This window comes from Rissa tridactyla, chromosome Z, assembly GCF_028500815.1.
Source record: "Rissa tridactyla isolate bRisTri1 chromosome Z, bRisTri1.patW.cur.20221130, whole genome shotgun sequence".
Classification (NCBI taxonomy): domain Eukaryota; kingdom Metazoa; phylum Chordata; class Aves; order Charadriiformes; family Laridae; genus Rissa; species Rissa tridactyla.
In genome coordinates, this window is record NC_071497.1 from 6,240,553 (window position 1) to 6,384,731 (window position 144,179).

Here is a 144,179-nt window from a genome sequence, read left to right on the forward strand (position 1 = left end):
TTTTTTTTACTTATCAATGGTCAGCAGTGACTACTACAAAGAATGGAAGAGAATTACTCCCTATTAGAAAGAGTATATGGTTTATAATAGGGCTGCAATATTCAATATACTATTACACTGGAAAGCCAGGAACATTTTAAAATAAATTCTTATTGAACACATGGATTATTACAAAAAGCACTGTTTTTCAGCACACGGTTTTAAGATGGTGCAATGATACACAGAACTGCACTTATCCAGTGCAGATTTTCAGAGTGCCTTCTGCTCAATATTTTCTACAAAGAATTAATCCTGAGCAGGGGGGTGCAGCAAGTTCCCAAGGTCTCCTATACTTCAGCAATACTCCCCGGTTAAAATGAGGTAATGCATATGCACTTCTTGCCTGAAGAGCAGGTGCTGACGCAGGGTGCTAAAGGAGGGCTTGTTGCATCCCCTCCCTCATGAAACCTGCCGCTCTCTGAATCTGCTGTGAAACCAGATGATGTTTCCCCAGATTCATGTGAAACTTCACCGCTCTCCAGAGCGTGATGGTCCCTGTAGGGCAACACCAGCTGCAGAACTACTCTCCAGGCAGACTGACACCCAAATCTTCAGACACGGTTAGGCACTCAGGGTTCTTCAGTTGCAAACCTCCCAGTTCTTTAAAGTCTGCTTTTCACAGTGCCCCAGTATGGGGTTCCTTGTTGCTTGGAGCATACACCTTTGAATGTGTTAAACACCCTCCATGCCTACAAGCCTTCTATGGTGGCATGATGGGATGGATAGATGAGAGGAGGGCAGTGGATGTTATCTACCTTGACTTCAGCAAGGTGTTCAACACAGTCTCCCACAGCATCCTCATAGGGAAGCTGAGGAAGAGCGGGCTAGATGAATGGACAGTAAGGTTGATAGATAACTGGCTGAAAGACAGAGCTCAGAGGGTCGTGGTTAGGGGCACAGAGTCTAGCTGGAGGCCAGTGACGAGTGGTGTTCCCCAGGGGTCAGTACTGGGTCCACTCCTCTTCAATATATTCATCAATGACCTGGATGAAGGGATGGAGTGCACCCTCAGCAGGTTTGCTGATGACGCAAAGCTGGCGGGGGTGGCTGACACACCAGAAGGCTGTGCTGCCATACAGAGAGACCTGGACAGGCTGGAGAGTTGGGCAGAGACGAACCTTATGAAATTCAACCAGGGCAAGTGCAGGGTGCTGCACCTGGGGAGGAGTAACCCCCTGCACCAGGACAGGTTGGGAGTGACCTGCTGGAGAGCAGCTCAGTGGAAAGAGACCTGGGAGTCCTGGGGGACAACAGGATGACCATGAGCCAGCAATGTGCCCTCGTGGACAAAAAGGCCAATGGCATGCTGGGGTGCATCAAGAAGAGTGTGGCCAGCAGGTGGAGGGAGGTCATCCTGCCCCTCTGCTCTGCCTTGGTGAGGCCACACCTGGAGTACTGTGTCCAGTTCTGGGCTCCCTGGTTCAAGAAGGACAGGGAACTGCTGGAGAGGGTGCAGCAAAGGGCTGCCAAGATGGTGAGGGGACTGGAACACCTCTCTTATGAAGAAAGGCTGAGGGATTTGGGTCTCTTCACTCTGGAACAAAGACGGCTGAGGGGGGATCTTATCAACACTTAGAAATACTGAAAGGGTGGGTGTCAGGAGGATGGGGCCAGGCTCTTTTCAGTGGTGCCCGGGGACAGGACAAGAGGTAACGGGCACAAACTTGAGCATAGGAAGTTCCACCTAAACATGAGGAGGAACTTCTTTCCTGTGAGGGTGGCAGAGCCCTGGCACAGGCTGCCCAGAGAGGTGGTGGAGTCTCCAACTCTGGAGACATTCAAAACCTGCCTGGACATGGTCCTGTGCAACCTGCTCTGGCAGAGGGTTGGACTGGATGGTCCCCAGAGCTCCCTTCCAACCCTTCCATTCTGTGATTCTGTGATATTTCTTAACTTTGTACACCTTCCTTTAAATGAAGCTAAGAATATCTTTTCTGTAGAAACTGTTGTAATCACTCGTGCTCAATAGATATTATTATGCATAATTAGAATAAAGCTGTTTGATGACATCATGATGAATTCACTCCAAGATGCAGCTGTGCAGTATCTGAATAAGTTAGCAAAATGTGGCTAAAGGAAATAAATGCCACAGATGTAATTAAACAGTTCACACTCATTCGTTCATCCCTGTTATGGTGGCCAACAAGCATCTATTCATGTTGATGGGAGGGAAAAGTATCAGTTATTCTGCCATATTTCATAACTCTATGCATTGCAATCTTTAAAAAAATTAAATAGAAATACCTGGCCATGCAAATCCCTCCATAAATGACACTGTCATGCACATATCCATAGTTGTAGAGAGGTGGGGGTCGGTCTCTTCTCCCAAGTAACAGGTGATAGGACAAGAGGAAATGGCCTCAAGTTGCACCAGGGGAGGTTTAGACTGGATATTTGGAAAATTTTTTACACTGAAAGCGTTATTAAGCATAGGACCAGGCTGCCCAGGGAAGTTGTTGAGGCACCATCCCTGGAGGTATTTACAAGACAGTAGACAAAGTGCTTGGAGATATGGTTTAATGTTGGTTTTTGTCAGAGTTAGGTTGGTGGTTGGACTTGATGACCTGAAAGGTCCCTTCCAGCCTAATTCTATGATTCTATGATTCTATGATAGTTGAAATTTCCCCCTAAACTGTTTTGCACCCGACCAGTTGCATGGTTTTAGCCCCGTTCAGCACAAAACAAACTGTGCCTGAAACCGAGACTGTGAAATTCTACAGTGCAATCCAGGAGTCAGCAGCAGTAATGACAAAGATGTGTAATGAGGAAAAAATAAAACCACATGAAATGCAACTCTGCATTCGTTCTGGCACAGATAACATTTTTAGGCTCCAAGAAGCTGGTTCACATCGCTTTGTCAGGTTACAACTTACCAGCCCAGGTTGGAACACATTTGCAGCACAATACTGACACAGATTTCTTAGGAACTGGAATTTTTCAATGGAAAAATTTGCACTATTCTTTTGCAACCTTAGCGGCATTTATAAAACAATTCAGCTAGATCAAAGTTAGTAAAAAATTCTCATTCTTCAAAACTTCTCCTCAGTTTGGCAATAGCGATCTGCAGCCGGCAGGTATTTTTCAATGCACAGATATCGTGTCAATCACTGGCCTGAAACAGGGGGAATACTACTCACCTATCTTCCACTAATAAAGGAAAGAGAAATGTCATGTCAGTGTAGGTTCTCAAAGGAAAGGAAAAGAAGGTTGGGGATTTCTGCCACCCTAAATCATCCTCCTCTCACTACACCTTACTGTGCAGTTTTTATTAATAGTGTTCCCTAACAAGAAAGCCTTCCATACAAAATTTCATGTGATTCACTGCCTAGCGCAGACAGCCTTCGTAACGCATCCCTCTCAGAGATGCACGTACAGATCTCTATTTTAAAAAGAGCTCTGCACAGCACAATTGAGTCCAAACTTACAAAAAGACTCAGTTCCAATTTAGTCCCTTAAAGGAGTGTCAGATTTTCAGAAGAGCTCAGTACCCAACAGCCCAGCTCTCATTGTCACACACACGGCCCAGGGTTTGAAGAGACACTAAAATGTGCTCATCTCTTTTGAAAACGTGGTTACTAATTTTGGTCCCTCGCTGGGACAAGTTCTTTTGACAGTTTGGTGCCCACCTGTTGGTGCCAAGCTTTTTCTGAAAATAGGGCCTTTTGTGGCTGAGTCAACATTCATTGAATGAAATTAAGGGAAAGAAAAAAAAAAAAAGAGACTAAAACTCTTCTTGAAGAAAAGAGAAAAACAAACGAACTTCCAGTGATGTTCCTGTTTTGAAGTATTTTCATTCAGAAGTGCTATGATGTCCTGAACTCAGCAATAGAAAGAGACAGACTTTGCTCAGGACATTTATTTGGGCTATGAGAACGCCAGGTCCCTGATTGAAATGGTATCCTGCTTTCTGGTTAGCTCTGTTTATGGGCTTCCTGCAGCAGCTAAGGAGAAAATCTGCCATTTAATTTGATAGGTTTCACCTTCCCAATCCCAGACAGAACATCATGCAAGGCAAGAGGGAACTGAGGGTTGCAATAGCCATTTTAAGCCAATGATGGTTTTGAAAGCCTTCTGCTGAAGTAATCCTAAAAATTTCCAAAGTGCTGAGTTACCTAGCGGGTGTTGAACTGGGGGCCTTTTTCCTGCTTTGAATTCTCATCTGTCGTTGGCCTTTCAAATTATCTTGAAGAAATAACATCTGATGACTCCATTTTCTACACACACACGCACAAAAAAAGTAGTTAGTATATAATATATTGTATAGATATATAATATATAGTATATTGCATAGATAGCTTATAGATAAGGTTTCATCTGCTGACCAGGTGATTTAGCTTAATTACATTTTGAAACCTTATTCAAAATCTAAGAGAAAATTTACAATGACTTTTATGGGCGTACATTGCTCGTATTGGTTTTCAGTTTGGCTCAAAGACTGAAAACAAATCTGGCACATTTCGAACTTAACTTCTGTGGACACGGGAAATGCTTTACTCGGCCAAACCAACTAGGGGAGGTAAGACCTGGTTTGGCAGCAGCACATCATGCTGAGTCGGGAATTAGACGTGGCAGGGAGGGATGTTTGGGGAGCAGTTAAGACAGGGAGAAGGGAGGTGGACAAGCAGTACCTGCTTGAAAAGCAATTTTCTTTTTTTACGTAATAAAACAGGATTCGTTGACTATCATGTGCTAGGGAGAAAAAAAGTATTTGTGCTCAAAAAATACTATAACAGCAAACTGTAGAAGTTACATGACTGACCTGTACTTAATACAGAAAAGTTTTTACGAAGTTGAAAAAAAATAAAGTCTACATGAGATAATTGCATGTGTAGATTGCTATCTTATTTACCTGCATTTTACAGATTTCTAAATCTAACATGCATGCACATAGGCTCAAACATCGGCGTGCACACAAACACAACCAAAACACAAAAGTGCACCGTGCAGAACTCACATAACCACTTCTACCCTGCCAGACTGTCCCAATTCCTTGCCAGGCATCCATGAATTAATACATTACAAGTGTTCTCCCCTATACTGCAAAATTTATTACTGTCATGTTCATCAGGCATCACAACTCTGAAGTCAAAAAGACCGTAAAAAAAAGAGTCTGACTGTTGATTTATGTTTTTTGTACCTGTCCCCTAAGAAACTTACTGCCCAATTACAAAAGCAACAACATTGCAATTCCTAGAAACAGGAAAAGATTTGACTTTGTAATAAAGTTTTGCTAATTTATGCAATCAAATATAACTTGGAGTAAACCATATTCACCTAAAATGTATACACACATACATACTCCTGAATATGAATGCATCAGAAAAGGAAAAAAAATGGACCTGAAATAATTTTCTATTCGGTTATTCTTTTTAAGCTCAAGGAATTAAAAATACTTAGAGTGTGGTTATTTTAGATAGAGAACAAGGAGAAAGGCGCTTTTTTTACCCACTTCTTATATAACTAATTCAACAGAAAGTCTAGTAAAATGTTATTGCTTCCAAATGCAACCTGGTGCTGCTAAAGTGTTACCTATTTTGTGCTCTCAACTTGCTTTAAAAGTCCATCATTTCAAACAGAACAATGTCCAAGAAACCTGATCTTATATTTTGTCTAAAAACCAATGTTAATTGCGCTTTAAGCCTTGACAGATCTGCTGTGATCACCAAATCTGACCTCCTCTGCGTCACAGGGCACACAAACTCGACCACTATTTACACATCGACCCATAATTTATAGTAGAACAATAGCAGATATTTTAGAAAGATAAACAGTCATGTTTTCATTATTTCCAACGATGGGGAACCCATCTCATCCCTAGGGAAGGTTTTTCATTCATTAATCAGCAATGAATATCTTTGCCTTACTTTTAATTGAACTTTTTTTACTTTCACCTTCTGACCACTGAATCTTTCTATCACAGTGCAATTAATTTGTGTGCAGTGAATAAGAGTACTTACTTCCAGGAGCAGTTAGCTCCTGGAATTACCTAAATTATCTAAACACTGTATGAAAACATTGTTTCCAGGTTCAGTTTATAGTGCATACTTTTGTTTCCCTCAAATGATTTTGAATAATGACTTCTCCAACTTTTCAAATAATGTGGTAGACAAATTGAGGATCCTCCAAGTTTTACACCATCAATGTCTTGGTTGTCGTCTTTTTTCTTTTTTTCCCCACAGATTAGCGTCATGACACTGTCCCTCTTGAATACTGTCTGATATTGCTGAAATAAAAACTAAAACTTTCTGCTAGAATGAAAATTAAAATAATCGGACAGCACCCTTCATGTCACTTCACATACCAATCTGAAGCCAAAGTCCGCTCCTTTCTTAGAAAACTAGATCAAGTTACAACATGAACTCTAGGACATTCATTTACCAAGAGGATGCTAAAATAATTTTATCATTCACATAGACATAGGCTGTCACTTAATATTGTGGCAGGGAAAAGATTTCCCACAGGGAAAACCTTACTAAAGTTAGATTTGCAGCTAACTGACACCATTTCCCAAGTACATGTTCTATCCTGACCTAATTTTCTAGAAGAGACAAACCTTGAAAGGGACTAATTTGAAGTATTGATTAGAGAAGAAGCATCTTGAGCTGCGATTTCCCTGGCTTATTAAGGTGCATGGTTGAATGTGAAATTTAAAAAGCAATGAATAATTTTTCAAAGAATATTTTTGATGGTAAATAGGCTTAGTAGCCTTTCCATTGTTGTGCATTTTTGCTTTTGTTTTGTAGTTCTGCTCTTCATAGGCCTCACCTCTGTGTTAAAGTTATAGCCTGTAAAATGTCGTGGAAACAGTGAGAACTAAAGCTTGTAGAGCATCCCGAAGACCTTTCAAAGATGATTCAAAATGATAGGGATGTTTACAGTGCAAAAAGAAGCCTAACCTGGGCAGAAGCATTCCTGAATCCCAGCATCAGGGACTCTGATCCTGGAGGGGCTCCCAGCTGTGCCTTTTAAATCCAGAAGTTGGAGTATAGTTCATATTTATGTATGAATATACATATATCTATCATAGCACAAGTATGAAGGCACTGTAAACATGAACATGCAAACGCTTCTGGATGGAGAACAACATAAATTATCCAAGAGAGACGGCTTTCAAAGCTAAATCCTCATCCAAGACATAACAAAACACAACATTTATATCAATTCCAACACAAAGTCCCTATCACTTTTCTTTTTTTTTTTTTTCCCCGACAGCAATAGTGTTATTGACTTAAGGAATATGTTATCCATTTCAAAAGCAAGAATGGATGAATTGGCAATATTCTTGCTCTGGTTTATCTCTTTCCAACTGTTCTTCCAACTCCTTGTTTTTAAAGCAGGATTCCACTCTAACACAATGAAAATTAGATGCAAGCTTCCCAATTTGGACTGCTTGGGAATGGTCCACAGACTAAATTTAGAAGAGTGGGCTATTTTCTTTATTACCTTTAGAATTATTTTAATAGTAATGAAAATTTTCCTCTGAATTACAGCTTGCTCATATTTAAATCTAGATATCGTGTCTTCAAATAGTAAGTTCCCTGCTTTTACTAGACAAAATATCACTGTGAATGAATGTGATCCAAATATTCTCTAAGAAAATGCTGTCACAATATCAAAAACAATCTCCCTCCAGCAATTTTAACATTGTTATTCTTGACCTAATCTAAAAGGCTCTAGTGCTTGATCCAAACCGATTGAGCGACCTGGTCTAGTGGGAGATGTCCCTGCCCATGGCAGGGCGGTTGGAGCTAGATGATCTTTAGGTTCCCTTCCAAACCAAACCATTCTACGATTCTACATCCATGTCTGAACAAGGATGATTCACTATTAGAAAAACTCTCAAACAGTAAGGGTGTCGAAACCCTGAAACAAATTGCTTGGGGATGTTATGGACTCTCCATCTCCAGAGACTTTTATGAACAGTTAAACTGAGCTTGTATCACAATCAGCGCGTGGTGATTGCCCTTGGAGAAGGGGTAGACGTTTTTCAGTTCCTTTCAGCCCTTGGTTTTGCAGATGAACTGAGATCAATTGACAGGAATTTCTCTCCATGCGATTTTTCCCTCCCTTGATCACATGAGTCTCCAGATGCCTCCTCTCCACCATCCAATCTCCTATACCGTGTCTTACAGATTCCCATCCTGGCAAATTGCAAAGTCTTAAAAAAGGCATCCCCTGTACCCAGACTCTAATTCCTCCCTGTACATCCAAAGAAAGACCCTTCCTTTCACACCGCCTTTCGCGTGCTACATGGCACAGTGAGGAAATCTGACAGCAGACAGCCACTCTGATAAAAAATGTTTGAAAGGATGTTTGCTCAGCATCATACCATTAAGACATCTGCCTCGTACTGAGTCAGTAGATGTGACCCCATCTAACTGCATTTCTCTGAGGAGCGGGGAATAATTCAAGAGAAATAGGCAGTGGAGCACTCTCCTTGTTCTCTTTTTAAAGGAAATACTAGTGGTATCAGATCCTCTTTTTTTGTTGTTTCTGTCCAAAACAACTCTTGAAATACAAATAAAGCAGCAGTCTTAAGTACCTTGCTGAAATTTGAATGCAGATGGATCAGAGGTCTACGTTTAGACTCAGGTTTTCTGTTCTTATGGAAGGAAAAGGAGGTATCCAAAGATGTTGTCTAATCATCTCACACAAAGAAGAATTCTAAAAATATGACTTTACTGAATATTTTGCAAAATATGCCTAACAAAAGAGAGCATATTAATAAAATCACAGGATTTACTGGCCTCAGCTGTTACTGCTGAAGACAAAGAATAAAAGAACAATCTTCCACTGAGTTTGCGGAAGGTCTACACTCTTCATAATTTTTATGATAATTACACATGTTTCCAATGCAGAAAATCTACCTGGCAAGCAAGTCTGATCTTTTTTTAAAGGTCACCAAAGTCATCAGACTTATAAGCCTGGATAAGTCTGATTAAAGCCAACAATGAATTTCAAAGTGCAGATTTAGCCATATTCTAACAAACTCATGGGGTCTTCCAGAGTGATCTTTGGCTTTTGTTACATTCCCTTCAGGCTGACAACCCTAAATCCCCCCAAAAAAACGCCACCCTTTGTGTGCATTATTTTTGCCTGTTACATACAGCTGATCATGCTATAGACAACCAGGTGCCGAAAGGAGACGCAGTGAAAGGACATTGAAGAGCATCTCGTCCTTCAAATATTCCTTCTCGTGCTGCTGGCCAGTCTCTCCAGCCTGGACACGTGGTGACGGTGGAGGAAAAAAGTTGCTTACTGCGTAGTAAATGAACTAAGAAGGACCGCTTTCCTAAGGACGTGTGCCCTGTGCCCCCTAATTTTTTCCTGCTGTTTATCCCTCTCCTATCCCCTGTTTGCCATGCTTGGCAGCATGTGCCATATTATGTGTGTGCTGGTGGATCAGCCACTGCGAGCGTGCTGATTGACCAGCTGGCTGTTGCCTCTTAGAAAGGACAAGGATCTGAATTATAACTGCCTTTGCCTCACCGGGGAGCACTAATTGGAGCTTGCATTTTCCACCCAGCCCTCAGTTTGCTGGCTGCTGCCAGCTAGGAGAGGATGGCCAAGTTCTTCACGTCTCCACTTGTGTCACGGCTCAATACAGGTCCCTTTCTGTGACTAGCTGCCAACTCTTTACAGCATTCACAAGAAATGAATATCTTTGAGCCCTCCGGCTGTCTGTCAGAACTGGCTAAAAAGTCTAAAAATTATTCATTGAACTCTGAGAGACAGGTAGTGTGATCAAATATGTATCATTTTCCCAAAAAGCTGGGCTGATAGAATGTATATAACTGCACTTATGGGCAAAATCAATGTTCAAAATACAGGATAAAACATGAGTTTTGGTGATGTCATACATTACCATCTGTCAAATGAGTCACAGAAACCAGCTGGGTGCACACAGCTACCCTGTCCCAACTGTGAAAATAAAGCTTATTTGCTAAAACCTCAGCATGGTTCTGCAAACCTGCACCTTTGCAGATTTGTGTCTGAGTTCTCCACTTCATTACAGTTCACTTACAATTTTCTTCCGTTTTGCCAGTGGATTTTTTTCAACACAAAGCAATTTTTGGAGGAAAAAAATACACTTTTGCAGACCTGCCGTATATTTTTACACTCCCGAATTGATGTTTGCTACATGGCACAGTGACCCCAGCCCAACTTCCAGAGGCAACGTATGGCCTTAGCTGAAGGAAAGAAAAAAAATTCCAAAGATGACCTTGATGCACAAAATAAACACAATAAATATGTTAATTTTCTTAAAATATTGCTTTGAAAGGCTTATCCTTTTCTCCCTTCCAACAGGTAATTTATTTAACTGCAAGGCACCCAGTAGTAAACCATTACATCTTTTGTAACATTTGCCAACACTAACTCCTCTGGAGTGCACCCAATGATGGAATAACAGCAACAAGATCTGAAGCAGATAAATACAGCACGCTAGAAAAAGTACAACAACAAGGACTGAAATAAGATTTTAATATGCACAGTGAAATGTAGCCCAGTTCCTGGGCTGGCAGTTTTATTTCCATAACGTTAATCAGAAACTCTGAAGCCTAGAAAACCTCTAATAGTCCTTTAATGCCCATTATGCAAAGTTTGAGATGGTATATTGTTTGTTGCAATTAAACAATCCTTGATTTACCACGACTTTACACCTTACCTTATCACTTCCAGTGTGGTGCAAAATGATGATGGAGCACATGGATGGGATTTTTGTCCACCGTACACTTTGCACAGCTGGTAGCAATTACACAAGGTGCTCGGAAGAAAAGTACTGGGCTGTCAGTTTCTCAGACATCTCTTCTTTCTTGTTTCTTAGTTCCCACTCACTGACTTGATGTCCATCGTTACATCGATAGTGTCAAATTCCCCGTAAGACAGGAGTGAAGCCCACGAAGTACCTCACTTCTTCCGACCTCAGCTGGTGGCAGCCAGGACCTCTCACCACCCTGCAGAAGCCTGCTGCGCACTTGGCTTGTCTGAACCTCTGCCACGTGAGCCCGATTTTGGTGCTCCACCAAAAAAGCCAGCGATTCTACAGATTGCCAGGTGGCCAGCAAAAACCCTGCCATTGCACAAATCTTAATGGTCAGAAATGGCAGATTTTAATGTTTTAACCAGGAAACTGGTGTAGAATGGAAATAAGTTATTTCATAGACATAAGCTAATAAGCTTTTGTTGGCTTAGCTAATAAGCTATTAGGGTAGCTTTACCTGCACCACTATGCCTGAAAAATGCTTCTGAGTGAAGACTAGTTCAGGTAAATCAATTTTACTCTAGCTTCTGAGGAATTTAGTGGTGATGTTCTTGAAATCTTACCCACTGAAGAAAGAAATTTCATTTTTGTAAAAGACAAGAGTCAGTAACGAGACAGAAACGTCTTTTAGAATGGGAGGGCTGGTAGCCAACATGGTATCAAGTATTGGCAAAGCCATGGAGCCAATGGCCCAGACAATGGCCCAACACGCACACATCAACTCGTCACCTGGGAATGTGCCTGGAAAGTACTGTTCTTTCCTGACAACATTTTACACGTCATGAAAAAACTCTTCATGGCTGCATTCGCAGACTCATTTTTTAAGCAAAGGGCAAGGGGCTGCCAGCACCGAGTCCTGGTAGTCTCTCTAGAAATAGAGCGTCAGGAGAAACATGTGCTTTGTCGGCCCAAGTCCTCTTCCACTTCATTTACATGGAAATGGACTGGAGAAAGGCAAGTTAAAAAAGGCATTAATAGTAAGGGCAGGTGGGGAAACATCTTTACCTTCAAAACTGTGGCTAAATTTGAGGCTGTTGAGATTTAAGGGGAAGTAATGGCTGTGAATAAAAGAAAGTTTAAAGTATTTGGCTGTACAAGGAGAGGTTTCAGAGCAGGCACAGCTCCGGTCTTGCCGGGAACACCCGGAGCACTTGGATGCCTAGGACATCTGCCACAAAAAGATAAAAGGTAAAGAAAATACATTCCTCTTCCCGTTCTTGCACAAAGAGTGGAGAAATAGGACACAAATATTGCAAAGCACAGTACAGGCCAACACAGAGACTTGATTTAACACATAATCTCTCAGCTTTCTGCTTGGATGATGCTATTAAAGGCCTTTCGTAATCAATGAATTTCACTTCTGCTGCAGGAAAAGAGGGAGCCTGAACACATCAGCATTTTCTTAAGAATGTGCAAAGAGCAAAAAAATTAGTGAGTCATTAAGCAGACGATCGTGACATTTCGAAGAGGTTCTTCCCAAGTTGTGCTGCCCAAGAAGGCAGGATCACTGTGGCGCTCATGATGAGAGCCTCCGCTTTGAATTTTTTAGCAGGATCGGACATAGTTTGTTTATAACCCAAAGTTCTGGTATTACATTGGACGCGACCTGCAGGATCACAGCAGGTGACAAACCTCCCACGTCTTAATCCCACTTCACGCTCTTTGCTAATCCCTGGCTGGAGACTTTGAACTATCAGATTTATCTGCTGAGATTTCCAGTGGCCCGGAGCAACTGTAAAACTTCATTTCAAACTCTCTTTATCTTTTCTGCAGATTAGCTGCTGTCTTTTTGTCTTTTTTTTTTTTTTTTTTTTTTAAATGTAAAATCTGCGATTGGTTTTGTGTAATGAGGCTCCTTTCCCCCACAGCAGTTGTAGCCAACAAGGGCACCACCTGAAAACTAATAGGCTACATAATAATGTGAAGTGGCTGCAGCTTTCTGTTTATCACATGAATAGAAGCAGCACTGGTCACAGTAGGCACGGCCTTAACAGGAGGACATAGAGGACATACATTCACATACAGCTTTGTGTCAGCGTGCTACAAGCTACGCAGAGACAGAATGTGAATAATTGCATCAGATGTGTCAAAACAACGGCAAGCATGGGAATGGTGCGGATTACTCAAAGTTTCTCAGCCGTAGCTCCCGGGTAAGCAGGGAAAATGTGCATGCTTATAAGGAAATGGTCTTCTGTAGATGAATGGATTTTAAAACCAAACGGAACTCCCTTATCATCATCTCTTTATGGGAAGTCATATTCAGATCAAGAACATGCTTATGCGGCAAAACACAGACAGCAGACAGAGAGCTAACCATCTGGCTGGTTCAGATTGTGGCAAACACAAAAATGGGTTAAGGTGGGCTTCAGCCAATGTAGCTGGAAGATGACACCTTGGGAACTGTGGATTAATATTCCCCTGGATATCACTATGTTGTGCCTATGTCACCATGCTTGCCTCCATTTTTTAACTTAAATTAGCAAAACTGAACTAGCACTGGCTGCATTTTCAGCTTTGTTTTGCTGCATTGGATTGCATGATTTTCATATTCATGCCAACGAGTTCAGGCTCCATCAAGGAAAGTGTTTGTCACCTCCTCGCATTTTCACAAGGACGGATGAAATCCATGGAGGTGGCTGGGACAAACCCATCCCATCCACACCAAGAGGTAAAACACATACAAGCGTTCTCTTGTGATGTAGCCCAAAGGCTGCCTCAAGCCCACTGGAGCCTGGAGAAGAGAAGGCTCTGAGGAGACCTTATAGCCCCTTGTAGTCCCTAAAGAGGCTCCAGGAAAGCTGGGGAGGGACTCTTGATTGGGGAGTGTAATGATAGGATGAGGGGTAACGGTTTTAAACTGAAAGAGGGTAGATTTAGATGAGATATGAGGAAGAAATTCTTTGCTGTGAGGGTGGTGAGCCCTTGGCCCAGGTTGCCCAGAGAAGCTGTGGCTGCCCCATCCCTGGAGGTGTTCAAGCCCAGGCTGGAGGGGGCTTGGAGCAACCTGGTCTGGTGGGAGGTGCCGGCAGGGGGGTGGAACAAGATGAGTTTTAAGGCCCCTTCCAACCCAAACCATTCTGTGATTCTATGAAAATCAGACCTAAAGAAGCACTTTGAAAAGAGTAACAGAGTGCAGGCAGCCTTCAGGCACAGTCACCCCTCTGGTGTGTCTACAAGGACAATGAAACTCTTATATTTATTTGACCATACAGCTATTATGGTGATAGATGGTAATCTAATGAACAGGTGTCATTCAAGATTTGGACATCCTAAATGAAATAAATAGTTCTCCAAATAAACCAACTTACATTTGCATGTTGTGGATGCTGGAAGGGAGCCCAGACTTCTGTTGGATCTCTGTTTCTTGAATGACACAAATGGATTTATTTTTCAGATCTAAAAGCTAATCCAAAAAAAAGAGCTGAAGGAGAGAAAGAATGCAAATCTAAATTATATTTTTGCGCACATATGGGCTCTGGGATTGCTCTGTAAAGTTTGATACTGTTCAGAATCTTTCTCATACCTTCACCTCCATCCTTGTCAGCATTTTCTCAGGGTAATTGATCTTCTCCTAGGATTACAGTGGTTTTCAGCTACTTTCCTGATAAGCTTTTCCAGATAACATGCGCATCTGTCTGCCAAAAAAAAGGTTTTTGAGATTTGAGAATCCATCCACAACTTCTTTCTAAAGCAGCAGTAGCAAATGTCAGGAAATCATTGATATTTGATTGAAAATACATCCTACATCACCAGGCATACACATGGAAATGATGAACCCGCCAAGAAATACTGGGTCTTACACTAGGGTTCTGAAAGGATTTACAAAGCATAGTTTGTTCACAGAGACACATGCAAGGAAATATCCCCGGGAATGTCGGCTTTTTCCACTACAGTCTCCTTGACAACTAACCAGGATGTTACAAAATTAAAATCTGTGAAAGAAGAGGAAGAGAAAAAGTTGGAACCTCAGAAAGTTCAGGCAACTGGTGGTTAATAGAATTAATTTGGGAATTTTAATTGGATGTTGAATGGATAAACCTGTAAGGATAGCCTTTCTTGGATGCAGATGTAACGCCTCATCCATTTACATTTTGGTTAGCAAGACAAGGAGAGCAAAGAGGTCCCAAAAGGGAGGGAAGTTCTAGGATGTCACATCTTTCCAGATGAGTGTAACAGTGAACCAGCAGAAAAGTTTTGTAGCTCTTCAATAGATCTAAGGGCATATAACCAGCAAAGGTAAAAAACATATAGTTCCATTAAATTTAGCTTCACCAAGCAGATTCGTATCAGCTAAAAATCTGTCTCCCAGCATTTTGAAAAACAGCTACAAAAGTTTGATGGCTATTACGGTATATTGAAATATATAAAGGTGGGTGGGTTTTTTTCCCCAATAGGGAAGAAATGCATCTTTTCTTGCAGCACAGAGAACAGATGCCAGGCTCAATGCTGACAGTTGCTGCAATACCGTCCCTGCAGATCAGGAAAATCTCCTAATCAGGCAAACACCTGCAGTGAGAGTTTTGACTAAGGGTTGCGTCAGGACTTAAGGACGCAGCCCTGGAAGACTAAAATTTGAATTGATAGGGATAATTTTCAAAATATTAAAGTTTTGCTTTACTTACAGTAAGGGAGTCTGATAAAGACAATAATAATCAAGATGCCCGTCCTGCCCAAGCTGCAAGAGAGGAAAAGACTGAAGTGATTGTAGTAGCTACTGCTCTATGACTAAACTGTGCTTTCCTCCTACTACTTACCTCAAAAATAAAAAGTGCAAGGAGAAAAAGGCAGGGAGATAGATTAACGAGCACCAGGGTGGCCAAGTGGCTTGATTTGCTCAGACATCTCAGAATCTTTCATTAAGATTTACACCCTGATGCTGACCTAAGTGGCAAAGCAATTTCTTCACAGCAGAAGAAAGAAGCCAGCTCTCTCCGGCGGGGTCAGGTAACCCTTCTCGTGCTCACAGCAATTAATGGAGTCCCCCTCGTGTGAACCGGACTGACCAACGGATGTGTCCTCTTCGATTGCTCTGAAGCGGAGTGTTTTTCATGTGATCGCTGTGTCGCTGCTCATAGTTGAACAAGCGGTACCCTGATTTTATCCGTTTTCCTTCATGAAACAGGCAAGGCATAAAACAACAACAGCGTCTAAAAACCCTGCTCATACCGACATTAACACTTTCAAACTGAACTTCAAAAGGCATCTCAAAAATTGTAACGTAGCACTTCCGCGGCTCAGCTCCCAATTAAAAACGATAATGCTGAACAGTGCCTGAAGCATGACATCAGATCAGGATTTCTGGGATATTGGCTTTACTGAATTTCATCCAGGTAACCATTTGGCTTGATTTATAGAATCATAGAATCATAGAATCTTCATGGTTGGAAAGGACCTTTGAGATCATCGAGTCCAACCATACACACACACAAAAAAACCCAAAAAAAAACCAAACAAAAAAACAAACAAAAAAACTCACCACAAACAAACAACCTACAATCTCTGCCACTAGAGCATGCCCTGAAGTGCCACATCTAGACGTCTCTTAAATCCCTCTAGGGACGGTGACTCAAGCACCTCCCTGGGCAGGCTGTTCCAGTGCCTGACCACTCCTTCAGTAAAGTCATTCTTCCCAATATCTAATCTAAACCTCCCCTGCCACAGCTTCAGACCATTTCCTCTGGTCCTGTCATTATTCACCTGGGAGAAGAGGCCACCACCCACCTCTCTCCACCCTCCTTTCAGGTAGCTGTAGAGGGCAATGAGGTCTCCCCTCAGCCTCCTCTTCTCCAAGCTAAACATGCCCAGCTCCCTCAGCCTCTCCTCATATGCCCTGGTCTCCAGAGCCCTCACCAGCCTGGTAGCTCTCCTCTGGACACGCTCCAGCACTTCAATGTCCCTCTTGTACAGAGGGGCCCAGAACTGAACACAGCACTCGAGGTGAGGCCTCACCAGTGCCGAGTACAGAGGCACCATCACTTCCCTGCTCCTACTGGCCACACTATTCCTGATACAAGCCAGAATGCTCTTGGCCCTCTTGGCCACCTGGGCACACTGCTGGCTCATGTTAAGCTGGCTCCACCAGCACCCCCAGGTCCTTTTCTGCCAGGCAGCTTTCCAGCCACTCTTCCCCAAGCCTGTAGCGTTGCCCGGGGTTGTTGTGACCGAAATGCAGGACCCGGCACTTGGCCTTATTAAACCTCATACAGTTGGCCTTGGCCCATCGATCCAGCCTGCCCAGGTCCCTCTGTAGAGCCTTCCTACCCTCAAGCAGATCAACACTCCCACCTGTTTTGGTGTCATCTGCAAACTTACTGAGGGTGCACTCAATCCCCTCATCCAGATCATTGATACAGATATTAAACAAGACTGGCCCCAAAACTGAGCCCTGGGGGACACCACTGGTGACTGGCCACCAAGAGGATTTCACCCCATTAATCACAACTCTCTGGGCATGGCCATCCAGCCAGTTTTTAACCCAGCAAAGAGTACACTTGTCCATACCACAATTCGCCAGCTTCTCCAGGAGAATGCTGTGGGGGACGGTGTCAAAGGCCTTACCAAAGTCCAGACAGACAACGTCCACAGCCTTCCCCGCATCCAGAAGGCGGTGCATTTAAGGTGCATGAAAGGCACTATAAAACAGATGCCATCAGTTCTCCTGATCTCAAAATTTTGGTAACTATAGGAAGTCAAACTGTCTACAAGAAAAACAGCAGAGAAACTCAGAAATTAAGAACACCACCTGTCCCACATATTCAATTATCATGATGGAAATGGCTGCACACCGGCACTGAACCATTGGCAAAATTTACTGAGGACTTCACAAAACTTCTCATATCTCTGGTACACTCATGGTAAAACCAGATTCAGGATTAGCATTTGGCTTTTGTGATTTAGCCTTCCTTCTGTGTTAGTGATAACAGTTTGACTGAGTGGTATTGGGACTGGTGTGCCCATGAAAAGACCTTTCTGAGCAAGAGATTTTGAAACAGCATGAGTTTGCCCAGCCTCTGGAAGCTTGGATGCATCTCGTTCTTCTGCACGGAAACTGCTTCCACCCTGGTCCACTGTCCTGCACCCCGACACGAGGCAACGCAGAGCTGTTCAGCATTCGGGTCTGCCCCAGACCCAACAGCCCCCAGCCCTGGCACTGATGTTAATGGTGTGAGAGCACTTTGACACCAGCGCGATACACCAACAATGGAAATAATTGCACACCTGCTGAAACGACACACACCGAATAGTCTTCTCAGAAAGGAAAGGACCACAAGAATCAGAATCCCGGTGATTATAGAAAAAGAGGAAAACCGATTTCAGGTACTCAACACCAAAACGAGATGCTTTCATTTTTGTTTCATGATTGATTGTGTCTTGAGAGGATGGAGGTGAGGCACGACAGATCAGTATCAGGTATACAAAAGGCAGATGTGATCAGGATGACCTTATGACCCACTTCTGATGGGAGTGAACGCTTGTAGGATGCTAAGCTCTTCTCAAGTCATTAGGACTAGAAAGTGATTTGCACGATACAGTTGCTGAATACTAGCCAAGAAAAGGTGTTGTTAAAGGAAAACTGTCTTGCTGAGATTGCTTACTGCTATTGTATCATATTTTTTATGAGAAAGGAATAAGTTTAAATTAAATTCTTATTCTCAGTGTTCACTGTGAAATAAAGACAACTGCTCTCTACATCAGGGGCATGACCTAATGACACAGTGGCATCCGCGATTTTTTTGGTGTTTCCATGCTTCACCAATTCCTTTTTCTGATTTCTTGGTGAGCATTTTTGTCCACTGCCTTGTCTTCTTCAGTGCACGATAATTCCAACATTCCTTCCTGCATCTCAGTGATTTGTTTCATCTCAGCTGCACGTCGCTGGTACCACGGCAGGTATCTCACAGCCACCCTGATGTTGACCACATCCCTTGATAAACTTGATTTGGAAAGTGATTTGGCTGGCCACTTGCAGTTCACCATGTACATAGAATCAATATGCCAAAATACCTTTCAGGCCCGGAGTTGTGTTCGTACTCAGATACGCTGGTTTCTAACTTTGTGAAGCCTGGCTGCAGGCTCAGACATTTCTGATGGCTCCAGTGGAGCCCTTCTGACTTGCACCCACCGAGGACCTGGCTTGAGAGCCTCTCAGTCATTTGATGGGCACTGTATCTTCCCAAATAAATCATTATTCAAGCAACGTCTTCAGTTAATCAAGTATTCTTCTTAATGGAGACAAAGGGCCATCTGCCAGGGCATCTTGATTAGGATTCCACTGTATTAAATTTACAGTAGTTGTGGGAAGATCAGAGCCAACCAAAGGTTTTCTTCTTTCTCATTTTTGTTTAGAATTATTCAATGCTCAGGAATTGCCTTCCTTTGCCCCTCAACCAGGAAAAAAAAAAATTAAAAGAACAAAACAAAAAAGAAAACCCAAAACCTTCCAAATCCTGCAACTTAACTTTCTACCTTTCCGCCAAGTTCAATCACAAAAAAAAAATCTCATCAAAAGCTAATTTAGTGCAAAGTTCACTAAAAAGAGGGCCTCAGTTTGTGAAAGTAAGAGAAAATTATCTGAATTTTTTGTTTGTAGAGAACTATGCAATCTGGCAGCTTCACTGGCTCGGGATTTCTGTCCAGACATTTGCACGTCTCTGGAAAAATGCTTCTCTTCTGTGGTGATCAGCAACACGAAAAGGTGCTTTACATTTTAGCAGTGTAGGAGAGCAGGCTCTGCAATTTGCCTTGCCTTTATACAGGTTATTTACTCCTCAGAAGTTGTCCCTTTGCTCGTTCGTTCGTTTATTTGTCTTGGTCAGGTCAGGAGTAAGAAAAGTAAAGTTTTGCTCAGGTAACCTATCAGAAACAAGCAGTCATGGACTTGAAATACTAACTGCTTGACAAAGTTCAGCTGTCGTTGTTAAAGGGAGAAAAAAAGACATTTCAGCATTGTGTGTGTGTGTTCAGATGTGATGTGTTATCGGCAGCTAAAAACAACTCATTTACAGGACAGTTAATATCAGCAGCAGATGGTGAAGTGACAGTATCCTCAGCTATTAAAAATATTAATCAAAGCTAACTGTGAGAACTTGTACATGGCCTGGCCATCTACAGTGCCAGTTAAACACCTTGTGAAACTGTTTGCTATCGTAACCTTCAATACTTCCCCATAATATTGAAAGAAATCAGAAAAGTTTTTTTTCAAGTGATTTATAGATAGAAAAATTTTTAAAACAACCCGGTTCGTGTATCTGGATGAAACCAAAGGATCCTTACAGGTGCACAGTCAGGCTGGCAAACTGACCTTCATTTTCTTTCAGGAAAAATACTATCTACTTTCCTGAACATGCTTGAAGTGCTTGGAAAATTACTGGTCAAATCAAATCATTGGAAGCATAAGGACCCCCAACCTTATTAATGAACGATGGTTCTTTGGAGAGAGAGGAAGAGAAAAAATCAATTTTCTTGCTGCATAAACATAATGACTTGACTAAGATATTGCTAAAAGTAAAACCTTTGTGCAACTTCGTTAATTAACACTGTGTCTTTGTCCTCTATTAAAAATACATGTGACTATTTAAGGTAAGGATAACCTGTACATTGTAACAGCATCAGCTGACTCAGATGAAAAAAATGAATGTACATTTTAGAAGCCATTTCATTGTCCTGAAAAAAACCTAGAATAATATAAACTGAAAACTATAATATTAAACTAAAATGGCTAAACTAAAAACTAGAATACTATAAATTAAAAATTTTAATTTCTCTATCTTAAGATATTTCAAGTTCTTCTTCAGGTGTTTCTTAGCATTGCCTTGCTACTTTAATTGAGAGACCTTAAGAAATCTGATGGTTCTTTACTTATTTATAGCTTGTGCTCACATTTATGCAAATAGGGAAAAAATCCAGCAGTATCCTTTAAAATAAAAAAATCACAGATCTGACTGAATCTACAAAAGAGCAATCACAAACCTTTTAATGCATTCTTCCCGGGGGGGGGGGGGGGGGCGGGAAAAAAAAAAAAATTCAAGGAACAACAATGGCAGGCAAAACTTTGCAATACAATTACCTTGAAAAGGCTACAAATATGTCTCACAAAATAAATATTGTCCATTCCTGTCAGCCTTTTCAACCTCTTTTGTGTTCCCAGAAATTGCCAGTAATGAAAACAGAGCAGAGCCAATCGAATTGTTGTATACACTGCTGCACTGTGGGAGCTGGAAGCCCTGCATTTAAAGTGAGTCTTATGCATTATTCATAGACTATGTGTGTTTATGTAAATTACCGAAGGCGGAAATGTATACTAAAGCAAAATACGAGGTAAAACAGTGATGCTAAAAATACTCTGCTTAAACTGTACCTTATCAGGGGATACATAGATTGATAGATAGATAGATAGATGATAGATATAGATATGCATCTTCTACACCTCCTCGTTAAAAATGAGTGCAGTCATGTGCTGTATCCTGTATGGAAAACAAATATACTTTCTGGCTTCTAGGACAGACTTATTTTTCAACACTTATTTTGGACCAAGTATATAAATCCAAAACAAAGTATGTGAGCCTTTCAGTCATTCAGAAGGGAGATTTGGTAGTGCCACCTTTACAGAAGTTACACACTTAAAACTACGGGAGAGATCTTTGCTGGAACAGTCACCTGAAAACTTGCTAAAACAGAAAAAAAAGATTAAACTTAATGTTGCCAACAAACCTAGAACATTTCTAGGTCAAGGCCCCTCTTTCCACCCATTTATATCAGCTGTTATCAAGGCACAGCACATATACCACCTTCTGAAAGGAAGAGTTTTAGAGAAGACGACATTCATTGCAAAGGCACAGGCAAGGGTTAAAATGCTAATTTCATTCAGGCATTATGAGTGACAAGAGGAGGAGGAGCATTTACATAGAAGAGCTTTCTACCTCCAGGTCGACTCTGCAGCCCTCTGCAGTTGAGTAGCACACATAGCACAAATATATTGTTCTTGCTTCATATATTTGCATACAAAATTTAGTGACTTCGTTCTAATGTATTTAAATTTTGCGTTATATCACTTCGAAAATATACATCATACGTATATGCTATCTATTATACATGTTATACAATATTAATGAATATAACACATAATACATTACATGAATGTTACATTATGTGAAACCATTCTACTTTTCATCTTTTAAATAAAACTGCTGCTTGACCTAAGCTCAGAGCATAATTTATTGAGTGACAACAGCTGCATAGTTGCACACTTAGTGTGAGCAGGAGATTGTTTTCCTGTTCTATATTGCAATTTTCTTGTAATGTATTATAACAAAATGAACACCTCTTGTAATACTGCAGACTTACAACTTGCACCTCAAATAATCCATATTCCTCTAAAAAATATGGGTATTTTGAGTAAATCCTGAGGTACCCCACACAAACCAGAGGCAGAAACAGAGGAAACTTAGCGTCAAGGCGGCTGATAAGGAAGAACGATTTTGAAAGACATTTTTCCACTCTACCACAGTGCTGATTTTCGAGCAAATAACATCAGAATCATAAAGTGAAAATATCTGAGAAACTCCCTTGTTGAGCTGGTTTTGGGGTATAGAAAATACTGTGGGAGGCAGCTGGACCCATAATCCTACATGGACAAGCAACACTGAGTGAATAACTGACTTCCCATACCAAACACCTCCCTCCAGAACACCAGCCCGTCCCTCATTTTCCCTACACATACAGATCTCCACCACTTTCTTCCTACCTGTGTAGTACACAGATCTTAGTGCCCATAATGAAACACGTAGGCGAGGGCAAGGTTGTTGTATCTGAGCAACGTTGCTGTGAATGTCAAAAATCCCTCAGGGCAAGGAGCTGAGGACCTGTATTACTACGTCAGTCCTCATCTCTCAAGGCTGTAGTGAGAAATGTTCAACGCCACGAAGCCTGAGAAGAGCGCGCTGTAATTAGTTTATGCTGTTAACCCAACGATAAGCAGCATCCAATGAAAAGACTCGTCCAGAGAAGAACCTTCTGCATTCAGATCTCCCTGAAAAGACTTTGTGCCTTTGAGGAACGTGTTGTACCAAACAAGTCTGGTAATCCCAGACACCACCTGTTTGATACAGGCACCTTCCCATGTTTCAGTGATATGGCACTCAGCATCTCTCACACCTGGAATACCAGGCCACAGACTTTACCTGATATCTCCTGCATACACATACACATCAAATCTATTCATATCAGATAAATATGTATTATCAGAAAGATTAACACTTATGCCTTTCTGAAAATATCGTGACTTTGAAACGACCAAGTGAGATCCTATTAAGTAAGGAGATCAAACTGCATTAGGCAATTTTAGGAAGCAATATAGATATTTAACCCCCTGCTGAGGCTGAACTAAGGAAAAGGAATACAGTAAAGGTTTTGTTTTGACTAGAATGCACGTGGATTCCTTTGAGAAAAATTATCAGTGTAACCCTTAAGAGGCTTAAAATCCAGGCTGATATCCTACAGTCTTTCAGCATGCTTCTTTTTCTGGCTCAGGCGATACAGTTAATGGTTGTGTCTCTTGTATGTTTCTGAAAATAATCTCTCGAGCAGCAAATTTAGCAGACTCATCATGGTTCAGGAAGGGCAGCTCTCAATCTCCAAACTTAACACCCTCCTTAGCTCTGAATGTCCCAGCTGAAAAGTACCACGGCCTGCCAAATTAGGAGGAGAAGTTCCGTTCTTTCAGAAAGGTCCTATTGGTATCCAGCATGTAGCTCTGGAAGGTGGCAATAGTTGACTACAATGCAGAGGCATTTAAATTAATGACATTTAGCACAGAAATACTTAAACACGTACTGTGCAATGGTTCTCTTTCAGTTTATGGTGAACACAGTTACAGTGGATACCCATCAGAGGCAGACACCCACAAGACGGTTATCAGTACAAGGCAGACCCTGGGGGGCTGTATGGAGCGCAACGATTCTCCAGTACAGTCACCTCCGTGCTCACGAGGGAGTGATGCAATCTAAAAGTATCTGTGCATGATTTCGCACACCTGCTTCTAAAAACTTTTTAGAAGCTTTTTGATGAGTTTTTTTGGACCACTCAAAGATACGTCTTCGGTGCAGAATGACTTTGTGAGGGTGGCAAAGCAACATGCTGAAAAAATGCAAGTGCTAGACAATGGGAGAGCACTTGGCAGCCGTCACTTAAGTCTCTCAAAGACCCAGCCAGTTCAAGCCATCCCTCAGATCTTCTGTATACAGGCACAACCCAAATTAAGCGGAAACCTTTGCATTATAACTTCAGCTCAAGTTGTGCGCAGTAAACACTTGGTGAGACAGCAGATGAAGAAGGGATTGGGGCTCATATTCCAAGCCCTTCCATAAGATTTGTGAGGATCGGATCCAGCTACTGTAGCTTCGCCAAAACTGGAGGATGGAGGTAGGTCAAACCACACATGCAATGGCATTACAACAATGTATTCCACTTGCTACACAGTCATTGACTGAATGAATAATAAATGGATGGAAAGGTATTTCTAAACATGGATAAAGACAAATATATCAAAATTGGGGTGGTTACAGAATATTTGTGGGATTTTTGTTTATGAAAACCTCTCTCTCAAATGTGTATTAACTGGGCTGTAGCACAAAAATGGAAATCATTGCAAAACGCCAGCAATTATTCTGTAAATTGTGCTTCTCGCTGGCGTGAAGCTGCAGTTGATTTACATACAGCAGAGTTGGAAATGAAGCAACGTGACACACAGGACTTCACAAACATCAGACATTCCTGCTACAAATCCTACCAGCTCCAACAAACACATACTGCCACTTATAGATCAAAGGCAGCATTGCAACTGTTAGTGTTCACTGTGAAACTCTAAAAATACTTGGTTTTCTTTAACGAGATTAGGACTAGGAAGTTAAAGATCACAAGACAACAGTTTCCTTAATAAACTAAAGGAACACCCTTTTAAGTTTATTACAGGGAGAAATCTGTATTTTCAATGAAACTGCCAGGATTTTATGGAATGAGAAAATGTGCAGTGAAAGGACAAAAGTCCTCAGGGACTTGATAGTCTGAGCAAACAACACATACATGAAGCTTATTTTGTTATTTAAACAAAATTAATATAATAACAGCTTCTGCCTGCACTCACACATTGTGAAGAAATTATTTCCATGTCTTTGTACAGAAATGTCCTGTTTGAAACCTGCTGATATTTTTATACAAAACACCGTCTACTTCAAATCATGTCTTAGGAAAGTGGTTCAGTGTCCTTGGATGCTGTAACGCCGATGCTGTATCAACAATAAAAAGACATAAATTTTACCTCTTAAAATACCAGAGTAGATCCATGGTAGATGCAGAAGTTACTCTATGATTTCTAAGGTAATTTCCAGGGAGATAAACTAAACAGATGAAATGGGAGCACGATCCTGGATGCCATGGGCACAGAAATCTGAGATACAATGTGTTATTTTGGTGTTGGATGCTAGATGATATTTGTTGCTCTATATTTGATAGCAAACAAGCGGTATCATGATTTCTTACTAGTATTAGCACATATAACTGAGACTATGGAGATCACTAATTCTGGTGGTAGCGGTAGTCAAGAAGAATGGGAGAACTTTGACTACAAAATAAATTGAAAAAAATTATTTCTAGATTTTGCCAGTGTCAAATCTTCCTAATTTCCCAAGTAAATGAGACAGGTACACCCAGCTACTAAATATTCATGGCACATATCAACAGGCACAAAAGCAGTGAGGACGGAGTGAGAAGAGCACTTGTGGTCCTTTGGGGAGGAAGGACGAACATGGCAAGGATGACCAAGCCCTTCTGGCTGCCACCGCCATTGCTGCTGCTGCTGCTGAATGAGGTGGGATTTAGGCAATAGCATAAGGCAGGAGCTCAGCAAAAACTAGGGAACACAGTCTTCAGCCCAAGGATTCCAACAGCACTTCAGGGACATGTGCTTTTTCCTCCAGGATAAATTCAAGACAATTGTGACGACTAAAATTTATTCCTCCTGGACTATCCCGTGTACTACCTGCTTTGGCAATGAGTCTTCCACATTTCAGCAATTAATTTCAAATACAGAGACAGAAATGTGCAGCATCTATCACAGCTCTCTATCAAAGAATATTATTCCTTACGGTACCTCCTGAATATTACTAATTGATTAACATGCACATAACTCTACATTGAGGAGGGATGACCAATAACACTGCAGTCCTGACTTTCAACATGTAAAAAGTAACCCTGTGCTTTCACTTCACCTAAGCCTGTTTTAATTTGGGGATAAAGAACAGTAGCTACAATAAAAGCAGCCTCTAATGCCATAAGCACAATTCAGAAAATGTCACTTCTGTCCAAAGGGAAATAAGCTCTTCCCTTTTCTTGTTTTAAGGATTTTGGAGGGTGTTTTGTTTGTTTGTTTTCAAACAGCATCTTAATAGAGATGTGACACTGATTAACAATGTCGATACTCCAGACTCCAACCACTCCAAATGACGGCACCAGCACGGACTGGTGAGGGTGAAAGGATGCCAGTGCATGTCAAATTATGCAACTGCAAAAAAATTGACAAGAAAGAGGGGATTTGGTTGAAATCTGCTGCATGTTGGAGTCCAGTGCCATTTAAGATGCTGCAGTTTATTCTGGCTGTGTTCCATTTGATGTTTCGGAACACTGAAACTCTCCCATAGGTGCTGTGTCCCATCTACTAGTCCTGTGTGGACACATTGGACACCCAACGCCACCACAAATGAGGCTGGAGACCAATGCAGCAGTTGGTCCAGGGACCCGACCCAGCTGTTTCATCCTTCTTGTCTCTGGACGGGCCAGAGGTTCTTCTGAGATCTCCTCTTCAGGGGAGGGCAGGGATAAAATCCAGTGCTGTACAGTCAGGAAATACGTATAGTTTGGGGAGTCTGAGATTAATTACTGCAGTCCGTAGTGTCGTAGAAATGCTCCTGAAAGGGTGTCAGGAATGGCTAAACTGAATTCATTGTATCAAAATAAGGCGTTTGTAGCATAATTAATTACCAGAACATTTATATTAGCAGTTATCTCAATCACTTAAAAATACAGAATGATAGTATGACCGCAGAAATCACAGCTTTTATTTGATTTGAAGTAGATTTGTATCAGGCTTAATAGTTCTGTTACACAGAACTTAATTTCCACTAAGTTATGCTTTACTCACAGGACCAGTAAACTACAAATTCCATAACAGAACCATTGCAAAACGCAGCTTTTCAAAATCCTTCGTGTGACAGATACCTATATGTAAGAAACAAACTAGCTCTTTCACGTTTTTCTTTTGAAAAGACCGTAAAAAAGTGGAAGACAGTAGAATTTTAACCAAATGAGAAAAAGTGAAGAGAATTTTTCTGAATATCTGTGAATATGCTCCATCATACTTTGTAACGTAACTGCCTCCTAACCTGTTTCTGCTGATTTTCAATAACACACAGCGGCTGGAATCTCCTCAGGTCTCTAACAGCTCAGATTTCTGCAAGTTTTCCATTTTGGAAAGCCAATTCCCTCTTCGAGAAAATCTTATCTCACTGTTCTGTGGATGCACTAAAAGCTTTGCAGCAAGGGCAGATGATGGACAGAATACTGCTAAGGCCATGGAATCACAGAATCATTTAGGTCGGAAAAGACCTCTGAGATCATCAAGTCCAATCGTAAACCTAACGCTGCCAAGTCCACCACCAAGTATAATTCAATCAGTCTAAAGTGCTTTTCCAAGACAGTAAAAGGAGAGCACAATTGATGAAATTCCAGGGAAGGACAAACTCACTCGTATGCCAATTCACCGATAACCCATACATCAAATCACAGGTATCTTCCCATTTGAAACGAAACAAATCACTAGGTTTTGCAAGATGATATGACTTGATTAAAAGCAGAAAAAAACCCCACCCCACAGTTATATGACTTCAGTCCTGGCTCTCTACATTTTCTTCTGTTTTCCTTCTGCGTTTGTAATTAAGACAGCTGCCAAATAATTTTCGTTCCTCCAGCTGCCCAAGAATAGTGCATCTGATTTTGACTTACAACAGCAAAGCATGACGCTGCCATGGTGTCAGAGTGAGTGGTGGTGCGGTAGCAGTGGCAAACCTTGCGTTACGAGAAAACTGGACTTCTAGTTTTCTCGTTTCTCCGGTGAAGACACACATTGAGACTGTAAATCAATGCTCATGCAAAACCAAAAGAATGAGTTATGCCCATTTTAAGACCACATATAATAAGAGTGTCATAAAGCAATCCTGATGGAAACCAGAAATTCAGAATTAATCTAGAGGAAGGGGAGACATGAGGATCTCCTCCTACATTGGAGAAAGATATAAAATATTAGTTTAAATCTAAGCTTCCCAAAAGCTTCAGGTCATCCTTTCAGGCAACAGCGTGGACAAGACGTTGTGAGTTAGTGGTCTTTTTAAGGACTACTCTTTCTACAGACTATATATTATTTCTGCAGGGCTTTCACTAAATGTGTAAATCAGGCAGAATACAGTATATATAGCAGTACACAATAGAAAACTAGGCAAATCTGACAGATTAATATATTTCTAAAGCAATTTTATTAATTTTTAAGTATTTAAAAAAATGGATAAGAAATATCATATTCCTAAGTGGTCCTATACGCTATCATATGCTAAGTACTTGAAGAGGAAATCCATGTTCCCAGGGCAAACAGGTGAAATGAAGAAAGAGCTTGGAAAAGAGAAAGTCAAATAGGTGCTGAATACAGAGAAAGAAAATGAAATCAAAAGAATTCTTCTTGCCAGAATCAGTATACTCATGCAAAGGCAAGGAAAGTAAGCCCACCACCCCCCATACAGAAGACCCACATAAAAAAAAATCCATAGTAAAAAGATAATATCTTTCCCTCTTTCAAAATCTCATCTTAAAAGGAAAGTATGATCCCAACAGAACCCTTACTGATTTCCATTTCTTTCTAAAGATCCTGTTTTGAAGAAAGAGAAGTTCTCTGTGAATAGTATCCTGTAGATTTTTGCCATTATACGTCACCTACTTCCCATCTTCTCTGAAATGTAGTATCTCAACCACAGCTTTTGCATCCAATTGACAAAAATCACAGCAAACAATGAAAAAATGTTGAAGTAATCAGCAGTAAATTTCAGCTAGAAAATCGTTTCCCTTCCTGCCAGTACTTTCGGATCTTCCCTTCCCCGCTCTCCCGTGCCCAACCAGCTGGGCAGGTGAACTCAGGGATATAATGGGAACTATTAAACAGCCTCGGCTATTCAATCACTGTCACGGCTCCAGAACACAACACTAAACCTTGTCTTCACTAATCTGTGTGCAGCAGCAGCAAACGTATCTGCACAGCAACAGGCACTGATTCCCTTCTAAGTCCTTACGAAAACTAATTTTCATAAGACAGAGTGTGACAGTGATGAAACCCCATTTGGCTTCCATGTGCTCTCAACAGGTTACAGTTATGTGTCCTTAGAGACACAGAAATCTTCTCTCCCGAAGAAACACCTGGGAAGAAAAGTAAGTGGGATAAAAATTTAGGTAGGAAACCTTAATGTCAAACAAAATTATTTTAAAGCATTCTACTTTATTCTTCTTTTCTTAACTGCCCTTGTGTCGCCAACATTGCTATACCTCGAATGAAGTTTTCCAGAGATCACAACTCGCAGAAGCAGGTTCCTAAGACAGGAGTGATGAGAGCCACCTATCTATACACAGTACCATCACCTTTCTCTCTCTTCAAAGGCAGAAACCACTAGACGTTGCTTTTCATTTTTTCTGCCTGCTGAGTTGTAGTCTGTACAATAGAGAGTAGTTGTAGGACATTCAATAAAATGAAAAGGGAAAAAATACTTGTGGAAGTTCAAGGTTGCAGAGAGTTTTATATTATGTACTGGTATTAACTTCTGCAGAGTAAAACTGTCTCCTAGGCTTTCAAGGGGAAAACACCCTTTTATTTGTGAAATCCTCTTTTATTTGTGAAATCTGCACACAGGTTATAACAATCAGTCTTTCAAATATTCATTTGTCAACAATAGGCAAAGAGAAATACATTGAACAGTAGAAGGTTTTGCTACAATTATTCTTGAAATTGGGGTCTGCATTAAATGAGAAAATGTGATTTACTTCCTTGACTATCCAGCGTTTCCTGCATTGCCAGGGATGAGGACAGACCTGCACCCGAGGACTACAGTGTGTCACTTTCCTGGGCAGCAGAAGCATAAAGAATAATTGGCCCCAAATCTTAACGAGTCTTGAGTTTTCAGTAAGACTGAAAATGATGAGGTCTAGCATGAGTAAAAGACAGGAAAGCAGCTATTACGTGTAGGGTAGACATAAATATCCTCACATGCTAAAATAAGCATCCATCTCTTTCCCAAAAGAACTAATAAAACTTAAAGTTCAGTTGCAAGGGTTTTTTTTTTTAATTTATCTATTGAGACAAAGACAGAAATCTGAGACTTTTTGACATGAGGACAGAAAGGCTAGCACAAATACTTATGAAAACACATGTGCATTTATTATATCCTCAGGAAATTAAGTGGGATATAGGCCAAACTGCAACATAAGATTACCCAATATATATTATGGTGAATTTAACAATCCATTACCCAGACAAAGGAATTGGATTGGATCTCATTTCAGCAGGGATCCCAGTGAAGCACCTCTTTCTCATAAAGCATCTGATATGATATCAAATGGGAGCTTAAAACTGAAAGGATGAGGACTAATGCCAAGATAGTTAATGAACAATAGATTAGTAACAAAAGGGTGTCAGAAAGGAATTTATTAGTGGACTTCCTCAGGACTAATCTGTTCTGATATTTCCATCAGTGACCTTGTCACGAAAAAAAATCAGAGCATGTCAAGCACACTTGCTAAGGACACAGTTTTAGAGTGTAAAGAGGAATATTCACGTCATTGTGCATAAGAATCACCATGATTTAACATCTCTTCGCAGACAATGAAGAGAATCAGAGAGGATTTTTAAAAAGATGGTCCAGAGTGGGATTACACCTTATATGTTCTCTTGGAGAACATGATGAAGCTTCTTAACCAAGCACCTAAGCTGGGTGACGTTGCATCGTTGAGGCTGAAGAGGGTCAGAATATCACCTAGCAATAACCAGGTGACCTTGGGGAGAGAATAACAGAGAAACGATTACATTAAATAGGCTGAAATACAACGTCATGTGTCTAGCTGTTAACGCGAATTTGTGCTAGGAATATTGAGTCCACATTGAAAATGACGAGAGGCAAAAGTAAAGTCCAAAACCAAAAGTTGAGGTCTCTGCTGATGATAGGATGACTGTGATATAATGAAGCCATGACAAAAAAAACCAACCAAACAACCAAAAAAACCCCAAAAAGATAAAACAGCAACAACAAAAACCTAAACAAACAAAGAAAATCTAAATACATAGCAGGAAAACTTCTTCAGCACAGATAGGGAAATTAATTCCATTACCCAGAGCAATGATAAGATGTTTACCAGGACATACATTTCCGGTCAAAGGAAATTTGAACTGGGGTCAGTGAAGAGAAAGTATGTTTGCATGACCTGAGAAACAGAAAGTCTGTCTTACGGGACACTAAAAATGTTGAGCCTGACAAACTGTGGGCTAGGGGTGAGGGAGAAGATCTGCTTAAGCCAATGAAGTGCGCTGCCACAAACCCGATGTGCTTAACGTAGCCATGAATACAAGGAGACTGAAAAGTACGTTAATGACTTCTAGGACAATATACTCTGTGACAACCTTCTGCTTGGAACACTGGGTCCAAACAACCTACCAAGTTTAAGACAGAGAAGTTTATGAATGAGCTTTATGAATGGCAACCATAAAACTCCCAGGATATGGCTCAGGGCGGCGATGGAACCATAAATAATTTTTTGAGAAGCATTCTGAAATCATCAGATAAGAGGTGTTGCATAATCTGTAAATATTTTTACAGATTTTTATAATTAGATATGTCTATTCTTTCTTTATTTCAAAAAATGCCAAAAAAACCCTTACAGCTTTGTTATATGAGGAGGAAAATGAATATACTGTAACACTGTAGAATTGCTGCATGGATGCATACACATGGGTGGTAGAAGTTAATTAGAGATTTTAGGTAGTCCCGATAAATATATTCCACAGGATCTGCATTACAGATATCTTATTTCTCTAACCTCTACATCAGTACAGGAAGGTGCTTGCCAGGCTACATGTAGATATTTTGTCACTGGGTGCTTTCAGTATGCAGCACATACGAACTGCACAGTACTTCAGCTAATAAAATAATGGGACGTTGTGAGCAGTAAATGACAGAGAAGATGTTGCTGGCGCTCAGAGACTAAGTATTTTTGTCGCATAATTTTATAGTCACCCCTGATAACATGCACTGGTCCTGTTCTGCTTTCCATTACTGTTTTACATATGTGCAATGGCCGAGCAGCATACAAAAAGAATTAAGATGGACTGGTTAGGGTTCCTGCCTCTCCGTTTGCCTCTCTTTAGCTATCTAATCCTTCTACATTATAGTCACTTAGAAAATACCTAAGTAACTAAACTACGCTGGCTTGGCTGGTTTGTAACGCTAACAGAAAGGTCACAAAGTCACAGAATCACAGAATCATAGGGTTGGAAGGGACCTCTGGAGATCATCTAGTCCAACCCCCTGCCAGAGCACGGTCACCCAGAGCAGGTGGCACAGGAACGCGTCCAGGCGGGTTTGGAATGTCTCCAGAGACAGAGACTCCACCACCTCTCTGGGCAGCCTGTGCCAGGGCTCTGCCACCCTCACAGGAAAGAAGTTCCTCCTCAAGTTCAGGTGGAACTTCCTATGCTCAGGTTTCTGCCCATTACCTCTTGTCCTGTCGCTGGGCACCACTGAAAAAAGCCTGGCCCCATCCTCCTGACACCCACCCTTTCAGTATTTATAAGTGTTGATAAGATCCCCCCTCAGCCGTCTCTGTTCCGGACTGAAGAGACCCAAATCCCTCAGCCTTTCTTCCTAAGAGAGGTGTTACAGCCCCCTCACCATCTTGGTAGCCCTTTGCTGTCCCCTCTCCAGCAGTTCCCTGTCCTTCTTGAACCGGGAAGCCCAGAACTGGACACAGCACTCTAGATGCAGCCTTGGTCACATTTTTCTCACCATCTTGAATTTACAGATTTAAATCAGGAAGATGCAAGAGAAAGAAAATCAATTGGTTAAAGCAGTTTCTCTGCTTTAATTATTGAATTCACTGTGTGACTGGAGGAAAAATAATCTGAAATATATCCCTGGACATACCCCAGAACAGCAATGTCTTTTTTTTCTTAAAAGAAAAAGAACTTCAAGAGGGGTAACTTGGAGACCTGTATTTGCTGTGTGCTTGTAATTTCCAGTACGGTCAACAACTTACATCTGGTTTAATTGAAACACAGTACATAACAAGCTGAAAAGTATTTCAGAAAGATGAACCTTGAAGATAACATCCAAAAGCACTCAAGGAATAATGGTTTCAGAGGAGCTTCTCCAAGCATAAACTGATCTCCAAATCTTTTCCTGTTGGATTTGGTGACACTGTCTCATCAGTAGAAGGTGTATTTATTACTTTAAAAGTAATATAGAAGAGGAATAAATTCAATAGGGTTTTATATTTAATTTATCAAAAAATAATATACCTATCAGCAGATTGAAAAACGATGGAATCTTATGAATGATATGGTTTGTTTTCTGTCACAGAAAAGAGCAACATATTATTGTGAGAATAAAAAGATCTTCAGCCGTGCGACTACTCTGTCATCATCATTTTCCTTGTAGCACTTCGCATGAGTACTGCAGCAGTTTACACTAGTGCCACGGGGACTGCCGTGCCACTGTAAATAGCTCTACACAAAATTCCTGCCATTTCTAGTCTTTGATTCAGCAACATGCCTTTTTTTTTTTTTTAAATGAAAATGATGACAGCTTCTGGACCTCAACTGAGATGAAGAACAACTTGCTCTACCAATTAGGCTCTCTATATGAATGGGACATATTCCCTACAGTTTTGGGGGTGGCTTCAATATGATACACACCCACTGGTCAGGGCTAAATTAATTCTGTCCAATGGACAGACACTTTGCCTGACCTTACTTCAGGGTCCCCACAATATATCAGATATGGCTGTATTGAAGGCTCAGTCAGGGGAGGACTTGTGGAGAAAACAGGATAGGAATTACTTTAGAGAGAACAGCAGCATCCCCTCTCCACGGCTTCTGGATATCCCTGTGTGGTGGGCTGACCCTAGCTGGATGCCCAGTGCCCACCAAAGCCAGTCTGTTGCTCCCCTCCTCAGCTGGACAGGGGAGAGAAAAAATAATGTGGGGTCCTCCACGGGCTGCAGGTGGATATCTGCTCCACCATGGACGTCCATGGGCTGCAGGGGAACCTCTGCTCCAGCGCCTGGAGCACCTCCTCTCCCTCCTGCTTCACTGACCTTGGTGTCTGCAGAGCTGTTCCTCTCACATATTCTCACTCTTCTCTCTGGTTGCTCCCTAGCAGGTTTTTTCCCCCTATCTTAATGATGTTATCCCAGAGACACCACCACCATCGCTGATGGGCTTGGCCTTGGCCAGTAATGGGTCCATCTTGGAGCTGTCTGGCATGGGCTGTGTTGGACATGGGTGAAGCTTCTGTCAGCTTCTCACAGAAGCCACTCATGTTGCCCCACGGCGATCATAACCTTGCCATGCAAACCCAATACACACTGTGTCCCTTTCACACATCATTGTAACAAGGGATTGCCTTTAGAACAGCTTTTAAAAACTCATCCTAATGAGGATGGCATGGTCTTAACAACTCATCGTGGTTTTAAAAACTCATTCACGTGTTCATGCATTTTGTAAAAAATGAATATGGAGTTTTCCCCGTGGCCACAGCTAATCAAACTTTTTAGAAGACTCACACCTGTATTTTTTTAAAAGGACATTACCAACAACAAAGTTGAAAGGTTTTATGAATGTTTCTTTTTATCAGTAATCTCTACAGGGCAAGCCACTGGGCTTTAGGTACCTTTCTCTTCTTAGGTACTGTGTGTGCAGTGCTGCTCAGTCCTGCTCAGCCACCTTTACCTGTTCCAAGAGATCCTGGTTCTCTGTATCATCCAACACAAAGAACATTTAGAGCAGCCATGGCCATTATTGCAGCACTTAGGTTTTCTCGGGCTAGGAGGGGCACAAGTCTGAAGGACACCTTGGACTTAGTTGGGCAAGGCTGGACCCCTTGATGACACTTCCTTTGTACAAAAAACTTCCCTGTGGTCCCAAGAATATAGCTCTGTCGCCTCCTGTCCAGGCCATATCTATGGTAACAACAGCACCAACAACAGCACAGCTACATGTGAGCCAACTGCAACGAGGAATGGAAAAATGCACAGTTGTGGTCTGCAAAATCCTCATGCTCTACCTGATACCATGCGTTATACATAGAGTAAGAACCCAGCTGGCTGACACTGAAGGCAATGGAAGCTTTATTCTGAATTTAAATACTGGGCTACTCACTTATTCCTGGTATATAGCAAAGGCAGAATATTTTCGGGATCCTGGAAATTTAACAGCTATTTTTATGAGAGTCCCGTGTCACAGGCCCATTCCAAACTATCTCCCTTCAGGCAAAAAGGACATCACAGACAGAAAATCCTGTCAGACTTGGCTGGTGAGTGCGAACCTCCCTGGGGAATGGGTGGAGTGGGGAGTCACATGAAGGCCTCAGATGTGGAAATGTGACTGAGCTCAACCGATGGCTGCTTTGAAGGGGGAGAGCTCCCAGGAACCAGAAGCAAAAGAAGAGTCCAAGGATGCAGAGCACTGCAAACCTGGAAGAGGCCAGAGAAAGAGAAACGAAGAGATGCTGTCCCAGGGATGCCGATCTGTCTCATTTTGACTGGAGGATTACCATTTCTTGCCTTCCAAAACTTCTTCCTGCAGAAGTCAGTGCTCCTCCTTGCCATACAACCGAGCACTGGAAGCCTTGGGGAAACCTCTCCATCAAAGATAAATGCGCTGTGATAGGTCTACCCTATATACTATATATAGCAAATACACACATTTGCTCAGCAAATTGTACCCACATTGACGAGCCCACCCTGTCATCAAACCACAGGCAAGCTTCAGACCTTTTACCTCCCGTCACACACTGCTCATCAGAGTTGTCCTCAAGGAAACTCCTAACTTTCGACAAACAGATATGGGAGAAACAAATTATGCTCTGTTTATAATACTTAGGTGGTGGACATTATTTATGCTTTCAGGTAATTTTTCGGAGAAATTGCTACGCACATTTTCAAATGTCTAGCCAACTGGATAACTTTTATTATTTCACAAGGTTTGCTCTGCTATCTCACTAGGTTTCTCTAATTTGCTCTGGAACTGTTATGATTAGATGCACAACAAAAAACCTGTACCTGTTTTGGTATTTTTGGTATCAGCAATTCTTAAAAATCAGATTTGTTCTGATTTCAAACTACAGACATTCAACTGCTGCAATTAAGGCAAAGAAATGATAGAGTCAGACTACGTAGAGAATAAAATTATTTCCTGTGTAGTTTAGGAAAAGGACCTTTGACATTTCAGACTAAAAGAAAGCATTTTAACTACCAACCCTGCACACACCCACATGTGCCTAACATATTTATCTTATATACTTCAAATACAAGTGCAGTAATATCTAAAATTCACTTGCTAAAGCATGGAGGCTATGACATGCTGCTTCCAAACTTAATTGGGTCTTCTGTGTAACGATTATTTTGAGGGAGCAAGAAACCAAAGTGAGCAGTAGGAACCTGTAGGTGTACATGGATAAAACTGAAAGAGAGAGTGTTGCTATTCCGCAAAAGTCTATCACATGCTCCTTGCCAAGGTTCATATTATTCCTTGAGGAACTTTTCAGGTAAGACTTGAATTTTTAACTTCTAATCTCAGCTCTAAATCACCCTACCCATACGCCCTGGGTCTGGCTGGGATGGAGTTAACTTTCTTCACAGCAGCCCGTATAGTGCTGTGTTTTGGATTTGTGACTAAAGCAGTGTTGATAACACACCAGCGTTTCTTGATATCTACATGCGCCGAAGATAAATCCACAGCTGTACCCGCTGAATTTTATGGTACACCTTTCCCAACTTTAAGCAAAGAAAGCTCGCAGCTATGTGCTGCGTAGTGGCTTACAGCGTGTTGACACCGTGCTCGGCTGAACACACCCTCATTGTCTGTGAAGCTAAGAGGACTAAATGATAAACAAAAATGCTGACCAGCTTCTTGCAAATGATATTTGTTTCTTACTGCTGTAAACAGGAATATGTGTGCAAAAAGATAAAGGCAAAAAAAAAAAAAAAGGTTAATTAATTGTGCGTTCTCAGTTCTGATATAGAAAATACATCACTGGTAATAACTCTGACTTTCTGAAAGAGTTGTCACACTTTAAGATTTATTCCTGGTGAAGTAGGTGAAGTAGGGAGAGGAACACATGATCAATGGGTTTGGGTCTTTTTGCATAATTAGTGGCAATGGCAGTGATTCAATCTTAAAGTCCCTTCAGACGCTGGGAACCCCGAGTTCACACAGCATCAGACGGACCCCTGACGGATTCTCCTGCAGAACAGACACTCTCCATCTGTGGAGAGGTTCCTCCTCCCTCCCGTACCGTGGTGCCTTTTATTTTGTGTAATAAAAAGTCACATATCTTCGCCCGAAGAGGAGGCTGGATTGATACCTCTGTCAGAACACTCGCCAGTGCACGGGGCACTCCCACAGACTCCTGTGCAGAGGCTGCTCTGACAGGCTGAGAGAGCTGGGGTTGTTCTGCCTGGAGAAGAGAAGGCTCCAGGGAGACCTCAGAGCCCCTTCCAGTACCTGAAGGGGGCTACAGGAAAGCTGGGGAGGCGCTGTTTGCAAGGGCATGTAGTGATCGGACGAGGGGCAATGGTTTTAAACTAGAGCTGGGCAGGTTCAGATTAGACATTAGGAAGAAGTTCTTTACACTGAGGGTGGTGAGACACTGGCCCAGGTTGCCCAGAGAGGTGGGGGAGGCCCCATTCCTGGAGACATTCAAGGCCAGGCTGGATGGGGCCCTGTGCAACCTGATCTAGTTGAAGGTGTCCCTGCTGACTGCAGGAGGGTTGGACTAGATGGCCTTTAAAGGTCCCTTCCAACCCAACACATTCTATGATTCTATTTTAAATTTTTTTTTTTTTTGCTTTGCTCACATGTGCAGCTTTTGCCTTCGCTATTAATGTGCCATTACTCATGGACCATAATCCACGAGCCCTTCTTCTATTTTCTCTCCATCCCAGACGAGAGGGTAGCAAGTGGCTACGTGGACCCTAACAAGCTGGGGTCAACCCACACTGTAGCAGGAGCAGAATGTGAGGTCAGAACCACAGTCACTTGGTAACTCATTTTTTAACTTTCTCGTTTAAACAATAGTGAAAAATATTGTAAGAAATAAGAATGGTAAAAAGTTTGCAAGGTAAGACCAGAATAAAGAAAGTTCCGACAACTGGGTAGGAACTGTCTAGAAAATTACACTGAACAGAAACTCGAGTGTCTGTATCTAAATGTCAAAGCCACTGGCGTGCCTCTATGAAAACAGCTCAATAATTAGCAACAATGAAAGCAGCAACAAGGAAAATATTCAAAATACTGGAAAGAACCATATGATTGGTGAAGTGATGGGACAAGCTACCGCGACAAGTTGTTAAATCACCTTTATAGAGGTATTCATGGAAACCATACATCAACTGACAGCCTAAGATTAACAGTAATGAAATCAACCCTGACATGAGATAGGGATACAGACTAGAAGAACTGCTACAGGACTATTTCTTCTCAGATATTCATTTGAAAAGTCCCCAAGATTGATTTCATTTGGTATAACATAAAGGATTTCCTGCCGTTTTGTTTTTTTTTCCAAACAGTATTACTATTTGATGTTGATAAATTACATGGTTTGAGAAACGCTCCTTATCCAATAACAACGACTCAGGCAGTGAACGATACGAAGCACATTTTATTTGAGCAGTCTTGCAAGAACGGGTGACCTAGCAAGTAGGCACACTTTTGGTTCTTGAAACACACCTTTTTATTTCCTAATCCCCAGCCGAATTTTCCCTCCCGTTTCCCATTGGTTAGGTACTCCAGGGTTCACAGTCTGTCCAGAGCGCCCAAAATCCTTCCCTGGTATCTTGCCTCTGTTTACATCTCCTTATGCTACACCTAAAGGGATTATCTGACTAGTTTCTTTCTTTCCTTTTGGTAACATTGCTCAATGTCATTAGCCCTGGTTAAATGTTTGACTAGCCTTCTAGTCACTAATCCAGTATGAATCAGTTCTGTCTGTGTGATAAGAGATGTTCTACAAGCCTTTGCTGGAGCCTCTTTGTCGTAGTCATTCCCTTATCATGTCACCTCTGATGGAAACGGCTTTTCTCCACTGCAAAAACAATACCTGCCTTTCTTACAATGGTTTCATAGCGACATGGATGGAAACTGTACAGTGAACTTCTTTTTTGAGGTCCGCACGCTTCATGGAATTTTCAAGAAGCTTGAAAAACTGTGAAGCTGCATTTTATGGCCGTGCATTACTGTAACACGCTGTGAGAAGGACCACTGTCAGCCCAGCTCCCTGCCCCATCCACGACAGGCCACGGGGCCGCTGCGCTCCCAGACGATCGTGAAGGGCACTCCCTGTACGAGGAGCAGACGCTTTGCCCTTGCTGGCACTATGGTGCTGCGGATTCTGTCTCTCCATGCCACGCAGAGCTTTCATGCTGGGCTGCAAGTCCTCTTGCTACACCATTTTCACAAGAGAAAAAGCATTCCTCATTGACAGGCTTTCCTACACCGAAAGGCTTTCCACCACGTGCTCCCTCTGGGATGGATCCCAGCTCCCTTACTCGTACAAGCTAGTTTTTCATTACATTAAAAGGCCCAACGACAGATTAATGGCGGTGTTTTTGCATGAAGAGCAGCATCCCAGCTCTGAGGAGAAGCATATCACTCCCGCCTATTCCAGCCGTTCCCTGCACCCAATGGCGGCCGGGACCTTTCCCGCCCCCTCCCGCGGGGCTCGCTACCTTCACCCCCGCCACCAGAGCCGTCTCCAGCCCCTCCGACTCCCGCAGCCCCCGGCCGGTATCGCGGCCGCCCTCCCCTCCGCGCCCTCAGGCAGCCCATCGCCCGCTTCCCGCCGAACTACAACTCCCGGCACCCTCCGCGCCCGCCGTAAAGCGCGCTGCCGTAAAGCGCGGAGGTCGGTAAGCCGCCATCATGTACCACAGCAGCACGCAGAAGCGGCACTGGACTTTCAGCAGCGAGGAGGACCTGGCCCGCTGCCGGGCCGAGGCTAACCGCAAGTTCCGCTTCAAAGCGGTGTCCAGCGGGAAGGTGCGGGGCCGGGGAGGGGGGGGCTGTGAGGAAGGGGACGGCGGGGAGGGGGACGGGGAGCGTTGCGGCCTCCTCCCGGCCGGCGGTCCCTGCGCCTCTGACGGGGAGAGCTGCGGGGGAACGGGGGAGCCCAGCGCTTCCGTCAGGCTCGCTTTGCTCCTTTGAAGGTCCAGCAGAACGACCCTATCCTTCTGGAGCCCCACGAGGAGCTAGCGATATGCAAGTACTACGAAAAGCGGTTGGTGGACTTCTGCGCTGTCTTCAAGCCTGCCATGCCGAGATCCGTGGTGGTAAGGAGCGGTGCCCGGTTGCTGTGGCTTTGGCAAGTAACAGGCGATAGGACAGGAGGAAACGGCCTCAAGTTACACCAAGGGAGGTTTAGATTGGATGGTAGGAAAAATTTCTTCACCAAAAAGAGTTATCAAGCATTGGAATGTGCTGCCCAGGGTAGTGATGGAGTTGCCATCCCTGGAGGTATTTAAAAGATGGGTAGATGTGGTGCTCAGCTTGTTTTAGTGGTAAATTGGCAGTTTTAGGTTGATGGTTGGACTCGATGATCTTAAAGGTCCCTTCCAACCTAGACAATATGATGCACTTACGGTTTGAGAACTAACGGAGCTGTATACTTTGTCCCCTCCATGCCTCTTGTTCCCTCGCCTGCTGCTTACTTGTCTTGTCCTTGAGACCACGGATATCTTTCAAGTTTTTTGTTTTCCAGTGCTGCGGTCTGCCGCCTTTTTTTCTCTTTGTGTTTTCTGGGCAGTGCAGCTATTTCAAAACCAGAGTTACTTCTCAACTTCATCCATTTCTTGCGGCTGTTACAGCTGCATGGATGACTTTTAGCCTTTTTCTTTCCTCTCCCTTAAGGAAAAAGTAGAAACAAACCTAAAGATGTATGGCTTGATGATACAATAAAATGATCTTGCTGTGGCTACTGAAGGCAGTCCCAAAATTGGGCTGTCTGGTCCATTTGTTTCTCAAGCATTGGTGCTTGTCTGACCACAAAGCAAGCTCTTTCAAGCACCTGTACTGGCAGTAAACTAGCCTACAAAGGAAAAAAATAAATCTTTGAACTGACTTAAGAGTGTGTTTCAGAAGAGAGGCAGTGGGGACTTAACAGCTGAAGCAGGGAATGAATTTGTGCTTCTTTTGTTGCTCAGTGTATATTATCCCCTGTCAGTCCTGCCTTTTTCAGGCAGGTGTGGTGAATAACAGAGATGAAGACTGCTTTGTCTAAAGACGTGTTAGAAACATAGCAGTAGGCTGCCTTTGTATGCTCTGTGGAGCCAGACCTTCTGTTTCAAAAATGGCCCCTGTAGAGTGTCTGTGCTGGGTCAGACTCACTGAGTAGTGTTTTTGGAAAACACCTGCTTTCATGCCAATGACGTTCAGATCAACTTGGAAATGTGGCATTGACAGACTGCAGTACTTCTGGGCACACAGAGAGGCATAAATGTTGAACATATTGGGGAAATTGATTGATTTAAAAAGTCAGATATTTTGGCTGGGATTACTCACAACTTTCAGGGTAGTTTTTTCAGTCTTTGGTTTTTAAATTTAATTTCAGTATCAGGTTTTTCTCTGGAAGATATTTTTGACCACTTCTTGAGCATTATCTTCCTAAATATATGTATAAAAATGGATGAAAAGATAACTAAACTGCCACTTTGTAGGGCTTTTGCAGGCATAAATGTGTTAGACTTTGAAATATTTAATGATATGGTATTGTGTGCATCTTAGTGCTTTAGTGTATCCTGTATGTCTACAGTATATATTCAAACTTTCCTGTTCCGTTTTGTGATGTTATTTTTTTAATTATTTTTCTTAATGCCTTTTTGTTTCTATACTTACTTTCTCCTACCTTTTTTTTTTTATTTAGGGAACAGCTTGCGTGTATTTCAAACGTTTTTACCTCAATAACTCAGTGATGGAGTATCATCCTCGGATAATAATGTGAGTTATCAATGCATCTTGAGTTATTCTGTCAAGCAGAGCATTGGAAGTATAATTTTCATATCTGTAAAGACTTGAAAAAAATGAGAAAGGACACCTGAGAAATATTAGTAAAGACAAAGTATGGTTACTTCCGGTTTGCATCTGGAAAAGTTTGCTGTGTTCAGAACATGGTGTTTTGAAGATATAAATTTTCTGAACAGAACTCTTGATAATAAGGTTGATGCTGCGAATGTCAATTGCTTTTTTTTTTTTTTTCCTCCTCAAGGCTCACATGTGCATTTTTGGCTTGTAAAGTAGATGAATTTAATGTGTCCAGTGCACAGTTTGTTGGTAACCTTCGAGAAAGCCCTCTTGGACAGGAGAAGGCTCTTGAACAAATACTGGAATATGAACTACTGCTTATTCAGCAACTGAACTTCCACCTTATTGTCCACAATCCATACAGGCCATTTGAGGGATTTCTAATTGATTTGAAGGTAGTATTGTTTTATACGCTGTGTACTCTGTATTCTAATGTAATACAAATCTGTTGTGGTTTGTGTTAGAAAACTTGATTTTCTTTTGTGCCTGTGATCTTAAAAGACCTACGTTCTAAAGTGATAGGCAAATATCTGAAAGGAAGGCGGCTTACTTGTGGTCTTTAGGTACTTTAGATTATTTTTGGAATAAGAAGATGGCCTGCTACTTTTTAGTTTTACAAAATATTGTTGAATTGTGTGTTCTGACCTTATGAAGCAGAACATGAGGAACAGCTTCTTACTTTCCTCAATTCTTACTTTTTAGACTCGTTATCCAGTGCTGGACAACCCTGAAGTTTTAAGGAAAACAGCTGATGACTTCCTCAATCGAGTGGCTCTGACAGATGCGTATCTGCTCTTTTCTCCCTCACAGATAGCTCTCACTGCTATATTATCTAGTGGTTCAAGAGCAGGAATTAATATGGAAAGGTAGTCTTTTTTTGTTATGGGTATGATTTAAACAGTTAATTTGCTTCTGGTATAGAGTTGTTTTGTTCAGACATTCTTAACTCGTAGAAGCGTGAATTTACAGATTGTTAATACTCTGGTATGTTCTTTATGTTTCAAAACTGAAGTGGCATTTCTAAAAAATTTTCTCCATGTTCAAAAAGTAGGTGATAAAGGCACTTAGTTTGGGTCTGTTTTTCATATTCCCTCGGAAGAAGGAAAAAAAAATAATATTTCAAACCAATGACTTTTCCCTAATTAGAATAGCATAGGATTTTCAGACTTATCTTGAGATTAGAGCGAAGAAAGTTGAAATGCAGTAGAAGCTGAGAGTATGAAACACCTAAAGAATCAATTATAGAAAAAGTAAGATTTTTAAGGTATCTGAGGTTACAGACTCAAATGAAATTACGGTGAACTGACAGCTACTAGGCATGCTGAAGCAAAGTGATGTATTTGGCTGGTAAAACTGTTCAATTTTGATGGACTAATAATAAGGTGCTCTTTTAAATCAGTTCCTTTCCTTTCTGTGGTCTAGCTACTGGTGTTTGCAAAGGCATTATCAAACACTTCAATATCATTGCTGAAAGGCATGGTTTGTTTGGTTTGGTTTTATTTAAGGACAAAACATGCTCTTTTGTTCAGAAAAACAACTGAAGTAGTTGTAAGTAGCTGGATCTGGAGTGTTTGAATTGCATGACAGTCCATGTGAGCATTTTGCATTTAGAGTGTAATGCCTACAGGCACAAGGGCTACTGGTAAATGCGAACAGTTCTCTTTAAAGAAGCTTTCCTTCCACCTGCCCATAATGTATCTCAGATCTCTCCTGTCCTAAAAGAATGAGACAGTGTGGTAGTATCCTCTACAGGGTTCATGCCCTCTCGGAGTAGCGTAAAAATGCTCAGATGCTTACTATTACTTGAAACTTGTTGATCTCGTTCCTGAATATATATTGTATACTACTTGTGCCAAAATTCAGAAAAGCATGCTTACAAAAAGAGCTAGAATAATTTGTAGATAGCGTGTGAATCAAGCTACATGAATGTATCTTTGTGTATTCACGAAGAACTTAGTTATTTGTCACCATGTTGGCACCATACAGTTGCTACAACCTTGTCACTTACTGTTTTACGTAAGTTTGAGCAGCCGGACACGAGAGAAACTAATGCTGCAGCTTGGGTCTCATGGACCTGTGAGTAGGTGGGATGGAACACGGAAGGTGTGAAAACCTGTTGCTCCCATGATGTCAGTGTATAGGTCAGTCTTGAAAAAGTTCAAGCTTCGGGAATAAACAAGTGCCACTGCTCTGGCAAATAGGTGGCTCCAAATTAATCTTCAGATCTGGTATCAGCACAAGGTTGAATAATACTCTTAAACTTGAGCACTACAAGAGCAGTGGTGCTAACAGAGCAGCTCTTAGCTTAGCAGTTACCACCTTCGTGGTGGCTGGTGCCTCAGTCTGGGAGCTGCAACTGATAGAGCTGTGTATGTCTATGAAGTGAGTTTGAAGCTAGAACAGATTGATGTACTTTAGAGTCTTCGGTTTTTTTGTAATTCATCCATGAGTGCAATTCCCGGGAAGGGATAAAACTACTTGGTTGTTTTGGATCTTGGTGAGGATTGTTGCTTATATGTGTTGGAATTCTGTGCAGGTCGTGCGTGTGTGTGTTAATGTTCTTACTAAAAGCAAGTTGGACTCTCTGAGGGAAGAGGGAGGGACTAAGAGACTCGACAGCATTTAGGATTTGCTTCCAGTTGCCAAAAGAAGCAGTCCCATCTTGCAAGCTTTGCTGACTGTTGGTCTGTTGGAAGGCTACTCTTCTGTAGTATTTGCTTTTCCAGCAGTCATGCTGTGCACTAGTGTGATGACGCTTCACAGAACTTTAAACTTAAGTTGACTTAACTCAGTGAGGCTCACTTACAAATGTTTAATTCTACAACATTGGAACTTCAGTTCTTCAGATGGCCAGAGAATACTTCTGTCATTTTTTTACAGAAGAAGGATGTTCCAAGTGACAGATTTAGATTTTTATCTCTTTATAGCACTTATGTAACCAAAGTGTCCTTACTAAGTCTAAAAGCTCTAGCAGATATAAATAATAAGTAATACATGTTATGTCAACTAATGGTAGCTGTCACAAATAATTATGACACTTCATTTTAAGAACTTACTCTTCCATGTCTCTTTGCAGTTATTTATCAGAAAGTCTTATGCTGAAAGAAGACAGAATATCCTTAGCAAAGCTACTAGATGGCATGAAATGTAAGTAAACATTGGAAAAAATATGATAAATACTATCTTTAAAGGAAGAAAGACATTTTTTTCCAAGCAACAAAAGCTTTAAGCAGAAAGGTGTGCTTCAAGTGGTTTTCTTCACCTCAGGGCTGGCATAAGGTATATAAAACATGGGCAGTAGAACGAACTACCTAGCATGTGAACTCAGGGGGAGAAAACACTGAGATCTGCCTATGATACAAAGAGATTAAAGTAAGAGGCAAAGAGCCTGATGCTTCTCAGAACAATAGTGTTGCATTCAATTAAGTGCTACTGACTGACTCAAAAGTGAGAAATCTGTTTTGGGAACTAGATGATGGTTTTTGTAAGTCAGGATGAAACGCCTCTTTTCAGTCACTGTGACTTAAAAATTAGCTTCAGGCAAAAACCTGCAAGTAAGTATTTCTACCACCAGAGGGTACCTTTTCTAAGCTAAATGATTCGTGTTAGGTGATAGGCCAGGATTTATCCTTCAGTTCTGTTTTGCAGCTATACAGATGCTTTAAAAGTTGTTCAGGTTTGCTAGTGTGAGAAAATATATATACATTTTAATATATATATAAACACACATATATATATAATATCAAGAATGCTAGCATGGTTTAGCTAAAATAAATGGGGAATGTAGTACACTGATTATTATCTTTTTTTTAATTACATGAAAAGGCTGGGATACAAAATTTCCAGTAAGTAATCAGTTATTTAATGCTTTAAACTAATGCACACATTTGAAATGGGAGAATAGTAGCATTAAAAATTCAGTCCTTTGACTAAGCTGACTGTAGTAGTGAATACACCATAAAAGTCACCAGCGTCTACAATAAGTTTTATAAATTCCATTTAAATTTAAAGACGCTCTTCCTTTTCTCTTCCTGCTAACAAATCCAGTGTCTGCAGGTTTCCATTGCTGAGATGCAAAGGGAAAGCTGGGATCACTTATTCTTCACTTGCATTATTCTGGAAGGTAGCTTTAGCCCAAAGGTAGCTCTTCTGTAAACATATGATGGCTGGAAGGAAATTTCGAAGCATCTATAAATGACTAGTTTTACAAAGAACTGGTGGCAGAGGAAAAAGTCTTGTTTCTTGCAGGGTAAATTCAATTTGCAGTCTTAACAGAGACTGAAAACAATCTTTTCTTTTTTTAAGACTGAGCTACAATGCTGTAAGCAAAAAATCCCCGTGTATTTTTCAGCTTGTTAGAAGAGTAATGTGAGCTCTACAGTATTGTAATTACCTTGTAATTTACCTTCGGTGTAGTTCTTTGTGCTCAGTTTCTGCTGTACCTTGACATTATTTAGAATTAATCCTTGGATGTAAGATGATAGTTGAGTCTTAACACATGTGATCTTTGGTCCTCTAAAATTTGAGTGCTATGTGGAATGGGAATTTTTGTAAGCAAGCAGTTTGGGGAGTTTGGGAGTTGGAATGTCTAATACCTGCTTTGAAAATACAAGGATTTTACTTGTTAAGCTTTCTGTCTCAACTGTTTGCAGTATGTTGCCTTGTAGTGCCCTTTTGAGTCTGTTTAAAAACTAGATCCAATGCTTTCAAAACCTTACAGAGGTGTGGACTTGAAAACTTCTTACATTCTGTTTTTTCTCTGTGTACCATTCTGATGTTTTTTTTATTTTTGTGTAGGTGTTTTTTTCCCTAGTACAAATGTTGAAATTGTATACTGTTGTCCTGTTAGAATGAGGGAAGGGAGGGTAAACTGTTGGCTCAAGTTTAAGTGTGAGGGATAAGCAATAACAGTAGCTGTACTACTGATTGGTAAGCTTGTGTAATTCACAAGGTAGATCAGAAATTATTTAATTTGCTTAGAGCTGTGTTGTTGCCACTGTAGGCATGAAAAATCTCATAAAGAAATACGAACTGCCGAGGCCTGAAGAGGTTGCTGCACTAAAACAGAAATTAGAGAAGTGTCACGGCTCGGAACTTTTGCTTAATGTGAACTCGTAAGTAGATACTTACTCTTTGACATGTCAAACTTCTGCCTTTTTTTATTACATAGAAACATTAGGTTTCTCTGATCTGTGTGAGTGATTGAAAATGAAAAGATCTAAATGTACACCCGAGGATGTCAGTTCACACGCTCACTTACTATGTGAGTGTCTGCTGGAAGCTGAGAACCGAGACTCAAAGTAGTGCTTTCAGTAATACACAAACATGTTCTTTTGTGCTGATTTGCACTGCAAGCTGTAATACTGATTATTTGGTAACACAGAACTGGAATCCTGTGTGGCTTCTAAGGCTGCTTGATGTCATATGCTATGAGAATTAAGGGCTTTAAAATCACATGATTAAAGGGGTAATGTTTTCTTAAAACGTGTGGATGGCAAAGGACTTCCTGGTTTTTCTTTTCTGCCATTTTCCCTTTAGTTTTTCCTTTAGTACCCACTGCGAACTGCCAGCAAGCTGCTAGTTGAGGCTTTGGTAGTTTATGTGACAAATATGTCCATAATCTAATCTTGTCGCCAAATAAGGAGACTCTGAGTTATAAAAATACCTAAACATTTCACTTTTTTCCTGGTTGGGTGTTAGGAAGAAGAGGAAAGGCTATGAAGATGATGAATATGTTGCAAAGAAGTCTAAAATGGATGAGGTCAGTAAATGTACTGTACAAGTAGTTGCTTTTCCACTCATAACTGCTGAGACAAAAGTGACATAGCTACTGAGACAAACTTCTGCGTATGTTAATGTTCTTTTATGTGTTGCTCAGACAGAATCTTCTTCTAATTTAAAAAAAAAAAAAAAACCAAAAAAACCCAAAACAACAAAACAAACAAAACATGAGCCAGAGTTGTTTTCATTTACTTTCTTTGTCTTCTTGCACAAAGGAGAAGTCAACTGCTGGATTAAATTTCTACGTCAGCCAAATCGCTAGCGAGGCATGCATAAATTAGAGATGTGTAGCTGTTACCTGAGGTTGTAAGACCAAGTATAAATAAGGCAGATAGATAGACTGAGGAGGGGGACTCAACCAATCAAAACAGAATTAAGGTAATCCTTCAGACTTAATCTGAATACTTTTCAAGAGCTTTCATTTGTAACATTGACTGAAAGTTGTAGAGAATACATTCTGGTGGAGAACAGCTTTGTGAAGAACCCTTTTTGACTGGACTTCTCTTGATACTGAAGACATTGTATAACCTAATAGTCTAAGACACCATAGGTGTGGCACTTAGAAAAGCGTGCGAGCAGCTGAAGAGGGTTGTCTGTAAAAATCTTTAACATAAAAAAAATGCAGGATGTGTGGGTTTTTTGTAATTCAAGTGGTCTTGCTCTTATAAATTACCATAGTAGGTTGATGCTATGATGTCAAACTAGAATCTAAAAAATGTTTTGAACTAGATTATAATAAAATCAGCGTTGAAAGCATGTTCTAGCAAAATGTGGCACCTCAAGCATATTTTTATGTTAACTATTCAGTGCTGTAGAAACTTGATTAGTGTTGACTCCAAATGCCCGTCTTAAAAAGCATATTGAAACTGGCAACTGTGTAAAACTAGCACTTTCATAACTTTTTACTTTCTCATAAAATGACTTAAGAGAACAGATCCACCTAGGCTCTGGAGACTCAACTCTTCTCAACCCCACTTTAACTTGAAGATGGTCTTATTTTAGTTATGCTGCTATGGTTTAAGAAAGTTCTGATTTTGGGGGTTTGTTATTAATTTACATTCACAATTCTTTTTCCAAAGGAATAAACTGATTGGATGAATTCACATAGCCTACAGCATTTCACAATAAGCTCTTGCAGAGTTTTAACAGCTTTTGAAACTTAAGGCTTTTTAGATACTGATGTATATGAACTGCCAAGAGTTTGTACTTCTGTAGTCTCACTTCTGAGTAATTATCACATACAAGAGTAGATCTGAGCTGTCCAGGACATAAAGGAAAAAGTGCGCTTCATTTTTTGGAAAAAAGCTGATAGTATGTATGTGCATAGTGCTCAGACCTTGAGACCTCACTAATCCTGTAGCTAGCTGATACTAACAATATTTATAGCTTTAAGTAATAAGGCTGTAATGTAGAAGTGCTGAGTTGGTTCTAATCTACTTGTAAGGTATTTTTTTTCTTGATTTAATAGTTTGCAGCTGAAGTTAAACGCAATAGCAAGGCTGTAACTGGTATGGAGAGCTCATAAATGTGAAATGATTGATAGAAGAAACAAACACACAGGGTACTGGTTGAGCACAGCCGTAAAAAGCACAAGACGTTAGTAAAAGGTTGCAATAGGAGCTCTTACGGAAGTGTCTACATTGTTGTCCATAATGAATAAGCATGAACTAAACCTCAGAAGGGGGTGGCTGAAATGGCTGGGCCTCCATGACTTTAAGGTTAGTCTGAAGGGAAACTTAACAAACGTGCATTTTATCAAGTGACTTGTGTCACTTGATATGCCTTGCATGAATTCTTATTTCCTGTTGAGCTAGCCTTGTAAGTCAGCCAGGACTGGCAGCTGCTGCCTGGCTGTCAGGAGCAGAGTGGATGAGTGGAGCGCGCCAGACAAGCACGGTCAACTGTCCTGGCAGAAGTGCTCATCTCTCAAGTAATGTGGACAAGCACTATGTTTAAAATCAGTTTAAACTTGCTATTTGAGTCCATTACCCATAGCAGACACAGTGCAGAGATGTGAAAAGTTATGGGCTACTTAAATTCTCTTCAGCTGGCATGTGTAGTGGCAGTTACTGTGGCAGCAGGTGCATAGGGGTATGTACCTACTAGAGTCACGTATTGCCTGGCCCACCTTGCTGTAAAACACACCGAATTCAGACATTGCTCAAGGCATTATATTTTTCTTTTCCATTAGGAAGAGTGGACGGATGATGATCTTACGGATTTGGTGTAACTTTGAAGGAAGATGGAATCCTACCCCTACGGAAACTACTGTTCGATGTCAAGTGTGAACCTGTCTGCAGCAGGTTCCTTGCTCTGTATCATGAGGTATTTATTCTGTCAGTTCTTCATATGTTTGCAATAAAGCATGTGACTTTGCAAATTTGTTAAACTCCCATCCATTCAAGGTCAAACATTCATAAGAAATGTTTGCTTTAAGACATTTGTCACCTGGGGAAGAGTTTTGGTTCAGGAACAGCTCCTGCCATGCTGTCATCCTACACTTAACGTCAAACTGGCCATTTATTAAGCGGATAAATGCAAGCAGGAGACAGATCTGGTAACAAACCCATGTGTGCTTTACAGCAGGATGTGCTCTCTCCTCCCTTCCCAAGCTTGTCATTGAAGCAGCTAAAAGAATACAGCCATGCCCACAACACTGGGTGCATGGGGGAAGCTCTTCTCAGGTGTACCGACAGGCTGCAGCAACATATTTTACAATATGGAAAGTAATAATCGCACCTTTGTGACTTGCTTACTCTGCAGCTGTGGTTGCAGACTAGATTGTTGTGACTAATTTACCAGGGGACAACTGAGAAGAATGTTTTAAAAATCTTCCTAAGTAGTTAGATGGCTCAAAAATGTACGCCCTTTTCATATCCTGTTTTAGAACATAATCAGTTCTGTAATATGCACACCTAAATGCAACTTTGGGAGCGTCCTGGTTTCATTCTCATCACTGCATTTTGTATGTAGCCAGCCAAATCTATTCTCCAAAGTTTGTATTTTTACCATGTTACACTACCTACGCCCAGCCAACTAAAGCTACAAAACAACCCACTTTATCCACTCTGTTTTTGACAAATCCTTTTATATCAGGGTCAGCTGCTGACTTGTCAGGGAAGAAAAGCAGCTATTGCAATTCCACTTCAGAAAGCATGACACCATTTGCACACCACCTCCATAATCAAGTGAAGACAGTCTGATTTAACAGGGTTTAAGTTAAGTTGTGTACTGGTTGGAAACTGTAGGTGGAGCATTCTGCAGTAGTTATAAACTGGGGCTGTGACTTGTGTGACCTAACACTATACAGAGAGAGAACTAAATAGGGCTGAAAAAAAGACTGTTAGTGACCTTTTTGTCTGAGATAGATAGATACAGTTTAATACAGGCTTGACAGCAACAGGTCAAGCAGTGGTTTTGTGCGGCGATCTAAAGAAGAACTTGGTAATACCAAGGTCTTGCAAACAGGTTTGTCTTCCCTAGGCTGCATTAACAGCATCACCTCTGTCTACTAAGTGTAGCAGCCACGACACCTCTCACTACAGCCCTGGGCACTCCCCTTTGAGAAAGTTGCCCCAACTGGAGAGACCAGGGCAGCGCAGCAAGAGCCAAACGCAAACCTAAAACAACATGCACTGCATGTGTAAATTACTACATTACCGTAAAGACCCAAAGATAAAGTCTCCACAATTTAGTGGACAGTGAGTGGGAAACGCAGTTCTGTTGGACGTGAGATACTGTGTGTAAGGGTGTAACAGCCATGTTCATATTACACATTTATTTATGGGATTATCACATTAGTTTTGTCAGTGAATCTCAGCATCCTTGTATTCCTTATGAGATCACCTCCTAGAAAAGTTACAAATGGTGATGCTGAAATACCCTCTGAATCAACTGCATATTTTAATGTTTTTTTAAACAATTTTAACATCTACTTTCTTATCCTACAAGACAGAAGTACCAAATTAAGGCATATGGACAAGGTAATGCCATTTGGAGGATTCATGCTAAAAAGTGACGCCACAGAACATTTCAAAGTACATCATGTGTGCAGACACTGTAAAAAATTTCCACAGCAGCCAAAGTTAGCCAGTTTCTGTAAAGAGTTGATCCGCAGCTTGATTTATTTTAAAAACTTATTTTTCCACTTATAAAAATATTTATGCTAGACTTACAGTACACAAGAGACCAACCAATACATATTTTATAAAATGTTTTAATGAATGCATGCATGTCTGATACAACGATCAATAATTATTTACTTTTGTAAACATTTTACAAAAGCATTGTGATTTATCTGGATATTACAGTTCTTGATGGAAGAACTATTCAGACTGAATCAGTGGAACATCAAAAAATAAAGCTGACAAGACGCATTCTGCATATTCTCTTTCAACATGATTCCAGCAAGAGAAACAGCATGGTATAAAAAGTGTACAGTAAAGATTGTTTCTACCATAACATCAAATTCTGGAAACTGTAAATACAAGTTAAAGTGGTTGAAACAGTCAAAAGTCGTAATTATTGTAACCAGTCAGAAATTACAGTAAGAAATGTTATCCAGTTATATGTAGCTGTCAAAACAACAGATTTCTTTTTATGTCAGTTGATAATTCTTTTCCAACAAGACAGCAGAACTTTGGCAACTAGAGGTGCTGAAAATAATTTTCAAAGTTCAAGACAGAGTCACAGCATTTTCTTTGCGGAAGGTGAACTGTACACCAAGGCTCAGAGGTTGTGAAAACTGTTTCCAAGTGGAAAAAAAAAAGTGCAAATGTCCTGCACAGATAGCTTAAAAAAAGCTGCTGGTACAATCATTCACCAACAGGATCTTTGTTTTCTTTTTGCATAGTTCACACATCACTGGGAATGTGACAGGGTGTGCTATTTTTGGCAAGAGCAAGAAGAAGGTGATAGTGGTGTGAGTCACCATGTTGGGCATGCTGGATCCATGCAGAATTCAGGTAGAGGGCTGCTACCTATTGCTATTAGACACGGAATACTGATTTTGTTTCTGTTGAAGCAGTTCAGTAATAGCCAGAAGCTTCTTAAGAACATGCTGTAGAGAGAGAGTCGGTAAAACCATACGTTAAACAGAACAGTCTTGCTTGAGAAGCTTTTTCAGCATTAGCCTATCACACCTGCTACACAGCTTAAAGTATATTAAAGCAAAACCAAAAAAAGGAAACGGGCAATTCCCTAATCAATAAAACATTACCTTCAAAAGGGAAGTCTGAAACAACATTAGGAACTTTGCCTCTCCACCCATGGGTCTTTTTGCCGCTGTGTGGTTTAACGGGGAAGCTATGAAAGCGTGCTGCTAACGCTGGTGGGCTTTGCTAGAAAAGTTTGTCGTGTTGGTTTACAAATGGACAGGGAAATCAGGAAGCAGAAATGAGGTACCGACAGAAAGCTAATGGAAGTAAATTTAGTTCTCAACTGAAAAAAAAACAAGATCATAAAACTAACGACCCAGAGAGCCTGCCAGGGGACAGCAATGTTGTGGGTCTAGGTTTCCTCCAGAAACTAAAACTTCCTCTCGAAACTTTACAAAACCTCTTTGGTTTTGCTGCATGAAGAAAGAAAACTATGGACTAAATACTTACTTTACAGCTAATAACCTCCTGGTAAAATGCACGTATTTTAGAATGTTTATCAGCCACACTGCAGGCCGGAAATACTACCAAAGCATCCTGATACGAAGGATTAACTCAAGACGTACCGTCTGTACCTGTGTTTGTTGCTTACCTGCATTACACCTCGCTCATTACTGAGCGTCCGGAGTTCATCTGAGTGTGCCAGACATATCTCATGCAAGGCCGCCAGATCACGAGATAGGTCAGTTCTAGAGTGCTCTGTAGTGTCTGGAAGCTCAGGAACGTTCTTCAACACAAAGGATGAGAGCAGATTTAGGGTGCTGAGTAGCCGGGCACACAGGAAGATAAATTACAGCTCTACAGCTCTGCCGACACAATTGTTTTATACCACGAGCAAGTACTGCAATGTTCATCTTTCCAGCTAAGTCTCCAATCCATCTCTCTATTACAATTTACACATTTTTTCCTGCCCAGAAGCATGCATTTTATGAGTATACTGCCATTTCTACTCCTGGCTAGAAGGATTCTTCCTAAAAGATCCAATGTTGCTACACTACCATGGAGCGGACCAGAAAGCTACCGCATGTAGATACTCATAACCTTGCCCTAAGTGAGGGGGAATCCATCCAATAGGTTTGGGTTTTTTTCAGTCTAAATGAGAGAACAGCAGCAATGAAAATTCAGCAAAATCTGTGACTACCAAGTAACTCATTACACTGGTCATAAAACAATAAGGTTGTAATTAAAACAGTAGATTAATGCAAAAGTTACTTTCAAGCTAAGAGTTTTCAGAGACCTCATGCAAAATCTGTCATTTAAAGAAAAGTGACGTATCATCATATGCAGGAGTTGCAATTTAACAAGAAAAAGGTGACACTTAATCTACCCAAATGCCACACTTATTTTTATATCATATCAAAATATTCTGAGATATCTGCTAGGTCACTTTTAAGGGATCAACTCAGGAAGCTTGGCACGTTTTTTTCATCTTGGTTTTTAAAATGAATTCTTGGTTTAAAAATACACATATATAACATAAGGACCTTAGTCCTGTTGTAGCCATCATACATAAAACCCTAACAGTTTAAAAGAATATAGTAACTGCAGTTCACTTTCAAACTGCAATATCTAGAATGCATGCAGTGATGCATTAATGCGTACCTGAAATGAAACCTAATGCTTTTTAAAGCAAAAAATAATTTCAATCTCTGGTCAAAACCATACAACAAATTACATGTAAGAACTCTTCTCTTAAAATATCTTTTTAAAGATGTGTTTTTTTGGCCAAAATTTCTAATCCTCAGCTACAAAATTTATTTGAGCAAGTCTAAGATGACATTTGATGGTTTTAATTCCGTATGGCAGGCCAGCAATCTGCAGTTTCTAAGCACGCGTAAGAAAAATTTATTCAGTTAGAAGAATTCAAAATTGTACAGCAGCTGATGCACTTTTGAGCAAGTTAGTAAGTGTAAAGAATTTTCAGTTTCAATGTTGCTATGTAACTTCCAGTAAAGACTTGTTTAACCACTTACCCCGAGTTCATCCAAGAACATGATCATGCGATGTTTGTTGCTCTTGATGAATGGATTTACCCCTTCCATATATGGCTCCTAGTAATTTTTAAAAGTATTCATTAGAACAAGTCAATGCCAAGATAATTATCATACCTGAAGTATGCGCAGTCAGACAAATGACACTGCAAAACAGATGTCATCTGCAGTGATTTTATTTTTTCAAATGAATTTCTCATGTCTGGTGTGCAGCCAGTCGAAAGACTACAGAATTTGGTATTTTCTTATATTCAGAATCTCTGATTCAGAGGTTTTCTTACACATCCATACTGACATGAATTTGCATTAAGACCAATGTCTCTTGCTACCAAGCTGCCATGAACAAATGCTCTGCTTTCAAAGGTATGATCAGGAACAAGTGCCCTCGTTCTTTCATTAACGCTTACATTCCAAGTTACATGTGTCAGAGAAATAACTTCATAATGCCAGCCTAAAGTCACTTTCATTATGCTCAAGTCAGCAGATTTACTTTTCAACCAAGTTTCGGCCTGGGAACTGAGACAGGCCATTGCTGGCATTCTCTTAATGTTATAATAGAAACTTTATTGAAAGCTGGGCTTTTTAGTACAATATGTACGCTTGATGTACAATATTAATCATGTCCAGCAATATGGAAGTGAGTACAAATAGAAGGGGTGCTTTGAAGTGCTCTACCACAGAAAACACCAACTGAAGGATGCAGGGTGAAGCATCAGACGTTGGCAGTTCTTCATTTGTTTCAGAATTGGATAATCTATACCACACTGTGAATTAGATTAGTCTCAATCTGAAAGTTAATCACTATGTAGATAGAATATGTGCGTGGAATGCATTTCAAGATTGTGTAGAGAAGCATGCCGATATTACTGAAAGATGCCTCCCCTTTGCCATCAAATAATCAATGGAAATGCAAAAAAACCCCTCTCATCATCTATTTAAGGCAGAATATTTATCCTTTTAATTCTTTCCCATCGCAGGTTCCTGCTCCAGCGATTCTCAGTTGTCTTTCTTGATATGGATATTCCAAAAGAAAACGTGCCCGTTTTACCATCACGGACACTGCTGTTGTGGAGGGGTGGCTGCCACTTCCACTGGTGTCTCTGGAGCAAACTGCTTGCTGCGTTCTCATAGCATCAGTATAGGGTTGCATCACACCCTGCATACCTACTGGTGTGGTCATTTGTTCATCAGTTATTTTAACAGACCATTGCTGGTGTTCCTACTACCAGATTCAAAACCTTCATGGGTTCAACCTAGTCATTAACGTGAGTTTCTAGATCGCTTCCTCTCAAATGGTGATGGCTCTTCTTCCCAACGTGGCCAGACTTTATGCTACTGCTCTGGTTCAGATCAACACCCTGTTTAGCTCTAAATGCAGAGGACAGAAGCCATTGCAGTAACAAGGCCTCCTTGCTGATGAGGACAAACAGGTCACACGTTGGGCTTTGCACGAGAAGACAGCAACAGATTTTTGCCTGTATTACACAGAAACATTGAAGTGTGCTGGAAGTGTAGTTCTGAGCTGTTCTCTGTGTGTAAAATTATATTCACCTTAGCTCCAAATTCAACCAGATTTGCTAAATTCTGCACAGACTTGGCGACCAGCGTCAGTGTTCTTGCAGCAGTGGGGGAAGGAGAATCTGGCAGGAAAAGAAAGTAGAGAGTTACTGACCATTCCATTTAAAACTAACAGCAGATACATTAAAGTAAAGCTCTTCTCCAAGTCACAATTTTAAGGAATAAAATATTTTTAATATTATAACAGAAGTGCATGTGGAAAATGTCACTTGGTGAAGTAAAACTGATACTGCTTTAGTAACGTCCACAAAAATATATCAACACGAACATCTGATTTTGTGTAATAGTTGCACACAGAACAAGACGTTAACACTGACAGACAAGCTTAAAGGGGATTACTCAAATTCATAGGTAACCTTTTACACCTGCAGACACAGTGCAACCCAAGTTAGGAGGTACCTAACTTGGAAATTACCTGAAGATAAGGTAAACCTAAAGAAAGGGTCACTGTGTACCAGCCCTTGCTTCTCAAATGCTTGCTTTCTCCAAAGCACGGATGGAAATGATTACTGGGTGAGAGAAAGGAACTTTCTGTTCAACACAGCCCTTCTCATTATGTATAGCTTAAAGAGATACTACAGAAAACAGGCTACATTGTCTTAAAAAAGGAAGTGAACAAAGGGGAGGAAAAAAAAAAAGCAGCTATCTGGTACCGTCCAGCACTGTGCCGCAGGGCAGCACAGCAGCTCCGCAACCCCGGTCTTGCAAACAGGCACGTTCCCTGCCGCTGCTTTAGTTAGCTGCTATGGATGCCACCAAGAGAGCATCGAAAAACAGGGTAGGACTTGACACGGTGAAAACGTTCCCTGAGGCAAGCCCATGGGAACTCGCCTATATATGGCCTTTAAGTCAACCAGGATTACCACCTCAAGCCTGCACAACGCACCCTTTCTAAATGCCACCCCCGTCTCATCTCTAAGATTCCTTTTTTGGGATTAACCATACTTAATGAGTGAAAGTAAAGGCTTCCCCAATGGCTGGAAACAGCACATTTGAACAAGATATTCCAGCATAATTTTCTAGGTGCACAAATGTATTCCAAGCTCTGCAGACACATTTTCAACTTTATAAATCTTGTTAATTTAGGAGATACCATTGAGTTTCAGCCATTAACTTTGGCACCACGTTGTACTCAAAGTGACAGCTGAAGATCACATGCTTAGATTTTTCACACTGATAGAATATATTCCACATAGCACACTAGACTTTAACTCAAAATTGTATTATTAAATACTACCATGCCTGTTTTTCTGGACTGTAAAATGACACTGGGGTTAACCACAATCTAACCTTTCAGGGTGAAAAGCATACGCTGGCTGCCTTATGGAGAAGTCAGCCAAGTGACATGGATAAGATGACTTTGGACACAGCATTCAAAAAAGCGTCGTATTTTGCTACATTAGACACTACAGTAATTCCATGCCTACCACTATATAAAGTATGAATTCGATCTGAAGCCTATACTCACCTGAGATGATATTAAACATCCTTGGGTTCAGGATAGCAGGACAAATCAGTCGAAGAAAAACAAAGCCACTGAAACGGGAAGGAAATTGTATTTTGTTCAATAAAATGAGAGAATTAATGTAGATATTGTGTAGTCTTTAAGGATTCAAGTTAGCGTGGAATCTTTTTGAGACAGACACCAACCAACCAGCCCTGCGCTCTGTGAATACGTTAACAAATTAAGAATATCATGCTATGACTTGAACTATGATAAAAGCTGAAAAAAACTGGCATATTGATTTCCCAATTAAAGGTGAGCCGCTAAAAACACGCGGGGAGAACTTAATTTTAAAGCTGATCTCAGACCACATTGGCTTCAAAAAGTAGCCGCCCTTAGTCTCTGACCTCCCAAAGGTTTTCCATTGTCTGCCACCTCACGGCATCCATCCCACGCATCCATCCCACAGGATGCAGGAGCCACCGAGCCACCCACTCCCCCCGGCCAACGTATGGAGGAGGAGGGCAAAGGGAACCTCTCTTCTGGCAGCAACGCAGCCTTAGGTCAGCTTAAGCCGATCCACATCCTGATGACAGCACGCTACAGTAGAAAAATAATACAGGATCTACTACTTTCCTCCATGAAGTAATTGCTGACATCTAGAAAGCTGGGGAAAAAAAGCGCTCAGCACCTCAGCAAAATCTCACAACAGTCCACTTGTCTTCATGAGAAGGCACTAGCTTCCTTACCGTGTGGGGTCTGCATTTTAAAGAGCACAGACCTTAAACCATCTAAGACTTCTCCAGCAATTAACACACTCTACATAATAGTCCCTGGGTAAGGCGCAGTCCTCCCAGATGGCATATGACAGGGACATGATCTTCAGCGGTCACTGCTCTCTGCAGGTATCACAAAGGTTAACTATTGCTTCCACAGAAGTTCTTCTTTTCCAGCACAAAAAGGGGAATTGCTATTCTAAATTAGTTTGTAAAACTTGACAGAACACAAGTAAATTAAGAGTTAAAACTATTAAGTAAAGCTATACCGACCTCTATAGTACATCATCTTATTTTGGCAAGGCTCTAAGAAGATGATTAAAAACCTAGCAAGCTCATAATTAACTGGGATATCATGCCTCAGCATCGTAAATATCTTAAATACTGCTGTAACCTATGTTAGTACTATACAGTCTTGTCACTGAAAGAAACATAGATAAGCACATTAAAGTATCTCTTTAGCAAGACTTGAGAAGGCTGTTGTCAGAATAATGTGACAAGTAACTTACCTAACAACTCTGGTTCTCATGGTGGTATTCGCTGGCCACTTGTTTTGAACAGATTTCTGTAGGCACCCATAGATATACCGCAATGTCCTGCAAAAGTAATACCCAATTACTCATTTCATTAAACTTATAAAACCAAAACAGCTGGTCAGAAAGGATCTGGACCAACCCCCTTACTTGTTGCAGAACCATTATTAATACTACATTTATAAGCTTTAAATTAATTTTAACTAAGAGTTAATTTATAAGTTAATACATTTATCAAGTCAATCTCTATATTAAAATGTAAATTTATGAATGGCAAGGGAACGCCTTCATTAATACACAATTCTATATGCAATTCGGTGGTTATTCAGATGTGCATTAAATGTTTTATAACTGTCTGTTTCCTAAGTAGCATCTCCTTTTAAAAAAGACAATTTTTAGGGTTTGATTTTTTTCCTTCTTCTTAACTAAACAACTATTTTTTACATAAATGAGGGTTAGGTATTTAAAAGTTAAGCAGCCACAACAATAGTCCTCTCCCATTGAAAAATGGGAAAGTTGTGGTGTATTTTAGAAAACGTTGAGAGCTGCATCATGTACTTAAAAGAAGTGCAACCTTTAATGCTAATCTTGCCAGCAGTAACACAGAAGGCTTTTCTGCTACTTTGCCACCTCAAAACTGAAGGTTTTTACTTTAAAAGCTAATGACACAGCAAAAGAAAACTGGCAGTACTATCCTCTTTTTATTAGATGGTTCGAATTCTAAACGATGGACACAAGTAATGTTAGCAATTAAAAAAAGAAAAAATATATAACCTCTGCATTTCCCTAGCGGACAGAAGCAGTCGCACCATGGTACCATTCTACTACTGCCTGCTTGTATTTTTAATATGCTGTTAGTAGTTCCATCTCTTTCTCAGAGGAGGGGGACTGGAAATAATTTGTAATCAACTTACATACATATAATCATCTGCTAACTACTACCTTCTTCTACCTTTCTGTGGAAATATGCGATTATTATTCTTCCCCTGACCTCTTGGGTCTAGTATCTTCTCCTTTAAAGAAAAGCACATGTGCTAGACAGAGAGTTTTGGAAAAAGCACTATTAATTCCTGAGAGTTATTTTTTTTCCCCTGTCTGTATTCTCTGTGTGCATACAGCAACCAACCCTAATGACAGTGGCCTTATGACTGGTTAGCAGAAGATGAACCAATACGAACATCATTTTAAGGTGCAACGTAATTCACACAAACAGGAATTTTCAAATACAAATCTGAACAGGAAAGTGCGAACTTACGGAGGCAGTATCTCCGCAGCCATGAATATTTTCTCCACCAGTTCTGAAAGTATACTGAGTAGATGTGCCAAATTAGTGTTTACATCTTCATTTTTTTCTAACTTTGAGGGATTTAACTGAAACAAAAAAGACAAAAAGATTATGTTTCTTCTCCTAACTAGAACTAGATATTAAGAAACCAACTTACGTATGTAGTTGAATACTACTTCAAAGTAAATTAAGTATTCTGCTGCTGTACAGTTCTCTTAAAGCTCACAAGTCTGTTTCAATGGCTAGTCAGGAAATGCGAAGCAGCAATGGTTTTGAGTTCTAATACATGAGGCTTTTAACAGCTCAGATATTCGCCACTATCCATCTGCATGACCTTTCTGTCTCTCTCAATCCAAATTTCTGAGGACTCAAATGCCTTCCACAATTAAGTTAAACACAGAAGTCACGAGAGTCATTTTAAAAACAGTTTCAGGATCAATAGAAATCGCTTAATATCAGGAAGTTTTAAATTAAAACTAAAGTTCAGACATTGGCTTTACAGTATCTTGAGTTTACCAGAAGATACTTAGGTTAGGACACTCAGTAACTGCTACAAAACAGCTGACAATTGCTAAATAATAGATAATTGAAAGAAATTTTAATTAAAAACCTTATAAAGTTCTACTATGAATATTGTTCAAAGCCAAAATCTAGGGGGGGAAAAAAAAATATCTCATGAATTCAGTTCCGTTATTTCTTATGTAAACTAATTTTAGCTCTGAGAGATTAATGTCTCTGAAGCTAGGATTAATTGTGCCAACAAACCAAAATGTTTAAAAGCATAGTTGAAGGTATCACCTCACAGGACTGCTTGCTCTCCATTATCTTTAATATAGAGTCTTTCAGTGCGTGGTGAACAAAGCTTGTTGCTGTGGCTTTCATGTACTGCTCCATGAGTGTACTTGCTAAAGTGGTGGCACGAAACAAGGTAGTGGCTTCATCTGGAAAAAAAAAAAAAAAAAAAAGTGAAAATTGAGAAAAAAGCAGAGGATAAGTGTGCTGTCTTTACACTTTGATATATGTTGTAACTGAATGAGGTTAAAAAAAAAAAAAAAAAAGGAAGGCGCCGAAGCCCTTCCCTCCCCACCTGCCCAGAGTTCCAGTAAACTTCAGTGTCATTTAGCACAGTACCTTCCATGCTGATCTCCCTGTCATTTAGTGTTCGTAACAACAAGGACTCAAGCTTTTCATGAAGAAAAATCTTCAATAAAATGCCAGCCAACAGAGTTCTATCCTGTCCACAAACGTGTGATAGGGCATAGACTACGTGAAGTTCTTTCTGGAGTATAAGCTGAAAGAAAAACAGAATTTTAGAATATTCAGAAGCTTTTCCTAACGTGTAACAGCTGTGGAAAAACTGATATACATCTGTAGTGATATATAGATGTCACTATAAATATTATTTAATGATGTCAACCAGTGTTATTAGGACCCATCTCAAACAACAAAATCATTTTTGACAGATAAACCAAGGAAAGTTAAACAACTTCATACCTCTTTAAACTCATTGTACTCCTCTTCTGGCATAATCTTCTCCACAGAATACCGTGCTCGAACACGCAAAGATCCTGGCTCGATACCCTTTAGTGGTACATGGGAACTGAGCTGAAACCACTCATCTGTTGCATGTCCTTTTTGCAATCGGCTTAATTGGCAGCGCATGAACACTTAAGGAAAAAAAGCATTGTTCAAGTAAATTATCTCCAGCAAAACAGTGCTAGTATTGAATAAAAAAAAACAGTTTATTTTCAGCATATGTCATTTTGTTTCAGCAAAAGAGTCTTATTAAGAGTAATCAAGATTTTTGCCATCAATATATTGACAGATTCTCTCTTCAATGGTTTAACAAACTCCTGTAAACTGAAGAAATAGAAAGCATTCTGTAAAGAATGTATAAACAAATGTTCAAAAGTGACACGGATATTGGCACAGTTCTCTTTGTAACATCCAAGTAGTGAGTAAACAAATGCTACTCTGCAAATCCAGGCAGCAGCCAGAAACTAAAATTAGATAAAGTGTTCAGGGCTCACTGTCCTCTTTCCAGCCTTGGGCTGACACCACCATCGAGTTTGCTCCTGGACCACTTTGTTACTCCTTACTACTCATTATTATAGCGTTGTTATGGCTTTCCCAAATATTGCAATATGTATTTCTTCTATACTAATTCCCAGGTTAAGGCTGTAACAGTTTATGCAAATTATGTAAAATAAGTGTTCCCAAGCAGCTTGCTGCCTGGATAACGATGAAAGTCAACTCAAGAATGGCCAAACCATTAACGCATCCTTCAGTGGTGCTGGTACCTTGCAATCGCCAGCAGTGCCCCGGACCACAGCTGCGTTCTGGCCCCGTGTCTGGCTAGCAGGCTGCAGCAGCCGGACCACCGGCAGACGCGCTCCTGAGCCGAGTTATTTCACACAAAAAGTGCTCAGACACCGTCAGAGCCAACACTGTGCCTGCAAAACACCCCCCACGCTGCGGGAGGGGTCCACGGCTCCAGTTTCACATTTAGCCTGTCAGCCCGGATTGTCCAAGCAAGCTTTCTTTCCGTGCCTCTCAGGGAGATCTGCTTTTAAGTTCCCCGCATTAAAAAAAACAACCAGGAGTTTTGGTTTTTTTTTCATGTTTCTACAAAAGCCCATACACCACACCGCCTGCAGAAACCGTCAGCAGTTCCAGCAGACTTCCCGTGGCCCCAGGGTTGCCATACGCAGCCGGGTATCGTTTGATACCGGAACAGACAACCATCCCATTTATAATGCGCTCCTTCAGGACACTCCTGTTGCCTGATTCATATTATGTGGAGCTGATGACCTGATAGAAGCTCATACATTCAAATCAGTCCAGTAGTGTGAAAAACAATTCATCACCAGCTGCTACTTATCTCCAGTGTGGATGGGACGATGTCTTTAGACCAGATAATCAATTGACTTTCCCAGAATATTTCTCCCCAGCATCGAAGCTCCTGTACCCGCAACTGAGCAATGTGGTTTTCTTCTTATTTTGCTTGCGCACGTAAGGCAGAAAGGAACGGTGAATGAAATACGGGCTCTAGAATAAACTGATGATTTAATTTTTCCCTGTGGTTATAGCAGCACTGCATAGTTGTAATAGAAATACTAAAATCTTGCTTTGATTTTTAAATAAAAAAAAAGCCAGAAGAAAAATATACGTACAGAGACTGCAGAACAGTTGCTGTCATAATTTATATTCAATAACTTTAAAGGAACATGACTGTTTCCCATTTAGCAGCTCACACTGAAATAGTAAGCTACCTTAACTAAGAGGATGCTATTAGTTGAAAAATTCAGGATATTTACACTTTGCAATACAGCACATTTTAAAAGAGAAACAAATATACAGAAAATCATCAAAACAATAGTTGATCTCTTCTCTCCAGATACAGGTAGAACTCTCTTTAGAATGATCTTGATCCAAAAAGAATTGCAATGTTTTACATGATGAACGCTAGTACAAAAAAAAAAAAAGAAAAAAAAAGACTGAGGTCTTTTAATGGCTTATTTGGGAATCACAGTGGAAAGTTGTTCAAACTTAGGTTTGTTCCACTTTGTAGATGGGAAATGAACCCGAATTTACCATCAAAACTTTGTCTAACCCTGCCAGAACAAAATGGAACCATCAAAAAAATCCTAAAAAATTCTAATTACTGATTCAGAATAAAAGCCGTTTGAAATCTTGAGAAAGAAGAAAACGCTCGATACATGGACATACTAAATCCTGCCTTTCGCAGACACTAGTCACTGCCACGTTAGCACAGCCCACCCTCCTATAATCTCAGATACCAGTTTCAAAAACAAGCTTTGGCATTTCTGCAAATAGTAACCGTGCCTGAAAGGAAAGACAGTGGCTAACACTTCGCTCTGCAGGCTTGCCTAGATAAGGCGACCCCTGCCGTTATAAAAATGTTTCATTTTGAACGTGAATTAATTTGAAATTAACCAACTATCATGGTGCAAAACCAAACCTGAACTTCCACTCCATTTCAATACTGTGTGATATTTGAAATACTTTTAAAAAATAAAAATACTGAAATAATTATGGAACACTCATACCAGGCAAACTTCAAAGTGTAAGACTTGAAAGCTCAGGCAATATTTTAAAATACTGAAAAAATAGCTTCCATGCTATTATCATTTTGGTATTTAGCTTCTGTGTGTTACGATGAAAGAAATAAAGCAGTGAGGCCACTAATAGAATTTTGGGCCTTCAATCTGCATTACACGGCAGGAAAAGTAATCAGAAAAGCTGACTTAACCAATTAACTGGGAGGACGAGTAGTACCAGCTTCACGTGATGCTCCCTTCACAGCAGTCTGCATGTAAGAGCTGTGGCTGCAAAGGAGAATGTTCAGGAAAGGAACTAATTTCTCTTACTTTTGAAGAGTTCAAGGGTTACGCAGGCAGCACAGCACATCGGTAAGTCAGATAAGGTGTGGTTTAGCTCTTTTTTTCTCCTCCCTGCACTTAACATATTAAATAGGGCTTGGGGATGTAAGCAAAGATACGTGTTCACTCAAGCTGACTTAGTCTAATCCTTATCCCACAACGGAAGGACTGTTGGGTTATGCTGTAAGAGTGTACCTAACAGAATTAATAAACTCAACCCATTCTGCTCCTGACCTAGGTAAGGAAACCTTCTATCACCTCCCATCAGCTGGACACATCCAAAGCCAACACAACCTCCTTAATCTGGACAGACAGGAGGAAACTACAGAAACATTTTTGAAGACATTGCTAAAATATCCCATTAAAGAATTATCCTTTTAAAGATCCTTTTACCAACAGAGCTTTGGTGTGGACAGATAACGAGCTTTCCAGCTCAAAAAAGAACACCGCAAGAAGGTGGTCACAACTGCAATTACAGCCCTTTTGTCTCCCAGAGGGAGCGTATTTTTCCTCCTGCTATGCAGAAAGTTTTCTAGTTAGAGAAAGGAGAAAGAGGTCTGAAATTGAATTAGGTTCTGCAAGAGCATTTAAAATGAGGAGTAGTTCTTCTGCTTTGGTCAAGGTTTCTTTACAGATCTCAAAAAAAAAAAAAAATCAAGACATTACCACGGAGACAAATGTAACAGGCCAGTAATACAATACATGCAAACCGAAAAGAACTGCAATAGATTATAAATACTCTGACAGGCTCTGGAACAGACAGCTTTGAACACAACGGAAAATAAAACAATCTTGGAACAAATCTGAAGAGCGCGCGGAGGGCGTCCTGCCCTGCAGGCAGCAAAGAGGAGGCAGAGGGCTGAAGCTGTTCCACAAGTATGGTGGGAAACAAGATACCTTGAATAAGACAAAAGAAAAAAACAAAACCCCAAAACAACCCTAAAAGAACACATTGCATGGGAAGAGAACTAAAAAAGAAATTAAAATTCTATTTTTTTTTTTCCTAAGAGCTCAGAATCCACATTCTTCACACACTTTCTTTCCTAGAAAGCTGACAGATCTTACCAGCTTGCTGCTAATTTGCTGGAACAAAACCAAAATCACAGTTGAAGAAGCAGCTGTCTGGGTAACATGAGGAAAGTAAGTTCTGGGAACTTCTGTAAAAGGCAGGAGAAAATATGGATCCTTTCCCATTCAAAGTGATACTGAGGTAACTTCAGGTTTAAGCCCAAGAGTAGTACAAGGAAAGTAGACAGATGAAGTAAAATGGAAAGAAAATGAGGCAAATTTTTTTCAGAGATCACAAAGGATTTAAAAAAAAAAATTAATTATGAAAATAGTACACCTTTCCTCCCTTTCTTTTTCTCACTGGATGCAACAAAAAACCTGAAAAGAATTCAGTGCAAGGAGACTTAAATCTCCGTGGATATGGAGCAGACTAATGCTGACAGCTTCTCTTGCCCCTTGCTTTTTGGTGAGCACAGTCATTGTGTAACGCGACGGCTATTCTACCACAGAGCTAGGGAAGCCATCAGATACATGGGACTGGAATACTCTGCATTTTACTACTAAAAAACATGCACGTTCTCATTGTAAAAACATTAATGGCAGGCCAGCACCAGACATCCAAAACACACAAACACAGCAGTATGGTGAGCGTGAAAATATACTTTGTTCTCTTGTGACAATGTTTGACAGGAGTAATGAAAACCACACAAAGTATCCATCGCTGCAATATATATATATGCATCTTTTACAGAAAAATACTTACATATATCTGGATCTTTACTTTTCTTTGTTTTGTTACTAAGACTTATCTCAAATCTATTAATATCAGATGAAAGATCACTAGGAGAAAACACAGAAAGCCTCAATTAATATTGTATGTGGCTGAAATTTAACCTTATTCTAAACTCATTTCAATCCTGAGTTCTCATTAACAGCCAAAGACACTTGTACTAACAAAGACATTTAGGTGCCTACAGACAATTCTGCCCATGCAGAATTTGGCTGAAAGGTTGCGGCTGTATAAAAACACATTCAGTATTTTTCAAAAGCATACGCAAAACAGTACACAGTGTTAAGAATCTTAAATGCAATGCAACTTACAAGTCAAATTCAGTAATTGAAGAAGATTCACACTTACTCAAAGAAAAATTCTTCTGACCACACAGGGTTCTGCCCTTCCCTGATGTGTGTTTTGGCTACCTGGACACTGTTCAGGTAGATGTTACAATACGGATTGGTAAAATGCTTCACTGGGAGAGTATGAGCTTCTTCTACATGCAAAATAAGACTGCTGACCTAAAAAAAAAAATACAGAAAATTTACTTTTTTTTCCTGAAAGAGAAACACGAAACACATGAATAAATCATTTTTTATTCTCTGTGTGGAGGCTTAATGTTTGTGTATGAGTTCTGAATACGAACAAAAATTTTCTAATAAGAGCATCGAGGAACAGAAGTAATGGAACAACATTCTAAGAGGCACCAGTGACAAAATAACTCAAATAATTACTGAAAAAAATAATCTCCAGCCCCATGCTCTTAAGGCATCTTGTTATTTTATTTTAAAATTATCTTTGAGGCATTAGGATTTGAAAATACTAACTTTTCTATGCACAGGAAATTTTACTGAAGTCAAAGACTGGCACCTTGAATAAGAGCCACGGACGATTCCAAACACAATGGCTTATTTGGTGCTTATTTGGTGCTTTCCTAATAGATTATGTAAAATTCCCTTCTGCAACACATTCTATTTCTTTACGTAGATGAGCATTTTCTTTGCTTTTTAAAGTAAAGAATTATTTCAGCTTATCACTCTTTTTGCTTTGCTTTTGCAGCTTGACGCCCTCAATTTCGCTTACCACTCCAGCTGTGAACTCACCTAATTTAGCTCATTTATTCAGAAGCATCCAAGCACCTTTAATGTTATCTACAGAACAGTTCTGCATCATGAAAAACATCCTATTTTATTCATTTCTCCACTGTCTGTTGTAACAACTGCATTCAATATCCCTAACATTCAAAACTATCAGGGATTCTTGAAGTATTTCCCTGTTATTCTCCAAAGACTTGGAGCCGTTCATGACTAACTGTCCTCTACTTCCGAGGATATTCTGTCAAACACAGCGCTTTCAAGAGGCCGAGAGAATTAAGCCACAAGCATGGTTCTGCATGTATTTGTTGCTGAAAATAAGTAACATTAGTTAAACAAGTATTTTGTTTACACGCCACCGAAGTCTGTCAAATTTTTAAAGTTTCCCAAATCTGGTAAATTTTAAAAGTTAGGACAATACAGACATTGACTTCTTTACACTTTTACTCAAATGTGGTCAGAAATTAATACCTAGCAGAGAACGTGCAGATTACCTAAAGCCATTCTGGGTTTTACGTATATGGATATAACAACACAGTTCTGGTTGGTTTCATAAGGATACTGCATAGCTTCGAAAAGGAAAGCAAGTACATGCAGGATTTACTACTGTTGAAAGTAAAATTCCGAGATATATCAGTATTGTTTTGCAATGAGGAGACAAAACATCCTCCACATGCACCGCCAACCCCGCAATATCAGCTTCACCTGACGCAGACGTTTATTAGATGTTCCTGGACTGGTTTTTCTTAAACTGCAAAACATCTGCAGAGCTTTCATCCAGTCCTAAGAGAGAAGGACGCAGAATAATGCAATAAAACAAAGTCAGATACAGCTTCTTGCAGCGGAACAGACATATCTAAAAAGAGTATCTGAAGTTTTCCCATTAGCTCGGCAAAACCTAAGTTTTCTGTAATTCCGAAGTATGCAAGTTTGAATATTAAAGCAAAATCCTTATCTGTACTGAGCAAAACCTAATAAAGGATTTGCAAATCTGAACCATTTTCTCCTTTAGAAATATAAAGCATTACTAATGGATATACAGCATGACCTTTACCAATTTTCCAGTCTAGTAATATTACATTAAATTACAAATGGTATATAAAATGAAGCAAAAGTTGTTTGCTTCTAAGAAAGTTACACTTAACAAGCCAAACTGTTCTGATTATTCTCTCCGGTACTTCTGCATGGCAGTCGCAATACTGTGTATACTTCAAACAAAAACTAAAACAGCATCAGCAAAGGAACACAGAGGAATACAGACAACATTCCCCACTTTGCTCACAAACGCGTAAAGCAGAGTGGATGAACGGTCGGATGGATTCTGTTTTGATCAAGGAAATAAACAGGTTGTTTAACACCAAACTGACTGTGGAACCTTTGTGCCTGTTTTTTTTTTTTAAAACAAATAAGCTGCTAAGAGGCACTGCCAACTCGACAGGCCACCTCTGAAAAAGTCACTGCAGCATGAGAAAGTTGCCAAGAGAGGAGCTTTGCAATGGGCCTGCGGAAGGTGGAAGATGTGTTACAGCCTCAGTCGCCAGTTTTTGTCCCCCAGCCACCACGTTTTCTATAGCTCTTGCAAAGCACAAAACTTAGGTTTTGACCCACGGCCTTTTTAAGTCTGTATCTCAAAGATCCGCCATCTATTCCCAAAGCACAATTTCACTATGTCACTAAAAAACCCACGACGCTGTTCAGTCTTATCCTTCACAATACCTTCCACATTTCCGAAATGCAGGAACTCTTACTGCAGCCGCTCTCTGACAGACCACTTTGCGAGTCGGGTTCCAGGTTTTAAAACCTTCCACAGAAGGAAAAGCTTTCAACTGTGCATCACAAAGTTTCAGCTGCTCGTTTCCTTACTCTCAGAAGGAGTAGCAATCGAAGAAACAAATGCCTCCTAAACACTCTTAACAGCAATATTTCCTGGATGCCTAGTACGCCTCTACACTCACTCACAGCAGGAAAACCCTTCCCGTTAAATGCCACAGCTCACAACGTGCACAGCAAGCACAGTGGCACCGGCAGGTAAGGCTGCATTTTACTATGCGCTTTTGTTTTGTACAAACCATAAAGACAACGCACAGCCCATAGGATGGCGCTGCTCTGATCTTTTATTTGCCACATTATAGGAGAGCCTCAATATACAAATAAAACTATTCTTCCATGAAATGTTACAGAGCGAACTTTTCCTGGGCCAAAGCCATATTATAAGAACCCCCTGTATTCTGTATAAATGCAGTGAACAGCCTGTTAAGCAGATCAAACCCAAAAGCAGATTATACCAAATGTTCAGGGAACAGGACAGGATATTCTGCCTTCTGCACATTTTTACTTCTTTTAATTTCTTGAACACAAAAGACACTGCAGACACAATGAATGTACAGTAACAAGTGTGGAAATTAATGTATAGATCCTCAATTACTGTACAGCGTGCTGCTTCTCAAAGACATTAAAAGTTGTGTGGCAAACGCTACCGCATCATTCTGATGTCATCCCAGTGACTTCCATAAATTTGTATTAATTTAACAGGAAAATTCGTGCTTTCCTTTATATACAGCACAAGAAGGATACTAAATTAATTCAGCCTTCACACTCTAGTGAACAGCAGTCTATTACGAGTGCTCTAATCAGCTTTAATTCCATTCAAATAAAACCAAACGCAAAGCTTAACTTCTGATGCAGTATGTATTTTTCAGAGCTGTGGTTTTTCAGAGCTATAAACTCAATAAACAAGGACATTGTCTCATCTTAGATATGCGCTTCTGCTGGTGAGTGAATTTCAGAGAATTAGGCTCCTATCCTTCAATTCTTAATCAGCAAACATCAACGCTGGAGAGCTAGTAACTAAAGGATACCAACTAAAACCAGAAAACCTCACTTTTTGTGCATGATCAGAGCCCAAGACTATGAACAACCACCAGTTCATGGACAGGACAAATAACTGCCAGAGGCAGCTGTTCAGTATACTTTGGTCACTGGGCACACACAGGTGCATTAGCACTTTAGTTTGTATCAGGAATACGCCTTTGAAGGAAAACGCCCACTTTATCACGCTCTGGTTTATAACCTGCAAAACTCTTGGAATGTAAACTATTCTTCAGCATTGTACTATGTCAAAAAAATATGTTGCATTACACCACAAACATACGGTGTAAAATAAAGCAAGTTCAGTCCACGGCACCCAACTGGAGCTTGTCCAAAGTAAAAACCCCAAGTGCAGGTAACATAGGTGCTGGGTTCTCAGCAGCAACCGTTCCCCTTGTAGATCTACTACTACCCCATTATAACACCTGCTAATATAGACACAGCCACTAACTATTTGTGATAGACTTGTGTCCTGGTCTGAGGTAAAACAGAACCAATTTTCTGTTTTGTAATTTTACTTTTTAGCTGGGCCTCTTCTAACTGACTAAACTCTGAAATTAACAGCACATTGTTCACAAACTGTTCACTCTCAGAGTGGTAAGACCTAATTATACCAAGGAATGGTATGCACAGAGGCTCTTGGTTATACTTATCGCTATAACAACCAAGGTCAGATAACTTCGCTGTTTGCCCCGTTGGAGGGTCGGAAGCGGAGAAGCGTAGAGGGGTCCCACCTGCAGGGAGGAGCAGACGGGACAGGAGACCCAAAACTGACCAACAGGGTATTCCATCCCATCTGCATCACGCTCAGTATAAAAGCTGAGGGATCAAAGGGGCAAGGCTGCTTTGGCTCGCTCTTTCTTCAATGGCCGATGTCTGAGAAGGACCCTGTCTGTTCGTCTGCCTTTGATCCCAAGCCGAGCATTCCCGACTCCAGATCTGAATTCAGCTCCTGTCCATCCCTGACTCCAGTCTGGGACTTTCCCTGTGTCTGCTGGTGACGCAATCGTCATCCTGGGAGCTGGATACGGTTTTGTATATATTGTGTACTTTTTTAAAAAAAAATTTTATTATCTTTTATTTCCTTATTTATTATTATTTTCATTAAAGTAGTTTAGTTCTTTTTCTGAACTCATAAATCTCCTTACTTCTTCCTCTCCTTTCTGGTGTGTGGGGGGGATCTGTCATTCTGATTGGCCAATCCGGCCAAAACCACAACAACTTGCTTCCTGTTTAACAAGGGCAACATCATTAAGCACCACAAGACGAAAAAAATTACTTTTTAAATTATATTTACCAATAAAAGCTCTCACCTGTGCTTGTTCTGGAGTTTCGCCTGCGAAGTAGAAGATGTAATGCTCTTCACTAAAGTGCTGAACTACTATCTGAAAACAGTTTGGCCTTAAAAATAAAAAAAAAAAAGGTTAAGTTTTATTAATCTTCGTAATATTAACAGACCTCTTCACTTGTTGGTCTGTGCCAAAACGAAGTTTACACTGAACTAATGCATTTCTGATGTTTGTCTGTAAGGAGCATTGAACATTGCATCGATTTTTGTTTGTATACATGTAGCATCATCACACATGGAAAGAGGAAGAACTCCAACTAGAAAATTTCTCAGGTCCTTCAAAACTGCATTTTTTTTTTTTAATGTATTATGTCATTTTAATAAAACCTCACTTCAGTACAGCTAGGTTGTTTCAAAATACTGAGAAACTTTTAGAATGGCGTGTACTGAGTAGGAATGTATGCTGACTTACAGTTGAGGCAGAAAACAGCCATCCGGTCTGGCTCAGGGAGAGCAGGAAGCAGCCAGGTCTGGGGCTAATTAAATCATCGCCACCAGAGAACTATGCAAAGCTACAGACTTCGCTGTACTTCTGAGAAAAGGGGCAAAGGCGTTTTTACCAGCTGCTTAAAACGCAGGAGGAACTTTATCTCAGCTACGCTTCCTCACCAGCAGCTTCCTAAGCCGGTGCAACCATGCATCTCCTCCTACCCACAGTTCGTACCACTTACTGCCCCGCTGCGCTTCAGCCCACAGAGCACCGCTTCCTAAAAGCTGATTAAGAGACTGCCACTGTTGACCAAAATGTTCCTTGTTTACAATACGCACCAAAGCTTCCTGCATAATTGCCACCTTACAGAAGGAACATTTCAGTAATTTTTTTATTACTGTCCTGGTACTCTACCTGTACCTAGGCTCCCCATTCCATTAGTTTAATGGGTTTTTCAAAATTATTAAAAAGATTAAAAAACCACAACATATCAAACAAAAGCACCAGTCTTTGCATCTTAAGAAATGCTACAATTTTAAGCATTTGTCTTGAAGTTTTTTCACAAAGGTAACTAGAAGTTGACTATATATATAACTTTTTAATAAATATTAAGATCCATGGGATAACCAGAATTTCCATCTAATGTTTGTAGGAGTAAATGTACCTATTTCTTCCATACAAAACAGTGGATTTTTTTTTTTTGTAAATACCAATGAACAAATATGTAAACTTTTTCTTGTTAGGCACCAATGATATCTGAAAGACTTCAGATATCAGTTTCTCAGCTTCTTTGCTGATAATCACATTCCTTGCTGTTGGTGTATTTTGAATATCAAACGTATTACAGTAAATAAGATTTGATGTGAAAATTATCTCTGCACATAGTAACTCTACAAAAACAATTTCTGAGAATATCGACTTACATGAACTAGTTTACTGCTAAGTTGGTCTAATCTAACAAAAGTACTTTTTCTTAAATAGAGAAGTACTTACAGGCTCTGTCTAATGAAGCTAGCTTTCAAAAACCTATCAAAAGAATGTAGACCTTTCAGAATTGACAAGTTCTTGATCTTGGCAATTCTTAGTTCAAAAGGTTTAAAACCCTCAGTTCCTAAATGCTGATGTCTGGAAAATGAAACATGGAGCAACTAATGCACTCAATATTGAAAAAAATGATAATGCAAAAAAGCTGTAATCATCATCACATCTCATCTCACAATAAAAATTTAACGGTCAATTCTAAGATTTCTTACGAGAAGTTGTTTATGGATGGTTGCTAGCAATGGAGTTGCCACAGCTAAACAAGTTATTATTCATCAACTACATCTGCTCTTGCAATCCACACCAATGACAGACTCTTGGTATGAGCCACGATGCGAGCCAAGGCTACTTGCTCACTAGTGACATATTGCCCACGTCTTGTACATGCCTCTAACTAGCAGCCAACTCTGCTGCTGCACATACGAGAATTAAAAGCCAGTGTCCTACCTGCCAAACAAGCTGTCATGTACTCCGTAGACGGAACACACGCTAAGGTCTATTAGTCCTTTGGGTTTTGTGGCTCGTTTTTCACTTTCAAAATAAATAAGCTGGGCATCGTTTCCCTCTAATATAAAGTACAAGTTTTTCCATCTCTTTCCTTTACCTGTCGAAGAGTCAAGCAAAAAAAGTTACGATACTGTTTAAAATAAAGTGTAAACTTTGTAAATGAAGATAACAAAAGAGGGCAGTAAAGTTTTTGTCAAATTGCAAACAGAAGAAAAATGTACAGGTAATCACACTGAAGTTATAGTATCAACACACATACTCAATTTTATGCAACATGTAGCTATAACTAGACCCTCTTCACAGATGCAGGTAGAGTTGCAAAAGGTTCTCTAAACATTTTCACTAATTTCAACAGGATTGAGTAAGCGTGTATGAGCTGCCTGGACAGTGAGTTCCTGTCACTGTTAAGACTGTATCTACACAGTCTGCAAATAATGATGCTTTGGATCCCATTTATTACAGTTTTAATTAAGAAACAGACTCCTGACACGACAAAGTTGCTCCTGAACTCTGAACCATGTTTAACACATTGCATTACACATCTTAAAACAGTACGGCTGAAGAACAGAAATGGGATTATGTTACGTACAAACCTAAATCAGAACATGCCCCAACAGAACTGTGTCTGAGAATCTGGCTGATTGTTTCGGAGAAAACATTCTCTGAACTACAGTGGATTAGGAACTTTCTGCAACTAATTAATGCATAAGTCACTACCATTTAGAAAAAACTTTCAGCCTTAATTTTATGCTTTGATCATCATAAATCCACCATGGGCCTCAAATAAATGAATACTAGCACTGTTTTGAAAAGACAAATCTAAATCCACTTACTACACTCTGCCTCCGTTATGGAAGAGTGATTTTTGTTGAATTTGTTCCATACGCAGTTGTGTGCCACCTCCCCACACCTGCTCAGTACTCCAGTTTGCACATTTAAAGTATCTCATGATCTCTTTTACCTAAAGCTTTTCAATTCATTATTTGATACCTCACTCTACAACATCCCTCTACATCTTCTCTCAGAATCAGCCTTCTCAATCTAAGGGATGTATTCCTTCTTCTGTTCAGAGGGTCTACAGTTTGGGGTGGCTTGGGGTTTTTAACGTCTCTGTTATAGCTAGCTATACTTAAAATCATACTTACTTTCTGACTTTTGGTTGCTATCCAGATTACTGTCTGTAACTTACCCTTCTAGTTATGGTCTCTGTCATTGGCAGAAATTTTACTATTGATAGTTCTTCTGTTTCCATTAATGCTGATTTTTAACAAGTAGAAATGTAACACTGGGGAAGTGACTGGCTTCCTCAGAGCTTCAAAGACTTGCTCAGTGTCAGCTAGCTCTTCAGGGTTACATTGAGACGAGTCAAGCAGTCATCTTTTAATGTACTTATTGTATGTTATGTTGACTGTGTCAGTGTTAGAACCCTAAAAAAGTTGCTATACATCTCATACAGCAGAATATACACTCCAGCAAACGTCCATATTTATACTATTCTAGCTCTCTCTAACCTACTCTATCAGCTATAATTAATGAGTTCCCTATTCCTATTAATACAAACTTTATGTTTTATGAAAATATATTTCATTTAGTAAGTTTGAACACTACCTTTGACAAGCACGCCCAGTTTTTGTGCTGTGCTCTGTTTTGGTTTTTTTTTCAGAAAACTGCCAATCAGCACTTTCACACTGCATGCAATTTTATGTATCATGTTGTTCTATTCATGTACTACTTAAGGAGACCTTTCATACTCTTCACACACGTTCTAGAACCTCCCCCCCACTTCAGTTTTGTCCTTTTAGTACCACTACTATACTAAATTCACTAAATATGCATGTTCAGCTTGGAGAAGAGAAAGCTGAGCGGTGACCTCATCACAGTCTACACCTTCATCAAGGGGTCCAGCAGAGCAGGAGGTGCTGATCTCCTCTCCTGGGTGACCAGCAATAGGACATGAGGAAATGGAATGAAGCTGCATCAGGGGAAGTTCAAGCTGGACATCAGGAAAAGGTTTTTTCCTGAGAGGGTGGTCAGCCCCTGGAACAGGCTCCCCAGGGAAGTGGTCACAGCACCAAGCCTGTCAGGGTTCAAGGAGCATCTGGACAACACTCTTAGTTGTACGGTTTAGGTAGTCCTGTGCGGAGCAGGGAGTTGGACTCGATCATCCTTATGGGTCCCTTCCAACTTGAGATACTCTATGATACTATGAACCATATCTGCATTATTTAAAAAAAAAAATAAAAAATATAGAAGTAAACATAACTCACTTTTTTTCAGAAGATAACCTTTTTTGACAATATTTTTATAAAAAGCATCCTTTGTTTTCCGACGAATTGTATTGTAGATTTCTTTTCCATCCACTGTATCATTAAGTACTTGTTCTTGGTGCTGGTAAACATATAAGAAAAACATATTTTAAGCTAAGAAATCACCAGTAAAAAATTGCATACTATGAAGCTGCAACGAGGATCATCTCACTGAATGCTACCAATTCACTACTATTGTTCTCTCCTGCATTTTAATAAAGCAATATCATTTTTCATACAACACCCTTGCTAGAAATGTAATAAAACTACTTCCACATTTCCATAATCATTACAGAAGTTTTCAGTACAGACCAACTTCTACAAAGTAACATTGTGTCTTTTTCATATTAAATAAAAAGCAGCATCTTTCACCGTGATTTCTGTTAAATGTATGCAAGTCTTTGAAGATTGATCTAGCTTCTAACTGTCTTCTAACAAAGCTTTTGGGACTGAGTAATGATGGATAAACTCTGAAGCAACAGGAATAGCGCAGATCACAATTAAAAGCAACTCACTCAAAGTTTCACAGTCCCTCATTAATCTCATTAGAACTCACATGTCCTAATTAAGTAGAACTCAAGACAAGAGAAGAAAGTAGAAACAGAAAGCAGGAAAAGCATAAATTCACACAGAAAACTGTGTGAAGGATCTGGAATTGCAAGTAACAAATGACAATGGCCAAAAGCCAAGCCAAGTTTGACCTTACCAAGTAAGCTGATCAGCAAAAGTTCTTTAGTCGAAAGAAAACATGAAAAGCAAGATTGTAAAGTGGTATGAACAGAATTGAGATGAAAAGTGACATATGAACTTGTGCATAATAAACATTCTACTTTTCTTCCTGCCCCTGTATCTACAAGAATTATGATTTTGAACAACATGACAAAAGCAAGATGAAAAATACTTCGGTATTTTACTACCGGGAATCACCGGACCTACAGTGGAAGCAACATCCAGATGGTTACAAGCTCAAGATAATCTCCACAACCACACAAGAAAGGTGCACAAAAGAACAGATCTAGTGACAAATATTTTTAAGTAAATTTCACAGTAGACACAGGAAGTCAATCAGACTGACCCTAAAAATATGCAAGACTTGGATTCCCGCCCCCCCGCCTAAAAACCATAAAATGTAGTAGTATGTGGAAGGGAGATAACACAAAGCTGAACATAAATTGTAACACTGACCACTAAATTTTTAAACAAAGTCACAAATATCTCTGAATAGGTTAAAAGAATCTGAATTAGCCTCACACGGAAAATTATTAAATGCAGAGATTATTAATACAGGAACTGTAAGGTGCACATGCAAAAAGCTAAAATGAAGACAACTACTGCCATGATTCAAGAGGGACGATGGAGCACGAGGAAAGTTCAAGGAGCAGTCTCAGGATTCGTATTTGCGTTTTGTTCGAGCCGCATTACCGAGCAGAAGTTAACAGCAGCAAACAACTGGGAAGCACTGATGACACAACACAATTAGCAGTATAGGAAAGGTTGGACTAACAAGGTGTGAGTCTACTAGTACAACATAAAAGTTACACCTGCTGGCACTTACCACTAGAAAACAAAATGAGAAACTTGAACAGCTGAGTTGCTCACAGGAGGAGTGAGCTATGATATAACATGGCTATGAACACGTACTGGGTCTGGCAGGGACGGAGTTAACTTCTGTCACTGCAGCCCCCACGGCACTGTGTTTTGGTTTTGTGACTAAAACAGTGTCGGTAACACACCAGTGTTTTGTCTCTTGCTGATCAGTGCTCGCACAACCTCAAGACTTTCTTCATTTCACACTCTGCCCCCCTCCTCAGCTGGGGTGGGCAAGATGCTGGGAGCAGACACAGCCCGGACAGCTGATCAAAGGGACATTCCCTGCCACACAAAATCATGATCAGCAATAAAACTCTGGGGGGGGGGGGGGGGTGTGTCTCCGGCTCAGAGACCAGCCGGGCACCAGTCTGTTTGCAGGAGGTGGTGAGTGACTGCCTTTGCATCATACCCCCCACTCCTTCCTTTACTTATTAAACTGTATTTACCTCAAAACAGGAGTGTTTCTGCTTTTGCCCTCATCCTGCAGGAGGGGGAGTGAGCAAGCAAAGGTGGGGGTCCTTAGGTGCTCACCAGGGTCAACCCACCACAGAAAGTAACACCTATTCTAGGATATTTCTGTTAAGTATTTTCCAGAGAGAAAGGGAATTACCCATGACATGGTACTCTAAACTGTTCTGGTCACCACATTCAAGACAGGCAAGCTTGAACCAAAATTGGTGGCAGCAGGGCAACGATGAGAACATTACAAAAGGACAGATCAGCTTTGGTATGCTCAGCTTAGTGAGCTAAGGCAGAACACAAGAAATGTTCTCACATTAATATGACAAATCTCACAGAGGCGCATGAATTGACCATAACTCTATTTAGGAAGGAAATTAAGGGCAAATTTCTAACCATTGAAACAGGAAAGTTAGGGAACAGAGAGGGAACAAAATATACATGTGTACTTTATAACTAGCTATAAGCTTATGAAAAGCTAGATGATGATGATGTGTGCTTATTACTGGTGGCATTTTAGGACGAACTTCTACTATGGGGCAAGAGCGCTCCAGAACAAGCCCTGCAATAATCCCTGAAGCTTTTCTGTGCAAACAGGTTTCCTCTGGCAGAAGAAAAACGCCAGACACAGAAGACAGGAGGGCAGCAGCCTGGTTCCCCCTAACACGGGACTAAGGCACAGCATGGTTGAACCAAGGACCAGAGGCAGGGGCACACAGCAGAGGAGGAACACCTCAGAGCACAGACAGAGCTTACCGTATTTTCTGTTGACTACAAGCCAACCTTTGGTAAGTGAATGCATTTGAGGATAAAACAAAAGAAACACACGAGCTGAAAAAATCAGAATTGGAGAGGACGCTGTTTAACTACCACTGGTATCTCTGCTGTGATTCAGTTCATAAATTGAGTTGATGATGATTAGGTCTATGTCTTCAACAACAAACGCTCAGAGACAAAATCTTACCTGCATTGGAACGGGATCTTTAAGGTAATATCCTTCAACAATCTGTTCTTTTCTATAGTGCTCAATGATGTCAGCAATACTGTTCCAATAAGAAAAAGAGGATTCAAATGTTAAGCAGGTTAGAGAATTTGCTTTTCCATACAACCACAGAAAACTTTTTCACAAAGTTTTAATAAAATCAAGTGTTAAACATCATAATCTCATTTGCAGCAATGAGAATTTACTAACGTATTGAAGTCAAGAAAGTTCACAAAACTGTATTCAGAATGTATTAATTCTAAACTCTGCAAAATATTTTAATTAGTTGCTTAAAATGCCAATCGAGGACACTGCTTTTTCCACATTCAAGTAGCAGATGTGCATTACCAGCTCTCCAACCAGGCTGAAAATTGCTATTTCATTGGCAATAATTTTCAAAGTCCTAGAGTAACTAGGGAAGGGGAATGGGAGACAGCACAGTGCAGAGCAATTTCCTTCTAGGAAGACAGGAATAGAAACAGAAAAGGTTTGTATCAGAGCTTATACAGATAATACTTGGGAATCACTGAGCTATACTGTTACATTAAATACTCAATCACTAGCACTCCTCCACGGGGAAGCATTCATTCTAATCACCAGATTCAGATCACATTTGCGTTTGGAAGGCTTAGGAGTGAAGTAGTGACAGATACAAGCTGAAATTCAAGGCGCTAGAGTTGCTGTAACTTATTTTTTTTGCGGTTACTGAAATTCACACTGTAATAAAGAATAGGAACATGAACATAAAGTAGAAATGAATCATTCGTACACAAAAGATCAACCTAAAAAAAAGAACTAAATAGTTAAGTAGAAAATAAAAATATACTGCATGTGTCTTCTCACTTTATGCATGTTTAGCAGTGTGTGCAGAGATAATCAACAAGGCACATAGCAATGAAATCTTCAACCTGTTACAACGGGATGCAGTTGTGTCCAACACAGGAACAGTATCTGATACTGTAAAACTAATCTCAAAAACATTTAAATAAAGCTATAGCAAGACATCTTGGTTCACTTTTCTCTCTCTCATTCTAAAGCTATGAACTACTGCACACTTAATACAGTAATTAATCTTGCCACAAATACGTCTGTTTCTCAAGTATGTAGAATGACATGAATTTCTCATTCAGTATTACTGAAATCAAATAATTTATTTCAATTTTTAATGAGATGCAATCTGGATATGCCACTTTCTGCATAAAAATTTAAACTTTGCCACACTACAGAAAAGAATGACTCAGTCATTATATTTTTGCATGTCGAATAGTTACTGTCAACATCTTGTAATAAGTAAAACAGCATTATATAATTTTTTTTCACCCATCAAATCAAGAATACCTTGCCTGTCAATGCCTCCTCTCCTTCCTTAGTTAAAAATGCCAGCTGGAGTTCCTCAATAGAAGGAGCAGGTGCCTGATTTCTTCCAATTGTGTGAAGCAGGCTGAAGAATACACTCAGTTGTATCTGAAAACTCCTTTCCAAGTTAGAGTACTGTACAGAACGGGACTCTACGCCTTGATGGAGCGACTAAGGGCTTGGCTCTGCAGCCCTCTCCTCCCTCAAGTGAAGGTGATTCAGATGGCGACCTTTATATTGCCTTACGACTACGACAGCTCAAATGCCTGAACAAACCAAACACTGCAAACACAGAGATAGCAGGTATCTCCAGACAAGTACACTACAGAATGTGAATCCGCAAGTGATCAGCATTATCTAACATGTAAAAAGTCAAGCATGAAATCAGACGGACAACAAAACTTATCTAGAGGACAGGAAAATGAATCACGAAGCCTTCTTCAATGTCTGACAGCAACAACAATCCTACTTACACAAAACTCATCAAGGTAAGTACAAATAAACATAGATTTGGAGGGGAAAAAAACCAAAACCACCAAAAAAGTTAAACTTGGTTTGATATACAGAAATAAAGATGGATCTCAATACTACAGTACAGTTACTTCAGTAATTGTAAAGTGCTCAGCATTAGGCTTGTTAGGTTCCCCAGGTTACAGCTACTTGGATGATTTTAACAGTATCTCACCATCATGAGCAGTGTAATTTAATACTTGGAGTGAACTGAGAATTATTCAGAACTAAGCACCACCATCCTATACACTGTGAAATTATGAAGACAAAGAATTAATGCTAAAGCAGTATTGTTCAGCCTATGACAATACAGATTAATCTACCAGTTGAAACATAATTATCTTCCAATTGTCTAACTTTGCAAGTTGTGCTGTCTTTCAAATCTGAGATAACTCGAAAGCTTGTTCACTCTATAAACCATTGGTCCAATGTTTCTTATCTTTTTGTTTGACTTAGAATCACTAGAAACAAAGAACACCACCTAATTTTACAGGTTTTTTGGAATGCTACCTGTTGAATTTCGGAAAGAAGGCAGACAGAAGAAAAGGACAGGAGAAATGGCCTGGTATGGTTTTCCTACCACACGTTCAAAAATCAGAATTGAAACAGGAATAAATGCCATCTTACGTAAAAACCACTGTGAAACACACATGGAACTTATTCACAGAACGGGTGAAGGCAGAAAGCAGTTCTGGAGACCACCTAGGCCAGGCCCCCAGCTCCAAGCAGGGTCAGTGACGGCAGGTTGCTCCAGCCCTTGTTCAGTCCCATCCTGAGCACCTCCAAGGAAGGAGACTCCACACCTTTCTGGGTAACTTGTTCTAGTGTTCGATTCACCTTTGTAGTAAAAGCCGTACACCACTAATTGCACATCTTTGGATTGCGACCTCATGACACAGTTACTAAAATCACAACCGTACACAGTCTGCCTGGCATGGAGTTTATTTTCTTCCTAGCAGCCCGCGTGGTGCCGCATTTTAGATATGTGGCCGATGAAATGCTGATAGCACACCGGTGTTTTGGCTACTGCTGAGCCATCCTCGCAGCGTTGAGCCTTGCCTTTTTCCCCGGCCTGCTCCCCAGCACCCACCCCACAAGTAGGACAGGGGTGGGCAGGGATCTGGGAGCGGACACAGCGGGACAGCTGGCCTGAGCCAGCCAAAGGGACGTTCCCTGCCAGATAGTGTCACGCTCAGCAGTAAACGCTCAAGAAAAGGAGGAGGAAGAGCGGGGGGACGTTAAAACACCTGTGGAGGGGTGATGCTGGTCGGCAGCCCAACATTCTGCAGTGCTTGCTCATGCCCTGCCCTCAGGACAGGGGAGAAAACAGGAAAAGCAAATCCGCCAGAACTCGTGGGTCAAGATAAAGACAGTTTAATAAGTGAAGGGAGGGGGGAGGATGCCAGTGATGTGAAAGCAATCGCTCACCACCTCTCACAAGCAGACTGATGCTCACACAGTCTGAGCAACACCCACCTTGGAAGACGAAACATCCCCTCCAGTTTTTACTGAGTATACCTCTTTGGATCTCTGGAAAACAGAGAAAGTTTCAACACTGAGCAAACACTGCTCAGCAGGAGCCAAAACACTGGTGTTATCAACACTGTTTTAGTCACAAATCAGAATCATGGCGCTATACTGGCTGCTGTACAGAAAATTAACTTCACCCCAGTGAGACTCAGTACAACCACCAAGAAACGGCTTTGCTAATTTTTCCATGAAAATGTAGAAAGATGACTAATGGAGTAATCTGTTATCCACGGAATAAACAGAAAAATCCACAAAAGTTAAACGCTTTCCTAAAGTCTATGGGAAAATACTCCTTTGTTACACAGTCAACATAAATCCCGCAACAGGTATGCAATATAGGTGCTATATACTGGGACCTTCACGTGGACAGCTGAAAGACTGCAGGATGGCTGTTCTGCAGAGACGATACCAGAGAACGAAATAATGAAAGCAGATCTCCCTATAACAGACTGCAAACACAGCCCGTCGGTCATGCTCATCAACAGACATTTTAAGCAATTTACATACAGAGTGGTGCAAGCACATACAAAAGGAACAGGCTGGTGGAAAAAAATAAGTCTTCCTGCGCAGCACGGACTACGAGGTTCCTGAGATGTACCCAGGACCTCTTTCCCTGTGATCACCTGCAGTAGCTCCTTCTGGAATACAAGCAGACACACTCTTCCTTATACAGGTTATTGTGGTTCCAGTCCCACACCTGGATAATCAAAATATCTACGTAATAAAACAAACTTCTTTCACTTTGTGTTTCCTTACTATTCTTTCTCTTCTTACTTTTGTATGGAAAATCTTGGTCTATAAATTATTGAGACTATAACTGTAATCGATACTCTGCAGGCAAAGAGCAGATTGCTTTCATTTTATCTCTTACCCCAATTACAATCACAAAAACTTTAAGAGACTATTAAAAATAGTCTTCTATGAAGGACCATTTTGTAAAGAACTAGTCTAATACTAGTACCAGATTTCAAAGGAGATACCTTGAGAGAGAGCATTTACTGAACAGCTTAATACAAAAAAAGCTTAGAGTTAATGGAAACTGTTGAACAGATGCAGTAAAACAAGAAGCAGCACTCCAAGGTGAAAACTTCAGATTTAAGATGACAAACACTACATTCTTAGATAATCCGCAGAGACAGAACTCTCTGCACCAAGAAATGCTTATAAATGCTTTCATTATCTTGCATAAATTCATGCTTTGTATATCTCTGTTCTGGATTCAGTGCCTTGTTTATTGTTTTTCAGACACTTCCCATTATTCCACACAACAAAAACGCACTGGCCTTCACATGTTTAAAGATTTCTTTCTTACAGTGTCCCCATTAAATAAACTAATACAAGAATTAAAAAGCCCACAAGGTTATTCCTTCTCTCCTGTTTCTTATTTATTGCCCTCTGCAGTAGATCTTACATTACCGAATTTGGGCAGTTACCTTCATCATTTTGCAGCATTTTTATCTTGCATTGCATACTTGAACCTCCAGGAAGTTTGACAATTTGAAGCACATACTAAAGTTGGAATGAATGTGAGCCTAGGAATATAGTAGTAATTCTCCAAAACACGCAACAAAAATTAAGCTTTTTAAAGCTACTCATATTCTCTTTCACGCTGAGGAAGTTCTCTTCAAAGTAGGTACCAAAATATTAAAAAAAGTTTAAAAGCATTTTGTCATAACTTAGTGCTGCTTAACTTCACAATCTTTTTTTCCATTCAAAGAATCTTTTTCAGATAAATCTAATTTATATACACGCTTCAGGTGAATCCAGCACTGTATTCTAAAGTAATTTAAAGGAATAACTTAACACAGTAATTTTCTGAAGGTAATACCATTTAATGCTGCAAAACCATTTGAGACTAATAAGAGTTCAACTAATTGAGATGAATAACAGTTCCGCTAATTTGCTAGTTTGTTTGACATCACCTACAGAGGGGGCTCCAAGCCTCTCATCCTCCTTGTAAGCCACTTAACTAGAGAATGGGCAAAAGAGCATTTACCTTCACGAAAGGCTGACACAGCAGCTAGCCTGGTTTTCAATGAGGATGTCTGGAGGCCAGACTGATTAATGTAGAAGGTATTCAAGCAGCCTGGGTGTGGGATATGCATAGGTTCATAAGGTTCCCATGGTTTAGCCTCACACCATTGTCCGTTTGAAGTCATATGAAAAAGTCCACTGAACTTCTTAGTTAGGAGACCTCGACATTTTGTCAGCCACACCAGCTGCTGGATCTCTAACCACTCAGAAGCCAAGCTGGAAGTGAGAGAAATTCTGTATTGGGATGAAGAATGCCCTGGTTCTAGGTGAGCAAGTCTGGAAAAGTGCTGAGTTTATGAGGCAGGCAACCACCTCTGTTAAAAAGGAGGAGGCAAGTTTTCATTATTGAGAAGTCTTGCATCTACGACAACTCTAAAGACAACATTATCAAGCTGCACTGATAGCTTCTCCCACAAAACTTAATTAATTCTTGTTATTTCTTTTTCTTCTTGTACAAATTACTATTTTCTTGTACCAACGGGAAAACAAACACATCTCAAGTTTGCTCACTCTAAAGGAAGTGATCTGTACTTCTGACCCAAGTATTACACACATATTACAATGGAATTTAATTGCTTTTTCCAATAATGAAGGTGTTTTTTCCCTGTTCCTGTAAATATCCATTTGTATTATTCGAAAATCCTATCGAGTGTCTCAGATCAGATTAACATTTTCCCTTTTCAAATAGACAAGAATACAAATAGTAGCTTCCAAGACAACACAGCATTGTCTCAATTACAGATCCACATATGATCCATACGATCCACAAGCTTTTGGAAGAGAAAGAAGCGTGTGAAGAAACTGGTTTGCAGAAGAAAGACAACACTTCAAAAGAAAGAAGCTACGCTTAGCCTTCTGTAAGGTTTAAGAACTGTCTCAGTTACAAGTAACTACTAAGAAAGTTAAGTAAAATGGTTAGCATACTATTAAGAAAACTACAGTCTTATAGCAGTAAATAATTAACAGGAGCAAGTTACAAAAATTCTTTACACAAATAAAATGTGCACAATTCCTTTTACCATTAAAACTTACCTATTATAGTATCTGCCTCCCATCATAAACTGATTGTTTGATGTTGGGCATATTTTAAAACGCTGGATATTTTCACTGGTCCGAAAATAAAGTGAATAATCACCAGGTGTATTATCTGAAGGCCTCACAAGAAAACTGCACACCTGACCAACTGAAAAGATACCATAAAAGTGTTAATTTTCTCAGTGTTAGATTTGAGCCCTTATCAAATCTTTTTCCTCATAAATTAGCATGAATTGCACACTTGAAGAAATGCAAAGTCTATAAAGTAAGTTCCAATAGTGACCTCAGACTAGAAGAACTAGTTCTAAACTGCCAAAATTAATGCAAAATGGTTTAGCCGTAGCTGGCAACCTAGCTACATCATTATTACTTCTTTACAAGAGCTTACAAAAAAGAGTTTGACAGCATGTTTTCAAAAATTGAGTATTAGAACAGAAATTGTTTAAATATGCTATTTAAAATATGGGTCAGAAATCTTGATGCTTTCATTTAAAGAAGTATTTGCTCTATGAAAAGGCTAAAAAAGTATGTAATACGTTTTCCTTTAGGTATATAAAAGCCTATTCTCCACAGCATTTTGATGAAGACATCAATAAATGAAATAATTTATTACACATTTATTAACTGTACTTCAGAACATACTCAATACTCATAGCCACAATAGTTCTCTTCCAATGTAGTATTCTACCGAGGTAACAACCACAGGGGCTGGTCAGACTAAGACGCTCATATATGTTCATACATAAAAAGAAGTTTTGCCACAGTTTAATACGAATAGGATCACTTTGTGCCATTTCACTACCACTGTATTTCAATCAGAAATACAAGTACCTGTCATCAGCAAATTGTAAGCCTCTTGTTTGGAGATCTTCCCATGGAACCATCTTAACAAAGATGAAGAGAAAAATTAGAAAGCAAGACTACCCAGCTCTCTTTTTTGGCTGTGGTGACATCCAAGGCTCTGGCACCTATGAATTGATCTTTATTTAAAAAGACCTAATACATATAGATGAGATAATCAATGATTATGCTACTTAATGATTCTGTTCTAACAACAGCATGAAAAAACTAACATGAACTGGTATATAAATAATTTCAGTAAAAATGTCCAGCACTTGGAGTTGATGTTCAAATCCAACTCCCACTAGAGATGAAAATGAATTGTCTAAACAGTAGGTAATTTGACAGGCATTATTTGAATCATCATTTGAATCATCAGTCTCATAGAGCAATTTACTTGAATCAAGAAACCCAAAGCTCATGCAAGGAGGTTAAACACTGTACAGAAAAACAGAATTTTGCCAGAAACTGTGGAAATAAAACCTAGCTTTGTTAGACTACTGAATACAAACTGCTTTGATCTCACAGTTAGTACCTTCCCAGAGTACCAGTGTCAGAGCAGTGTCCTAAAGAAGTTCAGCAGCCTCCCTCCAGTCTCAGCCCGATACTTAGAACTGCACAGAACAGCTTGACATGCTACAACTTAATAGCTTATCTTCTGTCCTTTAATGAAAATCTAAAAATATGGCTTTTTTATGTATCAATAAAGAGCCCCCGTTCTAATTTTCTTTCTATACTACCTTTAGAGAATAATTTCTGGCTACCGGAATGTTCGAAGGAATCGCTGTCTCCCCAGGATTCCTCTGAGTGGCACAAATAACTGTAGACGGGCAGTACCAAAGCTCCATGCATCTGCTACAAACTACTTTGCAAATAAATAAATAAATAAATAAAAACCCCAGCATTTGAAGGCCTTCTCTACGGCCGAATTGACTAGCAGAACACTAGCAAGCAGTAAATAAACAACAAATACACCAGCGATTTTCTTTCTCCTGTTAAGGTAACAAGAAATGCCTCTTTCTGCCATCAGCTTCTTGCAAACTGGGCAACAGAGAAAAAGCAGCAGGTGCAAATATGGCAAGCAGATGGAGGACAGGTGAAATAATCAAGCCACTAGAAATTTTCTGGAACTTTCTTATGCCACTCGTCACTACTACTGAAAATAATCTATCAACAGCCTGACATATCAATACATTGTTGATTCTAAATTGCAGTCAATCTAAAAAAAAAAAAAGAAATCTAAGTATTTAAGCAAATAGAAGAAATCTTACGAGCCCTCCGGCTTTCTCTTTGAAATTTAACAGAGACAAGCTGTAAGTATCACACTATCATGTTTCTAATGGTACTTTGCTCTCTCTCTGAAAAAAGGTTACCTCTGAGGCAAACACTATGGTCAAGAAATACTCCATTGTGCATATTTTGGCTGAAAGTGATCATACAGGGACTCATCTAAGATTTTAACACTGCAAAACCCATTAGCAATAGGTATACTTATTACAGGACTCTTTCATGTTAATTATCATGCAATTTCAGCAGCTAGTATAGAAAAAAGTCTTGAGATGAAAAATTAAGTATCTTTGGTTCACCTTCCCAAAAGTTGGGAAATATCATAGCTGACGCTTAGAAACAGTTATGATTGCTTTTAATAACAAAACAAAAATCCTTACATTTTGCCTTCATGTGGATCTTCTTCTCTTCCCTAATAAGAAAATTAACATATTAAGTGCATGTCAACAATACAGCTCAGTTTTTTTTTTAAAAAAAAAAAAAACTTCATAGTTTAAGGCTTTCTGTAGCATTAAGTCTAAGACATTCTTGAACCAACAGGCTCATTGCAGTTCCATGAAAAGAATTTTCCTCTTCAATCACTAAGTGGAAATTCAGCCAAAATATGTTATTTCAGAGGATTGCTCCTGTCATGTTTTCAAGTCCTTCTTTAAAAGTGGTGACTTTTTTAAATCTCAGCTTTCCTAAGGTTAACTTAATCACTGATACATCAGTCTGCAGTTCAATAATCTAGTGCTGCCACGTCAATTTAGCCATTCACATCCTGCCACAGACCTGTGAGAAGCATCTGCAGGTAACACTGCTATTAGCAAAACACACGTACTATGCAGGAAAATATTATCAAAGACGTTTGATAATATTTGACTCCAAAGCAATGGTGAGCTTGTTAAAAAAAAAATAATAATTTTTTTTTTCTTTTTTTTTTTTTTTCCCCCTTCTGAAGTATGTTAAACCTTCTGTTCCCCTACAGTAACTGAATTATCTGCAGGTCACCTGGCTAGCTTCTTGAGCCCACACAAGCCTTTCTAGGTATAATTAACTCATCAATAGATTTTTAACCCACACTTCAACCTTAAAAAAAGATAAAGACCTACCACAATGTGAAATTACATTCTGTACAGTTTGTGAACGTTTCATGGCAAATAAAAAAATGAATATGCAATTAATTGAGTACCAGATTCTTTACCAGGACAGTGAAGTTTAGGAAACTGCCTAGTAAACATAATCATTCATTAGTACTTCTCGTTGGACAACACGCAAATGAGCACTTTTTTGATACTGAATTATGCTTAGAAGTTTGTTACACTATTTTAAAACAAGCAGCTCCAATTACTATGTTTAGAAAAGTACATAACTAGAAAACAGGAAATTAAATGTCACTAGTTTTGGTTTATTTCAATATTGTTTTACCAAAAAATCTCATTAATTTAAGAAATTTGAATATAAAAATGACTTACCACTTCTTCTACGAGGTCTTCTACAATAAGACCTTGCTCATCTGTCCGTAGGTTTGTAACCCACATCCAGCCATCTTCCAATTCATTATGGACAATAAACATGTCTCCTTTAAGGAAACTGAAGAGGGTTACAGCAAGATTTAGATCAGAGATACAATCATAATATAAAGTTTAATGAACACAATGAAATCTTGAGTATAATTTCTGCAAAATATTTGAGAAAACCTGTTCATGAAAAATGCATGAACTGATGCTCCAAGCACATCACGTGTATTCTTCCTCACCGTTAAGTGGCTACTATATATGAGTATTTATAGTGCTGATTTATGTTTACTATCTAATACATACTTCAGTTCTGTCAACATCAAAGCGTGCTGAGGATGTATAAAACAAAAGTAACACCGCAGAAATAATAAAAGTTAGTAATTTTGTTCTTTTGTCAAGAGAGATCAAATACTAAACAAAAATAAAATAACCAGAGATACCCTTAATAGTCTATTAGAAAATAACATTCCTTTTATCAAAAATTAATCTTGTACAACAAAAGCCTGTGGAATATCTCTTCTTTATGTTCTCACATATGAAGACAAGTGCTACAAAGACAGTACAGAACAGTTAGAGAAGCCATGCAATTAGCTACAAGAAAAGCATAAATAAGAAACAGTAACATGTCTAAGGGAGTTTCATTTCTGGAAGGTTAGTGTAAATTACTCCTTAAGTGTTATCCCAAACTCAGGTCATATGAAAACCTTTCACTGTAGCACAGTGAGACTTCTCAGTCAAGTTTGATGATGCATCAGGGTTCAGAAAATAGCAATAAAGTATTGAAACTCATTAACTACTATCTCAGTCGAAAATTACATAGCAAATTTCTATGGCATTTCTCTCATCTGAAGTAGGCTAACAGAAAAGGCATTAACTCAAGCACAAAGAAACAGCAAGAACTAAAGAGCAAAAAATAACAAAGGACTACTGTAAACGCAGAGTAAATTCAGCTGCTAATGAACCCGAATCCTAAGAATGGCTGACAGACAGAAAGAACATCCCCTGCATAACTATACATTAAGTAACTGCATGGAACACAGGCTGAAGTTAACCCTGCAATACTTCAAACTTTAGAAGTATTAACTATGATATTAAAATTTAAGGTCAAGATTCTCTGAAATGCATGAAGTCTTTCAAGAGCATATTCCTTTGACCTAGAACAAACTGAGAACTTTGGTCCCAGCTAAGCCACGAACAGAACCCTTTCAGCCATGTGGATCTCAAAACCCAAGCACAGAACACTGTATTTTAGCTGAACCCTAAATGAGGGAGAAAAGGTATAGTTTTCTACAATTTTTGTTATGATAGCAAAGTAATAAAATGCTTTTTCCTCTGAAGTTGGTAGGTGCAATAAGGCACTTAATGGACTCAAAGCCATCATTTTATTCTTACGCATAGTAGGTAGCCTTACTTGCAATATGCAATTAGAGAGTCCCTTCCCTGTCTTACCCCCTTCTCATCTGCTGAGAGACAGATACATAATCTCAAATATCCTCACCACATTCTTTAAAGAGGTCAGACAGGACTGGACTGTGAACCTTGGGATAAATTTCCACATACCTTTCTCTATAGCTTAGGCTAATACTTCCAAACCTAAGCCAATTCCCAACTGGCGCGTTAAAACAACTTACGAAACCAAGACTGTTTCGTTAGAGAGATTAAAAATCACTACAGATCTCTTTCAAATCCTCCTACGTTTCCATCTGAAAAAATAATAATTCTGACATCTCAAGAAAGCAGCATCAATTCCAGGTAACCAGCACATGCTCTTCTATTGGATATGGGACTGTTAGGGTTTTTTTCCTTTCCACATAGCACCTCATGAAAATGCAAGAAAGGTGGGGACAATCCCTAAGAAATTACTGAGGTACCAACATTGGAAAGGAAGCGAGTAACAGTTAACAGAAAAGTTTGTGAATATGAGATAGGCCTGCAATTCCGCAATTTTTTTAAGATTTTAAAATTATGGGAGATTACACATTTTAAAGTATCATTTGTTCAATACAGACTCTTTCCAAAAGGAGAGAGGTATGAGAAGGGAATGGAGAATCATTCTTGCTCCATTTTATGAATAGAGAAGTGAAGAGAACTTAGAAAAAATGGTCACCAGGTTTCTAAGCACAGGTAAGAAAATGAATACTAGAACATTACAGGCAAAACTTTTTCAGCATTACTCCTTTTTTCTTACTTCAAAGAAGGCATTAAATACTCTGCTCTTCCACTTATGAGTAGTCAATGCTCACATTCTCTTTCTAGTGGTCAGAAATGGTTTGGCTTGAACTATTTATCTGCTATTAGCTATGTGGCAGTTCAGGAAGAGTGCCTAGCTCATTTCTTTCACACACTCACATGAGGCATTTCTGCACAGAATTATTTTATACACAAATTTACCCTCTTGGAGAAAACCGTAGAGCTTTACAAAGCATACTTCAAAGCTATAACATTACTAATTTTACTTCTATAAATCTAATTTCCCTTGTAACTTCCCTTACAATTAATACAAACAAACATACCAAGAATAAAAAGTCTTGTTGCTATATCCAACATAAACAGCGAAGCATCATCCTTTAACCTAACTGTTTTAAGATATAACTGGATAGTATTTTCCTATGAACATATACTTAAATCATTCATAAATACTCTTGAGAATTTCACAACTACTCCTATTATTAAAACATACCTTATTTCATCAGTTTCTGGCACTTTGGTGTAAGGTAGAATTGCTCGAACTCTCCTTCTGTCCTCCACAGGCTACAATTTAAGAGAAGAGAGCAAACAATACTTTTTCCCTCTTTCTACTGTAGAATCCTTCTCCCCAGAATTAGGCTATTTGGAAGCAAAGGACTGGTAACAGCCACTTATATCCCCCTTGCCAGTTTTAAATTTTCTAAGCTCAAAACCACCGAGAGACAGAAAAGCATAATTCACAGAGCTAGCTATGAGAGCTCTTATTTTGTTTTTCTTCTAGCAGGACAGATAATGTATGTTTATCATCTTCAAAATTAACTACCAGTACGATAATTCTCATAGAAGTATACTTTTAAATTTTCTTCCATTTAGAGTGTAAATTTCTAGAAGTTCAACATTCAGAAACATCTTTACTGAAGTTTTGGGTTTTGTTGGGGTTTTTTTGTTTGGGTTGTGGGGTTTTTTTTGGGGGGAGGGTGCATTACGCAGTTGGGTTTTTTTCATTTTAATTACTTATATTGTTTTAAGGATGGGCATGTGAAAGAAGCACCATTTTCAGAATCCTTTGTTATTTCCAGGATGCATATATTGAAACCACTGTTAAAGACAAAAATATCACAACTCCGTAGAGGTTACAGTACAATGGTGCTCTTTACTAGGCAAGAACGGCACGTTTTCTTCTTCATCTCTGTTTACTTACAATGCTATTACTACATTTGGAGATAACTGCAATGCCTGATGCAGCTTTCTCACTACAAACTTTCATTAAATAGCTGCTTTTTTAAAAAAATCATTACTTTGTATCAGTAAGAATGCATTTTTATGTTCCTTATACTTCAAAGTATGCTGAGCATACACAGAACTACAGAAAGTTTTCTACAGTGCTTTTTTCCAAAAAAAAAAAAAAAAAAAATGTATGGCGATTAAAGTTACTAACATTTAAGTAAACAACACTTAAAAATTTTACTACTTGCCTCTGGAGGTGCTACCGGAAATAAGAGCTTTTCCCCTTTCAGCAAACAGGACACATGACTGTAATAACCGATTAGGTCCGAAAGTGAAGCAAAACGACGTCCACCAATGTAATAGTCTCCGCACATGGCAATAATCCTGTTAATATTAAAAGAAAAAAAAATGTTTGACTTAAGACAACTTTTTGCTACCAATTTTTTTAACTTTTAAGAAAAAGGAAATTGTGATAGTTTAATTTTTAAACCAGTGTCTACGTTCAGCAAAATACAGTATTACAAGGTTTCTATAAACATCAAGTAAATCTTAGGTAATGAATATTTCATCAAAAATTGTGTATGTATATAGCCTGATACACCAGTATTTTAAGGCTAAAGGAAGTGCTGATTCACAAAAAAAAAAAAGCCAGTACATTTGTTGGAACTTATGAAATTAAACAGAAAAATGTAATTGTTAGTGTCATGGAAGACTGAAAAAATGCACTAGTAGACAACAGCATTATTACTTGTATAATGCAGGACATAAGTTTATATAAGCCTGTCATAAAAGTTTAACAAAGTATCAAAATATTTTAACAACAAATAACTGCACTTGATTATAAAATGCAGAAGACATATACCTTCAAAAACCAGTCACTTTCTTACAGTTAGTTTAGCATCCGTAATAAAAATTGAGAAATTACTTTGGAATGATCAAAGTATCTCTTTATACTCAATTTCAAAATTTGCTAACTAATGGCAAAAAAGCTTACAAAACCATTTCAGTAGTTTAACACAACAAAGGATTCTTACAAAACTGTTCATTTTATTCTTTAAGGGTTGTGTTTTTCTGAAAGTACAGAGATCCATTGCTGCATCAAAAATGGGAATTACCATGTCTGTTCACATTGCTAGTCAATACAAATTCTAGAAGCAGTCAGGAATTATTTATTTAGATAAAAGAGTTAACAGCATTTAAAATATCCCCCTTACACTTAAGTGTCATTTGGAAAAGTGAAAAAGGACTTAAAATCTAAAAGCTCGTGTTAATTGTCTCTCCCATTTCCAGAAGAGAGAGAAATGATCCTAAGATTATTTCAAAATAAATTACAGTACCAAGAATAAACATACTTGAATCTTCTTAGTGTTCTACTTCATGTTTGACCTCTTCACAAAGCTTGTGAACAAATCAAAAGCAAAAGGGGGGGGAAAAACCCCCAAACACTTGATTACGAATCAACTTATCCTTCATCCCAAATAAGTACGCTATTTAATGGTCTCCTCCATTTTTACTCTTCCTCAGCAGGTCAATATTCCAATACATTGCTGCCCAAAAATTTTGCTTCTCAGTTCAGTTATCTGAACTAAGTAATTTCTCCCAAACAGGGATGTAACATGTATACAAAGATGAATCTTCAGAGATGAAATCTAAAGTTTTTAAGCATATAGCAACTGCAAGGGAAGTCAGAAAATAATGTAACTTTAAGGACATAGGCTAGATCTTTTTGAGATATTTTCTGTAAGATTCCTTGGTAAATTATTCAATAGAAACTAGGTTCAAAATGAAATTTACTGTTTCAGATTATTATTTCATCAAGCTTAAATGAAAACTTTCTTCTGAACACTGAGCTAGCAGATACAGAAAGACTTCTGTAATCACAGAAAATTCTGAAGGACAAGATTAAAAGATAAATATTTTCCTTCAAAATATTTTGCATCACTCTGACTCACCAAAAAAGGGTAACACTTCAGTGAAAAAAAGAGCGTTTTGACAGATTCAGATGCTATAAATTAATCATATGCTGCATAAGCATTTATGTCTGTATGCAACTTTCATGAGGTGCCGAAAGAATTAAAAGAGTTTAAGAAACTTTCATCTAAAATGTTGGGATTTCAGTTGCACAGAAATCTGAGAAAGGTTTAACGTGAAAAATAACACTTTCAGGAAACAAAATATGAGGGACATTTTTTAGCAATGGAAGTTTCACCCGTTCCTGATAGGCTGCAATTGGGAAAGAACAAGCTTTGGTGGAAATGGAACTTCTACCCTGTGGGACGTAGGGGATCCATCCCTAGATTTGCCTGAAATCACTTTAAGGCTGCCATTCTTGAGATTGACACTATTCTTGAGCGTAACACTTGCTTATTTAATACCAAACAAAAACACACACTTGGCAGTCAACGAATGAAACTGCAAACCCGTCCAATCTCTGAAGAACAGTATTAACTAACAAATTAATTCCCCTTGGATATTTATCTTTGTGTGATTTACGGATCTCAGAATGAAAGATTCTTTAAGGTTTGAAAACATCATTAAGGACCCTTTCCTTAGGGAATTGGAAATCATTAGACTGTTTTCTACCTGGGATGCCAGAAACACTTTGATGGTGGGCATGAACCAATAGACAATGGCCTGATACCGGCTTCAAAAGGAGAAGTTATTAAAAATAATCCGGGACTAAAACAGCACTAGAAAGCAAGTATTAGCATAGTTTACTTTTCTGCCACTGCTTCACAGTAACCAGTTCCCAAACGAGTACCAGTATAGCTGAGAAGCTGAAATTGATAGCTCAGATGGCAAGATGTGAACAAGAGATACTATTTATGTGCTATATTGTCTGCACTTAAGAGAATTATGCCTTCATGTCAATGGCAGGGCAGGACTTCTGAAGCATACTTTGTCACACAGCAGATGCAACCAGAAACTCCCAACATTTGCAAACCATGCACATAGTGCTCAAATGTTGGTATTCTGGTTAATTCCCACTTTCAGAAGTTGAAAAATTTGCTTTGAACTTGTTTGCTGTTATCAAGACGACTGATAAAGATTTCTTTTACTTGTGGAGAAACATTTGCTTTGCTATTTCGTAAAGATGAACATTACACTGCGGCACTTCACTTGCTGACTAACATTTAAGCTGTTCTCAGAATCCATCTCATTTACACTTAAGAATAAATGAATTTACTAATCTACACAGTTTGGCCATGGTAAAATAATCCTAGTTACAACTTTGGATGAAGAGCTACTTCTATTTAGAACAATTAATTCTAACACATACTAAAAACTGTTTCTAGTAAACCTTCGGATTATTAAATGTGTGGTCTCTTTGTTTCTTCTTGTTTTTTGGGTTTTTGGGGGTGGTTCCCTCAAAATTAAGGAAGCAACCACATGTGAGAGCACTTTATGTATGTCCTGTGACCTACAATGGCTACTACAGAACAGAGCCAAAACAATCTCCTTCACTGACTGCTGAAACCTGCATGTTGCTTTAAGTCTATTCACAACCACTTTAGACAAGTTTGTCTATCTAGGTATCGTTGGTTTCCTTGCATTTTTGTTCTTTAGCCTATAAAGCAATTTTTAAGCAGCATATTTTAAAACAATTAAACACAAGTTAAAAGCTGTACCATGGAAGAATTAAGAGTCAAAAATATTCAATTACAATACAATGATTGTTTTCTGTTTGTAGTGTATTGTGCTCTAAAACAAAAAATAACCATATTACAGTATTTTGAAATAAAACATTTAATTCTCACCTAAAATGATTGACATTTGTTTTACTAAGGAATGAAAGCACAAATGAACCTGGTCTCCGATCACTTTCTCGAATAAGGTAACTTCCAGGTTTTCCCGCTTGTCGAAGACGTTCTTCTGCAATTGTTCTGTCAAGTTTTCCATGATACCACCTGAAAAAAGAGTAACAATGGGTGTCCTTAGAACTTGAGTTTTGTGTTTATTCTCACAGAATAGACTTATGAAATTAACAAAAGCTTTCAGTCAAAACTGTTGTAACTAACTCCAAACCTATGTTTCAAAGTTATCACATCTTCCCATGTTCAACCTCCCAGTTTACTTATTTCCAATGAACAAAATTTTTAAAGATAGTATAGTTTTTCAGATAACCTACATCTCCCAACAAACCATACCAAGAGGTGGAGGCTCTATCCATATCATTACCTTTTCTCTCCTCCCTAATTTGCTTATTTTAAATAAACAGAACCAGGATGTGACTGATCTGACTTGGAAGACTGCTGCATTTTAAGCCTACCCAGGCTTCAGTTCAGGCGGGATTTTCCAAAAGCATAAATTGAGAAGTGAATTGTAAGAACCTGTTTCTCTGCTGTAGCAAAGCCTGCGCTGAGTTGGAGCAACAGCAGTCACCAGACACCCAGCCCCAAAACAGTCGTTCCTAATCACAACGCATACCCGATCAATTAAAAGCAGGTGCAGATGCGTAGCAAATCACAGGCTGCAAAATATGACCAAGGAACACTTCAGTCTAAAGTAAAGGTTAAGACTGTTACTATCAAGCATTCATTTGCCTTACCTCAGTTTATTTACATAGCTTTTGTCAGAACACTCCTCCTACTCCAAATGATCAAGTACTAGTTCGTTTTTGTTTTTTTTTTAAAAAAAAAAAAAAAAAAAGAGTAGCAAAGGAGAGCACCATTCAAATATAAAGCCAAGCATTGTTCTCATCACCTTCACAAAGCCACGGCATGTTCTGGAGCTACATACTGTAATAATTTATTAGCTCTGCCTCCATCAACTAACTATGCTTAGTTCAACCTTTAATTTCTACACTCAAGAAAACATCAGCTTCCATACAGGCACTGTTTGAGACAATTTAAGTCATTTACCACTTCAGTCCACTTGCCTTTTTAATTCTAACAGTTCAAATATGTCCTGCAAGAGCCACAAAAATGCATTTTGGAAGAGATATGTAAATGACCTTTTGAACTAATACATGCAAGAATACCAAAAAATTGCACAAATTACAGTTAAAAAAAAAAAAGAACAGCTGGGCTGTTGATAAAATCTGACCAGAAGCATTTTTTTTCCCGACAAAATAGAAGTAAAAGTTTTGAGAGCTTTTATCAGAATGAAAATCAGATAGACCAAACCGGTAAGCGTCACGTATACCAGCAGAAGCAGCACCAGCGTAGACACTGTTACCCTGGCAAAGCTGCGTGCCTGCTAGCGTAGCTCTTCTTTGCTTCTCCTCCTCACCCGCATCAAAACAAGCTAAACCAGAAAAAGTACTGCTGTGCCCATGCTGCTGCCGGCCGAGGTCGGTTAGCGAGATCCTCTCTCATCCCATCCCAGCACCACACAGCCTCCCAGACAGAAACCTGTCGCTCAAAGACAGTCTGCGGGGGGTCACTTTAGGAAATGAAACAAAACCATCTATTTTGAAGTACCTGGAATGAAATATTCTGCTTCGTGCACAGCGTGGATGAAACCCAAGTTTGTTCATTCCCAGCACGTCACAATTAACTGGGCTTTGCGGACTTTCACCAAGTAAGAAACTACACAGAGACACAAGAAACTTTCCTGATCAAGAAATTCTTTGAAACCAACATTCCATGAAGCCTATTTTAAACTAACAATAGGTTCACTAAGCTTTTATTTGTTCCTATTTATCACTCAGTTGAGAAAAATAATCTTAACTCTACTTAGAGACACATTGCCTTACAATGCCAAAGGCGCGCTTTTCAAATGGGGAAGGTGTGAGTGTTAATAAGACTGCAAATTACTAATAAAAAATATACTAGGAAAATAAAAAGGCAGGATTACTTGGAAACAAAACATTCAACTTTTCTGTAAGGGACCAGGATTTCTTATGACCATAGCACAAATGTGGGTGTTCAATTTTAAGACCAGAAACTTTGAACAAAGAGGACACCCTCCTTGCCGATGACAGCTATATATATATATAGATATATATATATAGGTAGATATATATGTGTGTATATATATACGCACACACACATTGGTATATCCCACATATTGGAGATCACGTCCTGTAACACTGAATGGGCTATATATATATTCTCTCCCAGTTTTATATCAAGCCTAATAGCAGACATTTATTACCTGGTAAAGTAGAAGCAGGGTTAAAAATTATTTACTCCACCATTTCAGAAAAGGTTTTCCAAAAAAAAAAAAAAACAAACATGTAGTCAACTTCTGAGTGCAATTAAATGCAGTGCCACTGAGCACATATTTGAAATATTAACAGCTCCTAGAAAATACACTGTTTTACAGCTTGCTATGTATTAATGTAATGTACAAACTACTCTATACCACTAGCAACAGAAATAAGTATTAACACTGAACTTAACTACCGACTGATATAAAGATACAAATGGCAGTAAAACAGTCAATATTGAGCAATGAGGAAACAGCTCAAGTAATATCCTCAGGAAGCCTCTGTAGATAGCACACATCTTCAAAAAATAGGATACACACTTAAGTACCAGCTTTTAAGATACCATTAGAATATGCAAAATGCTTGTCAAGAAATAACTGCATTTTTCCAGAGAGCAGTTTCATCACTAGACAAAACCACATTATTCAAGCAATACACAGTGTAAGCGTTGAAAGACTTCATTTTTAGAAATGCATCTTGTATTTCATCCAGCTATCACCTGTTTTCAATATGATATGAAGATGCACTCAGCAACTCTGCATCATTATCTTCAAGTAGTTTGATAGCAAATTGTAGACTATTTTACAAAATTGCAGTACTCAATCTTATTTAAGAATATCAAGTGCTCAATTAAGGAGTGGCATTATCTTTTTTTAATGCTTCTGTTAAAAGGTTGTAGGATTTTTTTCTTTTGCTTTCAAATACATCTATAGATCAATTTTTCTGTGAACATTAGCTAATGTACCGAGCACAAATTCATACCAATGAAAAATGTTAAGATGATTTATGCTGTATAATCAGTTAGAAAGGAAGATCCGCCCAACACTCAGTGGTACCCAAAGAAGGTACAACAGAAACAACTGAACTACAGAACCTGCCCTACTCGTTGTAATTTCATAAGAGAAAAAAGAGTGCATACTGCATACCACTCTAAAGGATAGGACCAGGCTATCACAAATTCTCAAATAAAATAAATCCTAGATCCTCTGGCTTTAACCCCCAGTCAGGTATCTCAAAAAAGCTTGAGTTCAGTGTTTCTGCAAAAATATATCAAGAAAACTACCTTTCCATCTTCGGAGGCTCTGCGCCATTTTGAGTTTTATAGGTCAAGATCAACAACTTTTTAACAGCTTCAAGTTTAATGCACTCACAGTTAGAAGCAACACTTAACCAAATATCTTGATTTGCCTCCTATACAGCTATTGAACAGATGTAAAAGGGAATCCTACCTACAGTGCACTACGAGTCTCATGAGGTTTGGATAGGAGGGTATAAAATAAAAAACCCGCCTAGCTGTTCGTAAATATAATGCTGTCCCTGTGGCTGTGTTTTATCAAATGCATGCGCTCAAAACCGTAACTCACTACGACTTACATGTGCATCCTCCATCACTGCCAAAGACAAGATCACTATCATTTCTAGTCAGTCACCTCTGCTTACTTGCCGGGTCCTACGTAGAAACACTTCTGTATTTCTATAACTCTGCAAATTTTTCAATGCTGACAATCCACTATTTTCACAGTGTTTTAAACAAACATAATTAAATGACATTCCAAATCACAGCTAGTGCCCTGACAATACAATAGCTATTAGGAGATGCATTAAAAGAGAAAACACAAGTAGCCTTGCAACAGAATGTTATGGAGTGATTCAATGATAAATTGTCTTACCAACTATAGATCTCAATTTAAGTGGTTGTTTCCATAACAACCCCGTTAACTGCTGTTACAAACTTGTAAACTTGATACCTAAATTGTGACCTTTATTTTGCTTCTAAGAGAATACCAGTAATAGGCTTCCATGTTCCACAAACCAGTCAGAAGCTGTGCAAGAAAATACTCCCATCTGCCAGTTTAAATCAAAAGCAGCATGTTCGAAACTCCAACCCTATGTATCACAACCTTAATTACAGCAAACAGACAGAATGCAGACACAACAGTATCACAAACAGCTTATACATCCACAGAAGCAACATACAGCTGTGCAGGAGGATGGTCCCAGCTGACAGCAATAGGCCAAGTCATAAACCTCATGCAGTGAGCTGCGCTGCAGTTAGGGCTGTTACCTCTGCCTCACAAACAAGAGTTCCTCAATTTTCCCCCACTCCATGGAAGCTACTGGGTACCAGACACCCAGTCACACCAGCCTCATTAGGCCAAGCTAAAACTTTCTACTGTGGGCAGGAATGCAACTACATCGCATCCCTCAGCAAGCTCACAGTGCGGTAGCAGGACTTCTGGCCTCCAACATGAACACACCACAAGGTCCGTGGAAGGCACTGGCTGTTCACAAAGGGGCAGCAGATGGTGGATTTACCATCTGGAAGCAGGCAGCTGCTATTGTGTGTGGAAGCATGTCACATTGTTCAACCAAATCCTTTTATTTACATATTTCCTTTTTACACGTGGGAAAAGCAAATATTACGAAGCTTTGCTGTTCCACTAAAGGATTCTGCTGTTCCAGTACGCTACAATTTTTCCTTAGGAACACAGTAGGCTAGGGAGGAGGGAACACAGGAGAAAGTGCCGAAGTGGAGTAAAAGTGTTTTTCACAAACTTAGTACAAATGTAGATGTCAGTAACAGCTGCAGACCTCTCTATCTCCGTCTAGAAAAAAGTTACGGTGCACAGAAAAAACAGTGCTCAAATGCCGTAACCAGTTCACTCAAAGCTCTTCTTAGTCATACCCTGCTGCTTCAACAAAACCCATACGAACAGAGAACTTCTAGGAGTCATGGTCAGAGCTCCCCTCCTATCAGTTCAGCCACTGATGTAGTACCTTCGACACGTTACAGATTCTTGTTATCACTGGCTGAGGCTAGATGAGCTCTGTTCCCGCTAGAAGCAAAAGAGAGCAGAGGTGATTACCTTGAACCGACAAAATCCTCAATTTCAAATGGCACGAAGAAATCTCAAGTACCGTTTCCTGAAGACAGAGGAGGGGAAAAAAAAAGCAGCAAAAAATATCCTGTATTCTTACTCGTTTCTGCTTAACACCAACCACCCCTGCTCAAACTTTCCGTCTGAAGACTTGATGCTCCTACTCACTGTTCAAGTTTTGTTTCAGTCTTACAGCTTCTCTCAGCCTAAAATGCATTCTCAGTTTTACCATTTTTAACCAGACTCTGCCTTTTAACAATTTATCCCCCACCTCTGCTAAGATTTGTAAGGCTGCATTACTTCCTTTATGCACATTATTTGTAGAGCTTAAATTAAGTTTCACTCAGACTTTACTAAATTCACATCCTCCTTCTGTCTTGTTAGTTACTATTCAGTACTTCGCAATTTTTGACCAACTCTTTGCAGCTCTCCACATCAAAGAACTTCCTGCCAGAAAAAGCTCTGCAAATATGTATCAACTACTACACTGGATGCACCTTTAAGATAATGAAAAAAGAACTGAAAATAACTCAGAGCCAAGTAAGTGTTCTTTGTCCAGAATGCATGAAAATAAGTGTTACACACTATTCTAGGAAAGGGAGAGAGAGAGGGGTTTTTATCCCTTTTCCATCCCTATGCGTTTTTCTAAGAGTCAGTACAATGCAGACAAGCATACCCATGTAAGCCTAATGAAGAATAATTCTGCTTTTCTCATTTTACTGTTCCAAAACCCCATAGGAACAGCATGTGGGAAACTGAACCACCACGGCTCACTTTGAGACCAGGAACCAGCCAACTAACGTGGAAAGTGTCTATCATGGAGACTCCTCAGTACACCAGCTGTGCCAACCTGTTAACCGCAGGACTTGCACGCACCTCCAAAAGAAGCCATTAAAACGCTTTCAGCAGAGTCTACATCAACTCTGGGCTAGAACAAAACAGACAGACCAAAAACCTCAGTACATCTTACAAAAAAGATTATGCAAAGATGAAAGAGCGAGATAAGCATACAGTCAAAGAGGAATACATTTAAATACGTTCACTAAGGAAAGAAAGGTCCTAAAAGTTTCAGTTGCTGTAAAAAAAAATGCTATAAGCTTTAAAAGAGACAGAGATTGACAACAGCATAATATAGCCAAAAGATTTCTTCCAAACCTACCTGATACATATTTACTGAAAAGAAGACTGATTGCCTATCTAATTTTTGCAAATGCCACCAATAAGCAGGTAAAGTATAACTAAACTGGCTGAAAAATAGCTCTTGAAAGAGCTTGCACTTTCTCACTGAAGGATCAGCTTAGGAAGGGAATTCTGGAACTCATTAAAGTTTTTAGTAAGAAACCTCCCATTTTTACAGGCTTCCTACTTTTGCCCTCAGATCCAAAATACTCCTTTTTCGGTTTGAACCAAGAGTTAACTACTACAGAAACAATGTTAATACTGCTACACAAATCAGCAGATACTCTTTGGCGATAATTAAGGAATTTCTAAGATGTTGTTCATCTTCTCTGCCATTACCTTCATTACATGTACCAGAGGCTCCTTCACCTTCCTCTTCCTCCTCGCGCCTCACCCTCTCTAACCAAGCACAGGGTTCCGTTTTGTGCTCCACTCTCACCACCCCTGGCAAGCTGGAATGCCTCTCAGAGAGGTGCATTGCACCCATGGAGAGAGAACTGCTTCTATAAGGAGAAAACCCTGACAGTTATACACTACAAACCAAAAGATAGGTACAATGCCTGAATTAAAAGACGTCCAATACCTCCCACATGCACTCGGAAAAACAGTGGGGGAATACAACCTAGAGAGCATAATCCATACACAACAAATCCAACAGCGTGATGTTAAAGAATTGTGTGTACAAGAAAATAAAAAAACAACCCTGTTTCTAGACATGAATATAGAACAAGATGATTAGTATAGAGGCTTGGTCACATTTTGCTTTTGGAGGAATAAGGACTTTTCTGTAGCATCCCTTTTATTGCCAAGGAGTGGAAAGAACAAAAAGAAAATTTCTCCACAGATGCTTAGAAAGCACAAAAATCTATGCAAGAAAAAGTCTGGGGAAAATATGTGGTTTGAAAAAGACAATCCAAGCAATTACTTAATCTTTTGGATTAAGCAAGTATCCAAGCTTGAATCTTGTAATGTCTCCAGTGTTACTCTACTAACAGAGGGCAATATGAATAATTGTTTGATTTATGGTTACTCTCAAATTTTAGAGAAAGATGATGCAATTTATCTATAAAATAACCATACAAAACCCAATGAGTAAGCCTCAAGCAGAATATCCTTTCGTGCATGTCCTACATACAGGTGAACATTTACATACATATGCATAATTTTATGGAAAGCAAGAGGTGGACTTAAAATAATAAAAAGAGACCAACATTTTAGAAAAACCATATAGTTCCTGAGTTGATTATCAAGGGTTGGCTAAACCTAGGTGGTTTCTGGAAACTACTCTGGAAAAAAAAAGCAGCGTACTCTGCATGGGGAAGTTCACAGAAGAAACCCCTGTCCAAGTATCTGTAAGTAGCTATTAATAAGAAAATCATATATCCACCCCTGCTGAGCCAATGACAGTAATCGTTAACAGAAAACTGTTAACGTTTTAAATATTCCCATGCAGTTACATATTCAACTTCTTCAAATACAATTACATACCACTAACATCTCAACACTAACATTAACCGGACAAACAGACTGGATGGGTGGTCTGCAAGATCGGTAGGAAATTGGCTCACGGGCCGTTCAGAGCGTGGTGATCAGTGGTCTGTACTCTGGCAGGCAGCCTGTCACAAATGGGGTCCCCCGGAGATCGACATTGGGCCCCGTGGTGTTCACCATCTTCACGAATGAGCTGGGTAATGAGATTGAAAGCACCAAGTTTGCCGATGACACCAAAATGGAAGGTGAGGTAGACATGCAGAGAGACCTGGGCAGGCTGGAAGAATGGGCTAGTAAGAACAGTATGAAGTTTAGCAAAGACAAGTGCAAGGTCCTGCATCTGAATCAGAATAACAAAAGAGCGCAGTCCAGGCTGGGATCTGTGTGGCTGGGGGGCGGTTGAGGGCGTTGAGCCTTGTTGAGGGGGACCTAGGGGTCCTGGTGGACAAGATGAACCTGAGTCAGCAGTGTGCTGCTGCAGCAACAAAGGCAGTTTGGATCCTGGTCTGCATCTGCAGGACCACTGCTAGCAGAGATATAGCGACGTGATCATCCCACTCTACCCAGTGGTCAGGTCGCATATAGAGTACTGTGTCCTCTTCTGGTCCCCACAATTCAAGATGTGGACAGACTGGAGACAGTCCAGAGGAGGGCCATGAGATGATGAGAGGGCTGGAGAACCTGCCCTGTGAGGAAAGACTGAGTCAGGCCTCTTCCACCTGGAGAAGGCTTGGGGAGACCTCATCACAGAATTACAGTAGTTAAAATTTTTTTACAGTTAGAAAAATCATTATCAGAACAACCTCCCCAGGGAGAGAGGAAAACCTCACTGGAGGTTTTGAAGATGCGGTTGGACAGGGTGCTAGATAATCTCAGCTACGCTCCCCTTCCCACAAAAGGTTGGACCAGATGATCTTTCAAGGTCCCTCCCACCTGTGCTGTTTTATGGTTCTATGATTCTATAGATTCCAACTCTGATGAAACTGTACACTTACAAAAAAATAAATTAGCACTTGAGAATGAATGACTATTACTATTTAAGTTTAACAAAAAAAGAAAATCTAACAAAAAGAACTGATTTGGTATGAAGTTGGCCTGAGAAGCAGCTGAAAATACCAAAACCTGAAGACGAAAACTACTTTTTTTTAGGGCATGATCATCACAAGAATCTTAACAGATATTGCTAACTTACCAGAACACTGACTGGGTACACTAAGTGTCCCGGAGACCTCGATACTCCATTCCTGAAATATGAATGGAGCTTTCAAGTTAATTTAGCAACATTGGTCTGTATATATTAATTTGCACGTATTAATCATTTTAATAAAAACATGTCTTAGAAGGAAAAGGTAGATATTCCAAGCAAATTTATTAAATATTTAAGCAGCACCGTTAGCTACCTTAGAAAAATTTATTTTTTTAAAAAGGAAAATTCTTGAGCTTTTACAGCAGAAATTACAAGATCTGCCAACATAGAAAATAATGATATGTTTACCAATCTAAGGATTTCCTGTATTTTTCCTTTAAAGTTTTCCCCATTAGCTGCTGCCTCTGACATTATTCCTGTCTACAACACTGATCCTCAACTACGAACAGCATGTTTACACATATACAGAATCACTTAAGTTGGAAGTGACCGCTGGGGATCATCCAGTTCAGCATTCCCCCACCACCCCGCTCAAGCAGGGTTAGCTACAGCTGGTTGTTCAGGGACGTGTTTGGTTGGGTAATAAACATCTTCAACAATCGACATTCCGCAACCTCTTCAGGCAACTTCTGCTACTGTTTGACCACCCCCACCATAAAAAACAGGAACTTTTTCATATTCAGATGGAATTTCAGGGTTTTTAATTTGTTTCCATTGCCTCTTGCTCACATCAAATATTTATACACATGGATAAGACCCAACACAGCCTCCTCTTCTCCAGGCTGAACAGTCCCAGCTCTCTCAGCCACTCCTCATCTGACAGATGATCCAGTTCCTTCATCATCTTCGTGGCCCTGTACCGGCCCCACTTCAGTAAGCCCACGCCTCTCTTGTACTGGCAAGCCCAGCACTGAACACACGTGTCTCACCAGTGTTGAAGGATCACCCTCCTTCAGCTGCTGGCAATGGTCCTCCCGATGCAGACCAAGATACTGGTAGCCTTCTTTGACATGGGGGTGCATTGCTGGCTTTGTCCACTGACAAACTGATGTCCTTCTGTGCAGAACTGCTGTCCAGCTGGTCAGCCCCGATCGGGTGCTTGGGGTTATTCCTCCCCTCTGCCAGAGCTTTGCATTTCCTTTGTTGAACTTCACGAGATCCCTCGCAGCTAATTCTCCAGCCTGCACAGGTCACTCTGCATGGCAGCGCACCCACTTGGTATTTCAGACACTCCTCTCAGTTTTGCATTGTCTGCGAACTTGCTAAGGGTGCACTCTGTCCCAGCATCCAGGTCATTAATCAAAATGTTAAACAGCACTGGCCCCCGGGTACACTCTGGGGAACACCACCAGTGACTTGCCTCCACCTGGACTTTGTGCTGCTGATCACCACCTTCTGGAGCCAGCACTTGGGCCGGTTTTCAATCCACCTCACTGTCCATTTATCTAACCTGTACACTGCCAGCTTGTCTATGAGGAGACTCTGGGAGATGGTGTCAAAAGCCTTACTAAAGTTGAGGTAAACTCTCCCCCTTTCTCTCCAAAACAATGACCTCATTGTGGAAGGCTGTTAGGTTGGTTAAGCATGATTTCCCCTTCATAAATCCATGCTGACTGCTCCTCACCACCTTCAACACAAACCATAACTCAGAGATAGACTCATGCAAGAACAGAAACTGTCATCTGCTCCAGAGTGATAGAGCACATATTATATATAAAAATAAAAATACAAAATACTGCCTGCAGTCTTTACATAGTATATAAAACTTGTCACGCACTGGTAACATTTTATTGATACTGACCAAACTCCAGAGGAACACAGAATCATTTCACTGCAATACTCCTATGCAGCACAACGAGAATGTTAAACAAGATACCTTCTCCTCCCTCCTGCTGTGCCTACCAGCGACACAAATACCACGATTTTTTTTTTGTTTTGTTTTCTTAAAGGAGAAAGAAAGATAAGTGAGAAACTGGAAAACTACTATGGGAGTCCTATTAGCTGAATCAACAGATGGGGTCCTACATTGAGGAGCCCCATGTCTCCACTGGTAAAATTTTTGTTCTTCCCCACTCCGCAGCTGCAAAACATTAAGGCAAGAAAAGGTGAAGAAACACGGTACAAGATTATGCTTCCCAATAGAGCAGGCCAGTAGATGAAGTGCGTAAGTCCCACACTAAAGTTCTGGGAGTCAATATACACACAAAATAAAAATCTAGATAAAGTGCAGGTCAAGAGACTCTACTCACTGTTTAAACAACATGACATCATCTGATGTTAACTAGAAATATTGACTTAAATACTGAAAAATCCTCCTCAAACTTTTTCCGGCACCAAATGCTGTTCTACTTCTGGTTTTCTTCATCTGAAACTTTAATTTATATATGTACCTAACATACTCAGCTTGCTTACTGCTTCACTTCCTATATATGGCTAGGTACGATTTTGACCTGCTGCTTTTAACCATTCATTTAAAACAGCACTTCCAACACCACACACTCAGCCAGAACTAAAACCAGATTTATATTCAGCCCTATTTCTTAAGTGGCCAAACCAGTACAATACTCATCAACTTTAGAAAAGTAAGGTGTTTCCCTTCAGTAGAGAACAGGAATTAGTAAAGAAATTCATTACCTAAAAAAGAAAAGTTTACCTGCTGACCATATTAATTGTTAAACAGAAAAGAAACCTCATACACTAGAATCAAGTTACACCACGCACTTTCTGTGTTTATACAGTACCTAACTGAACATGCCAATACTATTTCCCTGCAGTTTTCAGATTCATTCATCAGTATGGAAAAAAGTCCTCCGCCATTTTTCAGAAAAAAATTCCTTTTCATGAGTTACTGAAATAAACAAATGCTGCAAAACTCTGGACTTGCCACCTTCAACACTGACGTGAAGAAACTAGAACTTCACACTACACTCAGGCAGAAAAATGTTCTACTTTTATGCAATCCATGCATATTTAATATTTCTCTATCCATCTCTCTATCTTCAGCTCTTTTTCTCACTGTTAAGTTGCCCCAACAGGCACCAAGAGTGACTGTAAGAATACATCTGCTTTGGCTAAGATCTGTCTTAACCAGATGGTATTTTGACAGCCTATTTCATTTTGTATGATTGATAGCTTTCAATTTCAACTGACTTCCATTTCAAACTGATAATCACTGCTCAAAAAACACCGTATGAAAATGTCAGTTTTGCTGAATATACTGGAATGGCTTCTGCCACCTTAATGCAACATTACGACCTAAAATAATTTTGTCAACTAAGATTTTTAATCAAACACATAAATAACTGAACTATTCCACATACCGCTTGTTTACAACCGAATTAAATAGTATTAATTCATTAAATCTGAAGGCATTTTCTTAGACTATTTCAGCCTCTGTCAGTGAGCTTAGCAGGTGGGGTTGAAAGCACAGGAAAAAAAATGACAAAAACAAACACTGAGTTGCCCATTCTAGCATCCTGTGCCTCCCACCTAGCATTAAGCTACAATATCAACATGCTACTGCTGTGCTCCAGAAAAATGAAAAACCACACACACGCACACAGAATAGAAAAGCCTTAAGTCAGTTTCACTCCAGATTAAAGAAGATAAAAAACAACCCTACTTGGGGATTTTGAGTTTGTGAATAAAGAGAACCTGTTACATGCTAACAATCTCCTCCCACTGCTAGAAAATTAAAAAAAAAAACAACCAAACAAAAAAAACACACTAAGAGAAGACATATTCCCCTTTTCCTTACGTATGTGGAAAAGAGGAGAGGAAATCAAGTATATTAGGTGCTTGCTAGCAAAGACCAACACATCCTGACTACCTCGAATAAACTATATTTACAGCATCCTGATGGGAAGTGCAAAACTTGCATGTGCTTCACTTCCCATCTCTTCAGGTTAGTTACTGTGAAAGACAGAATGTCAACTACATGGTATTTAAAAACTAATTCATGTTTAAAAAAAAGTTTGGTCTGTAACACTTTTACAGCCTAACACTTGCAAACTGGGAACTCACTCAGATTATGTTTGGTTTGTATTTTGTTTTTTTTTTTTTTTTTTTAAATTTGCAAAACAAGTTAGGAGATGAAAACGTCAGAAAATTTTTTCAAAGCTTATGCAGAAAGCTCCATTTTATTTAGTACTTATAAGCCTTTTTCTTTTACACTTATAAGTCTAATCTGCGATTGGAGTATGAACTTAGAAACACCAGCAGCAACTTTTACCAGGTATTTTTGTTTGGAGTCAGTAATCAGCCATTCCGTAAATCCTGAAGCGTGATGCATGTCCATGGGAAGGCAAAGAAGCCTAGTGAATCGTAGCTGTTACGAAAGAAGTAATGCCTCTTCATTCTTATGCAGGAGAACAGTAATTCTGTATCACATAAAGCAAGGCCAGGAGCAAAGAGCACTCTTAATTTTCTGATGTACACATAATATATTGTAAGCAATTAAGACAAAGAAACAAAACCATTTGACTGAATCCTGGAATTATCCATCAAACCAACCCTGCATGCCTCCTACAAAAACTGAATGAATTAGAAGGAAGTGGGGAAGGGTGGAGCTGGCAGTGATATTTAAACAAATGGAACTGCAGTTTTGTAATCACATTCAACTGGAGAAATTTAATCCGAGTTTAAATTGCAAGATCAATTACTGCTCCTAAAGACTAAAGATAGATAATATTGATCTTTGGTAACAAACCAAGAATTCAACTCCATTGAAGCAGATGGTCTTACTACAAAGAAAGGGCACTTCCAAAATAAAACAGCAGGACCGAAAGGATACAATTTACTATCGACATATGGCAAATTTAAATGACTTAACCGGGAATGGTAAAAACTGACGCTGTATAAAATAGGTAAGAGATGAATGAAAGGGAAAAAGGCTTCTAATTATTTTAATCAGCCAACTTAAATTTTTTTAATGGAAAAGTCACACAACGTGGACACAATTACAAAGAAAAAGGATAAATATATGGAGGTATGGACTTCTGAATCTAATTTTTAAGTGTGTTTTATTTCTCAGATGTTTCCACATTAAAGAATCTTGAAGAGAAGAGCGTTTAACTACAGAGCTATGCCCTGGTCCTTTGCCTGAATAAGGTAAGTAGCCTTGTCAACCGAAACAAAATCAAGGCCTTTTCCCCTAGCATGTACTCCTTGTCAGAAATCTGACATCCTCTTTCATGAGAGTTAACCATGATGCTTGCACATGACCCACAAGACAACATTCTGGCTGCAAAATCCACTCAGAACTGTTGATGTAATAATAATTATTTAGAATCGAACGGTGATTATTCACAAATAATTACCCCACTTTCTAAAAATATTTCATAAAAGCTTGCTTTTTGGCTTTTTCCTCAGTTCTCTGAGGAATTTAACAGAAGCAGCAGTCTGATCTTTCAGAGAGAAAACCAGAAGAGCATAATTCTGTATCTCATCAGCTTGGCAGACAACACTGAAGAAGTAACTTTGCTTTTATGTGCTTCCATTTCCCTCCTTATTCTTTTGTCAAATCCACCTAATCCTATTTCTAGGCTGTTAGGGAAGTCTACAAGTTCAACACTATTCAAACACTGTCTTCACAAAACAAGGCCTTAATGTTTACAAACTTCCATAAGAAGTCCAGAAATTAAAAGAATAAAGGATGACTAGGAAACTTGTCAAGGCTACAGACATTAATTTAAAAGAAATCCTATGATACATTTTATGTCCTCCTTGCAACTACAATGGCTCCTGAAATCTTGAAAGTACCTGAAATAGAGCAGAAGTTAAGTTTCTGACAGTGCAGTTATGACAGAATGTAAAAAGGAACACTAATTTAGAGGGGTTTCAGATTAACTTTCTGACCTATATCTTGAATATTTCTGCCACCTTGTACCTCGAAAGCCAGAACTGTCAACTATACTCACTGTAACTTCAGGAACAACATATTTCTAGATACCAATGAAAGTAATTTAAGCCTTGGAAGCCAATTTCATTTGGGGGAGAGCAAGGTACCTCCTCGAGGGCTATTTTCTGTTCTAATACAAGCCTTGCAAGTGCTTTATGTAAACCTGCAGACTTTCTACAGTTAAATCCAAAGGTTTTGTTTAGACTACTTACTAATTACACAAACTGTATGTATCATTATCTGACCTTATATTTCACACAGTATAAACACAGAACTGGTCTGCCTCTGGTGCAAGATTCTTTCTATTACCAGCACTGCAGGAATCCTGATTAACCTAATGGATGGATAAGTATAATGAAACCTAACTGCAGGTTTACAGTTTCTTTTTTTCTCTCCAAACATAGCCTAATTAAAAACAACTTTATTTTAAATTGGTTGGGCAGCAAAGCAGTTAGACATTATTTAGGACAAGGGGTAATGGTTTTAAACTGTAAGAAGGCAGATTCAGACTAGGTATAAGGAAGGTATTTTTTACAATGAGGATGGTGAGACACTGGCCCTGGTTGCCCAGAGAGGTGGGAGATGCCCCATCCCTGGAAACATCCCAGGTCAGGCTGGGCAGGGCTCTGAGCAACCTGATCTAGTTGGAGATGTCCCGGCTCATGGCAGGGGGGTGGACTACATGGCCTTTAAAGGTCCCTTCCAGTCCAAACCATTCTATTATTCTGTGATTCTATTTATAAAAATAACCTCTCTGCTAACACTATAAAGTACAGAATTAATTTTAATTCATTTTAAATAAACGTTTCAAGACTGCCTAAAGTTAAAAAAAAAGACCAAACACGTGCACATTACTTTAGCTATGGTTGTATATGAAATGGAAAAGCTAAATACTACAAATATTTTTAGCAGAAAGCAACACAATACTAAATGACAATACGGCATAGAAATTACTTTATACCCTGGGCAGCATTTTTGTTAGCTTTTATTTAACATTTAAAAAAAAAAAAAAGTAGTTTATGGCTACACTGAGAAAGACCACAGCACTACCGGAGATTGGAAAAGTCTCCCCAACAGGTAGTTAAACCACAACCGGAACAGCTCACCCTTCCTGGCAGACTACGGTACGGCTGTGAAAACTTACGAAAAAAAAAAAAACCCAACAGCAAAAAAAACCCAAGCCCCAACTAATTCTGCTCTGCCCTTCTTCCCCAGGAACTGACCCCAGTTATGACCGGAGTAACGCTTTCAGGGGAAGGGGAACTTCGCCTCCCTCCTACCGCTGATCGCCCGGGAAGAGGGAAGGAAGGAGGAAGGGAAGGAAGGAAGGGAAGAAGGAGGGAGGAAAGCAGGCGGAGGAGCGCTGCCCCCCAGGCCGCCCCGGGGCTGCCGCGACCGGGCGCTCTCCCGGCGGAGCAGCCTTCCTGCTGGAGCGGAACCGGGGAACCTGGCGGGGGAGGGAACGGCGGTGGGGGGCCCGCGAAACTTCTGCGGGGCTTCCACACACACTTTCCACCGGGCAAAGGTGGCGGCCCGCCGCTGCGGGTCCCCCCCCCACTACTCCCCCCCGGCCACCCCCCCGGGAGGCCGGTGGGGAAGGAACGGGGGGAGCGGCCGGGCGTGGCGGGCCCCGGCGGGGCGGCGGCTACTCACTGGTTGGTGGGGGGCGCGTTGAGCGGGATGGCCACCTCCTCCTCTTCGTACTCCGGCCCGTCCAGCGAGTCGCCTTCATCCACAGTGCCCAGTCCACCGGACAAGGGGGGCGGCGGCGGCGGCAGCGGAGGGAAGGCGGCGAGATCGGTCGCCCGGGCCGCCTCGGGTCCCGCCGCCGCCGGAGGGGCAGGCCCCGCGCCCAGCTCCAGGAGCCCCAGCACCGAGCACAAAGCCGGGCCACCCGAGGGGCCGGCGCCCGGGCTGCTGCCGCCGCCGGGGCTGCCGGAGCCATCTGAGAAGGGGCCCTGCGGCCCCGGCGCCCTGCCCCGGCACACGGTGGGGTACTGCCCCGGCTCCACGCCGCCGCCGGCTCCCGTCGCCCCGGCTGAGGTAACCGAGCCGCCCTCCTCACACCCGGCCTCGGCCGCCATCATGTTGAGCCTCGCCCCCCCCCCCCACCCCGGGCCCCCCTCCGCCGGCCGCCGCCGCACGCCGGGGAGGTGGCGACAAAGGGGCCCCGGCCCCCCCCCCCCCGCCCCGCCCCGGCGGGGAGCGGAGCCGGGACGAGGGCAAAACTTCCCCGGCGGAGACGGGCTGTGAACAATACCCGGCTGGGCGGGGGCTGGGCGCGCAGCGCAGCTCCGCAGGGCCACGGCGGCGGCCGCCAGCGGAGCGGCGGCTGCGGCGACCTCACCCCGCCTCCCTCCCTCCCGCCGGCCGGCCCGGCGAGGCGCGGGAGCCAGACGGGCCGCGCCGCACCGCGCCTGCGCGCCAGCCTTCCCCCCTTCCCTTCACACACACGGACACGCGTGCGCGGGTGGGCAGGCCGGGGAGGCCCCCCCGGAGACCCCGGGGCGGGGGATCGGCCGCTGGCGGACCCCGGGGCGCAGGTGGGGCCTGCCCGGGGCGGGGGAGGCCGGTCGGGGCTGGGGCGAGGGCCGCGGGGCGGGAAGCCGCCTGCGGCCGATATTCAGCGGGTTTAGGCCCGGCTGCCCTCACACGGGGCGGCCGAGCTGCTCTCTGGGGTCGGTTTCCTCAGAAATCGACTTTAAAAGGACCCTTGCCCGTGTATATTGTCGCAAAGACCTGCTCTTCTACCATTTCGAATAAAAAAACCGCATCCTGCAGTCTACAAGATACTGTTTATCTTGCACCATGGCTACTAAAAAGGTATTTATTCTGCACTTTCCTGAAATTGTACTTTTTTTTTTTTTTTTCATTATTATTCAAGCCGGCAAGCTCTCACGCCCCCAGCCCTACCTTTGTCGTTAATAATTCTGCCAACTTCAGTGAGTTTTGCCTGGCACATGGGGTTCACCTGTCATGTAAGTACCTCTGCCGTCAAGAAGGCATTGTGCGACAAACTTTACCAGGCGATATAACACATAGATATCTTTATTTTTTTTTATTTTTTTTTTTACCCGCCATTCGTTAAAAGCTGACAAATAGCAGCACGTTGACACTTGCATGTCTCTCCAGAGTTCTCAGAAGGCATCCAAACATTCAGGTTTTCAAAGCTTTGCATTACCCAAAAGTATTAAATGAATTTTTCCCGAGGCCACCAAAACAAACTAGTGCTCCCACTTTCACAGCTCCCCAGCCGACCTCTTTTTATCTGCTGAAATGAAGCTTCGTATCTTGCCTTCTACAGGCAGAGTTGGCTTCCAGTTACACCACTAGGATCCGGGGAGTTACGCTGGGTTTGTGCCTGGCGTCAGTGAAGGGAGAAGCTTAGCCCTGGGTTTACGGCATTGTAACACATTCGTGCCCTGCTGTTCTTCTGTTGAAGAAATCACAGCTTCAACAGCAATCTCTTACAACTCTTCATTTCGCATTTCTGTGCTTTAGTATTATAAACGTAATTTCAAATAATGTAGCCTGCTGTCTCTGTGGGTTTCTGTTTACTGCTGTTTGCTTTCCCTCACAGATTTCTAAATAAAAGTATTTTAACAGCCTTTTTGCTATTGTAGCAGTGATATGCCTAAATATAGAAATGTAGTGTAAATATTTATAAAATTCCTATTATGAGGCAGGCTTTTCTAAGTGCCTTCCAGGGCAGCAGCATGCGTATGGGTGCACGGGGACTGGGAGGACAGCTGTGCCAAAAATTTCCTGCAGGAGAGGGGGATGTGGCTGCGCCCGGGAGATTTATTTTGGGGAGGGACATTTCAAATTTGACAAGGGTTCCACAGAAAGAGGGTTTCTGGTAAGTTCAACTGAGCTGCTGCACGGCTGCCCCTGACATGCCGTTTCTGTTCATTTTGCAGGCAAAGTTGTCTGTCCCAAGCCACTTGGTGCTGTGGGTAACACACACGGCCCTGCATCTCCTCTTTCTTAAGTTGACTCCCGTTATACAAGCCCTCATGCAGCTTTATTTACGTGAATGTGTTTGGATGAGGAACAAGTGTAATGATATTTTTCTTGGGATACTTCTTGTGCATTTGCAAATACACCTTTTTCTGAAGTCCCTGGTATAAAAGATGCTAGGACAGTGAGTCCTTCGTCCCTGCTGTGTGGATGGTGTTAGGTGAGATTGTCCGAAAAGACAATTTGCTTTTTTCCTTGAGTCAGTTTGGGGGATGGTGAATCTGGGGATATATGGGATTTTCTTCTCTGCTGGCTATTGGGCCTGGTATCCCTTACCCTTGGTCTAGTATTGAAATGTCACAGCATGGTTAGATTATTATTTTTTCACACCTAATTTAAAGACCAAAACTGAGTCTGACACATTGAAGTCTATTAAAACTACCTGTTCGTTGTTTGATTTATGGTAAACAAAATTCTTCGCACAGGATCCTGCCTGTGGAGGACTAACACAGTCTGTGCCTGTGCTCGTAAATAAGATGGAGTGTTCCCCAGCGCTTGAACACGATTATCAGAAGGGCCCAGGGCGCAGCAGCCTTCCTGCCGTGCCTGTGAGCGAACCACCAGCTGGGTGTTGCTCGCCAGCAGAGGTAGGGCAAGCATCCTTCCCGGCTGGTGGCCAGTGTGCAGCCACCCCACTGTGGAGACCAGGAGAGCTCCCATCTGGAGTCACGTACCAGTGTGTACCAGTTGAGCACCAACGCTCAATTCACTCGTGTGGAGTGGATTCAGCCATAATTGCTGTTATTTTATTAATAGTGACAAGTGTCCTTCATAGATCTAGTTCATACTGCAAAGACTTTGGCATCCGAAGTTCTATCTTCCAGTGTAGCGGCCGGTGAATTACAATGGCATTGAGGCCTTTGAACACATTACTAACACGATAATATGTACCTTAAGAATGGTGACAGTGGTGAGGATGTTCCACGCAGCTGACTTTGTGATTAAGAATCAAGTTTTCGGGCTGGGTTTGTCACTGATTTGCATGGCCTTGGGCAAGTCACTTGAATCAGGCCACACTTTCTCCATCGGTGAAGTAAGAAGCTATTTCACATATGTGTCAGAGGATTAATTAGTTTTTTTACAATGTTTGAAAGCTGTTAAACATTAATGCTTATAAGGATGAACAGCCACACAAAGTAAATGACACAGTATTTCAGTTATTTATAGAGAATGTGCTGCTTGGATCATGGATACAAACACCATGTAACCTTCACGTTCATTCCTTATTTCAGCAAAAAACCTGCTTCTCTCCTTTACCTGAGGGCAGTTAGTTTCCCCTTTTCCAAAGGTGTTATCCCGTCTCAGAAACAAATAGCAGCAGGGGAATTTTCCATCTTTCTGTCGCAGGATGGAGTGATACAGCAGCCTTCCTGTAATGAGGAACCCGGAATGCTCCAACTATTCCAGCGCTTCCCCTTGTGCTCCTGCAGCTATATAATAAACAGCTACAGAGTGAGTGCTAAGTCTTCCCACCTGCGTAGATCTTATAACCCTGTGGGAGGCCACACATACTGCTGGGGTGGTGGAAAGGTGGTCAGAGTCTGGGCAAGAACTTTATTTCCTGTAATTTAAATCCTTTCTTCCATCATATTTGTATTTTCTTTTATTTTTATTGAATAAAGCTGTGCTCCCAGACTGATTATTGTAAGGTAATCATTGAACAGTGATCATCGCTGTTTGCATATTTAATTTTGGGTCTGTGCTGTCAAGTCTCCCATGTTCGTGGTACAAATTAGAAACTTTTGTTTGCATTTTGTTTGTATCAAATCTCTGAATAGATCATTAATGATAAGCTATTTTTAAAATCTTTCCCTTCACTTCGAAAGATCAACAGTTTTCAAATGTTATTTTTATTTAGTGACTTCCTGATTACTATTGATTTTCAAGTACATTTTTATCACGTTAGAAATGATGTCTTGCAAACTCCGAACTCTTTCGTAACATTTTGTCCCTACTCTTTTTGTTCTCATGTACTTTGATATACTTTCAGTTAAACGTGTAAGCTGGAGGTGAATTAAACCCAAATAAAAGACAATAATCCCCATACTGACAGAAATTTTATCCTATGTTAAGAGTCAGTATGTGTACGACTTAAAAATTCATAAAGAAATTACTACTGAATCACTACCTTTAATTTTGTCACTTAAGCAGATGCAAAAATATGTGTGCACAACTACCTTGAGGTAATCGGTTTTTATCAGTATGTGATACTTTCTCTTGGTTTCTTTTGTCTGCCTTCCAAAATGGCTTTGCCTGTAATTGTTCGCTTTCTCTTTTCAATTTTAGAACAGCACCATTACATAGAGGCAGAGGTCTTCGCTTGTCTCACTTCAGGTTACATCTGGAAAAGGAGTCTTTTTTTTTCTTCCCCCTCTAATTTTGCATATTTCATGGGTTTACTGGAGTAAATAGATGTGCTATTTCGGTCCCTTTTCACGAGGCCGTAGTGCACGCAGGAAATCTTCTTCCTCTCAGAAACAACTTGATGTTACCACTTGATACTCAGCCTCAGCACGACACATCTTTGAGTCTGAAGCCTTATGTTAGTTAAAACATTGAGGCTCAAAAATCTTTTCTTTTTGGAAAATCTTTTCCCTTGCTGATCTGAGTCTGGCCATACTTCAACCCAGTTGTTCCAGTCATGAACATCGATGGAAATGCTTTACCTTCCTTTTTCATTTGTACGTCCTGACAGATTTGCTCAGAACCTGTTGCGTGGCAGTTTTCTTGAGAATTAGAAAGCATGCAGTTTCTGTACCATACCATTTAAATGTTGTGCAGAGCTTAGTAGTTCAATCAAAGAATAATTATTTTACTGTTGACTTTTAAAAAAATCAATTTTTTTTTGAGTGTGTTACACTGACGTCAGTGTACATTTTATTCTAATTATTACCACATTATCAATGAATTTTCAAAATACTGTGTATTTTCTACTGTATTTTTGTTTGAGACATTTCTACTTTTAGACTATTTACTGTTTTCCTGAAGTTTAGCATGGTGTTTTGTGACGTGCCGATGGAAACATACTTTATTCATCTGAGTGAGTAGTCATCTTAGGTCGTACAGTGTATCAGCGAGTGAATTATTCAGAAGCAAACATTTTAAGCAAGAAAACAGCATTCAGTAGCACTCTGTTTGTAGGCGTTGCACAGCCTCCTGGCCACACCTTGGCTTGTACTAACAGAGAGTCAGAAGCTTTGTTTGCTGTTGCCCTTTGCCTGGTAAGTCAGTACCCAATTTTTTTTTCTTTCAGACCTTCAAAACGAAGGGCCTTTCAGACCTTCTGCAGTGACTAAGTAGGCAATGTTTCTTTCCACAAATCCTAACCAAGTGCCATGAAAATGTGCCTGTAAAGGCCAGTGCCATTAAAAGTACACATAGCATAAGAGTGCAGAAAAATTAAATTGTGTAGAGCAAAAGCAATGGTGTACTGCATTGGGATACTCGGATTGTTCTACTTACTTGTATTTTCCTGTGGCCAAATACTTTTCTGTCATTTCTGTAGGCGTCTGAGAAAATGCGCGCTCACAGATGCCCCTTGCTACAGCTTTTTACGGTTTTGCTGGGTTTCTTTGGAAAAGCCACTGTGGTTTGACTTTCAGATCCATTTTACCTGCTAGGTTTAGGCTGATGTCCTAGCACTCCATGTAAACCTCCTGCAGTAGATGTTCTAAAAATGGGCACAGATAATGAAAATTTCACTGGTTCTTACATTTAGATTTTCTAGTTGTAATTGTTATGTCTCAATAACTTTAAGCTTGTACCTGGCAAAATGTATCGACAAAGCAGTGTGTTTCAGAGATCAGGCTTGTTATTTCAGGCATAGCACATTCAAATCCAGGTGCATCTGTGCTGGCTTGTTCTCAGTGCGTTGCACTGTGCAGCGTGGTCGTACACAGCCTTGGGTCAAGACTAACTTGGTATTGTCAATGTTGCATTTTAATTTTACAGACAAACCTGAAAATTCAAGGACTAGTCCAGAGACTGGATGAAACTGATCACTAAGTGGAACCCAAACTGCAGGTCGTATATCTGGCATTCCCAGGAAGGCTGTTGTTAGATAATTGTCAGCTATAAACGTTAAGTGTGTTGTAGATGAAAAAAACGACGAAGAGGTAAGTTTCAGTCACAGAGGTGGCTGAGCACATAGGAGGCAAGTGGGAGCATGCTTTTCATATAATACTGCGTGACAGCTGTGGCTGCCACAATGCATGTTCTACCCGAAACAGAGCAGCAACTGCAAGGGCGTAAGTGGACACAGGGCCCAGAAAATAGACCAGCCATGCAAGTAGTGTATTTTTCCAAAGGAAATGTTGCAAGAGGCAAATCATAATAACAAAATGGGGGGGGGGGGGCGGAGCGTATGTAAAAACATTCATGTTATTTGCTTTGAAAAACTGCTTGTGATTTTCCATATGTGATTTTTCATATACGTCTTTGTCCATGTCGCTATCCTCTCTGATAGATGAGCTGTCTTTTTTAGTGTGTAATAGTTAACAAAGGAGCACCAGCATTTTTCCTGTATTCTGAGAGCTGAAGTTTGTGTCCCTGAAAGCCCATGGCAAAACACCCCTTTAACTTCAGTAGCACAGGAACAAGTGCTACATGAATGCTCTGTCAGTCTTAAAGACTCTGGTCCTTCAATTTCAGTTCCATATTATTGCCTATATTTAGATGTGAGAGAAACCTGTCAGTTTATACTTATCTATATTTATAATTTGTGCCCTCACATCAAGCACATATGGATTGTCTCCTGAACCGGTAAGCGCTGAGTGACTCCATTTATAGATATAATCAACAGTTATCTTATTTTTTAAGAAATACTAAAAGTATCCTCAGTTTTGGAAGATGATTTAGTTAGTTATTAAGTTTTTTCCATAAGAAGAGGCAAAAAATGAATTACAAACAACTTTTTTTTCCATTTTGAAGTATTCTGTATGTAATAATTTTCCCTGCTTACTTTGTTACAGCTACCTTCTATAAAGGTTCTCAGTAATGAATGACTTTAGGTTTATGCAGCATATCTCTGACTGTCGGTGGACAAAAATTTACACGTTGACAAGTATCTTTGTATTTTTGCAGCTGGTTAGGTATCCTTTGGATGTTTGTATAGGTGCTTTTACAGGAGCTAGGGAAAGGAAAAAAATCTGATAAGAATGAACAAACAGGAAAATGTGATTACACTCATAATACCTACAGACTTCCTCTGAGACCTGTGATGTAACGCACGCAGGGTGATCCCAGCCGTTGTGCGGAGGACTGTCTTTCATTTCAAGCTCGGGCAATTTTTCGTGCCGTTCACCCTGACACTTTTAAACAAACTGTATCATCAAACAAACAAAGCTGTATCACTCTCATTACTTTCAATAAAATAATTTCTCATTGTGTGGTAATGAGTTGCAATGACTTAGTATAAGCCACCTACCTATATCTTGTATTTAAATAAAGGACATTTTCTGTCAGACATAGCTAACAGGTGTTCCTGTAAATGAAATTACATTCATAACCTATAAAAATCAATAAAAGACTATAATGCATATATTACTCAACAGACTCATATTCTGCCTTAGTAGTAGAAATTTATATCCTTGCTTAATACAACAATTCAAGAGTAAAATTTTAAAAGAGTATTTCTAGATGTAGCTGTAGTATAGGTAACAAATAGCTATATATTGGCCTTTTCAAGGAATATTTGTATAGTGGTGCTCATAAAATAATAATAATGGAAATTATTTAATTTTTAATTTTAAAATGTCACGTAAGTTTCCAGATACCAGAAAATAACAATCACCTCTTTTTGACCTATATTTTAAATTAACATCTTCATGAACGCTGTCATTGAAAACTGAAAAATCAGGAAATGAAATACTGTTTCATGTAACAGTTGTGCGTTTAGCTAAGATGTAACTAGATGTAATTTCAGGGACATCAGATCTGCATACAGCCAGCAATTTTTTAAAACGGCTGCTCGTACGGTGCCAACAAAATTTGTAAACACTTATGGACTGTACAGAAACCAGTATTTGCATGTGAGGCATATAAAATATATTTGCAAAATTGGTAACTGTGTCTGAGGTCGTATTTATGCATCTAAAGTATCCATTCTATATATGAAGATTGCTGTTTCCTTATGTATATACTCCTGTGAAACAAGTTCCTTCAAGCATTACACTGGGATAGTTTAGGTGTCCTGTTCTACTTACAGGTTAGTTCCTATATGTCCTCCGTCCTAGGATGATCTTTTCAGTTAAGAAATGTTTCTAAATTAGAAAGAAGAAACAAAATGTTAAAATCCAATATGCTAAACCCAATTCTTGGCTATTTTTGTTATAGGATACAAGGACTTAATTAAGACATGGTGTATTAATCTAATTGCAAAAATGAATAGGTGAAGTGCTGTGGTTTATGTTATGGAATTACCCAGACCCCTAAACTTCTTGGCCTTCTAACGTGTTAATCTAAATGTATACTTTACATATAATCTACTTATTACTCTTTCCATTACTATTCTACTTATTGCTTATGATAGTATGTACTTGTATGAAAGTGATTTATTTAAGCTAGTTGTATTTCCGTTGTTGACTTTGAAATCAGTTCCACAGTAAGAAACTATGAGGAATAGGAGCATAAGTAGTCCATGGATTTAAGGTGTGGTATAACTCATTCCAGAGTAACCTAAATGTAATCACACAGTGATTACTCTACTGGATTTTAACTAATTGTGGGTCAAATGCCAAGAGGTATTAAATAGGAAATTACTAGCTGTCATCCCCCTGTTCGGTTTGATTTTAAGTCAGAGATACCTGAGGATCTAATGGTAATAGTGAAATCACTGCTGAACCTCATTACTTTGAAAGGGGCATAAGTGTGAGATGTGCAAGTCAACATGCCGTTCTTGATGATTAGGAAGATGGGAGGTTCAAACACGCTGCATCTGGTGCATGTCATCTGCTACATGAGGACAATTAATGTAGCAGCAGTTAAAAGTTAGTTATAGATAATATTAGTTACACTTCACATTCAAGTGATCATTTACACATGGTGTTTATATTTAATCTGGGATTTTCCAAGGTGTGCTGGTACGTGATTAGTTCATCTGCTGCTTTTGCAGCTGCTGTGAATAACTGCAACCTTCACTGATGTAGCGCAATTTGCAAGGATAGCCATTTCCTCATAATCAGCAATTACACATTGATTTTTCTATTTGCATATATGTAGAACGGTGAAAGGTGTGACAGTTTAGAGAAGTATGTCAATCACAGAGTATATAATAAGAATACACAAAGCTTTGGCTGTATTCTGAAAGTTTTGCCGCAGTATACGCATGGAATTTGTAACAGGAGCAGGGTCTAGCACAGTAAGCAGAAAATCAGGGAAGGCTGAGTCCTCGCATGCTTCTGTTCTAGCTGATGGCAAGCTGCAGCGCACGTGGTTAGAAGGAGTTTGTGAAACAAGGAGCTGCCTTGGCACACACAAGGGAAAAGCGTGTCCAGTCCCTGCACCAGGGGAGCGTGGAGGGGACGCGATGGAATGTTCCACTGTCACTAACACCAAGAAGGCAGTTTAGTAGTGCTGCAAAGAGACGAGGAAGCAGGTGATCTTGGTGCAGTCCAGTCGTTTTTCTGAGAGGCTTTGCTTTCTGAGAAAAGCAGCGTGCAGCTGAAAGAGTGCTGTGAGCCGAAGGTACCTCTGCACTCGGTGGTTAGCAGGGGGCCACTGCAGCACGCAGCGGACACTGGCCCTCTCTCTGATACGGAAGGTTGGGGACTGGAGGTTTTCCTCCGGGGCTTGTGAGACAAGCACCAGCCTATTTTCAACAGAGCTGCAATAAATCAGAAGCTGTTTTCTCTCTAGGGAGCAAAGGGTTACGGATTCTGTCTAAATTCATGCAAGATGATGGTCAGCAATTCCAAACGGAATAAAGTCAGATTGACAGGTTTCAAACAAGGTTAAAGGTACCTTTCTAATGGAATTAGAGCTGGCGGTGGGAGTGGGTCTTCATGGATGCAGGTTTTTGAGGATTTATGGAGGATCTTGAGCCTGCTGCGCCATCATTTAAAATCTTTTTTTTTCCCTGTAGGAGGAGACCTCTCTTCAGCCACAGATGAGCTTGTGTTATGTCTGCACAGGAAGACAGAGTGTCCCTTCTCACTGACAAGGGATGCTTCTTAGCATTTGTGTTTCTGAGTTTTTGTGTACGAGTAGGGGAATTGTGGACTGACAGATCACCTGCTACGGTTACCTCCTGCCCTTAATTGTCTTGCCTTTATATGTCTGGCAATTCCATGCCACGTTAAAGCAGATGCTAATTGAAAAAGTTATGGGCTTCTGTATGTGAGGGATTTACAGCAGTGCACGTGAGGCTGTTCCAGAGTACGACTTAAGTATAACTCACATTTCTCTAACGTGAATTTCCTCTGGAAAATTTATTCTTATGGGAATGAAGAGTAATTTGCATTGACATAAATTTATTTAGTTATGTCTGTGCCAAACTTTCTAGCAATTCTGCATTTGCCTTCCTGCTCTGCTTTCTCACCTTTCCAACCACTTTACTGTCCTAACCAGCCAGTCCACCTATTCCTATCACCTCTATTGCACCTGGACAACACAAATGCCCAACATGACCTCCTTGCCTGAATGGCAGGGCTTTGATATCAGCATAGCTAGAAAATATGCTATTTTAGTTAGACCTTTACTATACCTCTTCACCTAAGGTAAGATCATGAGTTGTATCAGGACCTAGGAAGAAATTAAAGCAAATATGACTTATCAGATACAGAAAATATGGCATTTTTGGGAGTAGTACCGTGACAGGGGAGAAGCAAGGTCTCAGCTGAATTGCTATGCAGTACCATAGTGAAAGTAGGGTGCCAGCAAGACAGTTAAAAACAACCAAGCAATTCCATAGGCAGCAATTTCTTATGAATATGTACTGTACATTTCTATGCATCCATGCTTCCTGCATCTTCACACATCATCACCATGTCTTCTTTTCTCTAAATGCTGTCTGAGGAGGAGAAAGCATAAGACGCAGCTGGTTCTGAACCAATTGTGGACTATTTCATTGAAAGCCGCATGCAGACTTGAGCCCTGTCTCTCGCTGGGGAGGGAGGAGAGTCTTTTCACCTTACCTTATTTTCCTAAAACTTGTGGAAAGGTAATTACTCCCGAGTCCTGGTAAAGACTTGGTCAACATTGGGCTGTTAGGTTCAAAGGTTGTTGGAGGAGGCAGACGTTTTTCACACACACATACAGGATGATCACATATTCTTAGAAAGCAAGGCTAAAGAGGATTGCTTTAGAAATAATGTTCGTTGAATGCTGTAGGTACTCTTATTTGCTTATAAGGTACATGCATGTTTTTAATCATGGAAGGAATTACTTCAGTTAATTGCTGTGATGTATCCAAAAAAACTTATCTATCAGTAAAATCTTAGTAAGCTACTTCTTATTAACATCTAATTTAGGCTATTTTATTCAGCAGAAACTCCCATCTGTGTTTCTTCAGCTTACTAAAAAATATTGCAGCAATATGAAAAATTCATGTTGCTGTTGTGTAACATGGGGTATTTCACAAGCTACCAACTGCTTAAGCTCCTAAACTGGCGAAAATCATTGAAAAACAGCAATCATGGTAACCCAAATTTTAAGCCAGACACAATATGCAAGAAATCATATTTTAGAAGCAAGAAATTCCATAATAGAGCTGTAGGAAGTGCCGATCTCCATTTTCCTTTCCTAAATACGTGAGTGTGCCTTCCAGTGTTGCGTGAAAAGGGGCAAAGCGGTTTTAGCAGAAGATAAACCCCCTTGCGTTCTAACACTCCTCACCGAGGTGGGAGGCCAGGTGCGGCTAGGTTTAAATTCTGAATGATGCCCAATTCAGCACTATCAGTCCAATCGCCTTTAATATGTATTACACTATTACGATTTGGATACACTAATAGTGGACTCCACCTTCAGTCTAGTTGTGCTTCTGAACTAGCACGGCCACTCTCGAGTCTTTGGTCGCGTTCAGTGAGAAACCAAAACGACTAGCTACTTAAAAAAGTGCAGTTTATTTAAGCAACAGATATATAGGTTCTTAGGATTGCCGGTGATAAATACACTCTGCAAAGCACGTGCAAATGAAAGTATTGTTACATATACAAAACGCGGGACAAAGTTATAAACGATACAGCCTGGCTTTAAATGTAGAAAAAGAGAGTCTCTAGAGAAATTTCTGAGTTTCCCGAGGAAGCACTCGGTATAATCTAAATCTTACCCAAAGGCGTCCCTATGGGGGGGAAGAGAGGCTCAGCCCGTCGACTGATCCCAGAAGTCAGTGATGTAATTCTTTATGATGGTGTCTTCCCTGGGTATCCCCCCTCTCTTGGGCTATTTTTATACTATTTGTTATCTTCAAGGTGGAGTTTGAGTGACTTTAGTCATACATACTTTTATCATGATTGGTGTAAATTTCTCTCGCTTCACAATTAAAGGTATAGTTTACGAGAAGCTCAGGGCCCAGACTCAAGAAGGAGTGGTCGCACCTTGGAGGCGGGTAGCCTTCGGGATGGAGGTGTGTTTTGGTATTATAATGACATTATAATGAGCAAAGTTCGCACAAAGGACAGCATTTCATCAAAATTTGACAAAATGTTGGCTCTGAGCATCTAGCGGGCAGCTAATTGGCAGCTTATCTGTTTCATGGTATCAACCCATTCCTGTATCCGCTATACATCATAAGGTAAAGCCACGGAATAATTGCATCCCGTCCCGTACCTCATGTAGCTTATCAGGGAACCACAGATGTTGTGTCCTTCATGCCAGCTGCGGCTATTTTCTACCTCAGAAGCCTCTTGATTTTATACTTTTCCTTAATGTGTGAACAATGCTGTACTTTTGTATTTTTTAGCCAATTTAGTATTTATTCCACATCCAGCAAACCCGGAAGGTCAGCATTCTGTTGGGTGATAGGAATTTGCACAAAGGGCAATATTTTCTGTATCTGGTCAGTCGGATTTGCTTTAATTTCTTCATACGTTCTGATACAACCCATGATCCTAGTTTAGGTGAAGAGGTACGGTAAAGGTCTAACTCAAATACGGAGAGACCCATGCCTGGAAGGAGGGCTGCTCAGCTGTGTCATGAAACCCATCAGTGCATTGGTCAGTGCCAGCAGAGGGTGAGGAAGGGAGATGGGAACCATTATCCTCTTAGTTTTATTTTTGTGTCTTTGCATAAATCTTTTGTCATGTCTTCTCAGCCTTCATGAAGGAGAGGAAACACAACTTGTTTCCTTTGCTGTTTCGTTGCATGGATTAGCAAAATACCTTTCAACATTAAGAATGCTGTAGAATGATGAATTAAACCAGCCTCAAAAGAAAAGCTACCCTTAACTCTGTGCCGTGCTCTAATTATTTTTGAGTTCAAAGGTAGCCCCCAAGACCTGTGCCACCTTTGTGTTTTCCTTATTCGAAACGAAGAACAGCACATCTGAAACCAAATGTGTCCTGTATTGCAGACAGGCTGTACCCTGCTAACGGTGGTTCCACAGCATGTTTTTAAAGTATGCAGAAAAAGAGGTAGAAAGGGATGTACCTCCTATATTTAAAAAGAAAAACAACCAACAACAACCATCCAACTAAAAAAGCCCAAACAACACAGAAGGGGTTGTGGGAAGACAGAAGTTGTACTAACATTCTCCTAAGTCATTATTGCTATGGAAATTTAATATTGCAGACTAACACCTTAGTGTCCAGATCCTGAAAAAAACTGATTTTAACTGCTGCTCACTGAACTGTTTGTTTTAAAAAGGCAACAGCATAAGATAAAAGGTTAATAAAACTACTGAAAACTTGTAAGAATGTGGAAAGTTAGCTCAGCAATTCAATATATTTCTGAAGGGATCCTTATCAGAATGATAGTGGCGCAAAATTGTAGTTACAATTAAAGCTTTATTTTCTTGGCAGGATATTATGATTAGTATAGCACAGAATTTGTGATTAGAATGGCACAGGATTTCTACAAGCAGAATTAATGTAGTACTATTTATAAGTAGAATCAGAATCACAGAATGGTTTGAGTTGGAAGGGACCTTAAAGATCACCCAGTGCCACCCCCTGCCCTGGGCAGGGACACCTCCCACCAGACCAGGTTGCTCCAAGCCCTGTCCAACCCGGCCTTGAACCCCTCCAGGGATGGGGCAGCCACAGCTTCTCTGGGCAACCTGGGCCAGGGGCTCACCACCCTCACAGCACAGAATTTCTTCCTCAGATCTCATCTAAATCCCCCCTCTTTCAATTTTAAGCCATTCCCCTTCGTCCCATGGCTCCCCTGCCTGATCCAGAGTCCCTCCCCAGCTTTCCTGGAGCCCCTTTAGGGACTGGAAGGGGCTCTAAGGTCTCCCCGGAGCCTTCTCTTCTCCAGGCTGAACACCCCCAGCTCTCTCAGCCTGTCCTCACAGCAGAGGGGCTCCAGCCCTCTGACCGTCTTTGTGGCTTCCTCTGGCCCCTCTCCAACAGGTCCATGTCCTTGTGATGTTGGAGCCCCCAGAACTGGACACAGTGCTCCAGGTGGGGTATCCCCAGAGCGGAGCAGAGGGGCAGAATCCACCCGCTTGCCCTGCCTGGCCACACTTCCATTGATGCAGCCCAGGCTGCGGGGGGTTTCTGTGTTGTGAGCACACAGTGCTGGCTGATGTTGAGCTTCTTGTCAACCAACACCCCTAAGTCCTTCTCCTAGAGTAAATGGCATCATACAGAATTTATAATATAGTTTAACTTATGATTTGTAATCACCTGGGCCCGCTGCAGATCGGGTGGGATCTTAATGTTTGTTTTGCTGAAGCAATATGGCAATCGCAGTCTGGACTGGAAAACCCCACAACCGCAGACGAGACTCCCTAAAATCCGGAGGCAGCCGAGGATGCTGGGGGTGTCCCTGGCCATGGGGGTCCCGGGTCTCACTCTCCAGTAGTGGTTTGGGGCCAGGTTCCCCCTTGGGACTTGCAACGGCTTCATTTCATGGACGATGCTCCGTGCCGTGACGCTTCCCTCCCCTGCGCCGGGCTGGCGGGTGCCCGGGACCGTCAAGGCCGGTGAGGAGGGCAGTAACCGGCCTGGCACCAGGAGCCTTGAGGGAGGGCAGGAAGAAGCTGTTTGCTTTGTTTGCTTGGTGCACGGGACCTTCAGGGCCTGATAAGGAGGGGAAGGGAACGAACGCGTGACCCACGCGGTCACAGAGGATGGCTGCTTCCCTCGTAGAACGGCGTGAGTCATGCTCACCACATCACCGGTGTCAGGAACAGGGGGTGCCAGTCACAGCAAGTAAATATTGTTGTCTGTGCATATTGTCCATGCAGTCACTTTCCACCATTTTCCTCACTGAAACCCTGCTTCAGTCACAGCAGACGGTCAGGCGTGCTAACTCAATGGAAAAACTTCATAGAAAATAAATGCCATAAATGCCCGTCACAGTGTAACTCTGTGAAAACGCATGAAGCAACACACTCGTTTTTCAAAGCAGGTGCACAGACATACCCCTGGCTGGCCAAGAGAGAGCTGTCATAGAAGCATCTTCTCAGGTCTGCAAAGTTGTCTCCTTTGCTTTTCAGCTCTTGCGTGGGACTGAGCTCATGATTCAGGGCAGGTATTGCTTGCGGCCTGAGGCTCCTGATTAATTACACTCACTGTTTACCCTGTTTAATTACACTCACTGTTTACCCATCCGTTTCCCAGGAGCATACCCATCTATCAGAGAATCACAGAACTGCCCAGGTTGGAAGGGACCTTTCAGATCACTGAGTCCAGCCACCAACCTAATTCTGACAAAAACCACTCCTAAACCATATCTCCAGGCACTATGTCTACCTTCTTTTAAAAACCTCCAGGGATGGTGCCTCAACCACTTCCCTGGGCAGCCTGGTCCAAGGCTGAATAACCCTTTCAGTGGAAAAAATTTTCCTAATATCCAGTCTAAACCTCCCCTGGCACGACTTGAGGCAGTTTTCTCTTGTCTTGTCACCTGTCACTTGGGAGAAGAGCGTGACCCCCCCTGGCTACCCCCTCCTTTCAGGGAGCTGCAGAGAGCGAGAAGGTCTCCCCTCAGCCTCCTTTCCTCCAGGCTGAACAACCCCAGCTCCCTCAGCCGCTCCTCGCAAGACTTGAGCTCCAGAGCCCACACCAGCTCCGTTGTCCTTCTCTGGACACGCTCCAGCTCCTCAATGTCTTTCTTGTGGTGAGGGGCCCTAAACTGGACACAGCACTCGAGGTGGGGCCTCACTGGTGACGAGTACAGGGGGATGATCACTGCCCTGGTCCTACTCACCACACTGTTCCTGATACAGGCCAGGATGCTGCTGGCCTTCTTGGCCACCTGGGCACACTGCTGGCTCATATTCAGCCGGCTGTCCACCAACACCCCCAGGTCCTTTTCTGCATCCCTTTTTGTGGCAATTATTTCTTTTCTAATCTGATAAAAGGTTTCATCAGCCCTACTGCTAAAGGACAGGCCAGGTCTTCTGGAATAGCGGAGGGATGCCAGCACCATTTGTTTCCAAAGCACAACTTTCTCTAACGAGGCATTCTTTTTCCGTTACAAAGAACAGGTGAGAATGCCTGGAAATGTCCGATCACAGGGGTTTTAGGCTGACATGCAATAATGCTAACAATCAGAACGCATTAAAGAAATGCACTTTCGTATATATGAACTCCTACATAAACTCATAAACAAACTCCTAGTGTATGTGAACTCTATATAAATATGCCCTAGTATATATGAGGATTTGCATAGGTTGTACATAGAGTGTGGGTTCTGTTAATTGCATGAATGTGTCTGGAGGACTGTATATTTGCAAATTATTCATAGAATCATAAAATCATAGAATGTTTTGAGTTGAAAGGGACCTCAAAGACCATCCAGTGCCACCCCCTGCCCTAGGCAGGGACACCTCCTACTAGACCATGTTGCTCCAAGCCCCGTCCAACCTGGCCTTGAACACCTCCAGGGATGGGGCAGCCACAGCTTCTCTGGGCAACCTGGGCCAGGGGCTCACCCCCCTCACCCTTATTGTTGACAAATAGAAGTTGTTAAAAGCCTCACAACAGAAAACTGCCTCTTTAGTGGGTGCACACAACCCTACCGCGGCAGTCACAGGAGCAGGTCTGTCCATGTCAAATTGGTCAGTACCTATTGGGCAGCAGCAGTGGTCAGGGGCTCAGCGCTAATAGTTTTGAATCAATAAATGATTCACATTGGCTTCTTGTCATATGTAGGCTAAAATTCATGCAGGTCTTCAGGAAGATCCTTTTTATAATGTTTTTAGAATTTGACACGCAGTCCTAGAATAGACGGGCTGCTGGCCAGATTTTGGTGGATATTCACACACATGTACTAGAAGCAATCGTCATCAGATATCCACTCATGATATTTGTGTGTACTCCAGGGGGAAAAACCCTGCATTTGTAAGCAATGACTCTTAGCAGCTGTTTGCTTGGACCGTGCCAGCTAGGATTAAATGCCGACATTCATACTCACATTTTTAAATACTCTTGTAACTATGGTAAGACCATCAGTTGAAGAAACAATGGAGAGGAAAAGAAAGAAGGAAAAAAATATTTGAAGTTTTTACTGCATAGAAATACTATAAAAGTTTCGCTTCAGATAATAGTGTAATTGACTATAATGACGTATCTGATACATATCCGTAATCTCTCTCCGATTGTCAGATTGAAAAATAGACAGAATAATTTCACTCAGCCTGTCATGCAGTTGGATAGAGTATTAGGATTTCTTCACCCTGGGTTATCTGGTATAATGCTGAATATGTAGGCAGAATTCACACAATTGCTTAAAAATCCATGCAGTGCTTCAGGTTTACGCACAATGCATTCAATAAAGCTCTTTCAGCGTGCAAAGGAACTGATTCAAACAATGCACAGACCACCAGCCTCAAGTGTATCTCCAAGTTCTCAGGCATACAGAAAACAAGTACAAAAAACAATCTTCAGTTATCTTCTTGGGTCACATGTAATTCTACATAGCTCCTACCACAGCAGGAGAGGCAATCCCTGTCGAAGAACTGCAGTGCAGTTCTTACAGTCAGAGTAATTTGTTTCCTCTAACTTAGAATTCAGTGATAAATTACTTAATGATGAAAACACAATTCTTATAATAATATATGTAATATTTCTCAGGTGTTAATACACAGCAAATGGGAATATGTGAATTTCAAACATGAACTAATACAAAATCATACGAGCATAATAATCACTTTTAAAAGCTACTTGCACTTTTCAAGTCTTATTTTTCAAATACTGTTTATTTTTTCATTGCTATAATTCAGTGTCAAAGATAAAAGATAAAATTCATGGTAATGTGTAGAAGAAGCTCATATGGGATAATGCCAGATCAGCTATGAGAAAACAGCTCACCCCAGTCATAAATTTGATGTGGGATTGTATCATAGATGTTTCCATTTAAACAAGTTTCTAGACTATCTCAGCCTTTTTAAGATGTAGGGTTTTTGACCTATTCTAAGCAATCTGTTTTAGAATCTCTTTCTGAAACTGCGTGTTTCACTCCACTCACAGAAATGGAAGATGAGGGTGACTGTAAGAGATACTGGTGGGAAGTGTCGTTCTTTAACACCTATTTAGATAAGATAAGGAACAAAGTCTGCTGAGAGTGTTGCAGTACAGACCCACTCAATTTAAGAGTCATTTCAGTGGAACATCGTTGTTAAGCAAAATGGTCAATACTGAACCATTTTAAAAGCTTCCGGGAGCACTTTGTTATCTTTGTGCTCTGTAACCGAGGGTGGACACTGAATCCCCCTGGGTTTGACTGCTCAAGGTTCTGTCGCTTTTGTTAATGAAAGTTTGTATTCATTTGAAATAGTTTGGTTCTTTTTTGATTTCCATATTGCAGAGCAAATACAATATGTTGTCAGAACAAAAGGGTTTGGTCAGTCCCAAGCTTGTTCTTGAATTTTCTCTCTCGGAGAATTTGAAAAAGACAGGTTTTCATTCTGACTCGCGGTAAAGCAAAATGTCAAAGCCTCCATGTATTTTAGGAAACATTTCCAACCTTTGCAGGTAAAAATGCATAGCCCCACCCTTGCACAAGCTGGTTTCAAAATTGTGTGTTCAAATGGGTTCTGATCCACTACACGCTTTTCTGTCTGCTGTAATGAAAACCACATATAGTTTGGCTCAAAGCTACGGAGAATGTGTGTTATACAATTGATCGCACCCTCTGAATGTATAATTATGCAGTTGGGTTTTTTTGAAAATGAGGATCGTTGCGTCTCTCGTTCAAAGAATACAAGCTGCTTGGTAATACGCCATGAATATTTCTTGCACATGTCAAATTGTCCAACATTTACATAAAAACAAAGGAAGTAAGGTTGTGAGAGCAGGGATTGAAACAACCCAAAGTACTGTCTGAAAAGAAAAGTGTACAAATGCTCCATCTGAACTACTGTATCGCAGTCTTTCCTTCAAAAAACTGAATTCTTTGACTGCAAACATCTATACGTCTGTGGTCACTGATTGGATACAGGTACAACTGAACTACGAAAAAAATAGCCAAACAGCTTATGTGAAAACACTCAAATGCTCTGCAGTGAAATACGCCGCTAAAGTCTACCCAAATGTGCGTCTGAGGGCAGGTTAGATTCCCTGAAATCAGTATGTGAGAAGACTTGAATAATGATGGGTTTAGACCTATCAGAACAGGAAAGAAACCCAAGTGTCCTGGAGTTTTGGAGAAACCACTTTGAAGAATATTTAGATCCTCTTGAGGGTTACTATCCAATAACAGAAGAAAAGAATTAAGGATCCATTCATCAGTTGTTTTTTCTAATGATGCCAGGAATTCTAACAGTGGCCTACAAAAGTAAAGTATTCAATATTTCGGGATTCCAAATTAGCTGAGGGAAATTTGGAGAGAATAAGCAATGACTAAATGATTCTATGATTCTATGAATACATTTTGAGCACAGGGGATGAGAAAGTATGTAGAAAGGAGATAACTGAGGAAGAGAAAGAGGAGGTTGGATAAACTGCTATAAATCTGTATGCTACTATTAGCACCAAAAAATTTATTTTATTATTTAAGTCAAAAAAATTTTCTGGTTTTGGCAGTTAAAACTTAACTTTTTGAAAAGAAACAATATTTCAGGTTTAATCAATGTGAAAATGTTGCTGAAATTATTTAATATGTGTTATAACAGACACCTCAAATGTATTTTTAAGCATGCTCACTCAGGGAAAATCGCACTACACCAAAGGAAGAGCAACATTCTCTTTAGATCTTAGCTGTACTAAAATAGACTTCAATACAGCTGCCCCGTTGGCTGCAGCGTTATTTGTATTTTTCTTCAGTGAAACTTTGATGAGGAAATCATCAAAGAGGAACCTTATGAAATTCAACCAGGGCAAGTGCAGGGTGCTGCACCTGGGGAGGAATAACCCCCTGCACCAGGACAGGTTGGGGCTGACCTGCTGGAGAGCAGCTCTGTGGAAAGAGACCTGGGAGTCCTGGGGGACAACAGGATGACCATGAGCCAGCACTGTGCCTTTGTGGCCAAGAAGGCCAATGGCATCCTGGGGGGCATCAAGAAGAGTGTGGCCAGCAGGTGGAGGGAGGTCATCCTCCCCCTCTGCTCTGCCTTGGTGAGGCCACACCTGGAGTGCTGGGTCCAGTTCTGGGCTCCCTGGTTCAAGAGGGACAGGGAACTGCTGGAGAGGGGACAGCAAAGGCTACCAAGATGGTGAGGGGACTGGAACACCTCTCTTATGAAGAAAGGCTGAGGGAATTGGGTCTCTTCATTCTGGAACAAAGATGGCTGAGGGGGGATCTTATCAACACTTATAAATACTGAAAGGGTGGGTGTCAGGAGGATGGGGCCAGGCTCTTCTCAGTGGTGCCTGGGGACAGGACAAGAGGTAACGGGCACAAACTTGAGCATAGGAAGTTCCACCTGAACTTGAGGAGGAACTTCTTTCCTGTGAGGGTGGCAGAGCCCTGGCACAGGCTGCCCAGAGAGGTGGTGGAGTCTCCGTCTCTGGAGACATTCCAAACCTGCCTGGACGCATTCCTGTGCCACCTGCTCTGGGTGACCCTGCTCTGGCAGGGGGTTGGACTAGATGATCTCCAGAGGTCCCGTCCAACCCTATGATTCTATGATTCTATGATTTGGTTTAAGATATTTACTTTTTTCTGCTGACCTTCTGACATTCCTCTGGCAGAACCTCATGCCATGCTGTCCATCTATAGCTTTAGAGGAAGCTGCTACTGCATTATCTCATTCCTGTGTTTTGGGAACACTCTTAAATCAGCTTTGTAATTCTCAATAAAAACTCGAAGCCGCTATGACGTCGTAGATAGCCTTCATTTATCAGCTATTTTGCCATTGAAAAAAAGCGTTATTTTTTATTGAAAACCTCAGTAGTTTATTTTTTGTTATGCTTATCTTCCAGAAGAACACCACTCTGTCTCCCTGATGAGAGAATTAGTGTTCTTTGTATTCAGGGCATGCTATAGGTTTTTCTGTCCGACTCATCCTCAGATGTGGTGTTATTCACACAGTTTTAAAGGTAACTGTAAAGCTTTCACATTTCAAGGTAAAATGCTGTAGCTTTTACAGTTTCATTTTTTTATACTTCACATCTACTACAGTACTGGGTTATTGTCATTATTTACTCTTCCATTTGTCCAACAAGATCCTGTACTACAGAAAAGGGAGAGGTTTGTTCAGACACATCCTTCTTGAAATAAATCTTTGATTGCTAATCAAGCAAGATACTGATTTTTCTTTCCACTCTTTGTGCTTAATGGTTTGGTTTGGTCTATCTTGTTGCTCTTTAAAGGAAAATCAAAAAGGAAGGGAAAAACCTGTCCCCTCTTCCCTCTTTCAGTTTTTTATGGTGTGGACAACATTAATTTTCCCAAGTGTGTGTTTTAACTTTGAGTTTTATTTTACAATATCGGACTGAAACACGAGTTCCTTCACAGAAGAGCAAATCTAGCCATTCAGAAGGTGAAATATACCCAGCTTTTAACAAATGCAGGGGAAAACCTAATGCTTCTAGGGGAAACCAGAGAGAACCCACTTCTCTGGCTATTTCGGGAGATGAAGCCGAAAGGGAAAAAGCTGGCAAGTTAATAAAAACCGAACAAGTGCTACAGTATTTAAGGAAATTATGTTTATTCTCTTTACAAGACCAATTCTACAATTTCTTGTATTCTAAGCTATGTATTTATAATTGTTCTTTGAAAAACATTTTCTTATTCCATATTTTACCAGCAGATTTTACTAGTTGGAGCAAAATAATCCAATGTACTTTTCACATATAAAGTCCCAGAGGGGGTGGGGAAGAAACTGTATGATGTTATTTAATAATCAGTGCCATAATATATATGCACAAAAAAAAAATAAAAAGTTTGGACCATTAATCTTAATTCTGCCATTTTATGACTCCTGAGTGCTTCCTTTCACAACCTTACTGTCCTTTTCCTGTACGTTTCATATGTGAGACAAAGACATGAATAGAGTCATTAATTTTCAGTGTTTTTTCATCTACATCAGTATGCAAATATGTCATGCATAATCCTTCGTTAGCATATCCAGAGTGCTAGAGTCCTTTTCACCTGCCTTCACAGAATCACAGAATGGCTGCTGTAGGAAGTGACCTCCGCAGGTTGTCTTGTCCAACCCTGCTCAAGCAGGGCCACCCAGACCCAGTTGCCCAGGACCAAGTCCAGTTGACCTTTGAGTGTCTCTGAGGATGGAGGCTCCACAACCTCCATGGGCAACCTGTGCCAGTGCTCTGTCACCCTCGCAATGAAAAAGTGTTTCCTGATGCCCAGTTCGAGCCTCCTGTGTTCCAGTTTGTGCCCACTGCCTCTGGTCCTGTTACTGGACACCGCTGAAAAGAGCCTGGCTCCATCCCCTTTGCACCCTCCCTACAGGTGTTGATATACTTTGATAAGATTCTGCTCCCTGCCCCAGCCTTCTCTTCTCAAGCCTAAACAGTCCCAGCTCTCAGCCATTCCTCAGGAGTGATGCTCCAGTCCCTTAATAATCTTAGTGGCCCTTTGTTGGACTGTCTCCAGTATGTCTGTGTCTCCACTGAATTTAGGAGCCCAGAACTGGACAAAGGACTCCAGGTATGGTCTCAGCAGTGCTGGGTAGAAGGGTAGGGTAGTAATAGTAGCGTTATTATTACTTACTGTGGTCTTCCTTCAGAGTCCAGTGCATCGCTAAATGATGGGGAATAGATGCATGGCCTTACTTCTCCAAATCAATTTCAATTCAGCAAGCCCTCCACCCATATCACAGCTATGAGCTCTAACACTTGAAAGCCACAAGGTGGGAGGTTCAACCAAAGAAGGTAGACTCTGTCCCATTGCTATTTCCATTGATCCTGTTTCTATTTAAATAAATGAATAGTTAGAGGGAAGAATCACCTCTCATCATAAGAGCTTGGCTCTTGCCCTTTAAAGTCAAAGTCAGAACTTTCTCGCTTTTAGTGCTAATGCCAGATAAGGAAGGGAACATGTAACTTTTTACTGAAGGGGGGCTAAGGTTGGGCTAAATGCTGGACAACAAAACTGGTTACCAGTGTGTTGAGTACAAGGGTTCCCGACTATTGGCAGTGTGCCCATCCTTGGGCAGCTCTTTCGTCCATCTGTACTCTGGTATCTCACTGCCGAAAGCAAACACTGAAAACCAGATTCTGCCCGAGTGACACGAGTGGAGGGTCTGTTCTCCCACTCCTGCCATGGCAATTTTGGTAAATGTGTAAATGACCTTGTGCATTTTTTTGGGCAATAATAGGTGACTTCAGTAGAGCCCTGAGTGCAAATATAGCAAAGTGCCATGTGACAGCTAATATCCTTTCCCCCCATACAGAAATAACCACTTCCTTTTGAAAAGTAATTCAGAATATCTGAGTCATTAAGTGTCTGTCTTAAAATGTGATTTCCATCACGTTGCTGTTTTTGTGGTTTGCATAACATGTGAGTTATCTACACCAGCCCTTTTTACTGTTTCAGATTTATGCCCTGGCTGACTCTAGGGGAAAAAAAGATAAAATTTTGAAGCAAAATGTGATATTTTATGAATTACTGTAGATTTTTGTTCTTTTTTTCCCCCCCTCCAGTATTGTTATCTGACTTACTGGAGTTATGTCAGTGATGGACTTGCCACTTTCTGTCCAGTGCTTTGAAAGGGGAGGCTGGTGCCTATAGCGATAGTAAAAGTAATCTTAAATAAGAGAGCCAAGAAATCTGCTGAGTAAATCAAGTAGGGTAATTTCAGTTTAACTAGCTCTAACTAGCAATATTAGTTAAATTTATTTACTACTACTAATACTACTTTTAATGATAATAACACTAAAAGAAACTGAAAATGACAGAAGTGATAGTAGTATCAAACTTCTTTACATTTCCTCCAGTGTACTGTTTCTCCCATCTCTTATAGTGTTTTCACCGTCTAGGCTGTCTTTTTATATCAAAGGCCCAATATAATTAAACAAATAAGTAGTGCAGTCTTTAAGTCCTCCCTCTGTATAACTTGCCACCCAACCTTCCATTTAGATATATAATTTCCTTTTCTAGGAAGGTGTTTACGCTTTCTTACCTACCTCAACTGCTTAACATCTGATCCTTATCTTGTCTTTTACTTAAACATTTGCTCATCCCCCAGTCAGGAGGTGCTAAAGTTGCTTCCTTTCTTTCCTTCCTTTGTTAATTCAGAGTTTGTGCAAATACAATTATATTGCCATAGTTTCTGTGCAAGATAACATTCCAAGAGGAGATTTTTGAAAGCATAAAAAGGCTGGTAGTTACAGTATTATTTTAAATGTTGTAGCCTACAGGTATAAGAAGTATGAGTTAGAGACTCGACTGTCATTGAGGTACATATCCCATGACCATGCACGCCGCTTACAGTTTCAGGACAGGTATTCTGCAGCTAAACCTAGAAACTTGAGTCAGGATCTGAAAGGTGGACTGGTACGGTTTTTTAGGTGTGAAAATAGTTTTCCGGATTTCTGGGGTTTTGAAACCCATAGTTTTTACTTAGGAGTAGTTGTATTGTAATCTCATAACTTTTGTTTTACATATGAAAAAGCTTTTTCTGGTGGATGGAAATCAATGTTCTACATAAGCACGCATCTACTCCTTGATAACTGAATTCAAAGGAGGGAGGAAGAAAGTGGAGGCAGCATTCAGTTTCTCAAGTAACTGTCTTTTAAAAGACTCCTGAAGGCAACGAACCCTGTGGTACACTGCATTAAACACCTAAATGATCACTTCATTGTGAAATGAACAAGGCATTAGATGTCCATTCAGGGGAAAGCCTCAATAAATGAAAGTGCATTCACTGCTTCTCATCTCACTTTCTCCACGGCACTGCATCCCTTAACATGAGGAGTTAAGCTTAGAGTCAGTGTGTTTTCACATGCTTTAAAATGCACAGAATTGTGAAAGGGAAGGACTGGATATTTCTTAGTAGCTTTTCTTTTGTTGTTGTTTTGGGTTTTTTTTCCTTTTTTTCCCCCCCAGTATGCTATTTATTTCACTGTTAATCTCACTGCTATTTCCTTGCAACTGAACACTGGATCACTGAAGGGATCATTAAACCACTTAACAATAACATGGTCCCTCTGCTGAAAAGCTGTGGAAGCAATTTGCAGAGGTGTATGTCCCCCCAAAACAGATTCCAGGAACAATCCAGAGTAGTTAAATAGAGCAGCTCCTTTATTTGTAAGCGAGACTCATTTATGAACATTGCACTCTGTTTACTTCTTCATTTATGCTTTTACTTACAAGCCTCAAATGTAGAAACAGTAGACCAAAAGAAGTCGTGAATAGCACAGACAAAGAGCTGATACAGCTGCTGCACAATGAACGCATATTTGAATTTCTATGCATGGCATTCAGAGAGAAGAAAAAAAAAAAGCTTGCATAGAATTTAATTATAGTGGGTAAAATTGATCTCTGCAGTAAGTCCCTGAAATTAACAGAGTGCTTTTTTTTTTTTTTGAGCCAAAGCAACATTATTTTTTCATTTTAGTAAGTATAAACTTAGTGATTGGCGCAAAGTGAGGTTTGAGATTTTATATCAGTTTAAGTTATGGCATCCATATTTAGCCTTTCCTACAAAGTTACTTTCTTAATGGGACCAAATATACCACATAAACAAAAAATAATTCTTGTGTAGAGTTTTTTCTTTAAGTTTGTTGAGTTTTTCTCCTTTCTGACTCTGTCAGGTCAGAATTTTTAACAGTAACACGCACCTGACTGTATTTAATTTTTTTTTTAATTATCCATTGATCTGAGATTTTTTGTTGCAACTAATGAGTTAGAGCTTAAAGCCAGAAGAACCATATCTCAGTTTAATTAGTGTTTCTGAAACTGAGAAAAGAAAAGATAAAGGAAGAACAAAGAAAATACAGTTCTTCCTGCCAGTTGTGCTGAGATGAAGTTGCTGTTTACCCTTTTCCTTTGTATTAAATAATCTAGAATTTCTGCTCTTTTTGTATTTAAGGCTGTATGTAGTGTCACATAGCTCAATAGACTCCCCCCTTTTTCTCACATACTTCAGTGATGGTATCTCTCTCTTTGTCCCAGATAAAAGGAACTTTTGCTGCTTTTATTCAAATCCTACTGAGCTGGGCAACCACCTGAGATTCCATCAGACGCCTTCAGCTCTTTACCAAGAACTCTCATCTCATTTGGAGCTTCAATTCAGATTTGACATACAGAACAAAAATATTTTACTGACTCAAACCTTCAAGCTTTTGTGATGCACGACATCAGTAATCACCAGCGTCTCCTGGGCAATAGTTCATGTGTTTTGAGTCCATAGGTGGAAACAGTAAAGCAAGTAGGTATGTCCCCAGGCTACATGAAGAAAGTACAATCACAGGTGCTTTCACTATTCTCCTTTTTACAGACATAGTATTTTGCATCCGTAGCGTGTTCAGTTATAGCAGTGGTCTATGAAGGCTGACATACATTAAAAGGCGGGTAGAGCACGTTATTATTTAAAAATGCACTGAGGACGTAGAACCTAGTTCTCATTAATATTACTCGTCCGTTTCATTTTTAGGTCTTCAAAAAGCTACTCAGAATGAGTACAGGAAAAAAAGTAAGTGCACCCATGTGGAAAAAGAAACGCGTGCCTTCTTATCTAAGCCGAACAGTCCCAGTAATAAATTAACCCTGTCACAGACCATTAGGTACTTGGCTCAATAATACCCAGCGTTTAATTGCTGCATAAGGATCAAAGATCTAAGAGAAATGGATGTTCATAACTAAGGGTATTGGCTGGAAGAGGATAAAGGTTGGGACAGTCCTGTACTAAAAGATACTGTTTTATTTGAAGAGCTTCCACTGAAAAAAGGACTAAGAAGGTTTTTTTTTTACCCTGGAATATCAGAGCTGCTGCCCTGTATTTTGGGGTTTTTTTTGCTTACTTTTTCACAGCTTTTATAGCATCTTCAGTGCATTGTACATAAATGCACGTAGTGCACTTCTCCCATGTCTTCCTTCCCCTCCTGCTGTCTCTTATGTAGTAATCAATGTAAAAGGAGTACAATACAGCACTGTTGCTTGAAGTCAAATGAAGTCAACAAAAAGGTATTAGCTCTGTAGATGGGAGGGAGACCTGAGTTGTTCTTGCTTGTTTGCTTTGTGGCCTTCATTCTGTCACTTTATCTTCTGGGACTCTTTGAACCCTTCAAGGCTCTGATTCTCCTTCCATCCCTCGATTATTTGTACTGCCCCTCTTGCCGTCCTTGTGCAGTATCTCACACAATACAGATTGACCTCAGCTCTGTCACAAGGCGAGATCAGGATAGCGCCACTTTCTCTGTTGTCTGAAGGTGATACATCCTGGTGGGGAACTGTTTGCTCTGCAAGCGTCATCATTCATTGTTTGGCACGACTACGGCAGCCACAATAAAACTCTGCTTATCATTGTTGATTCCTTTTCAACTTCGTAAGCCTTCTCTTATCTCTCATCCAATTACATTAGCATCTGTAGTCTTACATTTTCTAGGTATACATGTTGCTAATATTTGATCTTTGCTTCAGGCAGCATGCTTCCGCACAAAGATTATAAATGTAAGGTATGTGTCAAAGGTGGGTACTCTGATGTAGCACATGGGATGAACAAAACCTGGACACTGCCCACAAGTGGTTTATGGGAACGTTACTCTGGCCACTGTGAAGCAAAAAATTCTGCTCATCTTCTTGCGAGTTTTAAACTGATGATATACTTTTAAATTTTTCAGCATACACTGTACATTTGGGCTTCAGTGATTTAAAATATGTAAATAGAAACAGCTGCATGAGGGACATCAGAGAAATACCAACCATGAGAACTGTGCTGCATAAAGACGAAGTATACTAAAGGACACAGATTTTTCTATTATTAATGAAATGGATTGCTTTGAACAAACACAAGCAGACTAGAGTAATAACAAAGTCATGAATTAAATAGTGGTTTAAAAGTAAAAGTCACGTAGCTCTGCTGCACATGACACCTTTACACTGGAGTTCATTCAGTTGGGAACTGAAAGAGGATGATAGCAGTTTTGAAGCGAAGAAATCATGAATGGTTTAGAGAAGTTACCTTATTCTCATAATAAAAGGAAGTGGCATCATGCACATATTGCTTCAGTCTTCAGATGTTTTCTTCCCAAAAGAATTTGATCATATTTTCTTTCATTAGTATAATACCATCCGATTTACTCAGAAGCTACTTTTCTTAATTTTTAAGTGATAGACAGGTGGATCACAACAAACTCATTTCACATAAATATATGGTCGTGTTTATAACTGGTTGCTGTTATTCACAGAAAATCTCTGCAAGTGCTAACACTGTAATGAATAGGAGGAAGCAATAAAAATAAATTAATGCAGTGTTTTTGCTGAAAATGGCACAAATCTAAGGAGTCTGTCAGCACATCTGGTCTCCCAGTAATGCCTTTGAAGGCAGGTGGGGACAAAGACCATCCTTTCTTTAGGACTGTCTGAACTGGCTGATGTATGGGGAAGCCGAAGCTGAACAGGATACTTGCTTGAAGGTTGCATGTATCTACAAGAAACTGAAACACGAGCTCTATCACAGGAAGGACTGCATTGCTGAAACCTGCTAAAATAGATTCCTACATTCAAACAGAAGTACTTCTCTTTAAGGTCTGTTAGGTATGGTTGGGCTCAGTATATAATGAGATATGTGCGTATACTTGAATGTATACATGTGTATATCTATTATGTGTGCATATATAATGTGTATATACACACACATATGGAGTAGGGTTAATCTTATTTAGCTATAGCTGTTTATCGCAGGTATCCTGTCTGCTGCAGTTGAGTGGACTCTCTATAATCAACGGAGGCACATGAGGACCTCCAGATGTTAAAGAGGGGGTGAATCACCCTTTGGAGGATATCTGTTGACAATTCAGGCACCCTCCCTAATTTAAACTAAACATTCAAATTGTGTCCTGCTAAAATGAGGTGAAGTGATTCTCGCCTACTGTCCCCTGCAATTCCAGCCAGGCTGTCATCGCTGTTAAAAAAAATGTTTCTTTTTCCTGTGGCTCTACCTTCAATTTCCAGCCATGGAGTCTTATTACACCATCGTGTGCTACGTAGAAGAGCTCTCTCCTACCAAATTTTGGTTCAGATCAACAGATTATGGTGAAAGTCTCACATGCATAAATTAAGTGGATTATAGTCCTGTAATTAGCCACATGACTTTTCTTTGAGGTCTCTTGCTTTCTTCATACCACACACTATACCAGTGCCACCACCAACAAATGCCGGGTTACCATAATGTTCCTAGTTTATATTCCCTTGTTTAAACACCCAGCACATTTTTCATTTTATAGCAACTTTGGGAAGTCCTCTTTGGATTATTTATCCATCATGACCAGCAAGTCCCGCAGCCAAAGGCTGGAGATGTCAGCTCCCAACAGCAGCTGCTGCTCCACTGCCCACATCTGGCTGTCTGGTCAGGAGCCTGGCAGCTGGTAGCCTTATTTGCCACCCACACGGATATGTGGTAGGAACCCAGCACTCTGTGGCAAGTACAGGAAGATGCATTTGGCTTTTGCTGGAAGTCTGGGAAGCATGACGGGGTGTTTGCCCATGCTCATGTGAGGGTTGGGGTGGGTTGTTTCTGTATTGGGAGGAAGAAGCAGCTGCCTGACACCTGGGTATGGCCACAGTGATCGCCAGGCTTGAATCCCCCTCCTGCATTTTATCAGAGGAGACAGAGTTCAGGGTAAAAGAAAAAAATCTGGTTAAACGGAGAAA

General features: G+C 40.4%; 2 protein-coding genes across 10 annotated transcripts; one reads left to right on the forward strand and one right to left on the reverse strand.

Annotated features, from left to right (window-relative positions):
- The first annotated feature begins 40,045 nt into the window (after positions 1-40,045).
- On the forward strand, positions 40,046-69,410 carry CCNH (cyclin H). Of its 7 annotated transcripts, XR_008463654.1 has the most exons (11): positions 40,046-40,187; positions 40,355-40,477; positions 42,067-42,140; positions 42,409-42,619; positions 42,927-43,090; positions 45,301-45,371; positions 47,227-47,338; positions 47,925-47,985; positions 50,197-50,330; positions 56,130-56,417; positions 58,028-58,319. XR_008463654.1 is itself a non-coding variant. In XM_054184556.1 (9 exons), the coding sequence occupies exons 1-9, from the start codon at positions 40,071-40,073 to the stop codon at positions 50,233-50,235; spliced, it is 972 nt and encodes a 323-aa protein (XP_054040531.1). In that variant the 5' UTR covers positions 40,046-40,070; the 3' UTR covers positions 50,236-50,385. The 7 variants fall into 7 exon arrangements, 2 of the variants coding, with proteins under 2 accessions (XP_054040531.1, XP_054040533.1); XR_008463656.1 differs by lacking the exons at positions 56,130-56,417; positions 58,028-58,319 and adding an exon at positions 68,014-69,410; XR_008463652.1 differs by lacking the exon at positions 56,130-56,417.
- On the reverse strand, positions 52,206-113,929 carry RASA1 (RAS p21 protein activator 1). 3 transcript variants are annotated; one of them, XM_054184553.1, is made up of 25 exons: positions 113,490-113,929; positions 96,846-96,995; positions 93,336-93,471; positions 92,354-92,424; positions 89,629-89,746; positions 88,552-88,583; positions 86,876-86,928; positions 86,042-86,192; positions 79,562-79,640; positions 76,510-76,630; positions 74,183-74,339; positions 72,230-72,317; positions 68,754-68,831; positions 67,318-67,475; positions 66,943-67,019; positions 62,263-62,435; positions 61,900-62,059; positions 61,567-61,709; positions 60,739-60,854; positions 59,460-59,546; positions 58,199-58,266; positions 56,704-56,792; positions 55,135-55,212; positions 53,754-53,888; positions 52,206-53,064 (listed from the first exon to the last, which is right to left on the reverse strand). In XM_054184553.1, exons 1-25 carry the CDS (start codon positions 113,921-113,923, stop codon positions 52,981-52,983), a joined length of 3,036 nt encoding a protein of 1,011 aa, XP_054040528.1. In that variant the 5' UTR covers positions 113,924-113,929; the 3' UTR covers positions 52,206-52,980. The 3 variants fall into 3 exon arrangements, with proteins under 3 accessions (XP_054040528.1, XP_054040530.1, XP_054040529.1); XM_054184555.1 differs by lacking the exon at positions 113,490-113,929 and adding an exon at positions 97,267-97,429; XM_054184554.1 differs by lacking the exon at positions 68,754-68,831.
- Between the last annotated feature and the right edge of the window lie 30,250 nt (positions 113,930-144,179).

What these genes read in the sequence shown, in the direction of transcription:
- CCNH (XM_054184558.1), top strand. Translation starts at nt 40,071, where the DNA reads ATGTACCACAGCAGCACGCAGAAGCGGCACTGGACTTTCAGCAGCGAG. An exon ending in TATCATCCTCGGATAATAAT is followed by an intron (nt 42,141 to 42,408) that starts GTGAGTTATCAA and finishes TTCCTCCTCAAG; the next exon opens with GCTCACATGTGCATTTTTGG. An exon ending in GCAGGAATTAATATGGAAAG is followed by an intron (nt 43,091 to 45,300) that starts GTAGTCTTTTTT and finishes GTCTCTTTGCAG; the next exon opens with TTATTTATCAGAAAGTCTTA.
- RASA1 (XM_054184553.1), bottom strand. Translation starts at nt 113,923, where the DNA reads ATGATGGCGGCCGAGGCCGGGTGTGAGGAGGGCGGCTCGGTTACCTCA. An exon ending in AAGATCCCGTTCCAATGCAG is followed by an intron (nt 76,631 to 79,561) that starts GTAAGATTTTGT and finishes TATGTTTACCAG; the next exon opens with CACCAAGAACAAGTACTTAA. An exon ending in CTAATAAACGTCTGCGTCAG is followed by an intron (nt 67,476 to 68,753) that starts GTGAAGCTGATA and finishes TTTTTTTTTTAG; the next exon opens with GTCAGCAGTCTTATTTTGCA.